The sequence below is a fragment of the Parambassis ranga genome, chromosome 1 (assembly GCF_900634625.1).
Source record: "Parambassis ranga chromosome 1, fParRan2.1, whole genome shotgun sequence".
NCBI lineage: Eukaryota > Metazoa > Chordata > Actinopteri > Ambassidae > Parambassis > Parambassis ranga.
In genome coordinates this window covers 14,462,901-14,566,091 of record NC_041022.1, presented here as the reverse complement: position 1 = coordinate 14,566,091, position 103,191 = coordinate 14,462,901, and the positions used below count along the sequence as shown (strand labels likewise).

At 41.6% G+C, this 103,191-nt stretch overlaps 1 protein-coding gene across 4 annotated transcripts; it reads right to left on the bottom strand.

Moving 5' to 3' along the window:
• Nucleotides 1–7,927: 7,927 nt before the first annotated feature.
• On the bottom strand, nt 7,928–77,024 carry fat1a (FAT atypical cadherin 1a). Of its 4 annotated transcripts, XM_028415536.1 has the most exons (30): nt 75,334–75,466; nt 70,728–74,017; nt 58,524–58,838; nt 49,149–49,210; nt 44,287–44,616; nt 43,318–43,534; nt 41,933–42,072; nt 35,562–35,837; nt 35,087–35,297; nt 30,608–34,681; nt 29,838–30,034; nt 29,574–29,727; nt 28,059–28,292; nt 23,040–23,426; nt 21,796–22,010; nt 20,621–20,758; nt 20,271–20,414; nt 18,635–18,832; nt 17,405–18,001; nt 16,651–16,873; nt 16,352–16,483; nt 16,092–16,249; nt 14,840–15,308; nt 14,272–14,425; nt 13,892–14,002; nt 13,108–13,751; nt 12,644–12,781; nt 11,314–11,370; nt 10,865–10,900; nt 7,928–10,001 (listed from the first exon to the last, which is right to left on the bottom strand). In XM_028415536.1, the coding sequence occupies exons 2-30, from the start codon at nt 73,987–73,989 to the stop codon at nt 9,337–9,339; spliced, it is 13,938 nt and encodes a 4,645-aa protein (XP_028271337.1). In that variant the 5' UTR covers nt 73,990–74,017; nt 75,334–75,466; the 3' UTR covers nt 7,928–9,336. The 4 variants fall into 4 exon arrangements, with proteins under 4 accessions (XP_028271337.1, XP_028271318.1, XP_028271310.1 ...); XM_028415517.1 differs by lacking the exons at nt 11,314–11,370; nt 75,334–75,466 and adding an exon at nt 76,703–77,024; XM_028415509.1 differs by lacking the exon at nt 11,314–11,370.
• Between the last annotated feature and the right edge of the window lie 26,167 nt (nt 77,025–103,191).

Below are 103,191 nucleotides of genomic sequence, written 5' to 3'. Positions count from 1 at the left end.
TATTAAAAAAAAAAAGTGTGATTTGCCAATAACCTGTCAGTGACCTTCGCTCCAGCCAGTCACTAACACCATTTTCTTATATTTTCCTTATATTTGACTTGATGCAATATTATACATGACTTGTTCTATAATAAAAGTAACATGTCTTCCTGTCAGTGTACTCATTCTAATGCATATTGCGCACTTGCAACAAACGTTTATCTTTATATTCAGTTCCTGGTTTCTGTTACAGCTTTGAGTCTCCGCAGCCTTTACACGCCTGGATTTGGCCAGTTTATCCCATTCTTCCTGGCAGATCCTCTCAAGCGCCTTCAGATTAGATGGGAAGCTTCTGTGAACTGTCATCTCCAGGTCTCCTCACAGATGTTAAATTCCATTTAAGTCTGAGCTTCGGGTGAGCCACTCAAGGACAATCAGAGACCTGTCCTGCATGGAGCCACTCCAGCGGTGTCTTGTCTGCATGCTGCGGTTCCCTGTAGAGCTGAATGTCACCCCCTTCCCCAGTCTCAGGTCTCTGCTCTTTGAAGCAGGTTTTCTTCAAGGACCCTCCGCTGCACTCACCACTCTCCCTGTCTGTGCCGCAAAGTAGCACCTGCCTCTGTGATAAGCCATCACGCTGCAGAGATGGTATTAGGACTTCTCTTTCTCATCAGAAACTCTTCTTCTCATGCACTCACCTCACTGTCCTTTAGACGCATCAAAGTGCACAGGACTTTCTGAAATGGTTTTTACTCATCTCTACTCAAGTCTATGATGAGTCCTGGTCCAAACTTCTTTGATTTCACAGTTAAGTCCTAGAAAATGCTTGTTTGCCACAGTTTTGTTGCAGTGATCTGAAGAGAGCTGCTTGGATTTCATGGATTTCATTTTATATACAGAGGTGTCTGTCCGGTCTTCTTTTATGTGTCTAAAAAATGAATCTAACCAACAGGAAGCACCTGAGGTACCACATCCAAGGGCATGGAAATGATTTTCATTTTAGATTGATGGAGACATACAAAAAGTTAAAGTGTGTGTGTCCTTCACTGTAAAAGAACTTTTAACATAATTATGCTTCTACTCAACCACATCCCAAACTTATAGAGATAATAATCCTGATCTGCCTTTTGAATTCTTCCTTTATTCTCCACTTCAGTGATTGTACCTATCATTTGTCGTTTTTAAACACAAACAGCTCGTTATTATACTTTTTTTTTCTTTTGTTGTGGATTCATTCGTGCAAAGCCGGATCATTATCTCGCAACGTTTGTCTCTCCCTGTTCCACATTTTTGATCAGGTTATTTCTTTTGCTCTGAACTGCTCTGCTCTCAACATTAGAAAAATCCCCGCTGTGTATCAAAATGATGTGAAAAAGACAAGAGCAAAGGCTGATTGTGAATAATTGCAGCAGTTAGTGAGACAATGCAGCAGACTGTAAGAAACAGTAGAGGGAGATGGGAGGGGTGGAATGAAAGACAGGATCTGTGTGCGTCATTTTGCTGATAAAAGGAGTTTTAACAGCATCAGCAGAACAAGCGGAACATTTGGAGCTCCTTCACCAGAACATCTAATTCTCTGAACACGCTGAGATTCACAGCTACACTTTACTGGGGAAAATAGCCGATTGTGCTTTTTGTTTCCAAATTAACGCATTACATTCAACACTTATTTTATCTTCCCCTTGCCTTATCTGTGAGGAAATAGAAACTGGAATGATAACAGGCATACATATTTTATCTGTTTTGAAATAAGAAAGAAAAACTTTGTGGTGCCATCTTTGTGCAAACAGCTCCTATTGGGTGGATGTTCCTCCCAGCAGCAGCTGATGCATGTGAACTATAGACTTGGACGTATCACAGTAACATAGTTTGCTCATTTTTGAAAACAATACACCATTAGTGATTTGAAATATACATAAGACCTAGTTCTGATATAGCCCAGCCCCTAGGAGACTACAGTCAGAAAGGCAAAGTTACAGCCTTTATGCAATGAAATTAGCACATTAAAAACTGTATTTATGTGCTAAGTTTCAGTGGAAATCTCATAGAACATCGCACCACTGGTACAACTTTTTACTGCAGAATAAAACCAGCGTCTTGGGCTGTGTCCCACACACACACACAAACTCATACACCATAGAGGGACCTATATACTTTTTGTAGTGCTGTCTAAATGCGTGGTGAGAAAGACCCTGTATAGTGCCATCAATGTATCCCACAATGCACTATGAAAACATACCAGCAGAACATTAACATCAGTACAAGTCCACTAATGATCCATGGCATATTAAATTTGTTTTATTAGTTGTTGCCACAACATCAAATTTTGCTATAATGACACAAACTATAATTGCTATAAATAATGTAGCTCATGTATTCGGCAGAGATTGGCTTGCTTTCTCTATGCAACAGCAATGATGTCGATAATGACGCAGTAATGATTTCACTATATAGTGCCCTACACTGAACTCCTTATATAGGGAGTGAGTGGGTGATTCCCGCCTCGGTGTACATTGTAAACAAGCTTTGGTAACTTGGATCCCTCGTGGGCACATGATCATGGGGAAAAGGTTAGCGCAGTGCTGTTTATTTCTGCATGTGTTATAGTCCATCTCATGAAAACACTCTCTGATTGGTCAAACAGCACTCTCCATCCGCTCTGGAGAGCAAAACCAACGTACACCCCCTGAGTGCAGGATGAGTCATGGACCTTTTTTTTTTTAATAGCTTTCCATCTGGAACCTTTCAGGTCATTTTAGATTTTCAAGTAGCATTATCAAGAGGTGCAGACAAAACTAGATAACCAGCAGCCACTCATGGTATCAAACCACCCTGTTAGATAAATGGTCGTGATTAACCTGCAAGGGCAAGCACTAGAGTTAAAAAGGAGGTTTGTAAACGGACGTGTCCGAGTAAAATCAGCTCTCAGAATCCTCTGGTTAATGACTCACACCATCAGTGATACCAGACATTCACATTTTCTGAGGAAATCAAATACACATTTATTTTACAACAAAGAGTTGTAAAATAAAATAAAATAAAACTTTACCCATGATTCACTGTTTTATGTTTTTATAATCCTCTAGAGCAAAGACTTGCATCTAATGGATAATTGAAACGCTCTATAAATCAGTAATAATAGTGGCAGAGGAGCAAGGCCGGAACATGTAACCCATCCCGAGACAAGTAATGAACAGGCTTCTGGGAGGGGGAGAGACATATCTGTGGGGGATACTGTGTTTTGTTTTGACTCCCATGCTTTTAGGGAAGCATATTGCGGCTACAAGGGTTTACTTTTATTAAAACAGCCGTAAAGAGGCAACAGGATAATGCTGTGGCACACAAGGTGCACCTGCTGTCTGAACTCTGGATTTGTCTTCAGAGGAACATCAGAGAGAAGGGACTACTTGTGTTCTGGGCACCTTTTGAATTTTAAATGAAAAACAAAATGGAAACGGTAACTATCTTCTAAAAAAAAATCCTCAAAGGAGCTTTTTCACTTTATTTGCTAAATTAAAGAGAGAAAGGTGGAAGGGGAGTGTGCAGTGCGGTGCAGAGTGGAATAGTTTCATCATGGCAAACAAGTTCAAGAGAGCTGTTATGAGTTTTGTGGGGGAAGCAGTGTGATGCAAAGGGGAAGGGTGAAAGGGGAAAGATGAGAGTGGGAGAAAAGTGCTGTGTGCGTGGGGGGAGAGAGAGAACAGACGCACCCGTGATGAGGACAGGAGGGTGCCGAGAGGACCCCCTCTCTCTACACACACACACACACACATGCACACACACTCCTGTCTGAGGCGCTCATTTGAGAGAGCTGTCAGCGAAATGAAGGAGAGGAGACAGAAGTAATGTAATGAGTGCGGTCTCGACACAGGCCCGGCATGTCTCTGCCGCTTCACTGGTCATCACCACATCCCACAGAGAAACAAGAGTGTTTGCTTTTATCTGCCGTCGTTCCCTCCTCCTCTTCCTCCACTCAGCCGGTTGCCATGACAACAGCGGAGCTCCACCCAGGAAAGAGATGTGTATGCTGGGAGAAAGAGGATTATTGGGGTCAGTGGTCTCTGCGTGTGTCTCGCTCTCTCTCTCACGCACATGCTTTCTCACAGCGTATGATTATGCACGAACACTTAACAATGAGTATTTAACAGGAACAGACACACACACAGTTGTTTTTTGTTGTTTATTTAATTAATCTGCCCCCTGGAGAGACATTTAGTGGTTTAATTTTTTTATTGTTTTTGTGATTAGTATCATTATTTTAACATTTATGAAGGGGTCTTGCACGTTATTGTCTTTTTCAAACTCATGTTTTGCGTATCTGAAGTCTTTAAAAGAAAGTTCTGAGTCCTGTGTCATTTTTATATATATATATGTACTGCTGCCAATAACTTTGCTGCAATAATGTCACCATACGAATCAGAAATAAAACTTTGCTTTCGGCCCATTTAGTGGCCATTATCACTCATTATTGTTATATTACTGCCATATATTATAGCTAGTAGAGCAGATTAGCTGACCTGCAACTGGTGCTGTCCTCATACAGTCCATTTCTTTGTGTTCAGTTCCATTTATAAAGCTATTGTTTGAAAGTTTTTATCATTGTTAACATGTCAGCTTGGACCTACTTATAGGAACTATATTTAAATAGAAAAAAGTCGCTGCAGTCCAGAAGCAGCTATTGGATGGCACTTCACTTCATAACCCAGAAATTGGCACATAAATAAAACAGTCAAACTGTAAAATATAGAAAAGGCTCCATGACTACTCACTTTTATGCCAGCTAAGTCTGAATAAACTGCCATGAATCATGTAAATTCTGGCAAATATGCAGACACTCAAAAGTAATCTGAGTTGAATGGAGTTATTCCATTTTAAATAGAAGCTGAGGAGTTTGTGAAATAACAGCGGATTGTCAAGACATATTGGCAACTAGACCTCAGACAGATCTCAAAGTGTGGGGGTCGCTGAATAACTCAGAGCTCAGAATCACTTTGTACAGATCAGACATGTCTGACTGGGGCTTGGCATCATTTCTCATGACTGCCTGGAGATTTTTTCTTTCCTTCAGCTCTGTGAAGACAAGTTTGAACAACACATTAGCTCCGTGTTAATCGCCCTCTTCCACTATCTGCATTTCTCTCACACACTTCTGTTTAATTTGACTGGATATTTGATATTTGCACATTGTACAAAGAACCTTAATGTGCGTTTTAAAACGCCCTTGTGTACACAACCTGTGCAAACAGTGAGTCACAGATTGAGGTGTGATTGCTGAACACTTAATCTCGCCGTCATGAACTCTGGATTATTCTGACTGTTTGAAACTTTCTGTGACACATTTTTCCATGAAAGGAATAAATATTGGTCTGTTGACAACCACAGAAAATGGTCATATCTGTTAGAGAGGAGTCTAATTAACCTTTCCATTAGGTTTTGATGGAGTTAATACACAAACTGTCAACTCTATTAACACAATGCGGGCACACAAATGGTTTCAGTTTATTTTTTGGCTTTGGATTCTGAGTAAATAAGATAAACAGTGGGCTGGGGACGTCCCCCCACGAACATAATCCTGGAAAGCTATTTATGTAGCATTTTCTCCTTATGAAGGTGACTTTGTCCACATTGGCTAATCAACTAAGAGACAACAGCCTATAAACAGCATATAAATATAGGGAATGTGGACCAGGAATACATAAAACAGTACTATTAAAATCTTCATGTGTCTGATGCGTCTGTATTGGCTGACTTGAGTGCTCCCAACAAATATGCAGCATTTCATTCTGCATCCCAAATGCCTAACGTTTAACATCAAATACACTTCACACAGATTATGATAACACTGCCTTTCTCAGTGCAGTTTAGCAGGACTCCAAGAGCCTCAGCTGAACCTTTGCGTGCTAGGACCTGTGCATTTTTACCACTGTTTTTAACAGACTGAAGACATTACGAAGGAAAAACCTCAGGTCAGTGTGGAGTACATGTAAAAAAAAAGCCTGAAACTATGACAGAAGAGGAAACAGTGAGGAGAAATCCTGCAGCTACTGTGATACCAGCTGATCAATGAATCCACTCATTTGTCTGATCTGTGCTCTTCATCCAGACGAAATCAATAAAAATCATTTGATGACACTGCAGGTTGCCTCATGTGCGGTTCAGGTTCATCATGAGTTGGCATGTGCAGCCATCTTGTGGCTGTCAGGCTTCATTGCAAGCGCTCAGCTTTTCCACGTGAGAGCTAATAACCACAGCTCTTGAAGCAGAACAGAACACAGCTCCCATGATTTCATAATATGAATAATGCATTAATGGTTATGAAATTTATTTAATGAAAGTGAAACACCTGGTCCAATTTTCAGAGTTAATTGGATCCATCATGCATGAGATTAAAGAGCACATGAGTGCTTACAAAGTGGTTCACTGCTGGAGTTTGGAATATACGTCTCTCTCCATTATACCAGGCGAAGGGAGGAGCTGCTTCATTCTAAGTGTGAAGCCCGAGCACTCCAGTGAGCACAGTTTGTGTTAAAACACAGAAATATGTCTGCTAATATGTTTAGCAGTGAAGCAGTGTAATATATGATAGAATTATGCACTGGTCAAATATAGATCAAAGATGTGTTTATCCACAATGTCTTCATCAAACTGTTTTGCTAACAATGTGTTGTTTTTTCCTCTGGCCTTAGGTGCAAAAATATCAGGCATAGAGTTGTTTTTTTTTACAATCAGCTTGTAGTGCTGAAATCATAAATATTGTTCTCTCCAGAAGTACAGTATCTGTCCCACAGATCTTATTCTGAGGAAATGAATCTCAGACTACTTTAATCTAACCATGCCAACCAACACCTCCACCAGGGAAATAGTTTGATGTTGCAGTGTATGGTCTGTTATTAGCTTTCTATAATAAGGTGTTAGTTTCTCACAGCTCTCAGTGCTGCAGTTAGTATTGTAACTAGTCCTGTCTGCTGGATTTATGCAGTTGAAGCCAACGCTGTTGATGCTGTACATCTGAATATCTGGCTGGATGTTATATTTTCTGCCTCACTTCCTGAAGCTCCCTAACAGTTTATTGTCCCTCTGATGAAAACATAATAATCATATTAATATGTTTGGTCTCATGGAATAATCACATATTGTGGTGACACATAAGGGAGTATAGTTCGGTTTGCTACAGCCAAAGCAGAGTGACGCTGCCGTCCCGACCGAAGGCCAAGAGGTCATTGTTCTACCACAGAGCCCAGGAGGAACAAGAAGTTAATCCTGCACGGAGCCGCAACCAGGTCAGCACAGTGCAGACAGCCAAACGGCAGAAAAACACACAGCACAGCCTGACTGCTGCGGTGCTGGAGCAGGCCCTGAGGTATCAGGGTCATGTTATTTTTCCAACCTCATGTGAGACAACCAGGGATTATTGATACAAGCAGCCACAGTGAGACAGAGGAATGAGGTGACACGGAGCAGTCGGCAGGCCTGAAACAGGATGTTTGCTTACTTTGGCACTGGGATTTTCTGCTTCTCGACTTAAGGGGTATGAAATTAAAACAATACAATCCAGAACATAAACAAGGGCTCGATGAATAAATGCACACAGACATGCAGAGTATTTTTTAGGAATAATTTATTGCCAGTAGGAAAGCGTGAGCTTGTGGCAGTATTCAATAAAAACCTTAACAAGACCATAGCATTGCTCAGACACACATAGACACCTGAAAAAGTCACGTGTCCATGGATAACTCTGCACTATAAATATATTGGGTCCCATTTTCTTGGTGGAAAAATAAAGAGGTTCCAAAGTCAAAATGTACAAACAAACAAATTAAAAAAAAAAACACACAAGAATATGCAGTCGTTCATTGAAGACCCTTTTTGAAATGAGCAAGAGACGATAAACTTTACGAGTACACTGTGTTTAGAAAAGCCACGCTCTTCTCTTATATCTTTTTTTTAATGTTTATTTTTTTAGTGAATGTAAGCACAGTAAGGCTGATAATGTCACACCATTGAACTCTTTTTTTTGTTGAAAATAAAAGCATAGAATATCTACAAAACCTAGTAAACTTTGAAATCAAAACTGTACATTTAAATTTACATTGAAAACGAGGACTTGTATAAAAACATTTTTCTTGGTTTTGTTTTAAGAAACAAAAATCTTTTTTTTCTTTTTCATGATGGTTTTTTTTTCAGTTGCACATTAAAATGTTGATCCTTCAGACAATCCACTTCCTGTGAATGATGACAGTTACTTAAAGCAATGGCACCGCCAACTCAAAGGGGCAGGAGCTGCTTCCCCGGAGCTTCTAAGTCGAATGGCTTCCGAAACCAGTCTCAACAACCCCTGTGTGTTTGTTTTATTGTCTGTGTCGGTGTGCGTGTACAGTGCCTTGCAAAAGTATTCAAAAAAACTGGGATGTGGTGAGTGCATGATATTGCACTCTCTTTTATGAGAGCTTCGAGCTTAGTCACATGATTAGTTGATCAGAGTATACATGTGTGCAATCAAAGTGTCACATGCTGTGTGAAGAACACACCTGTTCCTCTTCATCCACAAACACTTCAGAGACAAAGTAAAGGATTTGGATTTCACAGATTTGAATCCCACTGAGCTCAAATCCTATTTTTCCAATAATCTGTTTACAATTTCACAGTGAGTTTTTTGAGTTGAAGCTTGACTCACAAATCTGTCAGAATATAACACAATTTCACTAAACGGCTCTGAACATTTTGGCTTCTGTTTGTGGCACAAACCTTCCCATTACTCTGAGAATTGGCTGAAGAAAACATGGTTGGCACTAAATACAGAAAAGAAAAAAAATCTGTGTCAGTCTCCAAGAGAGCTGAGTTCAACCTTCCAGCAGGACAATAGCCCCAGAACATACTGCTAACTCTGCACTAGAGAGGTTTAAATGTCTGGGAATTGCCTAGTCAGCATGTCCATTTGAGACTCTGTGGCAAAACTTGAAGAGTGCTGTACTCCAGAGGCCGATGGTTTTTCAGGAATCCTGTGGGTCACAGAATTCCTGTGGGGTTTCTGCACTCAATTTTCAAAATATCACTGTCTACATGCACTAACCTAATACAGACACAGTTGAAGGTACTTGAGGCTGTAATTGCAGGAAAAAGGTGGATTTACAAAATGTTTTGGGTGAATACTTTAAAACATGTTTTTCCATGAAAAAACATTTAGCATCTCAATTCCAACAAAACACCAAGAGGGCAGAATACTTACGCAAGGCACGGTATGTACGTCTTGTGGTGTTTTGTGTGTCCACTTACTGTGCGTGATTAATGTGGGTGGTGTATCAGGGGGCTAACATAAGGTGTAGCTGTGGGTTCAGGCACTTTTGTTTGGATCCAGTGTCAGACTTCAGTGTGCTGTTGGGAGTCCAGCGCCGGGATGGCCAGTCGCTCAAAGTGGCCCTCGTCGCCGCTCTCATAGTCGCTTATCATCACCTCGGACTCCTCGCAGCACGCTGACATGTCCGAGCAGGAGGCTGTGGACGTGTACAGAGACATGGACATGTTGTCCAGAGCTGAGGAGTCAAAGTCCCGACTACAACCTAAAGGGTAGCCCCCTCTGTAACCACTGGTGCCCATGGTGGAAGCTGGGGTGGCTGAGGTGGAGGTGGCACCCTGGCCCTCGGTGTCGCCCCCATCGCTTGGATAGGAGTGCTGCGGCAGATACTGGTTAAGGCTGTAGAGCTGCGGCAGGGCCGGGCGCTGGCGGACCCCACCTGGGCTGCCCGGGCCGGCCTTAGCAGAGTCCAAGTCTCTGCCGAGGGGCCGCAGCGTGTCGCTGTACTCTGGCAAAGGTGGCGGTGGCAGGTCGTCATTTGCAGGGAAGTCCTCTGGCGGCGGAGGGAAATCGCTCTCTATGTCAAAGCCGCCGGGATAATAGTCGGTGTCGATGGCATTCGGGTCACTGTACAGAGGGGCAGGTGACTCCACAACCTCATACTGTGGAAACTCCTGGATTCCAGGAAGTTGAACACTTGGCATCCAATCAGATGTGTCCCAGTGATATCCTGTTTTATATGGATAGACCAAACACATGGATTAGTGCTCTGCTGTAAAGCCAAATGCTTGACTTCCAGTTATTCAGCAGACACCATGTTAATGTTAAAAAACCCACACCATGCAACGTCACACCAACACAATGACAACACTGAACATCACATCACTTAGTAAACAACTTAAAGACACAACAAAATAAACACAAATCACTCCTCTAGTCATCTTGTGTATTTACCGAAGCATGTCAAAAATGCATTTTTTCTTGATTCATCTTGTTCTTTGAAGTGTATACATGTGTTAGTCAAGACGATTTAGCTAACGTTGAGCTAACATTGAGCTACCCCCACGGTTGTGGGTAGCAGAGCAAAGTGTCTGGATATTTTGAATTCAAACTCCTGATGGAGGGATGGGATACAGCTTTGTATCTCATCACACTGTTAGCTAGGATCTGGCTAAATAAACTTTGTGATATGATTTATCCTGCACTTTGAGGTGTAAATAAATGTTCCATCAAATTCTGTATGTGATTGAGTTTGTGTGTCCTTGTTTTCAAAGGAAATCCAACGATTTAATCTCTCTTTTGCACATATTTCCTGTTAGTCACTGAGCAACATGTTTGATCATGAAACACTTAAGGTCAGCAGCAGTATCAAAGCCATGCAATGGAGTTTTTTTGGTTGTTTTGGGGGAAATAAATAATCTCACAGAGGCAGACACGACACCTCATGAGGCCACGGCTGTGTAAGAAAGCGCTCAGCGTCACACTAGCTTTGCCTTACAGAGGAGATTTAACACTCCTGGTTTAGCTTGAGGGTTAGTGGTTAGCAGATGGGATTGAGGGGAACACCAGGCAAACAAAGATGAAAAAAGTCACCTCTTGGGTTCTTGAGATCATGAGCCAAAAAAGACTCTTTATATGAGGCAAGAATGGGGAGAAAAAGAGAAAGAACAAGTTAAAATCTAAAATAGGAAAGAACAGTCAGCTCAGAACATGAATGAAATGAGGACAATGAAACACTGAAGGACAAATGAAGAGAGTGGCAGGTAAATTAATGCACAACTGGTCTGCCATTTTCTTAAACAAACTTCCCAAGGTGTGTAATCAAATGCTGAGAAAGATCAATACAGAGGCTTTGAAGGCAGCACTTAAGTTGCCTGTTTGATTTTGTATTTGCATATCTTTTTAATTAGCAGCTAGATCTTAAAAGAAGACGTTAAGGTTGGATGAGTTTGTCAGTGTAAGATAATGGCAGCTCTACAACCTGCACTTCACGTTCCAACACCAAGGACAAAACTACTGGCAGATGGAGACTAGAAGAGTACCTGCTCCTTCCACCGTGTCAACATTGTTGACAAGGTGGATTACTGTCACTATGGAGGCTTGTGAGAGGCAGGGGAGGGGAGAGTGGGCGGGAGAGATCCTGCATTAGTACAAATGCTTTTATCATTTATATAGAAAGAAAAAAAAGCACACGTGAAATGCACAGTGGTGGGTGTGACAATTCCCACAAACAACGCTGTCCTTGTGTCTAGACACTATTTTTTCCTGCATTGACACAACGTCTGAAGATGTTTCATGGCTGGGCACAAGACAATGGAGGAAGGCATCACATTGGTGTGGTATGTGTGTGTGGGGAGGGAGGGAGGGATAGGGGGGTGGGGGTCTGGTTTTGTTTGTGCAAGATAACACACAACAACAACATACTGAGAAGCTAGAGGGTGCCATTGACAGTACAGATGGAAGAATCAGTGAAATTCCCCAGAGATATAAACACATTTTCAACCCTGAGCACAGAAGAAAGTCTGTGTGTGTGTGTCTTTAGAAAACAAACTGTGCCAACTGAAAATTTAATCTAATTTCCAAAGTAGCATTTATTCCAATTTTTGAAGGTAGACATGGAGGTTTTGATGACTTGTGAGCAGCACTGTAAAACCATGATGAAGGGTTGTTAAATATGATATGAAGAACAAAAGGGTGAACAAAACATGTGTGTATACCATTGTGATATGTTCCTCGATGTTTGTTTAAAACATCCATTTGTAGCTATGATTTGAAAACAGAAGAAGAAGAAGAAGAAGAAGAAGAGGCAAACAAAAAAAGAAGAAAAAGCATGCATGTAAATAAAAAATGAAATCGTAGGTGTCAAAACAGAATAGAACTGCTGTTTGAAAAAGTCATCAAACTCCTTTTGAAGCTTAACTCAAGAAAACTTCAAACCAGAAGAACAGAAGACAGGGTTAGAACGTTTTGACTAATAAATAATCCCAGGAGAATTCCACAGCACATGTTGTTGTTGTGATTGCTTTCGTCTGTACCGGCAGTGATTGAGGACTTACAGGCTGGACCCCCCCTATTTAAAACCTTGTTCTGGATCTGTGGGCTGATTTGATCCATATGGGAGCTGAAGCCCCGCAGCAAAAAGAAAGAGAGAAGAACACATGACCCGAGAGCCACAACTGGGCCATCAACTCTGAGCATGCAAAGAGAAAGTGTTAGGACAAAAGGCAAAATCCTGCAGGCTGATCACACAAAAGGAAAAACACTTCCATCACAACCCATCACAACATTTGCACCTGAAGAACTTGTGTGTTACAAAATACAGCAGATTTCCATCAAATGCCTGAGAGAAACTAATTGAATATGGTGACATACCGTTATCATCACAGGACTCTGACTGGAAGGAGCTGAGGGACTGGACCTCAGACATGCTGCCGCGGGTGTTGTAGGGGTGACAGGCACTGTCCTCCACTGGCTTCTTGGTCAGGCATGGGTCCAAGTCCACTACTTTAGCTGCAAGAGGAAGCACAGCATGGTTTTAGTGCATAGCCTTGATACTTGAAGGATTTCCCTACATCTGCACTGCTGTATGGCAGACAGCATAACAATATGCCTGGTGCAACTTTTTGAACCAATACAAATGGTGAAAATACTGTTAAATCTTAAATACAACACCGTAAAATCAGTTAATGGCCACTGTAAATAAGAGTGTTTTTCCTCCCACTTCATAATGTTGACTTGTTTTTCTGAAGATGACTTAACTTTGACTTTTTTCTGTGAAAAACAAAAAAAAAAACAAAAAAGAAAAACACTCAAACCATATATATAGCTGAACTCACTGTCATAATCATAGTCCCAGTTTGGCTTCTGGATGGAATCGCTGTCTGAAACGGAGTTGGAGGGAGGAGGAGGAGGGAGGTTGGGTGCTACGCTACACACAGCCACAGTCTTGCGGTGTCCATGCACAGAATCTGGGTTGAAGGTGCTGAATTCAGGATGCTCCGGGATGGCCGAGCCCTCAAACGAGTTCCTGTCCAGGTTGTTTCGTGAGTCACTTGGAATGCTGGGAGTGTAAGAGATGGGCCTCACAGGCACCTGAGGAGGGGTGTCTGAGTAGATGTTTTTGTTGAGCTTGGCGTCAAAGTAAGGTCTCTGGAGAAAGGAGTGAGGCATGTTTGAACCTCCGAGGTGCTTGTCATCGTCGTCGCTCTTTGACTTGCTGCGGCAGGCCTTCTTGCGGATGATGATGAAGAGGAGGACCAGTATGAAGATGCTGGACACGAAGATCACGATGCCAATCACCTCTTCCAAGCCGATGTTCCAGGAAGTGGAGACAAACTCATTACGAACCTCAGCGCGGAGTTCACACATCTGTCCGCTGAAACCCAGTGAGCAGTTACACTTATAGGAGCCGTATGTGTTCTGGCACTGGCCTCCGTTGGCACACGGGTTCTTGATGCACTCATCAACATCACTCAGGCACCTACACAACATAGTAAAAATCAATGATGTGTGCTAGAAGGTGAAATACTGTAAATAACCTGTGATGAAAAAAAATCAGTATTGTCCTGTCTGTGTAAAGCAGGGGTGTAACTTGTGATATTGAAGTTAAAGCTGAGATACCTGTCTCCTTGGAAGCCTGCTTCACACTCACATACTGGACCATCCAGGCTGTCAATACACTTTCCGCTGTTTTTACAGGGGTTGTCTTTACAGTATGGCCCCAGCTGGCACCTGCAAGCAAAACAAATTACTGAAGCAAACTATACAAAACAAATGTGAATTCTGAAATGTACAATATAGTGGTGACTTAGTGAGAATTACAACTAGGTTTTTACATCTGCTGCAGCATTTACCCACTATTCTGCATATTATTATATATGCATTTGTAATACAAAATGTACAAAAATGATTATTTCATTTATTTATTATATATCTCTGCACATCATGCTGCTTACAAACATGTTGGTAATTTTATTCTACCTTTAGTTAAATGTTCATACCTTTGCCCTGAGTACTGCCCTCTGCACTGGCAGTAGAAGTCCCCTGCACGAGGTACACAGGTGCCGCCGTACAGGCAAGGGTTGGAGGCACAAGGACTTATGGCGATCTCACAGTGTGTGCCCATAAAAGAAGGAGAACACTTGCAGAAATAGCCTGTGAAATTCAGAAAAAAACATTCAGGAAAATAATGCTTACATGGACATCGTTGTTATCATAAGTCTATTTTTTTATTTTTCTAAACACACACATAAGGATGTTTTACAAAAAAAAATCAAAAAATCTGTTGATGGCAGGTAATTACGTCCCTGGACTGCTGGCAGGCTTTTAATGTGAAACAGCTGAAGTGTTTCGAGTTTGGATTAATGGAGAACAGCACAGAACCAGCACCGAAGCACATCAGGAGAAAACATCCTTAATTAATTAAAACAAAATGTACATATAAAGCAGTGAAAACTAGCTGGTCCTGATTCTGTGTTTGGTTTGCAATCACAGTAGGATAACCTAAACTTCTCAGCTCAGAAGCACAGTACACTGCAGTCAAGTGAGTGTAAGCAGGATGTTGTGTACCTCCATTAGGCAGCGAGGTGCAACTCCCTCCGTTTGTGCATGGGTTGCTGGAACAGCTCTCAGCAGGTGCCAGTGCACAGCCTGGAGCCACGTCCACGATGTCCTCTAGCACAGCGTGAGCCCGGTGAGCTCTGGTGTTCAGAGGCAGCTCCTGGCCGTTCAGGGTGATGGCCTCCATGCAGCCACGAAGCCCGTTGGTGACAGGAATGCTGCGCCCATGGCGGGCCGAGCTGTGCTGGCGTACATGACCGCCAAAGTAAATACTGTTGTCAAGGTTGAGAGTGCGCAGGGTGCCTGGTGCTGTTCCAGAGGCAGCGTGCACCCGGTCCAGCACGAGTTTAGCGTAGTTGCCGTCCACTTCCAGCGAAACAGAGTGCCACTCTCCGTCATTAACCTGAGCGCTGTGGACTGACACGAGGCCGGGGCCGCTGCCACAGTCAAACTTGTACTGCAGTCGGCCGTTCACAATCTATTTCAGACACAAAAAAATACACATACACACCTGGTCATTCATCTCATTTTAGAAGAGACAATGTACATTAATCAACATCAAATGAATGGTAATGTCACCCAGTTAGCTAAAAGGCTAATTTCTGTCAGCGTCATCAGTTCTGTGCTTTGTTCCTTGCTCACATTAACACTCTGAAGTCCCTGTAATAAATCAATTTCCTCCACAGGGTGGTTCCATTTATTGGTATGCCATGACAGAGCATCTAAATCCTACTAAGACGAGTTTTACAACCACTTTTTAAAACAATACATCTTCTGTTAAAGACATTAAAAGTCATGGCAGCTCGAAAAACAAAAGCCGTCTCTTCGCCAGCCAGGTTCTTCGTCTGGAGTCTGGCATGCAGACTGCTACACCAGACAGACTCAAAAAAGGAATGTGTGGAAAACTGCTTTCCGTTTCCCTCCCAGTACTAAAATAGCTTTTGTGTGTTTGTGTATGTGTGTGTGTTTCAACCCACTACCACATTCCCATAGTCCCTCATGTGAGAAGAGTTTGAAAATGGCTTTTTTGAACCCTGCAGCATAGCTGGTTTGCACACAGGGCAGATCAGTTACGTGTTTATTAAGTCCTTCTTATATGGAAGTGCTGGGAAGTAATACAGACACAGGCTTAGAAACGCAGAGTGACATCAGTCTAGGCTTATTCATGATAAGTACACCTTTGTTTTAAAATGGCTGAATGAACTGATTTACCCATGAGTGAGAAGCAGGGCTGGACAAAAACAGTTTTACACACACACACCTCAAGGATGCTGTAGTCTGTTCCTTTGGCATACATGATGGTAGCATGGCTGGAGAAGGTCCGGAGCCTGAGAGATAGCTTCATCAACTCCTTGTTCTCATTCTCCATCAGGTGATATTTCACATAGCCATTTCCACTAAAGGTCAACGAGTGGCCATCTGACATGGAGAAACAGAGAGCATTAGGAAAAGCCAGGACAAAGTGCAACGTCTTTACATTTAGTTTATCAAGGAGAGAGACAGGGAGAACTTGGGGCTTACCAGAGCATTTGCCCTTTTTGCTTTCAGGACACACACAGCTATACACAGTATCTCTTGGATCTGCCACACACTCCATACCCTCAGGGCAGGGGTTGTTTTCACACAGGTTGTTCAGCACAGGACATCTGCCACCTAAACACCAAAATACTTCCACTTTATAATGGGTTCTTTAAAAGAGTGTGTGTGTGTGTGTGTGTGTGTATATATATATATATATATATATATATATATATATATATATATATATATATATATATATATATATATATATATGTATGTGTGAGGTGTGATCAGCATACCTTCACACTGACAGGTTGCTGTCCTCTGGTGCCGCGGTGTAACAAAGCTAAGGCGGGCCGTGCTGTAGGTGGACATGCTGGTTTTATCCAATGAGATGACCTCGTCGCAGAAGTGCAGCGGGCAGTCTAGACCAGCACACAGCTTCTGCACCACCCGCACAATTCGGACCCCCGTCATCTCTTCGATCACGGCCGCGGAGGAGTTCAGCTTACGGAAAACAACCTGAGGAGGATTCAAATGTGAACACAGAAGACTTAACAATGGAGATTTGTGATGAAATGAGTATTCCACTAATCCATGTGCTGACAGAAAATTCATCAGTTCTGAAGTGATTAATAATTGAAGTCATTTAAAAGGGTAAAGCTGAGACAATTAGGTGATTAAAAACTCAAAAATAGTGAAAAACAATTGTGATGAGGATAATGTGGGATTTCTGATAATATTTTTAAGAAAAATAAAACATGTTTACAACCAACATGATTAATTAATTGTTCAAATACTCAACAGGTATTCTTTCAATTATTATTTTCACAATGTAATAATCAATTATGTGATTTTCCCCTTAGAAACTACACATTGAGTGCATTTTCCACATTGTTTTCTTTTAGCACCTTGGTCTCTGAATAACTGCAATGATTTCTGACAGTTTATAGACTAAATGAGTAATGAAAATTAAACCTTAGACTGCTCCAGGTCTAATCAACTCAGTCAGAAACGAATGTCCATCTAGAGATGGATGCTGTCTGTCCTTACCTCCTGTGACTGGTAGGGGCTTCCAGATCTCTCCAGTGTCAACAGGACATCCAGGTCTCCTTGCTCTGATGGCTGCAGGCTCACTAACTGAACCTCACTCCGTCTAACTCCAGCAATATTTCTTAATGCTCGCTGAAAGTTGCGCCAGTAATCTCCGATGAACTCCTCAGGGGCAATGTTTGCAAAGCGCACAGCGATTGAGTTATCCAGGGCCTGACGAGCTGCTTGTCGAACATGCACAGTGACATCAGCAGGTGTGGTGAAGCGCCCATCGGTCACCGTCACATTCAGAGCGTAATGGCCCACATCAAGAGGCCGCAGGGCGATAACTTTACCATCAGAAGCTGAAACTGAGAACAAGGAGCCGCTCTCATCTGAGGATGAGGAAGATGAGGGTGCAAGGCTGTAGGTTAAAGTGTCGTAGATGTCTTGGTCAGTGGCGTGGATCTTCCCCAGCACTCCTCCAGAGTATTCGTCAGCAGCGGTGGAGATAAAAATGTCCAGAGGAAGAACTGCTGGAGGGTAGACGCTTTCTTCGATGATACGCACGCTGATGAAGGCGGTGGAGAAGAGCTGTGGCTTGCCACTGTCTGACACCTGTATATGAGAGCAGAGGAGGACACACATGGTTTATCTTTATTCCAACAGCAGAGGGCAATCAAGCTCTTGCACTACTCAAACCCCTACATTAGCAGCATCTATATACTGTAGCTGCGCCAGATATTAAAGCCAGCAAAACATTTATTAGATACATTTTAGTGTTCACACTTTCACAGGAATGGTCATCAGTTCGGCAGGGAAAAAGCAGAGATGACTCAATTATGAGTGTGCATCTCGTGTGTAACAAGACATCACACTTACACTTCATGTTCCATCTGCCCACTCATTTTTTTTCCTCAGTCCTTTCCTGTAAGGTGGCACATGATCAAGCCAAATCAAAGCAAGTATCTTTTATTTAAGCTTCTCCTGTGAGATGCGCTCCGAGGCAGCAGATTTACTCTAACCTTATTTAAATTCCACATCTTATATGAGGGCAAGAATACAAGCTCTAGTTAGAATGCATATGTTAGATGCAGAGGGGAACACAGACTCTTTGGGAAACGCGTCAGCACAACAGAAAAAGTTCAGAAAGGGATAAAGAGGGAAGACAAATAGATGAGATAGCTGTGGCCCGATGTTTAAATCAATAGAACGTCTCAACTCTGGCTTCTTCTCGGTGCTGTGACTCACCTGAGCTTGAAGTAGGTAGTGCTCTTTACTTTTCCTAGTCAGCGCCCCCACAGCCAATAACGCTCCCTGTGGATTGATGTGGAAAGCATCACCCTCGTTCCCATCCACGATGGCAAAGGTGAAAGGTGGGCCGTTGTGGGAAGCGTCACGATCAGTTACAGTGAGCTGGAGAACAGTTGTGCCTTTTGGGCGATTTTCCTGCGGGACACAACAGAGGGGTGGTTTACATTTGTGGTAAGAGGTGGAAGTTATCAAAGTGCCATTTACTGCATGTGTGTGCTGCTGTACTGCAGTGACAACTGATGGAACCTTATTTAATAGAATATCCACCAGGGTAACATCTTGTCCACCCTGAAGAACTCAACTCTTTATTGATCAACTATGCTACAACATGACAATTAGTCAATCAGGTCCACCATATGGCTGTTTATTTCCTTCCTTCTTCTGCTACTTTTAGTCCTTGTCTAACAGCTTGTCCAGAGTGTTATGACTTCTTATGCATAGCAGTAAAAAGGGCCATGTCAATTTTTTAAGTAACATCTGTCCCTTTAATCCTCACCAAGCAGCAACATCTGTGGCTGAGAAATTAGGCCCTTGTGCCCCCCCCCAAAAGCAAGTCAATTCTCATAGACTTCCATGTTAAAATGGACAGCTTCAGAGCAGAAATAAACATGTTTACAGCCTGGTACACAAACAGGTTTGGTCTGGGGTGGAGGGGGGATAACCTTTCACTCATTTGAATTACATTAAGACTTAAAATATAGCATAATTATGAGGATGACTGCTTTGAGTCACAGGCTGGTGCTACTGCCTGTCTGTCTCAGCTCCATTCTAACTCCACCTCTTTGCCTGTATTGGAAGTTAAGGCAGACTCAAATGCTGCCAACATGGCAACAGTCATAGCCTCCCACACACCTCTTTAGAAACCTATGGGTTATATACAGTCTATGGTTCTCACAGAAATAACTTTTATTTGAAGTGTGTAAGAACTATAGCTGTTGCTGGTGGTGCGATCAGTATGCGTATGTCCTGTTTTTTGTTTTAGTGGGATTTTGTGATACATTTTGATCAAAGCTCCATGCTAAGTAAAATAAAGTCAGTCAGGAGGAAAATGTGTGTGTGTGTGAAAAGTGTTTGCAGCCTCCCCACTGTATCTCTTTTATTTAATATTTTCTCATTTCTCTGAACAGACAAAAAAATTGGAAACGAATCATCTTCCCTCGTACCTTTGGAATCACTGCTTTCATTGCCTCTCATCCCTACATTTCCCTTCCCTCTAGTCTATCACTTTTGTATCTTGCACATCCCCACTCTCAATCACTCCTCCCTCAGAGTCCTTTCTTTCCATCCCTTATCTGCATTTTTTTACTTAAAATGCAGCCTCTGTCTTTCAGCCCCCCCCTTTACTCCCCTCTCCTTACTTCTGTTCTTTCTCCATCCTTTTACTTGCTTCTTGACATTCAAGTCGCACAGTGTTCCATTATTTCTCCCAGTTAATCCCTCTCTCTGTGTCCATAGCAATCCCCCCTTGCACCTCCTCCTCAGCTTCTTTCTTCCTTTCCATCTACTTCATTCTCTTTCAAACTCTAATCAGTAACCATGAGTTACCGCACTGACCCCTTTCCCCCCCTCTCACCTGGATGATGAGGCTGTAGTTGGCCTGAGAGAAGAGGGGCGGGTTATCATTGACGTCGGAGATGTCAATGTTGATCATGACGCTGCTGGAAAGAGAGGGCACCCCATTGTCTGAGGCTACCATTGTCAGAGTGTACCCAGATGTCTAAAAAAAAAAGAAAGAAAGAAGGAGAGTATTACCATACCTAGGAAAAGCTGCTTTTGTGAGCAATAATGCAGCAGAGATCAGTAAACAAGCTTCCCTATTAGGCCTGACATGACTCTGATTGGATTCTGCATAGACTGCAATTAGTTTCTTAGTGGATTAAACTGCATGTGAACAGTCAGCATTGTATCTGCTGTTTCTCTTACTCTCTCTCTGTCCAGCTGGCGAGCAACTTTAAGCTCTCCTCGGACTGGATCAATGGTGAAGGGGCTGCCTTGGTTACCATCCACAATGGAGTACCGTACATGATTGTACAAAGGCCCGTCAGAGTCCTCAGCCATCACCTTCGGATCAGACACAATCAGACACAGGCATCATGATCAATCAATGTTGTTGGAATACATTCAGCACATGTAGCATAGGCTCTAAAAACTCTCCTTTTCTTTCTAAATGATAAATCATTTGCATAATGTTTCTGTTCCAGTTGGTGAAGAGCTCCCAGATTTTCTGTTGTTTCTCACTTTTACATCACAGTAAAAAGAATATCTACTTTGGAGTCCAAGAACCCAAACTGTATTTTTTTCTCACTATTTTATAAGATATTTTTGGACAAAATAAATAATCAGTCCATTATGAAAAAAAAGTGTAAATTAATTGATAACTCTTGTAATATCAGACGCATACAACCTTCCACTCTCGCTGTTTACACTTCTCCCACACACGCATGCACAGATAAAAGAAAATACACACAGGAACGCACACAGTCTTAAAAGCCACCATCCGTCACATACTGAAAAAGATCCCCAGGGAAATCAGCAGACGGTGAAGATTTACAAGTACGAAACAATGGCAGGTATTAAAATCTAATTTTCTGATGGATCATTTATATTCAGGTATATTAGACTGATAAATGGCCATAAGCAGAGGTCTTTGATAAAGGGAGGGAGAAGAGGTGGGCAGCACTGGTGGATTTTACATGCAAAAGGCAGAAAATGGCTTTATCTTGGATAGGGGCTTAATGAGTCAAATGCCTTTTAATTAAACTGTTTGAGCATGTGAGGCAGATAAGTGCACGAGAACAGGGGGGCAGCGGGCATGAAGAGCACAGGTCCTAATTTAGCTGTTCTACCAGATGGTGATTTGCCACAGGTGCAGATATGTGATAGTGTATTCAGTAAGTAATGGGCAGAGAGGAGAAAGGCTGTGAGGGAGTAAATGAGTGAGAAGGTGAGCGAACTGACAGATTTAGCTGGAGGAAAGGAGAGTGATGAAAACAGTCGCTCACACTGCATGTAGCTTTATACTAATTAGGGGTTATTTTCCTCCAACAAGAGCCTGCTATATATTAACATGTCCCTAAAGACAGCGTGTGCATTCTTACCACCATCACAGTCTTCCCCAGCTCAGCATCCTCGCTGATGACGGTGGTGAACACATCCTGGCTGAAGATGGGTTTGTTGTCATTGACGTCAGTCAAGTTGATGTTCACAGTTGCCATATCACTGAGGGGTGGTGAACCTCCATCTGTGGCCTCTATGGTAATGTAGTATTCATGAGAGACCTCGTAATCGAGCGGCTCAATCACAAAGACATCACCTGAGGACACACACAGAGTGGAAAGACAGGAATGTAGTGAATTTGTTACACAATTTTTCCAATCAAAATTAGAGCCTAACCAATATTCGTCATCAGTTATTATTAAAGGTCAATACTAGCCTATTGCTGTATCAGTATCTGTGTTTCTGTGTATATTAAAAAAAACTTTTCTTTCACAGAACATAAAACATAAAAAGCTTCTTGAACACTTCAGTATACTGCCATCTCATAGATTACGCTACTCTCATCTCTGTCTGTGGCACATGCAGCAGAGTAAACATCACAGCTGAGCAGATGGTGTTGAGGTGAGTCAAGCGATGTTATCACACAAAATTCCTAACCAGTTTATAAACACACTGCAGAAAAATTAACAATTCATTCATACCATCATTTAGACCCATAATTTTCCCTTTCAATATAACTGTCCTTGCTGCAACCAACTCCTTTTTTGCACTCTTGAATCTTGTTACCTAGTTTATTCTTCTACCTGCAAATATTTTCACTTCAAATGCACTATAAACTGCCAAATGGTTATACAACTTTGATGCTTATTTGACATTCAAAAATAAAACCTGCCTCCACTGTTTGCAGAAATTTATTTTTCCCATGTTTGCACAGAAATGACGCAAGTAGCCAACCACAGACACTGAAACAAACCAGGGAATTGTTTGTTAAATTGGCAGAAATTCACTGATAGCTGAACTCAAGTCCTTGTGAGTCTGATTTGCAAATGTTTTCATTTGTAAATATCTTCACACAGGTCAAGATGTCTTGTTCCTGTGGCAATTTTAGGATGATAGTGTTAAGGATGGAATGCAGACAATCCAGATATAAAAACAATACTGAATATTTTTAGATGTTTATATATTTATGACCTGTTGTGAAGACTGGAGAAGTCATCTAATTTGCCTATATTAAATCAAATATGAAATTTAATTTAGCTAAAACTGGTGCAAAAAAACGAGTTACATCAACAACAAGAGGAGATTCAAGTAGACAGTAAGAGAAAAGTTTCGTGCAACAACATACCAGTACGTGGATCCACGCTGAACATGCCATGCTCATTCCCGCTGATGATGCTGTACGAGATCTCTCCGTTGTCATCTGTGTCCCTGCTGGCTGCCTGCACACGGAGCACTTGGGTGCCCACAGCAACATCCTCGGACACGGTAGCTGTGTATTCACGATGCTCAAAAACTGGTGGATTGTCGTTGATATCCAGGACGGAGACCACCACTTGGCACAGCGATAAAAGACGTGGCGAGCCCTGGTCACTGGCGCGGGCTTTCAGCTCATACACTGACTGCACCTCGCGATCCAGGGGGCGCTCCAGGCTGATTACACCAGTGTGCTCATCAATAGAGAAAAATCCTTCGGCCGAATTTACCAGTGAGTAGAGGATGTCGCTATTGAGACCTGGAATTACAGAAAAGGTCTATTAGACATGCTGATGATACCTATAAGTTTACATCTTGTCTGAGTAGCTGTTCTTCCACCCACATTTCAGGCATAAAGACTATAAGTGAAACGCCATCGTCAATTAATGGCTACATCAACAAAAATACTCCCCTTTAAGTACAGGGCGTTAACAAGCATATTGATTCTTATATTGATGTATTGATTCTTGAATGATTAAAAGTGTCACCTTCCATCCTCATCCCTAAACATCCATCTTTCACACAGCCCCTGATAAACAGAAGCTGTAAACGTCTAATCCATGCCATGCTCATAACTCATGTCCTCCCACAAGCGAGACAGTCCCAGAAACGAGACAGAGACGGATCACAATAATAATCATAATGCTTTTCTGCAGGTGGCCCCCATTTGGAATACGCTATTATAAGGCCATTTATCAGGTAAGTGTCCCCATCCTCTGTGGATCTCATTATCATGCGAGAGAGACCACCGCAGGGAGCCCTGCTTATATGGTTTCTCATCACTTTGGACTGATCATGCTTGAGACAATAGCTTAATGGTGGTTAAGTGAGTTGTGCTGTGCTATGATTGGCTATATAGCCTCACACACAGATGTTAATGATTGTAGGCTGATCACAGACCCTTTGCTTAAATGTTTATTATTAAAGCGGAGCTGGAACATTTGATTAATCTATTAATTTGTCAACTGACAGACAATTAATAGGTAATGTTAGGACACATTTTGAATGAAAGTACACTAATCTTCAAAAGGCTTCAGAGATACCATTTGCAAATAAGTGGACATCTTTACAAGGGATTTTGCCAGCAAGCTTGAGACACAAATGTCTGCAAAACAGCAATGTTAGAAACTGAAGGGAGCAAATAACACAGCAGTGAAGCACAGAGGGCAGGCAGAGACACTGATCCAGGTACAGTGATAAAGGACAAAACTGAATCAGAAAAGGAATTTAGAAGTTTATCACAGACCAACAGCACCAGACTGTATCTGTTTCTCTGTCTGGTTTGTAATCATTCCACAATGATAAGTGCTGCCTTCCAGAGATTGTAACAGTGGCCCGATCTAGGGAGCTGCGATGTGGGTAAGTATCAAACATCACAGAGGGATCATAAAGGCTGTGGCACATAGCAGACAGAGTCAAGAATGAGTCCACTCAGAGATATGCAGGGTCATATATGGAAGATAAAGCTTTTCTTTTAGGAGGAGGGTTACGGTAGACTTTGCATTTTGATGGTTGGCTGCAAAGACAGTTGACTGAAGCTTGAGTGAACTAGGTCACAGCTAAATTGCGTATTTTTTGTACACTGTAGATGTCTGTTTAGGGCTTGGCAGCTATGCTTCAAGCTTGTAGCTAAATCAAAAAATAGCGGACATGCACACACAATAAATAAATCCTGCAATCGTCAGGTGTGTATGTGTGCAAGAAATACTGATTAAATCCCTCTCTGCTTTTATTCTAAATAATTATCGCCCCTGGATAAACTGTGGGACGCACCTTTTTTCCCCAGCCTTCCTTCAAGTACCTTTAACCTTGATATTTAATTTATTTCGTTCTGTCAAGCTGTCAGTCCACTAGAAAAAAAAGAGAAATAGAAAGAAACAGTGTTGATTCTCTGTCAGTTCAGAGCCTGAAATGCGTCTTCAAGCTCCAGTGTCCTGCTTCGCTAAACTAAAGGTGTAATCTACAATGGCAGGTCCACTGGTTTCTTAAGGAAAAAAACTGGAGGAGTTTAAATGACTAAACTGCCTGGTCCAACCTCTCAGAACTATCCAAGTGTGAGCCTCTTACTGATTGGCAATGTTTGCTGAAAGGAGGAGACACCAGAGATAAAAAATGTGGCCCTGTGGCTTTGCACCAGGCAAATGGAAAATTGCAACGATCCCTTTTGAGAATTCAGCTTGAAGAGAGAAGAATTTCATTAGAGTGTAATGGAGCTTTTAATTTGAGGGGTTGATCATTCATGAAATTTCACATTTGTTATCCCTCCCTCTTGCCATTTAGTGCAATGCAGATCCACAATGGAAAGATAAACTGTGCATAACCAGTCAGCACTGAGCTAAGAGGCATATGCACATATCATGATGCCAAAAGCTATTTTTAATTTACATTTCTGAAGCGCATGTGTACACTATTTTATTGTGACCCTGACTAATGTGCGGGTTGGCTGCTAACTGTTTTTTAAGCACACTGTTGAGGCAAATGGCAGCCATTGTCATACAATAAGCTTTTTATTGCCTGAGCAGAAACTGAATGGAAACAGATTTATGTGGGACCTATCAGTATCTCTAATGTTTAACTAACACACAGGTCTGATACTTGTTTATTGAGGATACTAAAAAAACAACATTCATGGCAAGTAAAAAATATTAAAACCCTGCAAACAGAGAAAATATCATTAACATCCAGACTGGAGGAACACACTATCCAACTGAGTGCTCTTCAAATTTGTTAGTATAATCAGAGAGAATAATTCGTTAGGGAACCATACACCATCTACTATGCAATTTAATTAAAGGGAATTAGTTATAAAGGGATTTTAACCCTCATGTGTTGTTCGGGACATTTTTGTCCTCTGAGAGAAATTTTTCTGTTTATTTTGGCCATAACTTTGTCAATATGTGGACAAATTGAATCATTTTTTATTGAAAAAAAAAAAACAGCTATTTTACCCATCCACAACTTCAGACGCCAGAACTCCTGGATGTTTTCATTTTACATGCTTATGCATCGCCGTTGTACGTCTGAATTAGGTACACTTCACTTACTTAGTAACTTTATTTTCCTGACTTTCCTTCCCTGACAGTGTGCAAATGGCTCTCTTCCTCTCTAACATACACACACAGTGTGTAGACACACAATTATGTGCTAAAATACTCCCTATAACTCCATATACAAGCCAGAAACTACACTACATGAGCACAGGCCTGCAGGTAAAGGGTTAATATGGTAATTAAGTTGTTAACTGTAAAAATCACAAATTTTACCTCCTACCAACAGGGTAAACCACCAACAATCAAGAATGCATGATTATGTAGTGCCATGGCTGTGCAGTCAAAAAAAGTGTGTTTATAATGTAAGTCTATGGGACAAAATGGGAGAAAAAAAGAAAATCCAGTGCTGTGCAAAAACTAATAATGCAATCAAGTCAATTTTTTTACTGATGTTTGACATGACCAAGACTGTAATAAAGGTTCAAAAGAATCCAGTCCACATTCACCTTTTCTATTAAAAATGAGCCATTTTGTGTGTTTTTTTTTCAATCTTCAGCACCACCCCTTATAAAATTGGTGATTAAAGGGTTAAAATCCTGGGGGAAAATGATTTTTTCACTACTGTTGATTAGAACTGAAGTTAATTAAAAGGTCTATGCAAAAAAAATTCAAAAATATATTTATCTAATATATTTTTAAAACCATTAAAGTTAGGGGACGTTTTTGTCCCCGAACAACACATTAGGGAGAAAAAAAGAAAATCCAGTGCTGTGCAAAAACTAATAATGCAATCAAGTCAATTTTTTTACTGATGTTTGACATGACCAAGACTGTAATAAAGGTTCAAAAGAATCCAGTCCACATTCACCTTTTCTATTAAAAATGAGCCATTTTGTGTGTTTTTTTTTTCAATTTTCAGCACCACCCCTTATAAAATTGGTGATTAAAGGGTTAAAATCCTGGGGGAAAATGATTTTTTCACTACTGTTGATTAGAACTGAAGTTAATTAAAAGGTCTATGCAAAAAAAATTCAAAAAAATATTTATCTAATATATTTTTAAAACCGTTAAAGTTAGGGGACGTTTTTGTCCCCGAACAACACATTAGGGTAGTGTTTGCGAACAATGCATGAGGGTTAACTCCTACATGTATAATATAAAATTAACATTTAATCCATTTCTTTACTACAAAACTTCCCTAAACTTAAATCTTTGTGTTCACATTTTAGACCTCTCCACATGCTGACAGAGTGTAGGCCTTAGAGCAGACTGATACTCAGCATTTAAACAATCTGAATGGAGGGGGCTTCCCCCAACCCCAAATCACAAGAACTGATGATCCACATCTTCCTCATGGATCAATGAAGATGAAAAAACTAAGGCTGAGCCTCTTGGGCCCTTGGCTGCATGTCATTCTTTCTCTCTCTCCCTCTCTCTTTCCAGATTTCCTGTCTGTATCTGACACTGGTAAACTAATACAGGCAAAAATGCCAAGAACGATTAAAAAAAAACTTCATACTGATTAATCACACTCATGTTGAAGCCAGGTTTCTTTAAAAACACGCCAGCTGTTAACACTGATACCAACACCAATGGACGATTGCTGGCAAGGAATAAGAGGCCTGTTTTTGTCTACCACTGTCTGAAGTTACAAATCCCTTGTTTGAAAATTACTATTACTAATCATGAATAGTTCAAGTGGTATATCTGTACTCTTATCATAGTATACTGCACATGTGCCATGCTTGGCAGGTACAGGAACAGTGTCATTACATTAAAGTTGCTGTATGGAGATCTAACAATCTGCATAAGCAAACACAGCTGGAACAGGAGGCATCTCAAAAGCTGGGCAGTTTCTTCAACCAAACTGCTGCTGATGTAAGGTTGAAAAAAATTCTCACCAGTATCGATGTCATTTGCCAGCAGTTTTGCCACATATGTGCCCGTCTCTGTGTTCTCAAAGACTGTGATGCTGTATTGGTCGACTGAGAACTGTGGCGAGTTGTCGTTGACGTCCTCCACAGTGATGTGGATGTCAGCTTCACAGTACCGTCCTCCTCCATCCACTGCTCGCACTTTGAACCTGTGCTCATCTTGCGCCTCTCTGTCCAGGGTCTGGAAGGTCTTCAACTCCCCTGTAGGCAAGCAGAAGGAGTTTGAGAGAAAAGAAATGCAGACAAGGAATCTCCAGGGAGCAGAAAGATGTCATTCACAATCCATAGACATGAAATGTTTAATCCAAATGAGTTCCTATATAAGAGTACAAATCATGTACACTCTAAATCACTGTGACTCTCTTGTCTACTGTCTACTTACAAAGTAAAAAGCATCCAAACAACTAATGGCTTTCTACAGAGACGAGAGGGGGAATAAATAAGTAATTGAAGCACGAGAGGAGGGGGAGAATGGCAAATAGAGAGGGGTGATGAAGGGAAACATCAGAGCTGGCAGCGAAGAGCAGCTTGGAAGTGTCCTGGGATGTGAAGCAGCCAACATTACCGCAACCTCTCTGGAAAACTCCAGAGTCTGTTGGCGGTCCTCATCAGCAATAATCCTACTTGTCTGCACTAGGAAGAAAAAAAATATAACATTCCCTTTTCATAACAGTAGCACTGCTGCTAGTAGCTCAATATTGAGGTTTGCCAAAAGACAGCTGGATGGCATTGTTGCCTTTTTGTGTGTCTTAGCATCAGCCTCAGCATATTAAGGTAGACTACAGTACTTCTACACAACAGCAGATGTGTTGTATGGCTGTTAAAAATCTGCACGATCAGTTTGTGTATTTGCTTTGCATTCTATTTCAATGCAGGCTAGTTTGATGAACTGCTTTTGTGTGTCTGTGTGTATTTTCTTTCTTTATTTCACCCCAGCAGCTCGATGGAATGTCTGATTTAGAGGCCCTCCCAGAAGAAATTATCTGCAGGCAAGAAGTACAGCAGCCATAAATTCAATATAAGTGTGCAACTCTGTACTTTAGTGCCACTGTGGGTCTCTCAGTTGCCCTGCAGGGAAATGTTCTCCATCCTTTTAAAAGTGAATAAGTAAATAACAACTGCGCACGAGAAAACTATCTTGCCTCATCTGTGGCGGACACACACACAAACACACATAAAATAACATTTTTCAGAGGGATTGCAATTCGCATGTAGAATGTAACACTGCTGTCTTGCTGAGCTGCCTTTTTTGATTTTGTGGCTCGAAACAGAGGGCCAAGAGTGTTTCATGAGAGACTTTAACATGAGTGTCCTACATTCAGAATAACCTCCAACACAGCTGGAAGGAAATTGAAATCTGTGGACACAGATGGCTTCATAAAGAAAGAAAAGACTAATTATTTATACAGAATGTTTTTCACTGAGCACAATCACCAGTCTTCTTACGTTTGAACCAATGCCTGTTAACACACAGATACAGACCTGTGTCTGAGTCAATGATGAACAATTCAGATCCAACTCCCTGGAGCTCGTAGGAGATTTGGGCGTTTGAGCGAATGTCGGCATCTGTGGCAGAGACCTGCAGGATGAGCCTGCCAGCAGGGGAGTCCTCTGGGACACTTTCACTGTATACAGACTGGAGGACAGATGGAGGAAAACAGAGAGGGAGAAGAAATTAAAGTGAGTACAGAGAAGAAAAGAGCACTTCAAACAGAAAAAAAGTGCTATGATCTCAACAAAGTTTACCTTTTCGCATACTGGGCTGTTATCATTGGCATCCAGCACCTTGACCTCTACAGTGGCTCGGGCAGTGAAGATGCCATCACTGGCGGTAATGTTAAGGAGATAATTGTCCTTCTCTTCCCGATCCAAGGGCTTCCTGACAGAGACCTTCCATTCATTCTGAATGTGTTCGATGGCAAATTGGCCAAGGGGGTCCCCTCCTGTTTGGTGTTAAAAAAGAAATATTGCACTCATTCAAGTACTCTCAAGGATAAAAACTCATCCTCAATCTTAAACTCTATTCAATCAATTTATAATACCGAAAGCACCTTTTAAGTGCCCAATTCTGCTTCACAAAGCAAATTTCGGATTTCTAAAGCAAACATTACTGGTATACACGCAAAACCATACACAGCAGGATACATACACTAATAATCTCTGATCCTCTTGATACTCCCAGACTTTGGCATAGTTATTCACACTTGCTAATTAGCACCAGAGGAAGTATTTTTCCCACTGTATTTCAAAGCATTATTCAGATAATTATACATTTCTGTCGCATAATGACCTAAATATTTGCCTACAGCTTGGGCAGATTAGGCGATAACTCTGACTCTTAACAGATAACAGGACTGTATAATGTTTCAAAGATGAGATATTATCATTAAATTAAGTAGCATAAATGGATGATCCTCCTCTAAGCTGTATTTATGAAAAACTGTTACACAAAGGAGCAGAGAGTAAACACAGGGTTTACTTGTTATCAGCTTCACAAAATAATAATAAACGCCCACCTGTGATGAAGTAGTTGACTTGTTTGTTGATGTCTTCAGAATCGTCATCTGTGGTGCTGAGGATAGCGATCACCCCACTGGGAGGAGGGTCGTCTTCACTGACTGTGCCTTTATAGATCTCTGCGGTGAAGCGTGGTGGGTTGTCGTTTACATCAGCGACCGATACCTCCACTCTGGTGCCTGTGACGTGCTGGACTTTGTCTCCTTGGTCTGTGGCTAAGACAGCAATTGTGTATTCGTTCTTCTTCTCACGGTCCAGCTCTTTTAGGGTTGTCACCCATCCAGTTTCACTATTTACAGCAAACAGCTCAGAGATCTCTGGTGAGTTCTGCTTGGGGTCAAGGCTGTAGATGACGTGGCCGTTGGTTCCAGAGTCACGGTCGGTGGCTTTGACTCGTATCACCTGAGTCCCACTTGGAAGGTTTTCCACAACAACAGCCTCATATGGGTCTGACTCAAACACGGGCTTGTTATCATTAACATCTTTCACCTGGATGTTTACATTTACAGACACAACTACATCATAGTTCTCTTGTTTGGTTTGGGCAAGCAAAGTGAGTTGGTACCATTTGGTCGTCTCGTGGTCAAGGCTCTTCTGAAGCTTCAAGGCCCCGCTGTCTTTGTCTACGACAAACACTTCATCTCCGTTACTCTCGGGAGTGTTGCCCTTGACGAGGCTGTAGACGACAGGGAGCTCACTCACAGACTGAATCACGTCTATCTCTGTCCCGATGGGAAGGTCTTCAGCAATTGTGTAACGATAGTGTGGTTCAGCAAATTTTGGAATTGGTGTTTCTGGTGAAACAATCCTGATGTAAACCTGTACAACAGAATGCTTGGGTGGATTCCCAGTGTCCTTTGCCCTCACAAAGAATGCATACATCTCATTTTCAAGTCCAATGAGGCTTTCTTTTGTTACAATAACTCCAGAGGTCGGGTGGATTTCAAAGTTTTCCTCCACATTTTCAACATCTGCTTCAAGTGAATACTGAATGTCAGCATTGCTTCCCTCGTCCATGTCTGATGCAGCAATTTTGACCACAGAGGTTCCCCTTGGGGCATCTGATGCAACCGTGGCTTTATATTCCGCTGCCCTGAATTGTGGGGAGTTATCATTGACATCTGTCAGGATGACATTGACGGTACAAAAGCCTACTTTTCCACCACCATCTTTAGCTATGAGAGAAATGGGAATAACCTTCTCCTCTGTGTTTTCACGATCAAGGATCTCCAGAGTGAAAATCTCTCCATTTTCATTAACAGAGAACTTGTCTCTTGCAAAGTCATTGACTATCTGGTATGTTACTTGCCCATAAATGCCTTCATCATCATCTGTGGCCTTTGCTTCAGCTACCAAGGTTCCAACACGTGAGTTTTCAACCAGCTCTACTAAGTAGTCCTCCTGAGAGAAGGTGGGGTTGTGGAAGTTGGCACCAATAACTGTTACCTTGACAAGAGCTGAGCTTCTGAAAACACCATCTGACACTGATACATTGAGGTTGTAAAGAGGCTGCATATGTGGCCTGCGGTGGTTGGAGATGACAATGGCGCCACTGTGTTTGTTGATGGCAAAGTTCTGCTCTTCATTTCCAGATATAATTGAGAACTCCAGATTATTTGTGTCTGAGCTGTCTGGATCAGATGCCTGGACTTGGCTGATGAAGTGTCCACGTGGGGCCAGCTCACTGATGGTGGTTTTGTACGTGTGCTCGGTAAACATTGGTGCATTGTCATTCAGATCAGTGACATCTATGGTCACAATGACGTCACTGGAGAGGGCGGGAACCCCACCGTCCACTACACGGACTCTCAGCTTGTGCTGTTGGAACTCTTCGTGATCCAGAACCTGAGCTGTTGAGATTATTCCTGAGTCACGGTCAATGGTGAAATAATCAGAACTCTTCCCTCTTTCCTCAACCAGCTGAAAGAATACTTCTTGGTTGTTTCCAGTATCAGAGTCTTTGGCATCAACCTGCAAAACTGGTGTGCCAATAACTGAGGCCTCAGATATATTGGCGTAGTAGGACTTTGACAGGTACACAGGGACGTTGTCATTTACATCTTCCAGTATGATATCAACAAACACCTCAGAGTGGGCTCCAGTTAGAGAGTCTGTGGCTCTAATGTTTAACTTATAGGCGGGATGTGTCTCAAAGTCCAACGGCTGACTCACATGAATAACACCTGTGTTGAAATCAATAGTGAACTGTTTGAAAGGATCTCCCTCGGAGATAGTGTACACAATACGAGGGCCCTCAGAATCATTGGCTTGCACATGAAGCACGGGAGAATGTAGCTGAATGTTTTCAGGGATTTCAATGCTATAAAAAGGCTTCTCAAACACAGGCATTGCTTTGTTCACCACAGTTACTGGCACTTCTACTTCTGCAGAGAGAGGTGGTTCTCCACGATCCTGCGCCATTACAACAATGACAAAGTCTGTGTTGAGTGAGTCTTTCTCAAACTTCTTTATGAGGGAGATTTCACCAGAGGGGTTAATCTGAAAGTGCTCCTGATGCTCCTTAAGTTGATAGTGGATTTCTGCATTTGAGCCCATGTCTTTGTCCACTGCTGTGACCTGACGGATGACCTGGCCTTCCTCTGCATCCATCTGGACCAGAGCGTGATAGGGAAGGTTCACAAACATAGGTTTATTGTCATTTACATCTTCCACAATCACAGTGACTAAAACGTGAGCGACGTTTTCAGATTTATCCTCTTTGGTGACCTCCACAACAATTTCAAATGTGTCCTGTGCTTCACGATCAAATGGAATCCCAGTGGTGGAGAGAACCCCAGATGTGCGGCTGATTTTAAACCTGCTATCAGGGTTCAAAATTTTATAGAACAGTGGCTCATTCACCTGATTGCCAACAGCAGCAATGACAGCAAGAGTTTTCTTCTCTGAGGAATTTTCCAGGATGTAAGCTTTGTAGGACTCCTGAGTGAACTTCGGCTTACTTTCCTTGTTTTCCTTTACGTTAATCTTTACTGTAGAGACGGTAGCAAATCTACCATCAGACACCCTAACCTTTAATTCATATCTGCTCCTGAGCTGTGTCACATTCTGAATAGTGATTATTCCTGTTACTGGATCCATTTGAAATTTATCACCAATATTTCCTTCAGAGATGGAGAAAATAAGTTTGGAGTTTGGACCGGAATCAGAGTCCGTAGCATTAACTTGAATGACTTCAACCCCTTTGTATGTTGGGACTATGACACTTGTCTCATACACTTCTTGGCTGAAAAATGGTGAGCAGTCATTAACATCAATTACTTCAATTGTCACATTGGCCGCTGTCACTGCAAACAGCCGTGGCATTCCTAGATCATGGACCTGGACTGTGAAGTGGAAAACACTCCTCTGTTCATAATCCAGAGCTGTTGTGATTCTGATGGCTCCGGTGCTCGAGTCAATGGCAAAGTAGTTGTGTGCAAATGGTTCAACGATTTGATAAATGAGCATGGCATTCTGGTCACAATCAGCATCAGTTGCATGAATGACAAAGGGGGTGTTTTCATGGGTCAGAACAACACTGTTGATAGGGGCCGACTCGCTGATTACCCCCTTGAATTCCCTCTGAATAAAGACTGGAGCATTGTCATTTTCGTCCTTAAGATGAATCAAAAGTGTCATGTTGCTGGCAAGTCCGGCCATGTTTGTTCCCTGTATAATGAGCTTGTATTGCGAGGTGGTCTCGTAATCTAAAGCCTGCTGCGTCACAACCACTCCTGAGTTTGGGTTGATATCAAACGCGCTGTTGATGTTGCCAGCTTTTATTTGATAGAAAACAGACGACTGGCTGATGGCTGTCACAGAGCTCACGAAGCTCCCTGGTTGGGCCGATTCACTGACTTCTGCTGACAACTCCTTTTCAGTGAACCTGGGGGCTGCGTTGTCAGACACTGTAACCACTATGTGTACAGAGACTGTAGATGACAGTGGCGGTAATCCATTATCAGATGCCTTCACAGTAAGCTCAAACACTTTCTTGCTGCTGCGATCAAGCTCTTTGGATACTGTTATTGTTCCAAGAACAGGGTCGATAGCAAAAGAGTTTGCAACATTTCCTGTAAGAGAAAAGACGAAAGAATAATATCATATTGGTCTGGGACTGTAAACAGACATCACAACAATAAGTCATCCTAGCTATTTCAGCTATGCATACAGATCTAAGTGCTGACTGTTTCTTGTTGTCATGTAACAGTTCAATGTAGGAGAAAGCTGTCATGGGAAAAGCTGTGTGCAATCTGCCCATCTCCCACGTATTTGTAGAGCCTCTAAAAAGTCTTCAATTCTCTCCTAGTCTTTGTAAAGTATTTCATTCATAATCACGATCCTGTGGGCAGTAACGCTGATGACTCATGCATGTTTCATTTGCTTTATTCTACAATGAAAGCTTTATTCAGTGAGGGAAAAAAATGAGGGGAAACTGTGGTTCAGCACAGTGGCACAGTAACTCAGTGAGAATTTACCCGATTCGATGCTGTACACAACCTCTGCGTTATCGCCCTTGTCCTTGTCAAGAGCTGTGACCTGGAGCACGGCCGAGCCTATGGCAGCAGACTCGAATACACGGCCAGAGTAAGGCGTGCCTATAAACCAGGGTGCATTGTCATTGGTGTCATCCACGTTGACAATAACACGCACGAGGTTCCTCTTAACTGGAATGTCCTGGTCTCTAACCTAAGAGGTGAAATTTATAAAAGGGGTAGGGAGAAAAGAAAGAACAGAAACAGACATGAGTGAGCGGGCCCCTCAAGGATCATTCATTCATGAAAAAAGGCATAATCAAACTATTCATATTGTGAAAAGAACAGAAACAATCAAGCTTATCTTAATTTCATGGGTGTTTCGTTTTCTAATGAGGAAACAATCCTAAAATAAATTCTATTAAACAATATGTTGATGCTTCTCTGGTATTTATCAAAGTATTGCTAATTTAATTACCATGACAGTGAGGACGTGGCGGTGCATAGTCTCATGGTCCAGTCTCTCAGTGCTGTACAGAGTGCCTGTTCCTGGATCTAGTCGGAACTTCCTCAGGCTGAAGGGATCCGTGCTGCTCAGGAGGGTAAACGTCAGTTTGTTCTTCTCGTCTCTGTCCATGGCGCTGATCTGCAGGACCTCCGTCCCCACCGGTTTGTCTTCAGGGATGTTCACGACGTACACGTGCTGCGAGAACTCTGGCCGATGGTTGTTGGTGTCAATGACACGAATAAGCACCTGTAGAAAGAAAATAGATGGCAGAAAAATATATGTTTAAGCACCTCAACTAGCTTTTACAAATTGTGCATCTTTTTGTTGGAAATGTAGATGATTAAAAGCATCGCTTACGTTTCTACAAACAAAAATGAAATGTTGTGGGAATTACTGCAAAAACAGGGTTAATGATCTATTTATCTTTCAGTCTCCTTCCTTTCTTCCATCTGCACAACCTCTAAACTTTTCAAATGCTTTTCCTAAGCTCTGTGATAATAAGCAGCAGTGTGTTGACAGACTTGACCGATACATATGATAGCAAAAGCAATATTTAAGCTGAATGGTCCCTTGACGCTTCTAACAGTGAAAAAGAGAAATCAATGCTGAATAACCACAATGCATCTTAATGAATTGTGGTTCTTCCTGCAGGAGCAGCGGGTTAAATCAAGAGTACCTGTCTGATAAACTGAGCTGACAACAGTGCAGTGAGAGCGATAAAACTTTTAAAATGCTTAAATGTGCTGTTGTAATTCTTTTGTTAATGTCCTGTTTAGATTTAAATTCATGACTCTCCTTTTTTACATCCGTGTTTCTTGCTTTGGACAGCACAAAAGTGTAGTTACTTTGTACTTTTTTTCTTTGTTTTTTTCCCCTCCACACATGACAAAGAATCTAACATCCCCAAACTGTAAAATTCCACTGGGAGCATGTTTTATCAACACCAGCCACTCGTCTACTGGACTTCCGACAGAGGATTATGGAGAGCCGCTGGAATGCCATCTCTGCCTCCCAGACCAGCGAGGGGGCTTCTACCATTGCCAAACATGGGGAACAAAGGGATCAGCTCAGATTAGACACCTGCATACCAGACACCAGGGGGTGGTGTCCCGTAAGGAAACGGTCAAAGCTGAGCTGGTTGGTGCAGGGACACATCACAGCATCAGTCACAAAAGCTCTGACCAGGTGACTGCTTACTACCTTACCAGGGTTTGTCAGATCTCTGGTCAAAACAACTGCCCAATGTTTGTTGTCATAATAGTGTTCGTTGAGCACCGTGAGCCTATATCAGAGACAAATATAGACTCAACCTGACAAGACTGATAACATTTGCAATCTGCTGTGTGCTGTGATGTTGGCAATGTTGCTGAGGCTCACAGATGTCATCTTACAGGGGGAGCACTGGGCTGCATGCTGTCTGTCAGTGCTGTAATCTGGCCGGTTGCCACAAGTCATGTGTCGTGAGAAAGCCATGTCGCACTGCTAATCAGGATGTGTAATGTAAAATAAATACAATTTTTTTTTCAAATGCGACATTATACTGGAGGAAGCACATGAACCTGGGCCTCCAGTGCATGTTGCACCGTCTACAACATGACAGTCTATCTCATTCCAAGCATGCCTTCTCATGTTATGCCAGACATCATATAGCACCAGATCCCTGACGCCTCACAATCTACCTTTTACACATACAGATGCATATGCATGCACGCTGCCTCCCACACACACTCACACACTAACTCTTATAAAATGTGTGCTTCCACACAAAGAGGCTGTCCAATGTGTCTCAATCTGGCCAGCGTCAGATAACACGTCTTGTGAATAGTGAGTAAGGTGGCGAAGGCTGATAGTGCTGTCGAGGAGCAGAAAGCAATGGAACCCGGTTTGTAGTATCTTCATCTACCCACAATGTACTATTCTAGAAAGCTTGGCTATTCACTCCCCCCCACACACACACACCCTCTTTGCCTTTGCAAGGAGGCTCTACAACACTTCAAAAGAACTTTGCCCCTAAATATCACAAAGCAGCATGATACAGCCTGACTGCAGCAGAAATGCTGGTGTAGAGGAAAACTGTAGTCTTTGTATATGGCTTCCTGTGGGACTGCTCAGGAGGAAGAAGACTGGGACACAGACGTGACAGATGGAGATACTAAAAAAATACAAAAAAAACAAAAAAAAGCAAGGCAGAGAAGAGACTGAGATGGGGCAGGGAAAAATCAAAGAAACTAAAGGGGAAATGGTCACATTAAAACATGTTGTGGGTAAAAATAAAAGAAAGAAATACACAAATAAAAGATGTGTCTGAGGAGAAAAAATGCAAGTGTCTGCATCGATGGTGAGAAAACATGTATGTGTGAGTGAGTAAACTGAAGCTTCTGAGTGAGACATAAAGACAGTCTTTGTAATGTGGACAGAGATAACATGAGAAACAGGAGACCAGGAACAGATTGTGAGCAGAACAGCTTGAGGTACTTCTGCACAGCCAAGGGAGGATGTCATATAGCTAGAGATGAGAGGGGGAGACGGGATGGAGGCTGGGCTGCATGCCGAGGCTGCCTTGTTGGCGCAGCTCCTGGCTATGAGGTGCCCGAGCTGGAATGTGGCTCCCCTTGTCTACATCAGCTGATCCTTCAGAGACGCCTTCAGAGGACTACAACGGTCAAATGGAAAGCACAGAACAGAATAACTGACTGTTTTCCATAGACCTCCCACAAACCAGAATCCCCAGAATACCCAGAGCCCCCCAGAGGGCTTAAATTATTTTTACCGATTTCGTTTGAACATGAAAAAGACGTACAGGAACACAAAAAAGTGGGTTTTAAACAGTGCCTTCTGAATAGACCTTTTGTGTGTTATCCAGCACAGGGCACAGGGAGATTCTATTGTGCTCATGGTCCTCCTGTGCCATGCGTAGGAGAGGAAGCCCTCCTGCCAGGTGGCAGGTTCCGGGCAAAGGCAGGGCACTGGCACTGAGCACTCCCAACATGTTCCCAAAACAGGATTAACACAGCCCACTACCCACAGAGGTCCAGCGCTCTTGTTTGCACTTTATTCTACCTAAACAAAAAAAAAAATCACCATCCCTGAATGGCTGGCCAATAAATGTGGACATTTTTTTAAGAAGAAGAAATCAGAAAGATAGACAAAACGGGTGAGAGGAACAAAAAAAAAAAACATTCCTAGGAGAGAGAAAATAGGCCAGCCAGTCTGGCAGCACACTTTCCACATGACTTTGATTTGAGGAATAGATAAGGCCAACTTTGAGCTTTCACGAGGTGCACTGTGTGTGTGTGATGGGGTAGATCTAATTTGCAGTGAAAATCTGAGCTGTTTTTAAAGTAAACAACATACTGTTCCCACAGAAAACAAATTCATGCTCAATAACTAACCATTTTATTTGCAAATATTCTTCCCTGTTATGTCTTATTGGATTCATTCTGCATGTACAGAGATGAAGAAATTGATTACAAAGCATAATCTTGTCTTTGACATAATAATCTTTACATTATAATATTACATTCTTTCAATGGGAGGGAATTACCAGGTTGGTTTTTACGTGACTCATCTTAAGATGTAACATAATACATCCTTTTACAATAACCATGCACTTCCCACAAAGGTGTGAGTCGACACTTTTTGTTAAACCTAGCTAACAGAGCAATACTGTCACAGCTTTGTTATTGAATAAACAAGCTGGTAGCCAAAACATTCAGATGGCTTTCAAAAAAAAAAAGAAACATAGTATTTGAACAGGCGCTAGTCAAACAACTGATGCTGTCTCAAATTTGAATGCAAGATGAATATTGTGTTCCATTTATTGCTATTTGTTTTGCTTTGTCACACATAACATCGTCAGTGCACCATATAGCCAGCCTGGTAAAAAGTACAAATGTTTGGAGGGAGTGTTTTTGTGGCTGAGATGACAACGATTTGCTAAAGTTACTGATAGAAAATGATAGAAATACAAATTAGCCATTCCACGTCAGTGTCACATTCCCATCACTGCCAATCACAGCTGAAGCCGATAAATGCCCAAGACTGCTGCACTCTTTTTAACCCAGCAATACCCTTTTTCCACTAAAAACAAACAAAAAAACAGATTTCAGTGGGTGTTGCTGTTTTTTCCTCCAGTATGAATACAGGGGAACTCTAACCATTTAGGAGCCATTGAAATTTGTGTAATGGCTACAGTATCTGCAAATGCCTCTATATGCCTGTATCAGTCGCCATTTGGCCATCCCAAACATTTCCCAAGCAGCTGGCCTACATCACAAAGTGTGGTTTATAGAGCATACAAATTCAGTAAATCCGCTCCCTTGACAGAAAACAGCTGACCTGTAGTGGTCAGCTGGGTATATACACAAGCACTCATCTGCAAGAGAGCAGATCAGTCACAGCTCTAATATTATATGCACAAAAATATGCACATTTATGATCTGCAGGCAGTGAGAAAGAGTCTATTGTTGCAGCCAGCAAGCTTCATCCGGTATACAACTGAGGGTTCTTTGACTGATTTCAATTAAATGCAAGAAACTGGTGGGTGATGAAATAATTTCAAAGTTAGCATCTTTTGTGATCTGTGCAGGAAAGTTTAAGCTTGTGTTTAAAAAAAATGTTGCACTGTATTGTACTGCTAAGATTCACAAATACAAAAAATGACTGATGAATATGTCTAGCTTTAAAAAATGCCCTGACATCAGTGTAAGTTTCACCACGTGCTCATGGTACTTGTCAAATTTCTTAGGAGTAATACAATCATATGTAACAATGACACAGAAAGATATGTTCAGTGTTTTTATGCTATGAAAGGGTTTCTGGTACAGGCAGTTTCACTGAAAATCAAGCTACACTGTGAATTACATCCTGAATAGGTTAACCTTTGAATGTGATTAATTTGACTTAAAATGTCACAGCATGCAGAATTGCTGAGAGGCTTTTAAATAAATGACTGTTGCCAGGGCTGTTAAGAAAGTGCTTTACAGGGAGAGAAAACAGGAACTCTGTGGCTCTTTTTAAGGTTCTGCACTAAACTAAAGGACGTGCTGCTTCCGCGGATGAGCTGCAAAATGCCAGGGAAGGCGGCGCTTCATCCGAGGCTCAGTGGAGCACAGCAGCCAGATGATGAAAGGCTTTATTCATACAGAGTGACAACAAATAGATTCTTTTCTAGCTACAGTTCTGTGAAGCTCTCCTTTGAGGACAAAGGACAAAACATTTTGAATGCCACCATCACATATGACCCAAACTATCATGTAAAAATGTTCATAATCTCATGGACAAGGCATGACCATGTGAACAAAAACCAAGGACAACTAGCATGCTAAAAAGCTTTTATCGTGGCTGTTCAGCTTCGGTGTCAGCTGGGGAACATCATATCTATTCCATATTGAGTTTTTCAGGCCATTCAGAAGAGGCTCTGCCAATCTGTTCCTCTCAGAGGAAAGTAGGAGGTGGTTTGTAGGTTCAAGGGCAGACACAGCAGATAGGAGGGGGCTTACTAATGCAAAAAAAAAACTGTGGCTAGACAGCACTAACATCACAGCAACTCCGCAACCAGAAAAGAGACAATGGAAGTGCAGGGTAATCAACTGAGAATGAAGACAACAAAGGAGGAAAAACCTCACTGCCCACAAAATGTCATTCTTACTTAGGCTGCTTCAGAATATTTGTCTGTCTGTCTCTACACTCATTTGCTACAGCCAGCATATGTTACATTAGCTTAGCCTGAGGGGTTGGAAACAGAAAAGAAGGTAAAAAGTCCACCTAATGGCACCTCTATGGTCTTGGGGTCTTGGGAATTTTGTGGTCACTATTAAGTTGCTAAGCAACCAGTTAGGACTTCACAAAGTCACTGAACATGGCCAAGCCCCATAAAAAAACCCTGTGACATCTCAACATGTCATTTTTGCATGCACATTTTAAACTACTAAAATGCAGTGGATTATCCTGTGAGATTTCCAGGTTGTGCTACAGTTGTGTCTCTGAAGTAAATCTTAACCACACAGCACAGACAGTCCCGGGCAATGCAAGAAAATCCTCTCATGCAAGCACAGCCTAACTGTATCATATCTCATATTTTTTCAAGGCGGCCTTATAGAGTTAGAAATCAGGTCAAGAATGTATGAAATGACACTTAGAGTATTGAATGTCTTTTTTCCCCTGCCCTACTGAGAGCAGTGATAGCATCAAAGCATCAATGTGTCCCGGCAAACAGGACAGTTTGGCCGCTGCTTCACTCATTACCCCTCTCTTTACTCCCGCTATTTCTCACACGAGAAAAACAGAACCATGACAACTGCCTCATCAGCCTCCAACCGTTTCATTAGTGTTTCAATTACCTGAGTGCTGACAGTTCGTGTCCCATCTGTGGCTTCCACTGTCAGGTTGTAATTTGATTTCTGCTCAGCGTCCAGGGGCCGGGCTACAATCAAGGTTCCACTGGCCTTGCCCACGTCAAAGCGGCTGTCATAATTGCCACCTGTGGAGTGAATTTTTTTTAAAAGGAAAGACAAAAGATTAGAGATAAATCATCGCTTATTTGTGTGTATGGAACAAGGTTACATAAACACTGAATGGGGGCACTGAGATGGACATGTAAACATCAATTTTCTGCTCTGCTGATGACGAAGATAACAATGAACAGATGCACTTATGTTGATGTCATCGCTATCAGTAGAGGTTTGGCTTAATAGCTGTTTTATAAACCCAAACAATAAACAGGGTGTATACATATACAGCAAATAAGGTGAATGATTAAAAGCACAATAATGTTTACTAAAAGGGATTCTGAACTGTAAAACAATGGCTACAAATTGGAGCTCTAATTTACACAGAATAAGGAGAGGAGGTATTTGCAGCCCTTGTGAGACTCTTAATCAGGGGGAAAATGTGGCACAATATCAAAACCGTTGCACAACACAAGTCAACCACAGCCAACAGGCAGCACCAACACAAAATGTAAGATGATCTCTTAATACAGCACAGCCATTAGGAGATCCCAGCAGCTACCTTCTGCTGTACAGTTGTGGTCACAAGCCATCTGAAGGATGTAAAACATCTCAGAATCCTCTATGCCGTCTTGCAAAAATCCAACCAAACAGAACATTCCAGAGAAAAGAGAAAGCAGTAAAAGAGCACAGAGAAAGAAGAGAAGAGAAAAGATATGTGTCAGTCAGACATTGATTAGAGTGCAGACAGGCTGGAAGAAAAGAAGGAAGAGGCAAGCATTTCCAAAAGGAGCATTTTAAAAATGATCATGCACACACAAAAAAACTAAGTTAAGAGAGAGTGGGCTATGTAAAACACAGCTGATCATTAAAGTTGTAAACAAATATAACGCATTTCAAACTCAAGAACAGTATCAATATTTATTCAAGCTGACCTACTGATTTATGATAAAATTGCTTTGTTGCATAAAGGCAGAGCGCAGTAACTGTATATATAGAGAAAAAGGCTCTATGTTTAAAGGCTTGTGGAAAAAATTAGTGATGCTATGCTACCTTCACTTATAGATGACTACTATGTTAAAAAAAATATGCAGGTGCCTGCATTTTAATGCAGCTAACCTGGCTCAAAAATGATGTTTGAACCTTACAGTTAGTGTAATAAAAATAGAAACACACACACACACACACAGTCCTAAATAGTTTTTCTACCTACAGCATAAAAACACATTTTTACAGCATGCATGTACATAACAACAATTGTGTAACAGAGGCAGTACCTGTGATTTCGAACCACACAGGGACATCAGAGGATTCTGTGGCAACGACTCCCACCATGTGCGCCACAGGGTCACTTTCCATTACAGAAAATGTAAATGGGGATTCCTCAAAAAGCAGCGGAGCTGCGTCAGCTGGTACTTCTGGTTTGGGAATCCACTCGATGTGCAGGCGACAAGTGGAGGATTTCTGAGGACGTCCATTGTCGACAGCTTTAATCTGAGGAAGAGGCAGAGGATGAAAGTTTATGTCACACATAAACTAACAGCTGTAACAGCTTGAGTTTCTGTACATCTCAGGCAGACTGTTAAAAAGAAAACAGTGAAAGCAGTCCTGCTGTTCATGCTGGCAGGATCTGTACATAACAAAACAACCTTTTGTGTGGTGTCCCTTTGTGATTCATCCTATTGTGAAGAGTTAACACTAGAGTACAGTGGTGAGCAGTGTCTTCTTGAAGCAGGATTTTAGGATTTTAGAGACACAAATCTAAACAAAATTTATTCAATTCAAGAAAATGAGTGTTGGGTTTTAGCATTAAATAAATTCCAATGACTAAAAGAGAGTAAAAGTCATTTTTGCCTTGCCTGAAAGTGACAGATAACATTCATTTTGATTCACTGTATTTGCTTGTTATTAACAAAACTTCATCTGAAACTTGTAATATCTTGGTCCTAACTGGCTGTTGTTGCCTGGTGATGAAACATGCTTCTTAAAAACTGAATTAGATGCTTTTGCAAATCACTTTACACATGATATGCGTGGACTGTTAGTGTCTGGTCTGTGTTACAGACGCATTTTTAAACATGAAGCCTGAATAAACTGGTTGTCAGAGCAACAAAGAGATTGTGAAACTTAAGAATGAGAAGAATAAAACAGTAAAACAATAAACATGCATCTGTTGTAAAACTTTACAGCCTAATGCGAGGCTGTCAGGCCGAGGGCAGTATGCAGCCCTGGGATGAAATACTCACTGTGAGAATGTCGTATTCTCCCGCAGAAGAGAACTTCTTGGATGACACCTGACCAGTCTTGGGCTCGATGAAGAACTTGCCGTGTTCGTCTCCCTCCTCGATGCTGTAAGAGATCTCGGCGTTAGGCCCCTCATCGCGGTCTGATGCAATCACCCGGTACACCGGGTCTCTCTTCATGGCTCTCTCTCTCTCAGGCCTCTCCCGCTCAGGAAGTTGGATCTTGTAGATTTTTTCCAGGAACAATGGCCTGTTGTCGTTCTCATCGAGGACCTGGACGATGACGCGGACTGTGGTGGATTTAGCAGGGATGCCGTGGTCGGTGATGGTGATCTGCGGAGGAAGAAGAATGAATTTAGAAGCATATTGACTGGAGGCACTGGCAACAACAGGAAAAATATTATCTGATGCAGTGAACTTCAAATCACATTCAATAACTCTTATCTCTTCAAACCACAATGTTCCTATTGTTTTCTTTCACAATCATAGTTTTGAAACTGGAGGCAGCAAATATCACCAGTATTAATCAAAATTATGTACAACTATCTTGGGAATTTCTTAAGATCAAGACACTTTTTGATTAATTCCTCGTTCAAACGGCTAAAATGAATCAAAGAAAAGATGAAAAGGAGAAGTGTGCTTTTCCCCGTCATCACCCCTTCATTCACTTTTTTCCCCACTGAGTTAAGTGGCAGTCAAAATTAAAGGCAATTCCCACTGAGATGTTCATTTTTAAGACAAAAACAATAAGTATGCAACAACTGGAGACAGGTTGTTGGAACACTCCAGTCAAACAGTCCTGTGACAGTCCAAAGGGAATCATTCTTGCATGACAAAACACATATTCATAAAAAGAATATCAACTTGTCCAACAAATACAATCTTTAATCAGAAGGTTATAGGACTAAATGGCATTTTAATCAAGCAGAGAGAGAGGGAGAGACTTGAGAGGGCAGCATTGTTGTGTAAAAAAGTAACTGTAATAAATACTGGACTCACTGAAAAGATATGTGTTTTATTTCACTAAGAAATATAGTGATCATGATCACACTGTATTATATCGCTGAGCTTGGAACAGGCCAATAGAGCTAATTATTTTTAATTAGCTGCACCTATTCAGTCTGCTAGCAGCAGCTGCACTGACTCTGCTGCTTTGTGTCAGGCTTGCACACAAAAGGTTTTGAACTGCTAATAAACACTAAGATGCTCTTATCTAAAGGCCGGCGGCTTTTTTTAAAGCCCAGAAGTACTTACTATAAAAGACAGTGTCGAACAACTGCATCATTAATGGAGCTTTAATTGAATGAAATCAAGTTTAACTGGTAGCATGCTCAGGCTTTGTAATTTGTGCCATGACTTAACGCATCAGTGTAACCTTGGACATTTTGAGTCTGAGGAGTTTAATCAAAATGACGCGCTGACCTAAACAAACCAAATTTTTATTGATAATAAAAAAAAATGACCCAGAGGGTTGCACGTCTGAGTGCTGGCCAAGATGTGAGCTTTTCTCGCTTGGAGCTCCAAAATACTGTAGAAGGGCTGAACAAATGTCACAGTCATTTAAAACCATCTGCTAAGTACTCCACTGAAAACCATCAGGAGTTTAGGGCCAGGCACATTTGGTGCCATAGTTTCAATTACTAAAGTAATGTGTTTTTGTTTTTCTCGCTGTGTCTGCAGCTGTCCGTGCTATTCACATGAGCAGAATTAATTAAACGCCATGACAAGAAACCTGAGTGTGAATGTGTCTCTGAGGAATGATCTGTTGGTGCCTGTCCTGGGCTGTGTAATAGAGAGTTCTATTATAATCACATGAGCTATCTGGCTTCAGATACTGCCTCATCTACTTTTCCACTATAAGATACAATTAAAAGTTGCTTATATTAGGTGTTGAAATGAAGTGAATGTCTCATCAAAGCTTTGTGTGTGACTCGGTATATCCCTAGCTATCTATCGCCATGTGCAACATTTTCATCAAACGCCTTTGTCTGATAATTAGGTAAACACACAAAAGACAAGAAACAAAGGGAGTGTGTGCTGTTACATCAGTGCAGCACTAATGTGAAGCTGTAAACTGAGAGACAGAAGCTTTGTGCTTTTATTCGGAATTGCTGTAGCCACAGAATTTGAATGAATGCTTGTTTTAAGGATATGATTCTGGAAAGCAATGTTTCTGCCTGCTTTTTTGCATTCAATGTAACATAGACAGTTGGCATACTGAGGGTGTTAATTAAGACAGAATCTAGGATTTTTATAGATTTTTATAGAGGATTTATAGATGCCTGGGTGATCAGTTGGGAGTAATGTGACACTGGTGCCTCAGGTTTTACCAAAAATAAGCTGATAATGAGAATAAACTGTAAAGTGCAGTAAGTTGTTTTGTTGTTCTTGTCTGTCATACTGGGTGTGCTTAAGCAGCCGTCCGCAGCCTTTGTTTACTGTGAAAATTACACAAAGCAACTCTAATTACTATCAAATGTGAATTGCAGTGGGGGTAGTGATGCCTGATGTAGCATTTCCCAGTGGAACAGGCATGCAGGGGCGGAGTTTAAGTGGCAACAGGTGTATGCAACAGCAAATACAAAAGAAAGAATGAGGCTGATTTGGTGCTATATCCTCGTCTGAGAAAAATCTGCTGCAAATTTAATTTTTTGTCATCAGCCTAATATTCCTAGTCCTTAAAACTAGATGTGTGCTCTGCCTGAACTGTGAGCTGTATGGGCTGACAGCATCAAGAACCTGCTGATGAACCAACATTTACACCTACTTCATGCTGTGATTAGCCAGCTGTGCAGAGGTGAGAGAGGAGCTGACTTTTGTCAGTGTTATTCTCTTTTTTAAACAATGGGCTCTGAATGATTTAGATTTGTTACTGTTTTCATACACAACTTATTAATCAGAAAAAGTGGTCTGGTTAGGATATTATATCTTTGTCTAACAGGCCTGACTGCCTGCTGGGAAAGGCTCCAGGCAACAGATGTGAAACAGTCCCTTCGCCTCTGCTTTTACATTGTAATGTCTTCCCTGCAGTCCCAGGGCTGAGTCCTCGGCATGTCCTGGCATGTCCCACTTTTGTTATTTACCCACCCCCTCCTCATGTGGACGAAGGCCTCTGATCCTGCCGCTAGAGCCCACACTCAGGCCATCAAGAGCAGCTTTGCCTTTTTTTCTAAATTCCCCCACTGCTTTTCTGGTTTTAGCTCTCTCTCTCTTTCTCTCTCTCTCTCACAGGCACACGATGACTACCAACCCCCATCCTTCTCATCATAAAAGCTGAAGGCCCCCTGTGCTCCCTCCACCTCTTCTTGGCATTTGGCGCAAACAATGCTGACACAGCCCCCACCCTAATTGCTCCACATGTTCCACATGTTTCGTTTTCTCCTCTTTACACCAAGCTAGCGTGAAAAAAAAATCTTCCAACACTACTAGTTAGGACAATTTGATCTGCTCTGCTAACACCTGGATGGCAAATTGTAGGGTTTAAGGATCGGTGCTGCTCCACGAATGTGCAGCACAATAAAAGAGCTTCCTGCTGAATTCCAGATAACCCAACACGTACAAACTTCTTACGTTGCTATGGTTACGTGGCTCTTTTAAGGCTGTGTTCAGTCACCCGCTATCTAGTACCTATTTAGGTACTGTTTTAAACTTCTCCTCCAACTCACATTCAACATAAAAAGGAATGCGTACTTCTGTGCCTTTGTGCACTTTAATTGGAGTATATGATTAAAGTTTAGTTATAAACATTGCAAAGAAAAGCCAGAATATTACTGTGAAGAGGAAAGGAGTGTGGAATTTGGCTCAACATTAAAGCTTACAATAGCTTGCGCTGAGTGTTTAATGTGGTTATTAAATGTCTGTCTGGAGGCATTTTGTCAAATGAGACAAATGAACAACATTCATGAACTCAGCAAAAGCAGGACTTTTTCTTTTTTTCCAGACAAAAAGACTTTTCATCAGACACCCACTCCAACTTAATAATTAAACAGCTTTTACCCACATGGTAGAAGTAGCAGTTCTTCTACAGCAAACTACTGGATAGATGAGCTTCCTAATTCAAAAGATATACTGAAATTTATTTTAGTTTTTCCATTTCACTCATCAGCGCTAGACATTCCCCCGAAGGAATATAGTCTTTCTTCATTTTCCATGTTTATCCCTATCATTTACTCTCAGTCCTGTAATGCAATTAGTGCAGTGGAATGTACAAAAAGAGTATGAAATGCGACACAGCTCTGGCAGCAGATGCACCAACATTAACTGTCACCCCAGAGATCACTGAATTGTGTAACTTCTAACAATAATTAAAAGGCGTCCAATCTGCTCCCTGTCAGCACCGGAAACACAATTAAAGCAGCTATTATCAACCTTGGTTCTGTGGTGAGAGAGAGAGAGAGGGAGCGAGAGTGGGAGGGGAAGCACCGGAGCCGAGCTCAATTAAAACCCACAAGTTTAGACGTTGGCCTCTTGGTTTGACGGCAGTTTCCTGTCCCGGCTTGCTCCATCCAGGAGACGGAACAGTGGGAAAGAACAAAGAGAACAGTCACCATGATCTCCCGCATGCCTCCCAACTCAACCCCTGTCCAACCCCATCAGGAAATCAGTACAAGGAGAAATTATTCCGCAAGACCTTTCTTGCATGTAAAAGCTGACTTTTTTGTTGTTACTGTTGTTGGCCACGTGGCAGAATGCCAGAGTTGACTGGAAATGCTTAACCTCAGCGACGGAAAATCCACAGTGCCAAAGTTAAACGGTTTTCAAACTATCTGAATGTGTTGACCTTGTATTTTTATGCGTATGGTACTTAAAAAAATTAAAGACTCACGCTCTTCAAGGCTGAAAATCAGCCGAAATGAAGTGCTTACCTCAAGAATGTGCTCATCCTGTTGCTCTCTGTCCAGTCTCCTTGAGGTGGTTGTAATCAGACCTGTAGAAGAAAACAAATGATAATTAATTTAATATATTATATTAATATATTTGTTATGACCCAACTCACATGGGGAAAAGGGAAAGTAACAAACCAAATGAAATTGGTTAGGCAAGTTATTTAATTGACAAAGTAAAGACAAACAATTAATAAAATAATAGAAAAATCAAGCAATGAAAAAAGGGAACGAGTGGGAGCAAGTGGGAGACAAGACAGCTCTGACAGAGCTCAACAGAGTGCATGGGGTTAACATAAGCTACCAAAATGTGTGCCTCGGATAGCACTGTGCTAACAAAACCAAGCATGGTCACAGAGCTTACACAGACCATGCAGAAAATGAGGCCAGAACACAAAATAATAGACTAAATATTAACTGAGAATGCTGGATTAGAGTTCGACAGACAGATGAACCAGGTAAATGCATCTGGCATCAATTAGCTTTCTGTCAATACATTTGGATATGGAAATATTGGCAAAATTTAAGGTTCCTTACAGTGTTCACTATACTGTTTGGCTGACAAACATTGCAAATGTAATTGTATTCAGGAGTAAGGTCCTTGTCAAAAATGTCCATTAATGAATAGAAAGCAGCCGTTAAAACTCCCAGATGTCAACAAACAAGCAAATCATTTCCTCCTTTTTAATGACAAAAACATCAACAAACCTCTCAGTGGTACAAAGCAAAGAAACTAGATTTGATTGATGAAACAAAACACTCTTGACACCCAGTGTTAGGTGAAATAATCTGAACCCTGCTGGTTATCTCATCAGTCACCCATGAGTGAAAGTCTGCATCTGGAGTAATGCTCTTTCTCCCCAGTGGTCTCCCCTGTCTCGGGTGTATCAAGTTGCCAGACGCCCTACTATACTCCCTTACGTACGTGAAATATCACAAAGATCTGCAAATAGTTCCCAAACAGCAGCATAGCCTTGACACCCTACTTTTAGTTTTTCCACAAGCTGAATAAATAGACAGGCAGTCTGACATCGCCCGCAGGTCTGAGAGCCTTTTTTACACAGAGAAACACCTAACAACTGATACTGCTGCTAGTCGGAGTCTTTCAGAGGACTTTTTGAGCTTACATCCCGCCATTGTTTGGGATGACTGATGTCGTGTGACATCACATCACACAGAAAGAACTTTGTTAACCCACACTTTGACAAAAGCAAAAATAAAACAACCCTAAGTCTTGGGTTCTTGACTAATCCAATTTTGAATCAAATACACAAACAAGGGACAAAAAAAGAAGAAAAAGGGGGGGGGAGGGTATAGCTACATTATAGGCAGCATTCTGTTCTCACTCCCACTGTAATTGCAACTTTGCAGAGACGCTGAGTGTAGAGTAGACATGCCAGCTTCAACCGCACCAGAGCAGCCTGCTTGCCACACTGTGCCTGATTAGCATAAAGCAAAGGATTTCCGAAACCCAAACCCATCAATGGCACATATGCCTGCAACAAGAATAGCAGGCCACAACTTACAGGTCCTGAAATAGCCTTCACTTGCACAGCGATTGAGCGAGGCACTTCTGCTCCCTCTTTTTCATCGTTTCCTTCTTAAAGTTTTATTTAATCTTCACAGTGAACCGCAGCGATATAAGATAAAATAACACATTTCCTGAACCCTTAGTTTTGCTCTACTTGGCTGACATGGTTAGATATTAATGGGCAACCAATTTTAAATTTACATGAATATAAAATGGCGCCTGCCAAAGATGTGAATATGAATGACACTCCCACTCAGTGCAAAAGGTGTTCCAACACTGACAACGCAAATTTGAGCTTAGAAAATGCGCATCCCTTCAGGGATTACTCTTTGCCATGTTGTATGATGTCTGCAAAAGTTAGCAAGGGATCACGAGCTGTAGATTATTATTGTCCAAACTAATAGTTCTACTGTGCCACATCAAAACAGGCCATGCTGACTAATTATTCATGCGCTTCAGCAAGGCCGGAGATGATGGATGATAATGTTTTTAAGCTCCCCGTGCGCTGTGTTTGGTAACAGTTCTCTCTGAACATGTATTATACAGCAGAATAAAGACAACAGCACCTACTCTGCATGTCTAATTTAGAAATTTTCTGCCTAATCAAAACCGAGCAATGTATCAAAACAGATGCATGCAATGTAAACTGTACGCTCTCTGTGTGATGTTTGTGTACAGCAACAAACCCAACATTAGCAAAAACCAATGAAATCACAAAAAAAACTGGCCTTTATCCTGAGCCCGCAGTGGGAACTGGAAATTTGTTTTTAGCTCGGGCTTGCAAAGACTGCAGAGACCTCCCATTTCACAAACATAATTTACAACTCGATGCTGCAGCACTGAGCATGCTGGAAGATGAGTTAATGGCACAGAATAGCATATTAGTGGTTTTCCTTTGTTTAGGGGTGCAAAAATTGTGTATAATTTGGGTTAGATATAATCTCTCTCTCTCGTTCTTGTTCTATTTCTACAACCAACAGCACTGCTGCACCCGTTTAAAAATAACAATGCAAAATTCGTTTAGAATGAAGATAAAGAGCTGGCAAGCAAAACACTGTAACTCAAAAATAATTTAGTCCTGATTTTATTGTGGTTATTTGCTGAAGAAAAATTACTTTGCCTCAGCCAGTGAGGATGCTCAGATTTCATGAACTATACTCTTCTGAAATTTCACTGCCCAGAATGACACAATAGACAAAGTAAGGCCTCCTTGAAGATACAGTTGTGCCTGTGGCAACAGTGTCAACAATTCCTGCCAACATGTATATTCTGAACACATATTTTACAGAGAGTCCTTTCACATGGACAGCATTAACCTTTCAGTGTGTTGTTTCCAATCAAATAGAGATTGTTCGGATTGGGTCATGACTCAGTGATAATAAGAATAATCAATTTTGCACTTGTTGAGGTGTTGTGAAAATTTCACAAATCTTCAAGCAGCAAATAACGCTTGACAAAATTGCTGTCACAGTTATCCCTGAATTCTCCTCTCGAATAGTCAGAGGCATTTTCGGGCTCTGTGCTTTATCATAGCATAAAAGCAGCATCCTTTTCAAGGTCTGAAAAAGAAATCAACATCTGAAATGCAACAAAAACATGGTGCATGTGCATCAGATGAGTAAAGCTATTCTGATGCATGTTGTGTTTGTGGTTTAAAGTGCTTTTGTTTGCTTCTGTTCCGTTTATGCCTGACATGCTGCCAGCTCGCTGCCAGATCTCTGACCACACGATTTGCCGCCTACTCTAATATCCAAGTGTTGATATCACTTTCAGAAAAGTCATTTGCAGCAGTTTGTTTCTTCCCCCCAAAAAAATCGATATCCTGCAAGCCTGCACTCGTGGTCCTTCTGTGGAGGGACTCTGCTGCACTAGCATTCAAGTCGATAAAAGGTGCATACCTTTCTATTGCTACCTAAATGTTAAGGAACTCTAAAATGACTGGTTAGTAAGCCAGAGCTGACCAAAGAAGTCTGCACTTCCAACCCACAGCCTTTGTCACAACATACACACGAGACACACACACATACACACAAAAGCCATCCTCAGGCGTGGGCTGAGCTGGGCCGACAGTAATTATAGCTGTGCTGTTTTGAGAGGGGGAGAAAATCAACATCGAAGCAGCAGTGGCACTCTCAACCATGTCCTTCAACGCACCAACCACTACTAAAAAACGGAGGCCTGGAGGGAGTTAAGAAGTCCAGGACATTGTTGGGGTGGTTTGTACCCGGGCACTGCTGCTGCTGTGATTAGCAGTCTTGAGATTGACACACATATTTATGTGACACACATTTAGCTGTGACTGCAGACGCCCAGGAATGTGTCGGGCGTCTAGAGTGGCAGCAAATGTCCTTGAGATATTGAGCTGATGAAGTAACACTGAGCTGCAACTATTCTTTATTAAAGTATTTCTCTGTTGTAGGAAAATAATGGACACAGACATTTCTTCAGTAACATTTCTTTTCTTGAGACGCAGAGTTTCAACCCAGACAACTATATCAACAGTCTCAGCTTCATTATGATTTAAGCGTCACTTGAGCATGAAACAATACTGTGAATAGTGTCTTTTTTCACAATGCCATCAATACTCGCAAATACAAACTGTATGTTTGAAAAGACACATGGGAGCTGTTTGTCCATTTTTCCTCCAATATGCTGCTGAGCAAGACTGATGATTTTCTTTTACTGAGAATGAAAGCAATGCTTGGCACGCCACCTAAAAGTCTTTGTAGTCCACCAAATATTCTCCCCAGAAACACACAAAAGAAAACAAACCAGCAGAGGCCATAGAGGCCAGTACACATTCAACATATGCATATGGTCTGAAAAAGAGTAAAAGACATGGGGGGGGCTGTTTATGTTAGGTATCTCAGCACCTAACAGCTGAATGGCTTATTTGTAATCTGAAATGACAGCCATGTCAAGAGTTGGGACTTCAGGTTCCCATGTGTGAAAGTGAATGTTAGAATGTTGTGAATGAGTGAATGTTGAATGTGAGTAAACAAAGAGGAAGCTCTAAGACAGTTTAATTAACTAATTCTAGCTTTATCCTGGGTATTTCATTCAGGTTGACTTTGCATCTTCCACATCTGAAGAGCTTGCCTGTATGGTTCACTTCAGTAGGTGAGAACATCCTAATCGCCTTTTGATGTGCGCCAGCAAGAGCAACTCGGCCCATTAAGCAAAGGTGCCTCAGAGCACTTCACTTTTACCCTCTTGCAAGAACATATTAAGTGATAAAACATTTAAAGCAGGGTGCTGCACGCTGTAAGCTGATGTTGGAGTACAATGTCAGGATCAGTGTTTTAGCTGGTAACGTGCATGTACGCATTTCTTTTATCTCACCAAACCTCCTCGAAAGACTGACAGCAACAGCAGTACATCTCTGCTGTTGCAGATTTGTTAACACTGTCTAAACAGTGCTGTCTGACCAGTAAACCACCACCACGGCAAAATAAAAGTCGTTGTTTGAGCTGTACTGATGGCACAGATGGTCGCCATGGTTATTATGCCTCTTTTTTGCAAAGTTCACTGGGTCAAGCTCTTTTCTTTTCTTGCATTTAGGTCACAAGGTTGTTCTCTTGGAAGCCATGTGATAGGATGGATTCACTGTCAAGTTTAGAGAAAACCAAATTCATCGCAGTGTCAAGAATATATACACACACAATATTTGTATTCGATGTGACACCCATATTAAAGATCAACCCATAAACTTCTCAGGTTGGATTTGTTTAAAAGATATTGTGTGTTAGCCGAATCTGAGCCAACCAAGCCACCATGACCGCTCTTTGAAGTTTAAAGAGGACAATCAGCAATTTCTCCTTTTCACATTTTCTTCCTATAATCTCTTTTGAGAGCTGTGACAATTGTTTGCCCTCAAATCACCGGAAACATCAGGAAGTTGTTGGAAGTATCCATTTCCTATCTCACTTCCCTTGATAGTAGTTGGGGCTTTGGTAAACCACTGATAAGACCAGTGTGTGTGTGTGTGTCTGTGTGTGCACTAGCAGCGAAGGCATTACTGAAAGTTGATATGAGCACCACAAAAACTGGATGATTCGCAGCTGTGAAAATCCTAGTGGCTGTTTCCTCTACCTTTTCATTTAACCCTCTGGGGATGACAAACACACACAAAACCTGTTGAAGGTATCCAGGCCTGCCAAAGCATTACCTACAGCATTCCCTTTCAATTGATGACAATGAGCTGCTGGCTGGAGGCAAAGCAATGTGACGGGCTAAAATTGTTCATTCCAACTATAAGAAATCACCTGGGTGTATCATTCTTCTTTGTTTAACCACTGGAATGAAAGCCGCCATTAAAGGGCAAAAACAATCATGTATAGACAGTCATGTCATACTGGAGGCAGCTGTAACAGCACCATTGTCTGGTGACGAATACAGGTAGGTGCTGTGATTATAGGGTGGAGTATTCAACAGGCTTTAGGTGTTCCATCTAGAAATCTCATATGTCAGGTCAACACAGGCTAATTGTCTATCTTAAAACATCAATGGTCAACACTGGAGCAATTAGAGGAGCTTTGTAGAGTACTAATACTGCACACAGATAGATAGTATAGGTACAACAGGAAGTCGAGTAATGAGCATTCAGCAAGATAAGGTATCTATTAAACAGATCTTTGCTTGCTCATTTGGCTGTGTGTGTATGTGTGTGAGGTGTGTGTGTGTGTTGTGGCAACATGCTCTGCTTGGCTGCCCTTCCTTAACACATGCATGTTCTAGCATAAGACCTCTGCTCACAGTCCACAAAGTCACATCAGAGCAGAAGCATCTCAGGGAAGAGAGGGAGCGAGAGAGTGACTCACCAGGTTATGAACAATGCTTGCTCTCCCATAGAAAAGGTATCAATAACTTCAGATGAACTAGTTTGGAGCACTGACAAACATCTTTATAAAAAGAAAATACAACTAGACAGCTAGTGGGCAGGCTGACCTGAGTGCTGCCTGTGTGGATAAACAATCATTGTTCTGAATTTACACCTAAATAAATAAGTGATGTGTGGCACACGCACAGTACATGTACATTCACATGTATCATGTATATGTTTACCACATTGTGTGGAGTCTGCAACAGCTATGGTCGCGTCTGTGGCTGGGAGGACAAGTGAGCACTAGTTCATTTTTGTTTATATTTTAAACCTTCACAGCATTATTCAAACTCGCTGATCTCATACTGATTTATGACACATAATACGTATCCAGCTGACTGGCACAATTTTCTCCCCATAGCTTTTCCTCTCTCTTTTTTCAATCCCTTCAAAAGCAAAGCTATATCAAGCCGTTGAGTTCTAAGCTTTCAGACGGTGGGACTGCAATAGTGTCTGCTAGAGAGAAGAGCTGGCCCTGCACTTTAATGACAATCTTTAGTCAGGGAACACTCAAAGCAGCAGGACTTGTTTACTTGGCAGAAATAAAGTAGCCATAAGCCTTTCATCCTGGGCTTTACTGAGCCAGTGTGGGTCGGTGCGGAATAAGGGCAACCAGCGCCACCCAAGGCGTCAAGTGAAGCCTTCATATATGTTTAAAGCATGACCGGGCTGCTTGGAAACACAGCAAGACTGTAGCCCATGATGGAAGGCTAGCTAGTTAGCTTGGAACATATGCCTATGAAGTTCCAGAACCCACACAGAAAACACAGGCCTTAATGTCTTTTCCCTTTTCCCACCCCTTTGGAGAGCTTTGTTGGTGTGCCAAGACAGGGCCTATGCTACCAATGCAATTTTAGAACATGTAATTACAGAGACTTGCATGTTGTAAATTTAAACATTTTCAAAAACCTGTAATATGCGGTGAGCATGTCATATTGAGTTGATAATGTGGAGCGATATCAAGCTATTTCAATCTTTGTTTAATACCACTACATTAAAGAAACATAATTTAATTTGCAAACATTTCAAAATAATATATAGGGCTGTTTTTTTCTCTCTTTAAACTGCACTCTGTGTAAATCACTGCCTACCCTTTGGTTTCCTGGTTTCTCTTATTTTCTGTCCCCACCTACCTCTCTACATCCACTCTGTGCTGCAATCTTCAAAAACAAAGAGAAAAAAAAAATCAAAGCAGCCGAGCTGTGATTCAATGAAGTTCTCTTTGTCCAAACCACTCTTTGTTGAACCTGACGCAAAGGGCTCTGGTGTCTCACTGATAAAAGTTTTAACATTCTTTGATATGCATGAATGAATCTTATGCTTATGCATCAGTGTAACCATTTTTGTTCAGTGAGCCTTTCTGAGTGTTATAAAAAAATAAAAAAATAAGAAACATAAACTTTCAGTCAATTTTACGGCAAAGAACTGCCATACACAGTGGAATTAAGCATAAGATTTCTGGAATATTTACTTCATTTATCAAAATCTGGGCTTAAAATCAAAGGTCATCTTTAAAAAAATGATACAGCACAAAACAAACATTTCTTTACAGAATCTTCCATATTAAAAATACTTAGGAAAAAAAAATATCTAAGACATAAATAATTGCAAGGTGTTTTCTCCACCACTGAAGTTCTGCTGTGTTGATAAAACTGTTATTTATGACTGCTTTGTTGCAAGATAAATATTCCATTTCCATGCACATTCTCTTTTTCTACACACTGTGCTTATCAGCACATGTAAGCTGATCTTGTCATCTAAGCAGACAAAACACCAACTGTGTGTGCATACCTAAAGTTATCCTTGTTCTTTATCAGTTGAATTTTTCACCCCCCCCTTATTTTTCCTGTCCAATGCTGAGTGCCCAGTCATTACAGAGAGGCATGTTTGGAAGGCATGCTACATGATCATCCTTATTTGGTCAGAAAATTCACATTGCAACAACCAACCAAAATAACTTCAGTTTGTTGATGTGACTACCTTGGGAAACAGGACCACACACATCAGTGAGGACAAACCAGAGCAACTGCAGCTACTGCAGCTACTACCCACTCCTCGTTACAGTTTAACCATCACTTGAGTTTAAAGCAGCTAGGTAAGAGAGAAAATCCACTAAACGGCCCCTTTTATTCTATTCTATTCTCATTACTACAATTTATAAACTGACATCCTTCACTTATTGTACATTCTGTAAATGTATCTTCAGTTACATCTTAATAGCAGAACAAATTCCTGAGTGGAATCACATTTTTCCTCTACATGAATCTTCACTTTGCACCTATTACACATATTTTTTTCCCCCTGTTCAACTAAACATAGCCTGCTCCAGCAACTTTGAAAGAACCCAATGAAATATTAATCATCACACCACTTCCAGAGTACCATATGAGAACACACTTCTCAGTGTTAGAGTGGAAAAACCCCCACTGGGCTCAACCCACTCCTGTTCTGGGTGAAAATACAGTGTTCATACTGCTCTCCCTTTTCAAAGAAAGGAAACAGGAACCTCACAAAAGCTTGCCACCTTGTCAGTAATGCACTACAGCACATCTCAAAACCTTGGCATTGAGCCTCAGAGGATAATTTGATATGTAGACTCTTTATATCCCTGCTACAGTTATGACCCTTAAAGTAGCTGATGCGTTTAAATGAGGAAAATACATGTGGTGTTTCAGGCAAAATTCCTGTGTTCATCATTTGAAGCATGAGTCATTTGAAGTATCTCAATTCATTTTTGCTTACATGAGATGTGACCTCAGAGATGTAAGGCCATGTTGTGGATAGTATTTAATCTGTAGAGGTCAAAATCTTCTTTTACATGTCAGCAGCCAGATTCAAGGTTAAAGTTACTCTTTAGAATACAATATAGGCTTGTGGCGCAGCTGTGGGGAATTCCTCCTCTGAGAATGCAATTTATAGTGACATGTATTTCCAGAGATCTTACCTGTCTTAGTGTTTATGGCAAAGAAACCCTGGGGATTGCCACTGGTGATCTTGTAGGAGAGCTTGTCGCTGGCCTTGGTGTCCGGATCAACCGCGTTGATCTGGATGATTGAGACTTCTTTAGGGGAGTTCTCCATGACTGAGGGGTAGTAGACAGGTTCAGAGGTTTGCGGTGCATTGTCGTTGACGTCCTGCACTTCAATGTAGACCTCAACGAAAGCAGAGAGGGGCACCACACCACGATCCATCGCATAGACTGTTAACCAGTAGTGAGGTGTTGTCTCATGATCCAGCAGCTCTTGTGTTCGAATAACACCTGAAGAGATTATAAAGACATAATTAGAGTCCAACATGTTGGAAAACATTTTTATGTGCAACACATGGTCTGAATCTGATATCATGCCTGCACTTTAAGTGATCTCTGAAATCAATTTCCGGCCTTGAGGAGAACAGAAGCTTGAAACAGCAGCTGCTCCTAAATAGGCAGTTGCAGGGGTTGGTTGAAAGGCCCTTACTTGAAGCATGTCAGAGTAGTATATTAACAACAACCAGCCAGCACTCTCCTGTTTACATTTCACTGCCATGTGGGGGCTGTAACCTTCAGCTGAGCAAACAAAAGACCTTTCAGACATACATACACAACTTGTACGAGTTGACAGGTAAAGGTTGTGTACATGTAACAGTTCCCTAATTTGATAGCATCTTTCACATTTTTAAAAACACACTAAAAATTCGCAAGTGAGTCCTTTCTAATCACCAGCAGATTAGCTAGGCTTTCTGTTTGACACTTGTGCCTTTGCATGCAATCAGCACCAGCAGCAACATGGAGGCCAGGACATGAATATGTTGCCAAGGCAGTAAAGGTAGGTGGAATTTATGGCAGGGAGGGCAAAGAGTTGCTGAATTTACAGATGACGGCCCACAAGAAAAGAGGACATTTTACCTGATTGTAAATGCTAATTTTACCATTTCTACAGATAAGAAAAGACACATCTAAGTAGCTTTTAGTGGGTCTTTTCTCCAGTGTGTAAGGGGGTTTCCCTGATTGCCGAAACAAACTGGAGTTGAGCATAAAAAAAAAAACAGATGTTAACATTTTTTAGCATATAATGGGTTCTTTAGAATTATCTTACATCTTAACAACCTAAATTCTAGTTTAGAGTTGTGTGAAATCTGTGTGTGAAATTGTGACAGGCCTGGCTGACCTTTCTAAAGAAAAGCTAATAGCAAAGTTCACAGGAGTGAATTTGCTTTAGTGCTTTTCATTCCCATCTGACCCCACTTACAAGCACTCACCAGGTGCTCAGTAGATACAAAGGATAAGTGTGACGGTGTGTGTATCTTTAGGAAGCTGTTGGTGTTTCAGTTTGGGTGAAGAGGATGCATGCTCAGGTCTATGTGTCTACTTGTGAAAAGTGTTACTTTAGAGACTAAATCGATACTTTGATTGCTGCTACTGTCTTATCTAAATTAACCCGATCATCAAGTTGTTGCCAGCAAAACCAAATTTGCAAATCTAGTTGGGTCATTGTTCTTCCCATTATCAATAGTCCTATGAAAAGCTCTTTTTAGATCTCTCACTTCTGTTAATCAAAAACAAACTGTATTCCTGTTGAGACTTAAATAGTCTCAAAAACATTAGTAAAACTACAGTGAGAAAACTACAACTGAGCCACAAACCGACAAATTACCTGGATAACCTGCACATGTGGGGTCCTATTATTTCAAATGTACAAAATCTAAGGCTGTGGAAGGCAACATAAACATTCAATTACCTTCCAGACAAAACTCCTGAAACCCTCTGTCACAGCAGCCCTGTCTATCTTTATATACAACACCTTTTTTTAACCTTCATAGCTTCAACAGAAACTTAAACAATACTTGATCTTTTTATAACTACCTGACACTCATAAAATGAATGAATCATGGGAGGGGGTAGTGTCACTATCAGATATAGGTGGTGTCCATTCTCACTAGTGTGTCTGAATCTATTACACACATCCGGTTACTGATGGCCCAAATCAGCAGAGTCCACAGAACCATAAAAGCACAATTCCAAGGATGAAATAGTTTACATAGCCTATCTTTGTGCTGCTGCTGCTGCCTTTGTTCACTCACTGTAACATGATGAGCTGTGATGACAGTGTTACTAAGAGCAAGCAAACGTCTTGCCTTGGGTAACCAAATATTTTTTTTTTGTAGAAAAGAGATAACACCTAAAATGGCTTGTCAGAGAACCTTCAGATTTACCTTAAGAGGGGGACTATTTCGCTACAGCTCATTTATTCTCTCTTTCACCTTTACTTTAGCTTTCCTGTATTTCTTTTGTTCTGGGATGCGCTTTTGTCATTAGTCTTTATCACAGCTCTCCCGAATCGGCCTGAGGCATGTAATAAGAAGAGCGGTCAGGTAAGGGAAAATAGGTAGCTCCCCAATGTTTTCTAAAGCCATGGCTAAAAAAAACACTCACACAGGAACAGTATATCCAGAATGCAAATTATCAACTAGGTGTAGTTAAAGTAATGGCTTCAAGCTGGCAATACTGAAGGAGAAATCCGATTAACAGACACAGAATGGCTAAAATAATTTAGTGAATAGCTTAATAAAATGTCAGGAAATAGACTAATTTATGATTTCACTGAACCTGACAGCATGTGGTGTGTAATAAAGACCACTATGTGTAGGAAATTGCAGATCTTAAGAAATGCAAATAGCTAAGTGAGGTATCACAAAGGAAGAGCAAGATAAATGTTTCAGACATTTGTTAAAGGGAGTAGCAGGAAAAAAAGAACATTTAACACAGTATGTTAATGAGCAAGTAGAAAGAGTGAGAGAGGTCGGAACAGCAGAGCCATGACAGTCATGTGTGCACATGTACTAATACGAGAAAGTACATAGAGACAGTTGGGAAAAGTGTGAGACACCTTTTGTGCCTCTGCCAGGGAGATGCCCATGCTTCAGTGCTCCTCCATTTGAGTGGTAGACACCAGCATGGCAGAACAATTCCACTTTCACCACGGTCTGCTTTGTGCTCACAGATATTCGCCTTGCTATCAAAGTAACTTCATATGTAAGGACTTGCAACAAGAGGACTGTGTCAAAGCTTTTTGCCATTTATAAAACACACGAGCAGTTTAAGTTGACCTTTTGTGTATTTGGAGAACTACTCGTGAAAAGCTATCTGCCATAGCCTTTGGGTGAATAGTTGCTAACAAAGCACATGAAAGATGAATCTGAAGAATTTAGTTGCCACACCCATCCTATATACCTAGCCTACCCAGTAAGGCAGGAGCAAAACCTGCCCTTGGGCCATGAGAAAAAAAAAACAGACTGTGCAACTGCCTCCGCCAGATTTGCTTTCCGCTTTTTTTCCCTTGCTCTTTTCTTTTCCCTCTGGCTTTGTTCTTCAAAGCTACTTGAGCACAGTGGCAGTGTGGTCGAGTCTACAGACAGCCAACAGAGCAGCAGGACATTTTATGTGTATGTTTTATGTGTAGGTGTACTTAAATTTAAACAAGGAGTTTAACCTACAGAAACTCACACAGGAAAGACGGTTATCCCCACTTTGCCTCAGAAAAGACGTTTGAAAGTACTCACCACATGTCACCAGTTTTCTAGTGCCACTAAGTTAAGTTCTAAATTTAGTCTATGGTGTCAATACAAGATTAAGACTCACAAACTCCTGCATTGTTTGCATACTTTTGACCTGACTCTGAAGCTTAACATCAACTTTTGACCTAAAACGTTTGTGTACTGCCAATTCCACTAAAAGCAGTACTTCCTTGTTCATTCTGCAGCTGAAAAAGTTGGGGGGTTTGCTTTGAACTACCTCAGTTAATTTCACTCACCCCTACCCCACATTCCTCAGCCTTCTCAGGCCTCGAGCTCACATGCTTACATAAACTTTCACAGTACCTCCTGCAACCCCCCCCTCTGCCTTTTCCACAGCCTTGGCAAAATGCTTCAAATTCCACTACCTCGTCGTTGAGCCTAGTGTAATAGAAAAAGTCCTAAACTAAGCTTTCTGTTACCCAGCAACTTGATATCACATTATCCAAAAGGTCCCAGACATCTGTAGCAAAGATCTGTGTTCTAAAGATATTAAAGTCTGCTGGTATTAATATCTCAAATCCCTGAAATATTCAAAGATCTAAAGAATGATCCCAAGAACACATTATGATCCACTACTCAAAACACTTTGATCATCTCAGTGCCATAAGTCAAATGCAAAAAATGTTTAAAACATTAGCAAATATTGATTTTTTTGCAGCCCTATATTAAATTATATACACATATTTATGTACTTCCATCTGGAAAAAAATATGTCTGCGCTTAACTGCACCAGCTGTTTGTGCGTAAAGTCGTCACAAGTTGTTAATGCAAGCAATTTTTTTTCACTAAATAATGTGTTTAAATCAGCTGCAAGGAAACGGTTGTAGTGCTATGGTAGCATCAGAAGCTGAAAACATAAATCACAGTTGCAAACACTTATGTGTAATTTATCTCTTATTTATCTGCACAAAATGAATACTTGCACAACTTCTCATCACTGTAAGCTGTGCTAATCTTAACAATAGCATCTATTTAATGTGATCAAAATAAGAATCTGCTAAGTATGAAGACAATAAGCCTAGCAGTAATGCTACTGGGTGACATGAGACACAAACTGCGACCCAAACTAGAGTAGGCACTGCTGACATGGTAATGATGTGATGTTGCATCTGGGAGTTTACTACAGCAGCCCTGACTAGCTACTGTCCTGGGAGCAGTGGTGGACACTCATTAGAGAGACAGTGACACTTATGCTTTCGATTTGTGGAAAACTAATCAAACTTGCAGTCCTGATTCAGGCCACTCTAGGGATTTGTATCACGGAATTCCTGGGTTATCAGTGTTTTTGGAGTGGGTGTTCTCCACTGTTGGTGGTTAATGAACGGTGGCGAATGGAAATCCCTTCTTCTAATGCCCTGTGTTTTTATGCTTATATAAATTTGATCTTTAAAGTTTGTTAATTTCAAAGTATTTAAAATCAAAGTATTTAAAGTAATATGTGACTTACTACCTCTCAGAGTAATCAGAGTAATCTCTAAAATTTAGTTTGTGTTGTGTGACCCATTTACAGTGGTCCCTCAATATAACACGGTTCACCTTTCAGAGCCTCGCTGTTTTGTAGTTTTTTTTAGTGCAATTTCACGTGCTTGTTTTAACAGCGCATTGTGTCCCATGTCCTGATCAGCATATTTTGTTCTGTGTCTGAAGACAGGTTTTGAACTTTGGTTTCGTTCTATAATACTGGACTTATTTTTCTATGAACGGTTGAACTTTGAGAGTGTTTAAACAACAGAGAAAAGTGAGAGAATGTTAATGCATGTCTGAGGAAAGTGTGTAGTGAGGGGTTTTCCAGCCTTAAAACATCGATAATAATTCTAAAAAAATCAGCTATTGTGGGTTATTTTTGGAACGTAACCCCCGCGACAAACAAGGGTTCACTGTAATTAATTGTTTAAATCTGATCTCTGATCTAAACCTATCTATATCTGATTATTTTAGCTATGCATTAGTAGTAGTAGTCAATGTTAGACTATCCTTAGCTATCCTTAGCTGAAGCATGCATGAAACACTGTACATGATATTAGTATAAACTATGGCTCACATTAATTTCCCTGTTTGGTTTAAGGGGACACAGAGGTCATAATACATTAAAACAGGTCTCAAAGACTATCATAATGGTGATACAGTATATCTATCTTATGTCCTTCTATGTGCTGGACAAAGTATTACAGCCCAATGAGGCATTTCCACTTCATGCATCACTATGAACAATATAAACTGTTACTTGTGGCAGAAAATGGCTGTCAACAGCTGGTTTAAGGGAACGTTTTTAGAAGTCTTTTTAGTAAAGCTAGTGCAGACTATGAAGCTATGAAAAACAACATGAACATCACTCATTTGTTCATCTGAGTAAGCAGTGAGAGAGAAAACAGTTTGATACAGTTGTTAAATATCTGTAATGCATGACTGAATGGATTTTTCTTTCTTTTTTTATTTTAAATGCCTATTAATTCCAGCTGGGATGACTTTTGGGATTTAGGTGACGCTTCCATTGTAGCTATGAACAGTGTTATTTCAAAGGCCTTTCAAGAGGCCTCAGAGCAATAGTCCTTGATTCAATCTCAGTATTATTTAGAAGCTCTCTGCCTGTTCCTCTTATAACAATGAGTCCATCTCCATTCATTTCTATACCCAGGCCCATTGAGGATTTCCCATCAGTCTGCAGCCGTCTCCAACTCTACATCTACACTGAAGCATTTATCAATATCCATCTAACTACTTTACCATTATTTGGCCTTCACTGTAGACAACCAGCTGACAGTAAACTATTTCCCAGGAAAACATCTTACGAGTGGAAGCAATCTTCTGATGTTTCCCATACATGAAGCTAATCCTTGTAGTGCATGATCAATACTTTCCTGCAGCTGCAAATGCACCAAAAAGCAACACAAGAAACACTATTAGGGCACTATGTATGCAACACTTCAGTATTTTTGGGTTATCTTTAATCCTCCTTTTGCAAACAGGTGATCAGATCAATACTACTCAATACTACTCTATGCTGTAATATATGAAAAACAGCCAGCAGCCAAATAACATTACACTCTAAGTTTACTGTTTTCAACACACACCTGCTTTTGGATTTTCTCTATGTAAACTATTTTACTTTCAACCACAATTTGGTAGAGCTAAATACTAAATGTGTGCACCTCCCACAAACCTAAATATGTTACTACTCTCAGCCTCACTCCCCTTCATTTCCTGTGCCATACAATGTGGAAGAATAAGGGCAAAAATCCCCAGACTACAATATGATTATATTGGATATTTAAAAAAATAAATACAAATAAAAAAACTAATAAACAGAATTTAATATCAGACAGACATCCACACAAATGCTTTGACTGACAGACAGCCACGTGTATTTGTGTAGCCTCCACCTCACTCCACTTGAGTGTATTTGTGGTCAGAGCTGTCACCTGTCAAGTACCAGACAGCATGAAATTGGCAATAAAATGCCTGAAATATTCACTGAAACTTGAAGAAAAGAATAAAAACATGTCAGTAACAAAGCAGAGAGGGTCCCTGGTAAAGATGCTCAGATGTGTCTGTGGGGAAAGATGTGAGTGTTTTCAAATGCTAAGCTGTATACTGTTGTTTAGGCTACTGAATATGTTCAACACCAGTAACAGTAAAACTATCTATTTAAACTGATGGTTTAACTACATTAAAACAAATTTTTAATACAAAGAGGAATAAGAAGTTCAAAGTTTCCAGTAAAATAGCGTGTTGGCGTGTCATAAATTAGCACACAATAAGGCACGTCCTCTGCACATCGCAGCTCTAGATTTCTTTAAAAAGATTTAATGGACTGAGAGAACAACATAGTTTTAACTAGGGAAAGTGTGTTTTTCATTTAGCAACCTACAATCAACTTTGTCCCGCTGCACATTCCTGGTCCCATCACCACAGTAACAGCACTCAAGCAAAGACTATTTGGAGTCATGTGCCACTTTGCACTCCAACTTTTATCTCAAAAATACACTGTAGGCACTGAATGGTAAATTAGCAACACAGGGCAACAGTTTCCACTTTTTAAACTACAAGTGATGCCAAAAGGACGGACCATAAAAAACAATGAGCATCTGTATCTGTTTGCTTTAACATGAAGATGTCCGAAGTGGAAGAAAGGATTGGCAATTTTTAGTGGAAACAGGACTTATGTTATTATGCATCACATTTTTTCATTTGCTCTCACAAAGAACACTTTCACAGCAAAGGCTGCAAACAGCTTCAAGTGAAAGGGCAATGCATATTTTATTCAACAAGAAAGGGCAATGCATACATTATAAAATCAGCATCTGCGTCTCTCTGGTCACCTTGTATACAGGCTTAATTTCACTTTAAGGTGAGATACAGCCTACTTTGAAGACAAGGCATGCTCTGTGCAGCTGTAACCATCATCCACATTACAAAAGCACAACTTTCAGTTATTCCTTCCTTTTTGGAACTGTAGCAACAAAACCAAAAAAAGGGCATGCAACAATATCACAGAGCAATAAGTACAAAAAAGCCTCCTGCTTCTCTAAGCACTCTGTGTCTATACACAGAATTCAAGGCTATTTAATTATATGGCTACAACGTGTCATAAAAGGGCCACACCAGAAGCATTTGGTGTGACACACACACATAATTGTAGCAATGTTAACATGTTTAGGTTAACAAATACAGTACAAACACCCTATTAGTAGAAAAGGCTGCTGCTCATAGAATTTGCAGGCTATTACAACTAGTTGAGGAAATTTGGATATCAACAAATGTTGAACAAACCATCTATTCTTGAGCTAATTTCTTAACACCTTATTGTGCCAAGGACTGACTTAACTGCAGAGTAATGCTAGCCACTTAACCCCACATCCTTCAATTCAAGATGATTTTCACCTCACAATAATGCATCCTGCAGTGTAAAATTAAACTGTTCATTTAAAGTGGTGGAGTGCTTTCTTTCTACATCTTTGTACCAGGGCTTTTAAACAATTAGGACATAACTTCCTGGTCTGAATAATCTCTTAACTCCAGACAGAGGAAAATAAAAAGATGATTACTCACAGGCAATAAAAAAGTCCCTTCCCTTTTGCATGTGCTGACTGTTCCCTAACAGAAGGTGTGTCAGGTTGAGTCAGGTGTACTTTGAGTAGTGGAGACTTGATTCACTTCATCATGATAAGCAACGTTTTACTGCTAGTCTGTACAAACAAACGCACAAAGTTGTCCTCAGATGGGGTTCATGTGCATTTTTCACCTCTGATCTACTATCGCTGCTATAGTGTTTGTGTGTTTATTTGTCTTAATATAATTAGTATTTCAATATTTTTACCCTTAATAGGTGCAGAAGTAGTTGACTCCATAAAGGAACATGCTTCTTTGGCTGCATTCATTTGGTAAGGAATGTGAAATTTGAGGAGTTTTAATCCTCACAACTTTCTCAAGCACTGACCCACATACAGTATGTAGTGCTCTACTGGATTACTGTATAGCTATACTGTGAGTTGAGCAACACCTTGGGGTGTGAGTGTGTGGGTCAAGCCTTTAGAGCAGTAGCTGCAAAGCCTTTTAAAGAGGAAAAAGAGACACACTACATCGTGCACACTACATCGTGCACACTCAAAATTGCCATCTGCCCTTGAAAACCCATATCGGTTGACCTCTAGTGCCTCAAAATGTAAAACAGTAGCCAGCCATTTGCAGCACAAAAGCCTTTACAAGGAACTCGTATGCTTCCTTCCCAGCAAAATGGTGTAGTAACCCTCTCACAGACTTAAGATGTATATATAGTTTTTCTCAAAGTTAAGTTAAAAATAACCAAAAAGCTAATACATACTCAATAATCATAGTAAAAATTACCAATTAAAGCAAGGGATGGTAAATTTGGTCTACAGCATGGGAAAGATCCCAGAAAGCACTCTTGATAAGAGTACGTTTAAATTAAGGTGGCACGGATCCAGTGACCACAGAGCTTTTAATAATACAGAGAATGTCTGAACAAACAGTTGCCATGGACTCCCTGAGCAGTCTGACAGGAAGGAGCCATAACTGCACAAGAAGACTTGTATAAGAGGGTTTCTTTCACTTGGAGGTCGATGTAAATGAGAAAAGGATGGTGTTCAATAAACAGCAATAATGGACACCACTTTTTAATTTAATTGCTGTGTTTCAAACAAATAGCTTGTTTGTTGGTTGCAGAGTTTGTCAAGTGGGTAGCATGCATGGTCTGCCTGTTATGTCCTGCCAACTCATCCTTTGCTCAGATTTGTTCGCTACTCCTACCCAACAGAATTCACTCACTTGCATCAGCCACAACGCAGCATAGTTCTTTGCACAGAGACATGCATTACTGTCATCATTAGTCACTTAAGGTGGACTTAAGAATAGCTGAAGAAGTGATAAAAAAACCATGCAATAAAGACAATGTACAATGAACAGAATGTTGTTTTCTTAAACACAAAGGTTAGAATCATTAATTAAATCTGGCAAAAGGCTCCTTCCCTCTGTGAAAAACAAATTTCACAAGTGGAGGTGTGTGGCTCCTGGCAGTTTTCCTCAGGCCACTTTTTCATTTGTTTTCTAATTTTAAACCATTTTAAAGCATTCTGGGTAAAATTCACAACATGCAGCTGCAGCCCTGACTATATAATGGGGTGTGTACCAGTGCTTATATTTCCTTTTGGAGGCATAATATTCTACACGCATATGGTAAGTTAACAAACCACACCCTTCATCTAGTGAAATCATAGGAGGGGCATTACCACCTTGGCTGTATTTAGTTGTCTACTGACCTCAGATGAAATCCATAATAACAGGACCCAGCCCAGGACAATATTATCATTGCACCTTCTGATAATCACTTAATATAGGCCTCTGGGATTAAGTGCCAGGCTCCCAGAATCTGTGCACTACACAGGATTTGGAGTTGGATGCCAGTTGCAGGCATGAATGTGCTCTATCTGACTAATACAGTAATACAGGACTAGGCAGTATTTTAGCATTAACACATACTGCACTATGTGGAAATTCTAACAAATATGCTCTTTTCTTTTTTAAACTAAGTCAGAGACACAAATTAAATCAAGATTAGGAGAGACATCAGGACTTCACAAAGAAGTGCATCTGACCAAAATATCCTAAGTACAGTCACTGTAAAAAAAAGTCTTAAGTAAACAGGCATGTCTTATTGGCAATAAAAATTAAATGTTGAGGTCCACAGTTTCTTCATGTAAGATTTAACAAGTCTGAAATATTCAGCCTTGTTTAACAGCCTTTTTTCTATCATGCTCTGCCAAACTGCCTGCTTTTAAAAGAACATTAGTACAACCAAAGAAGATTTTTTTGGATGTAGAATGAGTGGGGTTCTGGCCGCTTTGCATAACATTTTAGTTTTCATTCACAGTGCTACAGCACAAGATGGGTCATAAGCATTTAATCCCAATCAAGTAATTGGTATTAGACTGTACGCTACAACAATGTCATGCATGTGTGACAACTTCTCCTTTGTAATTATCTTTCCAAACACCAGTTCTGCAACAAGTTCGGGCGTTAAATTCTCCAGCAGTTGTCCTCATAAAACTAAATCTTATTACAAATCAAATATTCAACCACTACCACAAAAACAATCACAAACACACCACAGCTGACAAACAGCCCTGGAGGTTGCATTCTTCATAAAGGCTCCTCTCTTCATGCTAAATTTACCAGGCAAAGGAGAAAGTATTTCCCAAAAGGTTCACTGAGGAGACTTTCTGTCAACCTGCTGAATAATTCACATATATCTGGTTCTTAATAAACACCATCAACCTAAAGATAGAAACTGTTCTTACAACGGTTAAACTCAGCAGCAGCCTGATAAATCACATTTTTTAGCTTTCTTATGTAGATACGAACTTCTGAGGTTACACGTGCCAAGAGAAATCAATGTATTATGCATTAAGTTTCACTGCCTCATTCAGACATTAATTATGTATTACAGGGAGAAAAAATTAATTTCAAATGGGGGAAAAGTCGCATTAAGCCGCCCGAGGATGTGGTTACCAAGTTTAAAAAGGAGGGCACAGAGCCAGGCCCAAAACATACAACTCAGGTGATTGCTAGGTTTGGTCCAGGACCTCCTAGAATTCCAGACTGCTTATTTTGAGCTAATTTGAGTCAGCTGTTGAAATCATTCCGGGCAGCTGGGCAAGTATTAACATATTTTCTGCAACATAAGAAGAGAAACCCACAGCCAGGTCTTTTTTCCTTCACTGCAACACTGAAAATGTAACTAAAGTAAAACAATTTCACAAAGGAGTGAGGAAAAAGAGAAGTCACTTAAAAATACTTTGTACTACAGTAACTACTCAGGAATGTCTACACAGGTCGAGAGACAGCTGGTCCCACTGTTCCTGCCATCAGTTCTCCCAAAGAAGAAAAATGACTGGAATCAGGAACTTCCCCCATCTCTTAGAAGAATCCCTTACCTCATTGTTCCATGCAGTGGAACATGACTGAATAAACTGAAGCTGCATTAAACTTCCCCTTTTCAAGTCTTTCAATGGGATGAATGGCTTATGTCAGTAATTAACATGAGCTTCTTATGAATCTACTGAATGAAGACACTCACCAGTTTCCTCATCGATGGAAAATATCCCAAGGCCAGAGCCATCTCGTATGGAGTATCGAATCTCTCCATCTTGTCCTCTGTCTTCATCTTCAGCTGTTACAGTCATCACAGAAGTCCCAATGATGGCGTCCTCTTTTATAAATCCTTTTTCCACAAATGATCGGAACAAAGGCCTGTAGAGATTCTCATTTACATCCACCACGTCCACCTCAATGAAGCAGGTTGAAGACAGAGATATGGGCTTCCCTTTGTCTTTAGCTTTTGCTGTTAGATTATATACCTGTTTTGTCTCATAATCTAGATTCTGAACAATCCGAAGAGCACCGCTGAGTTTGTCTACTTCAAAGTTTCCATCTCCATTATCAATGAGGCTGTATCGTACCTGACTGGAAGGTCCAAGGTCTGGGTCATGAGCCTCCAGCCACATAATTACAGTACCAATAGGAAGGTCCTCCCGCACCTTCACGCGGTAATTGGGAGGAACAAATTTAGGTGGATTATCGTTCACATCTTCCAGGGTCATTTTAAGCTGCACCGTGGACACTAACTGAGGCTCGTTCACGGCCTGGTCACGTGCAGAGATCTTTAAGAGGTAAAATGGATGGAGTTCGCGATCCAGCGGCTTTGTCACAGTCACCACACCGGTTACCTCATTGATGGTGAAATGATCAGTGCCTCCCAATATTGAATACCTGACAACACCATTTTCACCTTGATCCTTGTCTGTTGAATCCACTTGGATAACGTCTGTCCCGACAGGTGTGCTCTCACTTATTTCAACCAAATAAGAATCTTGTAAGAACTGAGGGCTGTTATCGTTGGTGTCTAAGATTTTAACATCCAAGAGACGAGATGAGGATTTCTGTGGTATTCCAAGGTCATAGACTGTAATATTGAGTGTGTAGTGGTCTGATGTTTCCCGGTCTAGAGGAGAGTAAATTAAAAGCCAACCGGTTTCCATGTCTACTATAAAGCGACTTTCTGTGTCTCCTCCTGAAATGACATACACCAGTTTCCCATTGAAGCCACTGTCTGAGTCTGTAGCACTTAAATGGACAATCCGGGCTCCAACAGGGAGGTCCTCTTTTACCTCAATAACACTTGGGAATGACTCTGAAAACTGAGGACTGTAACGATTGACAGAGTGAATGTCCATAAAGTTGTCATCTGGCTCAGTTTGCGTGTGGATTTTGCTGCCTTGAAGTAGCTTTTCAGCCAACATGGTAGCGACACCGGTTTCAACACATTTTAACTGGACAGGCTTGCGTGCCGTGATGACAGTTATGTTCATGAACATTGGCCGAGTCTCATGTTCGCCGTCGGTTGCAATGATCTGTAAACTATGAAAGGACACTTTAGCTGCCTCTCCCTCAGTCAGCGGGTGTTTCAGTGAAAGCACTCCAGAGCTTGGATTCAGTTCAAACAGATCGAGATCATTTCCAGCTTTAATACTGTACCGCACTAGCTGTAGTTCATCAGCATCTATTGCAGACGCTGTTGTGATCTGCTCTCCCACACCATGATCTCTTGGCACGGTTACTTCACAGTCTACATTTTCAAACAAGGGTTTATTGTCATTCAGATTATTTAATGTTATGGTGACTGATGCTTCCACCTCCCTCCGGAAAGGGGATCCCCAATCTGATGCCCTGACTTTGAGGTTGTAAATCCTAGGCATGAGCTCATAATCTAGGACCTCTGAGGTACTGATGGCACCAGAAAAGTAATCGATGACAAATGGCTGGGGACTCAGATTGGTAATGCTGTAGGTCACATAGCCATTCTCTCCTTTGTCCAGATCAGTGGCTTTAACCGTTACCACACTGGTCCCTATGGGTACGTTTTCATCAACACTGGCCTTGTAAGATGTCTGCTGGAACTCTGGTGCATTGTTATTTACATCAATCACATTAACAATCACTTTTGTCACTGCTTTTTTGTCAGTGGTGGTGACATCTAGCTCGAACTGAGATGTAACATCGGCATTGATTGGTCCTGCAGTGCTGATTAAGCCAGTATCTGGATTGATAGTAAATCTGTTCTTTTCAGATTTGTGCCTAAAAGCGTATTTTAGCTGAGGATACGTTGGCACCGCTGTTACCATAGTGACAGGTGTGTTTAGAGGGGCAAATTCACTCAGATTGACTTGGTAAACTGCCTTTTCAAATGCAGGAGGGCCCACTTTGAACTGTGCAGAAGTGACATGAACCAATTTAGCAGATGAAAACTGAGGGGGGCTGCCTTTGTCCTTTGCCTGTAAAGTAAGGTTGTAGCCAAAAGGCTGGCTATCCCAGTCTACATCTTTCACTGCTTTAATTTTATACTCCTTGCTCCCGGGGCTTGTTCTAACAGCCTTGAACTGCTGAAGAGGGTCACCAGCAACAATGCTCAGTGAGGCTATCTCTCCGTTTGGTCCCTGGTCGTTGTCCTCCACCGTCACAATGGCATACGTGGGGTCATGGTCCACATTGGAGGGAGCCAAGGTTACTGCAGTAATTACAGGTGCATGCTCATTTGCCTGCTCCACCCGCACTGTAAGTTTGGCCATGCTACTAAAACCGCTGCTGCCGTACAGCTTCATCCCTCTGTCTACTGCAAGGATCTCCAACTCATACAGCTTAGTCTCAGAGTAGTCTAGTTTGCCAGTCAGTGTCACCACACCACTTGTAGGATGAACTGCAAACATGTCCGTCCACTCTCGGAAACTGTAGTAGTATTCTCCATTCGTACCGATATCTGCATCCGTCGCAGTGACCTTGGCCACACTTGTGCGTATGGCTGTGTTCTCTGGCAGAGAGATGCTATAGGAAGTTGGTGAGAAGAGAGGCCTCAGATCATTGGTGTCCAGTACCTGCACCTTCACTCTAGTGCGACACTCTAAGTTGGTGCTCCTCTCTGACGCTTTAACAGTCAGCATGTAGTGATCTTTAACCTCTCGGTTCAGAATGGCAGTGCTGCCTCCTTTGGTCCTTATTCGCAAAAAACTGAAATCTCCCAGCAGGTAGTCCTCTGCTTTGAATAAGTTCTCATTGTCTCCAGAGATGATTTTGTACCGTATCTCCCATGCTGGGTCTGACACATAGATCCCCATCTTGGTGTGACTCTCTAAGTAAGTCTTAGCAGCAGAGTTCTCATATATGGTGGCGTTGTAAACAGAGTGGGTGAATTGCATGGAGGTGGCTCTCACCATCCTTTGGTTCCCTGCACAGCAACAGATGAGCTGCAGGAGCAGCACAAGCAGTGGAACCAAGTGCTTCCCCATTATCGTACCGTGATCTTCACAGAACCACCTGGGGACAAAAAAGCAATTTGGACGTTTAGTGTCATAACAAACATTTAGTAGATGACATTAACAAAGATTACAATTAATCAAGTAAAAATAGAACACTAACTGCACTAAGTCATCATTTGCCATTATCACACCCTCCCCGAGGAAACTGGGAAAACAGCCAAAGGGCTGAAAACCTTCTTCTTTCCTTCGCTGTGCACGTTCCCAAACTCCTTTAAATGTCATGACAAGTGATGGCTAGGCTGATAAATGGCTAAACAGGCTCCGTGTGGAAATAAGATGAAGCTGAGCAGCCAGTCAGGTGACAAGATCTAAGCCTGCACTGCTCCCATGTCTGCACAATGCCAGATGCTATGTGCAGGCACTTCCCAACCTCTTTTCACTAAAACATAATCAAATGAGTTCAATAAATCTTCTATTTCCAAGTTGAAATCCATATATTTTGTATTTTTCTCTAATATGGAAAATGGAATAATTGATATTTCTGACCATCCATCAGGAATATCTGAAATAAAAACCACATTACTGCTGGAGTAGGATAATACCCAATAACAGTGTACAGAAAAACAAACATTAAGCTTCCTTTAGTACAATCAGGTTTGAAGCCGAGAGATGACTGTGGAAATGCTTTCAAATGGCAGATTCATTCGTTTACAGCCGCTTTACAGCGTCTCTGACTCCGTACAAAGACAAATAAAAACGAGACGCTGCTGTCTGCGCGAAAGCACTTTGTACAAAACCTACACTATTTACTTTTGGCGTGTCAGAATGACCCGAGCAGGGTTTAGTTATTACGGTTTCATGTAGGGTTAATAAGAGAGAGAAAACTTCAAACTTTTTATCGCGTTAAAGACAAAAAGATTTAGCATTTGCTAATGCATTTTTCTCTGCAACCACAAAACAGTGACTCGTTTTCGATATGAAAAAAGTTACACTTCTCGAGAAAATAAGTTAGTTTGCTTCGAGACTGTCTCATTCCTCTGACCCCATCCCCCCATCCACAGCCATTCACTTCTTGAAACGATGGCAGCCGTGCGCTCAGCAGAGATTTGCTTGGAAAAAGCACCGCGCACCTCTTCCACAATGAAACCGAAATAAAGCGCAAACTACTCCTACAATAAACTACATATCCCAACTATCAAAAGCGACATTCAACCTTCTGTTTTGTTGAAGCTAAACTTCTCCAGAGAAAGCTGGTTTCTTTCACAGCTCACAATAGCAGACGTAACCTCTCTCAACTTTTTTTTTACACGTTAGAGATGCGACTTTGAATAAGAAAAAGCCCCGAGAGCGCAAACAAAATAACACTTCACATACCTCTTCTATTATTAATCTCATAGATTGGGAGGTTTTGCATGTGGTTTATGTAGTCCAAATGTCGGCATGGTAATACGTGGACTTCTCTCCGCTCCGTTACTCCATCTGCCACCAGCAGGCAGCCTCTCCTCTCCCTCACTGTCTCCCTTTCTCTCCCACACTGCTGGAGCTGCATGGTATCTCTCCGCGCTGCGCACAGTCCGGATCTACTTACCGAGTGGCAGCAGGATAAAACCTTTCCGCCGTGAACCCACCAGGACCAGGGCACCGTGATTTACTGCGGCTGCCTTGTATTTACTTATGGAGTCATTTTGTCCACTAATAAATATAATAATAAATAACTAATAAATAATACTTTGGTATATTTAAATTTAGCGGCTGCTACTTAACAGTGTTTAATATTCTGATAGTTCCTAAAAGTTCCAAAGCCTCAACATGTTTTGTGTGATGCTTATTAGGCACTATTTGAAATATTTATCCATTAAAGCTTTTGAACGCACTGAATAAGACTTTTTTCTCCATATTGTCATGACAGTAAGCTAGAACCTATAACAGTGCCCTTGTGCTGCTCAAATGGACACACAAAGCTACATTGACAGGTTACTTTTGTGCACGGCCTCCTGCCTTATAATAAACAATTAGACAATAATTCATCCTTGGTGTGCTGAGAAATGTATCCACGTCACCATTTTGTTGTCAGCATAAAAATGTGGATTTTTCCAAATAAAATTGATTCTCTGATGATGATAAATAGGTACATCAGTAAATAGGTCATAGTACTTGCAAATGCATGTTTTTTGTAATGTAACACCAGTTCTTAAGATGATCCTTTCATTATTCTTACTAATGTTAGTGTGTTTTTTTTTTAATATCCTGGATTGGGCTGAAAATAAAAGTGACCAGCAGTGATGATGACTGATGGTGCATTCGATAGGAAAGCGCTGATCCCATCAACCCTCCTCCTCCTCCTCCTCCTCTTCCTCACGCAGTCATCCCGACATGCTTCTCAGACCAAAGCTCTTGCACTTACTGCCTTTCCCTGTGCGCGCACGCAGGAGTGTGGCTGCTATGCGATTGATGGCGCTGTCTCACTGCTCTTGCTCGGACTGCAGCGATCCAGCTGGTGCGCCTGCAGAAAGCCTGTGTGCTGCACGCAGCTTGACAACTTGTCATCATGTATTGCTCCTATGTATGAGTGTGCGTGTCTATGTGTGCTGCAGGTACCTGCGCAAAAGCGTGCGTATTCGTTCATTTGGCACATAAACACTCACTTTTCTTTTCTCAAAAAAAGATTCTCCAAGTCAGTGAAAAGTTTTAGAAGTCGCTTGGTTTTTTAAAATGTTTTCTGAAATTGTTGAAGGCTACTCACCGGACCAGCTGGGGGGCTGCCGCTCTAAACTTCTCTTCACATAAATCCTTGTTGGTAAAGATTCTTTGCGAGCATCTTTCGGATGAGTGAGGCTTCTTTTGTTCGTGTGTATCCGTCACTTTATTCCTCCACAGTTCCTCACACGTTCAGAGCCTTTATACTTCCGATCCGTTCAGAGTCGTCGCACATGGTGGCGTGGATACAGTAGTGCTGCGGGTTAAGGTCCGCCTCGCTCCTCTCTCCTCCACAGCGGCTCAGGTGGAGTGGTATACTGTTGCTGCCTTCAGGTGAAACCGGAAATATGGCAATTCTGACAAGAGCGCTGAAAAGGACACCAGTAAAGAGAAAATGAATGGCAAAGGCATGGTTTCCCTGACTACTGATGCCTCCCTCTGAAAACTAACATGACTACGGGGGGGGGGGGGGGTGAGAGGAAATCACATCCACGACTGACGGTGAAAATGAAGTCTGTGATTCTTCGCCTTTAGCTGTGTTTTTCTTTGGGATTTCTGCTCATCCATTGATTTGTCACGCAGATTCACGTACTGATTTCTGGTTGTTCAGACTCTCTCTAGGCTGTGGGCGCGTCTCCTAAACTGAATCTTACTAAACACCAACAAGGCAGGACGGCGGTTCAACTTTCCCCCCATGAACACACTTTCCATGCCGACCGTCACTCAAACCTGTCCCACCGTAAACAACATGTAGGAACCAAAATTACCCACAAGAGCGTAAATACGCACCGTAAATGCTACACAGATAAATCTGCATAACAAAAGTGACATCACACAAGTAAATAAGTAACTTCAATTACAGCATAATTAATATCAATGTGTGCAATAAGTATGAGGACAATACCCCTTCTGTTGATGCATTTCTCACATTTAAAACATGTAGGAGTCCTGCCATGCACTTCACTCTCACTGGTGAGTTTGAAACAGGGACATCAGATCTCCTTGAAGGCATCCAGGATGTGACCATGACACTTCCAGCCTGAGAAACGGCTCACAGATTCCTCTCTCATTCTTTGCATGCACTGCTCTGCGTGGTTGTGATTATTCTACCCACAATGACGGCAACCACTTCAAAGCATTTAATCTAATCAGCTCTGCCTTATTCCATGTATTAGATGTGTTCTTAATGACCTTAGTGAAATCCTGATTTAATTGTGGTCACTGAATGCATTTCAGAGAGGCAAATGTCTTCATTCGGATCCTCGAACATGTGGTTTACAACTGAACTCGACACCATGCTGTGAAGTGGCTGCCAAAAAATGCCAGAGCGGAGAGAGAGAGGGGGCTGTTGAGGAGCTGGGGCGCTGCAGCGTGAGAATCTCTGCCTAATGTCCATTCAGCACTGGCTCATTAAAGTCACATATGCCCACAGGCTGAGTAAACGAACGAGACCTATCGGCGGCTTGGTGTGCATGCATATGTGTGTGTGTGTTAAGAGTAAGGGAAGGAGAAAGATTGAGCTCATGTGTCAGAGCGCAAGTGTGCAATGTTTCATCTCTCCTCCCTTTACTGCTCCCTCCCTCAGTTTTGTCCTAGACAATGCTGGTTTTCTGAAACGTGTTTTTTTTTCTCCTGTAGCCTCTCCTCTGATCTGCCTGTAAAGCTTTAATTGAATTCAGGTCAGGTGATGCCCAGGGCTGCTTCCAGTGCTTTGATCTCACCAAGTGTTTGCAGTCCTGGCTGCTGGGGGTCAGGTCCTAGTGCCTTATAGACCTTATGGATGTATAGTGTTAGCACAAGGGGGACTCCTTTACCCCTTTAATAACAACCTAAATCAACACAACAGAGAGTCTTACAGATAAAGTGGAAATAAGTAGACACAGGGGAGGGAATTATGTATCTCCAAAGATGCACTAAAAGGTCTGTGCTAACCTAAGCAGGGAAGGGCGTTATGAGTAACTGAATGTTGCAGCTGGCTTACAGCCAAGAGGACAAACTCTCTCTCTCTCACACACACACACACACACCTCCAGTGACTTGTGCATCTTTCTTTCTTTCTCATTTTCTTTCTGTCTGTCTTCCTTATCCCTGCCTACACTGTGAAAGCTTGATGACTGACTCACATCTCTGCATCCTGTGCCCTACTGGTGTGATAAGCACTACAACTCAGCCTTCAGTCTGGATGCCTCATTACAGCAGAGTTTACAGAATGCTGCGTGTCCCCACCCCCCTCCCTGCAACCCACTGCAGGCTCAATTTCCTCCTAAAATCATACTAATGTGCTACAGATTGTTCTCGTCTTGTATGGAGAAGTTGGAAACAGGCACAGACCGGCTTGCTGAGTGAGTAACTTCCACTTTCCCTGTGACTAATGTCTTAAGCTGTATGTTCCCTGCAACTTGAAACTGGATAGAGATCAGGAAAAGATACAGATGATTTGTAGTGTGCCTCCAGCAATGTAGCACCCAGGTATCTGTTTCTTCCACCACCCAATCGGTGTACAATCTGAATCCTCAGGCAGAGCTTAACTGTAGGAGAGATTAGAATAATTCAATATCCATCCTGCTGAAGTGTCCTCAAGTAAAAGGCAGTGACCCTCCCAGAGCCTGTGCCAATGTTTTTGAGATGACCCTTTACACAACAAGAGGCTGCATGATCTCAAAATGAGCACACTGCACAATAGGGAAGGATTAGGCATTACTCTAAAACAATGTACCTGATTTAATGAAAAAAAACACATTTATGGAAAATAATAATAAACAATTGACATTTCCCCTAAAGCTGTAGACAAAACCGCTGCGCTCTGAAAAGAAAGTCTTCTGCTGCCTCAAGCAAGGCAGGAGATTATCTTAACAAAGCTCTTTGGTTGAAGAAGCTTCCGTAATTACAGACAAAATGACACTACAGTAACACAGTGCTATTTCTGGAGCAACCTGTTTGGAGGGTTAACACTGCTGCATTATTTATTGGCATTGTAGCTTTAAGAGACCATGGACATGAAAAATAAAGTCAAATGTGCGAAATAGATTAGTGCAATTCTTTCTGTGTGCAAGGCCAGGAGTTGGTCTGGTCCTTAGGGAAATCAATGTACCCTTTTTTCTTGCTTATAGACTCTTTGTTCGCCTTAGATCGTGTTGCATTCTGAAGCTCTATTGTTATTCACGGGTTCGTAATCTAAATAATATGCCCCCCCTAGAGATGTCCCCACAGTGGATCACAGTTGTGCATTCAAAAGGTATTGTAAACAGGCTTATTAACCCTGCGAACAACATTCTGGGCGTTAGATTGGAGAGAATAGCACTCTGATATATAGTAAACAGTCAGCCTGGCTTTATATGGAAATACCACAGACCGGCTCACAGATAAATTAAATTGTATGATAAGATTGGTACCAATATGACTGGAAGATAAATGTGCAGCTGGGGTGTGCAGTCTAGCCTGGCTAGCTTAACTAGGAATATTACTCCAAATCACTGTCACTGGTTTGCATGATATAACGCTGCTGTATTAAGTGGCAGCTGTGAATGCAAGATTTCTGTTTTTGGGTTGTTCGTCTATACACCTGTTCACTACACTACATCCCATTATCCTGAATGCAACAGGTCATTTTAGGATTGTCATGATGGAAATGTCTTTAAAGTTGGCACAGATTTCTTAGACCTAATGATGAACTGTTTGGGGTCAAAGGTCACTGGGATGTCATCCCATATATATCTGTGTCACATGAACTTCTACACTGTCCTGACCCTGCAGGGAGGCTAGTGACCACCCTATTTTCACACAGATTGTGGTATAAAGCCCATTTTTCTGTCTTCGCTCTCCTGTTGGTCATTAACACAAACTTAAAATGAATAAACAATTGCACAATCTGAGGTATTCCTCATGTCAGTTGTCTTCAATGAAACGCACTGCTGGCATTTCCCCTATTCACACAGTTATCGGTCTGCCTCTGTCACCTTTGACACCAGCACAGGTGCAATAAAATACTCTGCTGTTCCTCCTCTGTGCATTTCACACAGCACAGTGAGCCAGAATAAACCATAACAGAGCCACAATCAACAGGCTGTGTGAATGGGGGGAGGGGGACAAGTTCACATTCATTGATTCTTTGGACCCATTTTCTAACATCAAAATGTTATTTTTCAAATAAATCAAGGAAAATAAATGTTGTTTGAGACACGTCTGTCTCAGCAGCACAGTGTTGCAAGACCTGACAACTCAACCTAGTGAACTAATAGTATAGCTTTTATACATGCTCTTCATCTTAATAAATGACAATAAAGCAAAGTACAATATGAATCGGTTCAGACCCGCCCACTGATTCACACACACTGAGAAAACTCTTATTAAGTGCTGAGTATTCCTAAAAGGAGAAAGGTCAGCTTTATGTCAACAATGTGATTCTTCTCTGGCCATTATTCAGCAGTGTATCTTAGGAACAGCAGGGGGTTGTGAATATATTTAAATGCTAAATTGGTGACACTAATCTCAAGCACCCACCTTGAAACTGTTGTATTGTTGAATTGATCTACTGTGAGGCCCTGTGTTCCTCCGCCACCTCAGCTGGTAGGCGGAGGCATATAGGTATGAGGCGGTAATTCCAGTTTAATCTGTACTGAAACAAAACAAAACCAATGTCATTTGTGACATGTTATTAGGATTTTTCCAAAAAAGAGGTAGCCAGTCTGCAAGCTAAGCTGAACTCGCTGGCTGCCAACCTTTCTTTTATACATAACAGAGCAGTATCTATTTTCACCTGCAACTCTTAACCAGAAGGCAAGAAAGTGGAATTTCCAATATGTCGAACTATTCCATTAAGCTTATCAGAGTAGGTATTGTCATTCTGCCTGTTTAATCATGCAGCTCTGATGCACTGGGACATTTTTTTCCACTTAAAGCACCTTACCTTGGTTCCTTCAGACAGTATGCACTCTGGTGTACTGATTGACTGACTGGTGGAGCAGATGGCTAGGAAAGATCATTTCTTTGAGGAGCGCTAAACATATAATGACTGCTTACCATCCTTAGAGCAGAGCTGCAGCTGAAGCTGGACAGAAGTGTTATGATATAGGCCAATGTAATATAATCTGCTATTACAGGCAGACTAACTCACTGTTTTTGCAGTGCATATGTTATTGTAACACATAAGGAGCATATCAACATACGGATTTTGGTTCAAATATCTCTAAAGAAGACCCCCTCCTTTGAGAGGACGTCCCTTTGATGTGATTTACTATATTAAGGCAGTGGGGGGATAAACAACAAATTTAACACAACACTCATATTTTTGATTCCACCAGTCATTTTTTTTCCTTTGCTAAATCCTAATCCCACATAAATTGTGTCGGGATTATACACAAAAGGCACATTTTGGACATGGATTTGCAAGGATGGATTAGTAGGGCCTTGTAATGGAGGCTTGTGTTTGTAGAGAAACCTCCATCTCCTTGTTTGCTGCACATTAAAATGACACCATGCTTCACTTTATGTGAGTGCACATTAGTCATCTTCCACCCTTAGAGACCAGATAATTTCTCATTCCTACAAAAAGTTGAGAATTTGTATGTATCAGCAAGAAACAGATGCCTAACAAGTCAGAAATTTTCTCCCTCACAATGACAGTTTCGCTCGTCAACAAGCCACTCAGAACAACAAACACCAAATGCTGCGTGTTCATTTACAGCAGAGGACTTTCAGAGGATCGGGAGTGCTTTGAACCCCTGAGGATCATGTCGCCTTTCACTGTCGCCCAGCCCACAATTTTCCATGAACAAACTGGTGCTCACAAAACAGACAATTCCAAATAATAATAATAAAAAAAACATTAGTACTTACTGTATTCATACAGGCTCCACAAGACGCCGCCTCGCTCTTCAGTCGCATCCTTTGTACAAAAACCAAGCCAATCACAGTGGCAGTCATGTTTTATGTATTTACATACACATTTGCTTATCTAATAGGAGCCATATCGCGCCTCAGATTTAGACAGCTTAGAGAATGCCCTGAGGCCCTCACGCTGCTTCCTAATCCTAAGATTTGGGGGATGTCAAATCCCTCTTGGGAGTGAATAAAAAGACCTAAAAGGGGACCAAAGTTTCTATCATTTTTCCTCACAAAACCGCTGTGTGCTGGAATAAAGCACGCACATCCCTGGCACTATCACAGAAGAGGATGGGCGCTTGGTCGTCACCCGCAGACAATGTTTTGAGTAATCACATCTGTGGCAAACCCACAATGTTCAGACCATATCCTATTTCACAGCAGGTACAAATTAATGGTGTAATTATAGGTGTCCTACTCAAATCTGTGAATTACCAGTTCCTTGTTACATGTAACCCGAAACTGTGGGTCACTTTCATTTCGATTTAACTCAGGTTTATTTACACAGTGGAAAATCATAACACAGTTATCTGGGCACTTTACATAGCAGGGTGAAGACTGTATTGTCATAGAGAGAAACATACGGTAATAAAGAAACATAATAATTCCCCTTGAGCATGTGCAAGTGGGGATGAAAAACTCCCTTTCAACAGGAAGAATCCACTAAAAAGGCTCAGACTCACAGTGGGTGGCTGCCTGACTCGACCAGTCGGGGTGAGAGGAGAACAGAGGAAGAAAAGATGAGCACCGAGGAACAACTAACAAACGTTGTGCATGTTGTGGGGCCTGAAACTGCAGATCAAAAAAAAAAAAAACAGCTTCGGAGCGAGAGATACCTGCAGAAAGGTACACAGCACAAAAATCCACCTAATTTTTACTCACTAACGAGGATGCTGATTTTTAAAGACATTGTACCTTTTTGTGTTATAGCACTGCAATCACATTGTTATTTTAAAGGTAGGGTAGGAGATTTTGAAAACTCAGTGAGAGTCAGCCAGATTTCGAAAGTAAACACACGCCCCTTTCTCTCGGAGCTCACCCCGAAGCTACGCCTCCAATCACATGAACGTGCATTACCTGAAGACGAGCTGCGGTCTGTGACTTCGGCCATCATGCACGTACCTCTCTGGAAGAGAGTGACAACCAAGGTCCACCCGGTGGATTGGCTGATGTTATTAGCGTTTTATAACTTTCACAGATGCTTAATATTCTTTGTTTTAAAGCGAAACTGCCGAACTAATTGGTTGCTATCGGATTGTAAAGAGAAGTTACACTAATTTAACAAAAAGTGCATCAGAATGAAATCTCCTACCCTACCTTTAAATGGCACTTGTCAACACCTAAATAAAAAGGCATAAATTTATGTGTGTACATGTATTTTCTATTTTATCAGAACAGGTTTAAATAATCGCCACCATCATTTTCATCATTGTTTCCAGTTGAGCCAGATATCTGCATAATAGTTACATCACATATGGACACTTGGTCAGGGTCTATGAGGCTACATTCACAGTCCACACAGACCTGAAGAAATTGGGTCTGATCACAATTTTTGACTCCAACTTGAGTCACTTGAGGACATTTTTTAGCATGCTGTCCATGCAACATGAATAAAAACAATCCACAGTCCATGTGGCTTTTTGTAGCTCCCAAAACAGCAAAGACCAACAGTCTTTTTTGTTTTCGTCTTCCTGTTCTTCTGACATACATCTCAACTGTTTGGCATCCTCTGGAGCACTTACAAACATGTGCTGCAGTCGCTCTAATTTCCATTTCTCCCAATATGAACCACATTTGACAGATTGTTGTTAATGAAACAGACATGTGAGAGAATTAATGTGCTCAGGTGTTTTAGAGGTTTTAGAGGACAAAAATGTTCATAAGTATGATGAAAGATGTTTGTAATTATAAATGTGACAACATGCATAAAACAATGCGGCTTGTTATGTGAACACAGCCAACAGTCACATTATGGAGTTGGCTGCAGTTACCTGCGTGGCCACTTAAGGCTGGCTCTAAAAGGGTAAATCCCCTTAGATCTCCATGTTTCACAGCAGGAATAAACATATAATGAAGGCCAAAATGTGTGCACATCTAAAGACATGAGCACTTTGCCCAACATTTGATTGTACTCTGTTATAAGGTAAAAATGTAAAATATTTCTGCTGGTTTTTAAAATATGTCAACTGTATAATACAAATTTCAGCAAGTAATGGGGGGTTTGTTTGTGCTGTCTATTGTCATTATTACTGCACACAGCCTGCACTGTGCCAAAAATGGAGTCAATTGTACAGCAACGGCAGCTAAGTGAGGCGGGGCTTAGCGACCTATCATTGCGGTTACTTCCACATTAACTGGATGGTTGTTGACTTCCAGAATTACAAACATTCAGGGCCAAGACAAAGATGCAACCTCATGGTGCATCATGTGCATGAAACTGACAGTGTGAGATGGACATCAGTTCTGCCTCTCCACACAGGCTGACTGGGAGGAAAATAGGAAAAGTGCTTCGGTGGCAAATAATCTGCCCTTAGGACATAGAAGCAGCCCTAACAGCATTGTTATTGTAATAAGGAACTATGTTCCTGTGTGTGTGTGTATGTGCACCTGCGTGTGGTCTAAAACACAGACTTTAATTGACGTGTATTTGTGTATTAAAATCCCCTCTGCAAGAAACAGAGCTGGAAATCAGTGCCAGGGACAGAGATGCAAATGAGTGGAGCAGCAGGCAGAGAGTGGCATTCATCAATGTTTGATGGGCTCCTATCTATCTTAGTGGCAGTCTGGTGAACAGAACACAGAGATTAGCAAGAAGCAAACACACACACCCACGCACAGCCAAACTGCAGTGTAGAGGGTCATTATCTTGTCATATTTTGTCTAAATCAATATTCCATACATAGTAAACATGTAGAGGAATGAAAACACATTGAAGGAATAAATCGTTCCACTTTCATTATCATCATCATCATCATCATCGTCATCATCACTGTTGATGCTTGTCAGCTGCTCCATGAGTGAAAGACCTTTTTTTGTGCTGCCTGTCATTCAGTTTAATATAATGGGTAAAATGTGCCTGCTTGCAGCACTCAGGTTTATTTTTAATAATCAGTTTCCACCCTCTGTCCCTCAAAGAATGATTTCACATACAACACTTGCCGACATTTTGACACTTGTTGTAGAATACACTTGTCACATTTGAAATAGGTTTCAATCCAAATGTACAGTTGATGTGTATAAAAAGGAAAAAAACAGCTTGGAAGTGAGCATTAGGATTATCGTGATCATTAAGGTGCCGGTAACTGCACTGAATCACCTGTTATTATATGTTTTCCTAAGATGTTTTACACCCTGTGCATGTGTGTAAAACATCAAAAACAGCATGGCTTTCAAAAACTGCATGGCTTTTGAACTGTATAATGCCTCATGGTAGTAGGTGCGGTGCATGATGATTAGTGCCTTTAAGCAGACAGCAGAAGTCTTGGGATTAAGATGGCGGCTTCTGAAGCTTTCTCGCGTCTTGTATCCAGATTCTGTTCAGATCCAGTTGAGACAAACAGCTGTTCACATCTGGCATCAGAATACATTTCATGTCTTACACATAAGGAAAATAGGGATGCTGTTGATCTGTGATGTCACTTGTGACTTTCTGAGCAGATGCTCAGAATTCAGGTTTGATTTGCTTGCTGTCATCTCGGCTGTAAGAGCCTGAAATCATCTAAGGTAGAAATGAGGACAAGCAAACAACAAACAGCACAGCTGAGCGTGAGGCAGCTGTCAATCAAAGCATCATCTTAAAACAAGAAGTTAGATTAACTAAAAGGAATTGGGTGTAATTGGATGTAATCCAAGTGCTTTATTACTGTGATTGGCTCATCCAAACACTTTAGCAGAAACCTGGAACAGGCCTGAGGAATGAGAAAATGCAGCTTAACATGACATATTTGTACATGCCTATTGAACAATTTAGTAGTCATGAATTATTCATGTTTTTGGAGCTCCAGTTCCCAAAAGACGAGATGAAAGAATAACGTTGACAGGGAGATAGAGAGATTGATGACACATAGTTGTTTTATTTTTTTATTTTTTTTTTTTGAGGGAGATCAGCCACCCAAATACATTTTCAATGAAAGCCTGACCTGATCACAAAAAAAAGCAATTACAGATTTAAAGAGCATCACAGTGAGACAGCTCTCCCTCTCTGGCTGCCTTCCCTCTGACTGCAGTTATTAGGTATTTAGCAGACGTTGGAATGGCCCTCGTTAGCTAATGACCTGCCATACACAACTGTACTGCTGATTCAGCACAGATGTCCAGTCAAAGCCGAGCTGAAGTATTGTACCATGCAATGATAGGCATGAAATAAAAATGGACCGCCCCGGTTCTTTAAATAAAACTGAGTTAACACAATTAAATATTATTGTCTTTCTGTGGAAAAAGTTCACAGTCTGTTTTTTTTTTTGCTTATCTAATAACAATCACCTCTCAAGTGCATGACCTTTTCTGAGAACAGGGATCAATACAGCCTGCCATGATGCTGCAAGCAAACCCCTGTTTACTTTACCTTAGCGTATCTTTCAGTCACTTAAAAAGGTCAGCAGACTCTGTTATTCTGATAGGGTGAGAACCCTGCCCTTTCCTTTTTGGATTGATATGAAAGTTCCTGCAAAATGGACTGTACTCGCTCTGTATGTATGACCACATCTGCGTGTGGATAGGGGTTGTTGCGTACAGAGCATGTTTGCACAGTTCATGTATTGTATGTAACACTCTTCAAAGAGATGGGTCTAAACAGTGTTTCATCATCAAGCAGGATCGGCTCCTCTTTGAAGGTGTAACAAATGATTCTCGCAGCTCGGGCCCCTCTTTGGGTTTGTGTGCAAAACATTACAGAGGCAGTTGTTGTGGGGGAAGTGGCAACAGCGGCAGCTATTGAAGTTGGGGGAAGAATGAAGGCTGAGGATTAGGGTGTTCAAACATCGCTGTCCTGTGCGAGCCTTGATATGACTGCACCTGGGAACAGGCCGTTCTGTACTGTGACAGCTTCCCTGAGTCCAAGAGAGGCAGCCTCAGTGCAACAAAACGGTCTCATAAGAGAAGCAGGAATGAACTCCCACTGTCAAATATACTCTAAGTGTGTAAAGCTGACACGTCTTTACAACAAAATGGTTCATGAATAAGGTGCAATATTTCTACAGCTAACAAAAGAAAACTTTGCAAGGTTTGAAAAAGAAAAGAAGAAGAAAACTTCACTTGCAGACAAAAACATGGCACAAATATATATATATGCACCATCATTCACCCTGACCTCTGCAGCTTCACTTTCCACCACTCTACTGCAGTGTGAAACGACTGCCTTCTCCTAGGTGCACTGCAGCTGTGTAATTCTGTTGGAAATGGAAAAAGTATTTCTGTCATTTTTCTTGCACAGGGTAGGTTAGCATTGTAGAAATTGCACCCATTCCAAGAAACTGCCAGAGACCCGGCTGGCCTTTGTTATATCAAGAAGCTCAGTGGATGCACAGTGGATGTCACAATCCAGTGAGTTAACATGTGCTTCAAATATTAGTTAAAATATTTAAATACATGTGTACTTTAATCAGCTGCTGAGCAAGTTAAATAAAAATTTCCAATAGCACGTTGGTCATTTTGGCTGCATCACTGTACAAATTATTCAACGATTATTGTCTCTGAGCATTGCCAATCAAAGCTCTCTCACCACCCACACACCATGTCTTCTTTAAAGACATCCAGTCAGGATGTGTTTATGACCAATAGCAACCAACAGTAGCTGAGCTCTAATAAATACAGCACTCAGGTCCTCCTCTCAAATTTCCTACATTATGATTTTAGATAAGATAAGATAAGATAGATAAGATAAAACTTTATTAATCCCGAAGGAAATTCTTGTGCCAGAGGTATTAAGTTACATTAAATGCAGTTAAGTACAGAGTATAAGTGTCACTATAATCCAAAAAGAGTACAGTACGCGGTATGAGCACAATATATGATACATGGATACAATATGGAGATGTAAGGTGCTAAGTAAACATAATATAGGAATGACAGTGATGCCTGACATGATTATCTAGCGCTTCTCCCTACAGAAAGGGGAGGAGTTATACAGTCTGATGGCCACTGGCAGGAAGGACCTCCTGTGGCGTTCTGTGCTGCTCCTCGGTAGTCTCAGTCTACCACTGAATGTGCTCCTGTAGGACAGCAGTGTGTCGTGCAGGGGGTGAGACGTGTTGTTACGAATACTGAGGAGTTTCCTCAGTATCCTCCTCTCCGTCACCTCCACCACAGACTCCAGCTCCACTCCCAGCACCGAGCCAGCCTTCCTAATGAGCTTGTTGAGTCTGTTGGTGTCGGCCGCCTTCATCCTGCTGCCCCAGCACACTACAGCGTAGAAGATGACGCTGGAGACCACCGAGTGGTAAAACATCTGCAGCATGGTCTGGCAGACGTTAAAGGACCTGAGTCTCCTCAGTAGATACAGGCGACTCTGTCCCTTCCTGTATATTGCCTCTGCGTTTGTGGACCAGTCCAGTTTGTGGTCAATGTGGACACCCAGGTATTTGTAGCTGTCCACAATGTCCACATTGGTACCCTTGATGCTGACCGGGTTAGGGAGTGTCTGGTGCTTCCTGAAGTCCACCACCAGCTCTCTTGTCTTTGTGACATTCAGCTGCAGGTGGTTCTGTCCGCACCACTCCACAAAGCTGTCCACCACACTCATATACTCCACCTCCCGACCTCTGCTGGTACAGCCCACAATGGCAGAGTCATCCGAGAACTTCTGCAGGTGGCAGGACTGTGAGCAGTGTCTGAAGTCCGATGTATAGAGTGTGAACAGGAATGGAGACAGTACCGTGCCCTGGGGTGCCCCCGTGCTGCTCACTATCGTGTCCGAGACGGTGTTCCTCAGCCTCACAAATTGTGGTCGACCTGTAAGATAGTTAGTGATCCAGGTGACCAGTGGGGTCTCTACCTGCATGTCCAGGAGCTTCCTATTCAAAAGGGCAGGCTGCACGGTGTTAAACGCACTGGAAAAATCAAAGAACATGATTCTAACAGTGTTACCTGCCTCCTCCAAGTAGGTGTGTGCTCTGTGCAGCAGGTAGATGATGGCGTCCTCCACTCCAATACGGGGCTGGTAAGCAAACTGCAGGGGGTCCAGCGATGGTTCCACAACAGCACGCAGGTGTTTCAGGACCAGCCTCTCCAGAGACTTCATCACATGTGAAGTCAGAGCAACTGGTCTGTAGTCGCTGTGTGTGCTTGGATGTTTGGTCTTGGGCACAGGAACAAGGCATGTTGTCTTCCACAGGGCAGGGACAGTCATCAGGCTCAGACTCAGGGAGAAGATGTGCTGGAAGACCCCACACAGCTGTGTGGCGCAGTCCCTGAGTACTCTGGGGCTGAGTCCGTCCGGTCCTGCAGCTTTTCCCGGTCGTAGTCGACTGAACTCCCTCCTCACATCTTCTGTGGTGATGGCAACTGTGGACACAGAAGAGCAGAGAGAGAGATCTGATGGGGGAGGGTGGGGGGTTGTTAATGGAAGTTGGGGTAAGGGGGGCAGGGTGATGTTATTGATGGGGAGGTGAAACTGGTTAGTATGGTTAGGGGGAGGGGGAGGAGGAGGTACATTGTTGTTATTGACAGGTGTTAATGGTGCATCACAGGGAGGGGGAGGGGGAGGGTGGTCAGGGAGTGGACTATCAAACCTGTTGAAAAACAGGTTCAGCTGGTTGGCCTCCTGCAGATCTCCATCCATCAGCTGGTCGGAGATCCTATTGTGGCCGGTGATGGTTCGCATGCCACTCCACACCTCCCTCAAGTTGTTCCGGGCAAGTTGGCTCTCCAGCTTCCTCCTGTAGCTCTCCTTGCCCTCTCCAATCTTCTCCTTCACCTCTGCCTGGGCCCTCCTCATCTCCTCTCTGTCTCCACTCAAGAAGGCTGTCTTCTTTCTGTTGAGTGATGCCTTGATGTCCTTTGTCACCCATGGTTTATTGTTTGGAAAGCAGCGTATTGACCTGGTGGGGATTAGAGAATCTGTACAAAAATTAACATTTTCTGTGATACAGTCTGTGAGTGTGTCTACATCCTCACCGTGAGTGTCACAGAACACATCCCAGTCAGTCACCTCAAAACATCCCTGCAGGGTCTCCAGGGCTTCCGGTGTCCACCTCCGTACAGTTTTGGTGGTCACCGGCTGCTGCTGTACTGCTGGTATATACTGGGGTTTGAGGTGGACTAGGCTATGGTCTGATCTGCCCAAGGGAGGGAGAGCTATGGAGCTGTATGCCTCTTTAACATTAGCATACAGTAAATCTAGAGTTTTATTTTCTCTTGTTTTACAGTCCACAAACTGCTTGAAAGTGGGCAGAGTTGATTTCAGATTATCATGGTTAAAATCGCCAGAAATCGCTATGAAGGCATTAGGGTGCTGGGTCTGAAGCCTCGCGGTCACAGAGCTGATGACGTCAGTAGCCCGCGACGCCTCAGCCGAGGGAGCAATGTAAACAACGAGTACAATGGCGTGAGAGAACTCTCTGGGCAAATAATACGGACGTAGACTCACCGCTAGCAGTTCAATGTCCGGGCTGCACACAGGCTCCTTTACCATAACGTGTCCCGAGCTGCACCACCGGTTGTTCACGTAGAGCGCAAGTCCCCCTCCTTTCTTCCTGCCGCTCTCGGTGCAGTTCCTGTCCGCCCGTACCAACTGAAAGCCGGCTAAACTCACGGTAGAGTCCGGTGTTCCAGTTTAACTGGTGATCATGTTGACTGGTGATATTTGTTTACATTCCAGGCAACCAGATGTGCTTGGTGTTGGCCTCCGCAGATTCGTCACAATCCGAGACAACTCCTATGCTGTGTGGCCGTCAAATGTTGCAAGATATAGATATCCGCGTTGAATAAAAACAGCCGTCCTGTCGATACCGTGCACAGAAAGTAATGAAAACGTGCTTATAAAACAAAACAGCCACATGTATAAATAAAGCCCCATGCAGGATTCGAAACTCTGCACAACAGCAATATGATTACTAACCCAGCACTTATTCTCTGCACCACGGACAAGCTACTGTCTCCCGTCGCTTTACCTGCACATATCTCCTTCACGGTGTTGGCCGTTCAACACACGTGAGTGATGCGGTGAACACGCCCATGTTAACCAGTGACAGTCACAACTTAACATGGGCAGATGACCCTCTTTAAAAGCGAAATAAACCAACACAAAGCAGCGTTTTACACAGCGAAACTCAGCTATAGGGAAGAATACACAAGCACGGACACCGTCACGTTGAATGGATTTGATGTGAACCATGTGAAATATGTAACTCTGGCCTTTTTGATCGGACCACCGAACTACAGCCACCATTCAAAACATAAGCAGCGCTGTGTGTCACAGCGACGCTGGTATTGTGAAGAACATTCAAAGACAACCACCACGACGTGACCAGAGTCCAGTTATCATCTTCCATGGTGCCCTATAAAGGAGCTAAATGCAGCTTTATCCCAATATCTGTGGTTGATTCTGTCACTCGCTCACATTTAGGCGGCGAGGTTAACGCGCCCATGTCAACTAGTGACAGTCACAACTTAACATGGCCCGACTTCTGTATCCTCAAAAACAAACGATCGTCTCTCACGGCAAACTCAGGTGATGTAAAAACACACAGACATGGCCACCGAGGACACAGACCGTGGGTTGACAGCGTTTTTTGGGTTCGATGTAAACATTTAGAGCTAGTTTAAAGCTCTGTTTGATTACACTGCTGAGCCACAGACATCGGAAGCGAAACGCACCTTTCAAAATAAGAGCAGGTGGCACCATGCACAATACCAGTGTCGCTGTGACACACAGCGCTGCTTATGTTTTGAATGGTGCCTGTAGTCACAGCTTGATGTTGTGACAACTTAACATGGTCTGACTCTGTACAACTCTTACACATGAAAAACTGTGAAAGGTGATGTAAAGAACGCACAGACATGGTCATAGCAGCGTTCTGTGCCTTCGATGTAATCATTAAAAGCCTAAATAAGCCGTGCTTGATTACGCTACGGAGCCACACACACATTAAGCCAGATGAACCTTTCAAAATCAAAGCTTGCATGACTGCATGGCCACCCCTAGACATTGCATGTATTTGTTTGTAGTGAGGTTATAGGCTACTTTGTAGGCAGGATGTTCAAACAGAATTTGTTCCAAAGGTTTTCTAATTACAAGGATCAAGGGTCCACCTCCTTACACCTGTGGTAAAATAACCATGGTGCTACAAGTCCTGCTGATAAGTCCTCAACCAATAACTATCTGTGTGCAATTTCCCCAACACGTTCCACCTTGTAAGGTACAGATGACAAAAGGTATATATATAGGTAAACCATGATTGCCTACTTGTGGCGAGTTTGGTGGATTTGAGAGAGAGAGAGAGAGAGAGAGATAGAGATAGAGATAGAGATAGAGATAGAGATAGAGATAGAGATAGAGATAGAGATAGAAACAGCAGTAGCAATAGCAATTTAGTTAGCAAGAGAATACAGATAGTTAAAAGTAGATTAGTGAAACAGGTAAGATATAGGTAAGTGGAGTTTGTTAAGGTAAGAATTAGAGAGTGTAGGAAGGGAAAAATGAATCCCCAAATGGTTCAGGAAATTGAAAGGTTTCTGACAAATAATGCTTATCCTGTGGGCTCTTCGGCAAAGAGCCGGTTCATTATCCGGAGAAGGTGTGAAAATTACTTAATTAAGGGTAAGTGGTAACTGTTGTTTTATTTTCCATTGTAAATTACAATTTCATTAAAAAAAAATAAACTGAATCATCATTAGATGAGCAGCTCTACTATATTTGCCGAAGACGCAAGCGGGAAGAACACCTTGCAAAAGTGGTTAAGTCACCTGAGGAAGCAAACCAGGTGTTCAAGGATTTGCATGCTAGTGAACATGGTGGCCATTGTGGGATGGAGAAAACCGTTGATGCTATTTCACGTAGATATTACTGGCCTGGTATGGAAAAAGACATACGGAAATGGGTAAGTTTTTTTTTTTTAATCTGTGCATGGTAATTTTTGGTAACTTTTATTCACCCCATACTTAAATTATTGTAGATATTTGAGTGTCCTGAATGCCAGGCCAGAAGAAACACTACGAAAATAAAGAAGGCATACATCCCCATTGAGGTGACTGCTTTAAAACATTTAACATATTTCCAATTGAAGCCATGTCCATAACTTGCCTTTTTTATGTTTAAGATAACTGAGCCACTGGAACTAGTGGGCATGGACCTTATTGGCAAGCTCACACCAACAAAGAAGGGCCACCAGTACATTTGCGTAATGATAGATTACTTTACAAAGTGGACAGAGGCATACCCACTGAAGTCCAAAGGAGCAGTGGAGGTCGTTGACTGTATTATGGACTTCTTTTATAAATTTGGTGCCCCAAAAAGGCTTTTAACCGACCAAGGACGTGAATTTGTCAATCAGGTAATACCACTTGTCATGTTATCTGCCCCTATTTTCAATGATAAGTTTTGTCTCAGTATTATTATTGTTAATCCAGATGAACTATAAGATCTGTGACAAGCTGGGAATAAAGAGAAGCTTGTGTTCTCCCTACCACCCCCAGACCAATGGCTTGGTAGAGAAAATGAATGGGACCATTCAAAGGTATTTTTTTTATAATGTTTGTGGATTTTGTGTTACTTTTTGCAATCCTGTAACTGTGTTTATCTTTGATCTTACAGGACTTTGAATAAACTAGTTGGGGAGAAGCCTGAGACTTGGGACAGCAACCTGCAGTCCACTTTGTTTGCCCTGAGAACAAAAAAACAGCTGACAACTCAGTTCTCGCCTTATTTTCTAATGTTTGGTAGGGAGGCAAGATATCCTACTGAGATTCCAGAAGAGTATGAGGTGTGTTCTCAATACATGTATGTGGTGCATGGTACAGTAATCCATCAATCTGGTTTACCAACATTGTGATATATTTCCTCTCAGGTAACCGATAGCATTGTGGAGAATGTGTTGGGGCAGGAAACATTATCAGCAGGACTTAAAACACTGAAAAGAAATTATGCAGTTTCCCTGAAAAACACTGAGAGGGTCAGGGCTAAAGTTAAGAGGAAGAGGGAGGAGACGGGGCATGAGGACAACTTTGCTGTGGGAGATCAGGTCATGAGGCAAAACATCCGTCAGGAGCAAAGAAAGGGGGGAAAACTAGAAACATCACTCCTTGGGCCCTTCACCATCATACAAATTGAAGGGAAAAGTGCTGACCTGATCTCCCACAGGAACAAGGTGGTGCATAAAGTAAACATTGACCACCTTACCAAATACACACAGCCCACACCCCGCATCCCCCACAAATGGCCTTCCTTATCCACACTTTCAGCATCACCATCCACTATTTCCTCCCCATACAACTCACCTGCTCCCATACCCTCTACCTCTGCTCCACCGCCACCTAGCCCTTCACCTCCTCTGTCATCTAGCCCTACTCTAACACCACCTAGCCCTTCACCTCTTCCATCACCTAGCCCTGCTCCTCCGTCACCTAGCCCTGCTCCTCCGTCACCTAGCCCTGCTCCTCCATCATCAAGCCCTGCTCCTCTACCATCTGGCTCTGCTGCTACTACTCTACTGCTGTCAGCAATACAACCGGATTCAGTGGAAACTGGTAATTATGGACTTTCAGTATTTTGTCTGTGCAGATGTCTGTCATTACAAGTACTTTTACTTTCTTTCTACAGTAGTAAATAAAATTTGGGCTGGGAAAAAGCCAGACATTTTATGGAGTAAGATTGGCCCATATAAATTGTTTACCCAAAACTTAAAGGAACACCTTGGGCCTGGTAAACTTGTAGAAAGTGAGGTAAGCAAAAAACTTGGCCTTGGAGAAGTTGTGTGTTTTGTGGAACTATTTAATTATATTACTATTTAATTTCATTACAGATTATTAATGCATACCTGACAGTTGTTTTTAAAAAGTTAAAACAAATGAACAAAAGGGTGTTTTTGATCGATTCGTTTCAAATGACTGCAATTTGGCAGGGGAAACTAAAAGGACATAGGAAGGTAAGTTATTATGCCTTTTATCACACTGTGGGCAACAAAGAGTCATTCACAGTCCCTGTTCTGTATGGCAAAATTACAGGTTAATCCAGCAGAGTATGACGTTATGATGGGAGCAGTTTGTGATAACAACCATTGGACATTGGCTGTAAGGAGTTTTTTCTGTTCTCAATTAGAATTTACATTTTGATTATTTGATTGTGATGGATTGCTATTTTCTAGATTATTTACCCACAAGACAAACGCACGCTCTATCTGGATCCATTTGGTGCTCAGACAGCAGCACTAAAACAAGGCAGTGATGTAACCAGGTGGGGAAAACTTTAAGGAGCATTTAATGACTTGGCTGTGACAACAACTTGAACAGAGTACCGGTATTTACTTTCTGCTAAACAGGGCTTTCATGAGACAACGAGGCCTGAACTGCTCCCGCTGGGCTTGTAGTACAGTTGCTCATCCAAGTCAGCAGGATGCAACTTCCTGTGGGGTTATTGTGTGTAAAGTAAGTGGATGTGTTGTCATCTGTTTATACAACTTATACTGAACTAGTTAATGGTCCTACATCTACATATTTGTTTAAGTTGGCAGATATGGTTTTAGGCCAAGAGGTGCTGAATGAACCCTTTTCTAAAGAGCAAATCACACAATATCGGATGGAAATAGCCCAAAGGCTACTCAATGAAACAGGTTGGTTTATATCGTATTACAGGTGTTTATTTCAGGAAATATAATCAATATCTCTCATCAACAGATGATCTGTCTGAACTGTGTCAAATGTGTGGTACGCATGATGCACACGCTAAATGGGTAAGGACATTCTTCTACACTTCTAAATGGAATTTAAGATATTGATTGTGGAACAGTCATGCATGTTTTTTTTCTCTTAGATCGAGTGTACACTGTGTGGGAGGTGGTTCCACTGGAACTGCATAGGTCAACCCCCTGTGGATGCCGCATTTTATTGTGTAGTGTGTTTGTAAAATGGAAGCTATCGTTACAACAATAAACATTATTTTGACTTAATGTGTGTGTGGCTCCGTAGCGTAATCAAGCACGGCTTATTTAGGCTTTTAATGATTACATCGAAGGCACAGAACGCTGCTATGACCATGTCTGTGCGTTCTTTACATCACCTTTCACAGTTTTTCATGTGTAAGAGTTGTACAGAGTCAGACCATGTTAAGTTGTCACAACATCAAGCTGTGACTACAGGCACCATTCAAAACATAAGCAGCGCTGTGTGTCACAGCGACACTGGTATTGTGCATGGTGCCACCTGCTCTTATTTTGAAAGGTGCGTTTCGCTTCCGGTGTCTGTGGCTCAGCAGTGTAATCAAACAGAGCTTTAAACTAGCTCTAAATGTTTACATCGAACCCAAAAAACGCTGTCAACCCACGGTTTGTGTCCTCGGTGGCCATGTCTGTGTGTTTTTACATCACCTGAGTTTGCCGTGAGAGACGATCGTTTGTTTTTGAGGATACAGAAGTCGGGCCATGTTAAGTTGTGACTGTCACTAGTTGACATGGGCGCGTTAACCTCGCCGCCTAAATGTGAGCGAGTGACAGAATCAACCACAGATATTGGGATAAAGCTGCATTTAGCTCCTTTATAGGGCACCATGGAAGATGATAACTGGACTCTGGTCACGTCGTGGTGGTTGTCTTTGAATGTTCTTCACAATACCAGCGTCGCTGTGACACACAGCGCTGCTTATGTTTTGAATGGTGGCTGTAGTTCGGTGGTCCGATCAAAAAGGCCAGAGTTACATATTTCACATGGTTCACATCAAATCCATTCAACGTGACGGTGTCCGTGCTTGTGTATTCTTCCCTATAGCTGAGTTTCGCTGTGAAAAACGCTGCTTTGTGTTGGTTTATTTCGCTTTTAAAGAGGGTCATCTGCCCATGTTAAGTTGTGACTGTCACTGGTTAACATGGGCGTGTTCACCGCATCACTCACGTGTGTTGAACGGCCAACACCGTGAAGGAGATATGTGCAGGTAAAGCGACGGGAGACAGTAGCTTGTCCGTGGTGCAGAGAATAAGTGCTGGGTTAGTAATCATATTGCTGTTGTGCAGAGTTTCGAATCCTGCATGGGGCTTTATTTATACATGTGGCTGTTTTGTTTTATAAGCACGTTCTCATTACTTTCTGTGCACGGTATCGACAGGACGGCTGTTTTTATTCAACGCGGATATCTATATCTTGCGACATTTGACGGCCACACAGCATAGGAGTTGTCTCGGATTGTGACGAATCTGCGGAGGCCAACACCAAGCACATCTGGTTGCCTGGAATGTAAACAAATATCACCAGTCAACATGATCACCAGTTAAACTGGAACACCGGTATGTTTGCGTGCAGCCACGTCTCTGTAAAGCACATTACAGACGCCTCACGAAACACACACTCGCTCTTTGTGAGAGATGTTAACTCTTCCATCTTATTACCCAGTGATCTAACATTACCCATGACGATAGAAGGAAGATACGGCTTGTATCTTCTTTTCCTCAGCTGTCTTCTTTTGCCCCCTCTGCTTCCACGTTGTTTCTAAACGTTGTTTAGATCAGTAATATTAATATAATCTTTTATTTCACTCCCTTACACAGCACTCAAAAGGTTTACATTCAACCAATTAACAGAAATACATCAAATACAGATGATCAGATCAGACTATTTATAATATTGTATGTAAAGATTCTACTTAATAGAGAAAATGAGTACAATTATATAATTGAGCACAATTAACAGGCTGCAATCTTTCTTCTGCTATTTTAAGCTTGTAGGTAAATACATGCGAAAGAAGATTCACAGTCACTAAAGGTTGTGTCTATTTACTGCCTTATAAAATTCTCTTATAGCCATAGAAACATTACAGCACATAGCACAATACTCCCTACTGTAAACACGTGAGCTAACTAACACTCCCATCAGAGTCAATACGGCCACACATTTAGTCTCTGAGCATAATTGATGTAGTGCTGTTGTACTAGTGGATTGAACAGGCTTGATGTGAGTCTCTAATGTTGTCTGTATCAGAATGCCGTTACAGTCGGCTGCCTGCAGAGATAGGCCACTTCCCATTACTGTCATGGCAAACAAAAGATACTATATAGGTATATATATATATAGACACATGCCTTTTTTGTTTTTTCTCTTAACCTCCTTTTCTTGCCGACTTGAAATAGCAATGGGAACCATACATCACTTGTCTAATTTTCTAGGTATCCCCCCCATGCTCTTCATACACAGGAAAATGCCAATAGTAGAATATTGAACCAGATAACGCACTATGACTGCTTTAGTGAGGTGTTGCTGACATTACAGAGGATTGCTCCTGAAAGTGGAAAATCCAATTTAGGCTGTGACTCTCCATGGAGCTAAAGCCCCCGCAGAGTGCAGAATGATTCATTCAAATTCTTTGATCAGTCTCAGTTATCTCATAACTCCTATGGGATTCAAGACAAACTGAGGGGATCTGGACCTTGAGGCGAGAGACAAGGAGCCGTCATTATACTGGGATAATGTAGCACGAATGTAGTGCTGAATCACTGTAGTTATATGGTATGAAACAGTCAGAATTAATAAGTAGGTTATAATTCATCTGTGTGGTCATTAGTGCACATTAAAGTAATGTGCTCAGCTTAAAGGAATAATAATCTTAAAATAATGTGGATCTTTATCTTTTGGCAAGAGGCATGAAAAATCATCAGCAGGAAGCTGAAATATTGATAAAGCGTAATATGACTATTTTATCATATGCGGTAAAGAAGTCATGAAAATTGCAGAGGCTTCTCAGAGTTAGCGAAATTAAAGTGAATATTCCATTATTTCATTTCATCACATTTCATCACAGCATGACAATATGAAGAAAACGAGGCGTCAATGACCAGGGAGCCCGTGGTCATGGCTGATACCGGGGAATCAAAAATACATAAGATAGAATGGAAATATATATATTTTTTACACAACCACAGGGGTGACCTGGGATGTTATTATCATCATCATTCATTTAGTTTCACCCTGAAAATTGCCCTTGGCTGGTGAGACATGCGGCCCAATCTTCAACCTTTGAAACTGTCTGGCATGTTTATGTCTTTTTTCATCATTGGAATGGCTCAGGCACCAAGGCATGTCATTAAAGGGTCATGAGAGCAAGACCGAGGGTTGGAGGTTCAAGGTAAGACAAAAAAATCAAAATAAATGTGCGGAAATTTATACATATATTCATTTCACAGATGCTGATGTTGTGACCCATGAGTCACAGAAAGGGCAACGCTTCTGCAGTGACATCTGGACATTATGCTTGGCCATATGGTATTCTTTTATCCAGGCTCCAGCTTTTTAGGAATTTAATAAAATGTATATATTAAAATAAGAAATGGTCAGAAGTCTGGTAATCTCACTTACTTTCTCACAGATGCTTTTTTTTCCATTTAGCTCCAACCGAGTCAGGAGATATAGCTTATTCATATTAGGCTTTCATATTTTACATAATTGCATCTGCACCTGACCTTATACCACCTTTTCTCACATACTATATGCACTTCAATGTGCAGAATGTAATGTTGGAAACAACAGCTGTGGTCAGCCATTGTCATGACAAGTGTGGTCATGCTGCAAAAAACAAAGAAAAAAAACGGAAACAAAAAAAGGCCATGTATTGTTTGGTATATATGTTGTTGATCACTGCTAATTAAAATGCTAATGAAATAAAACGATAAAAACACAATTATGCAATGCTAATGTGCAGACATAAGATATTAAGCCTTAACGACCTTTATTATGTCAAAGAAAATCCCAGAAAGTTTGTATATGAGCAAGAAAATGTCTCGAAACCAGCTTCTAGCTATTTATCTGTCAACCAGTCCCTATTATGAGAAATTACAGCAACCCATATAGGTGAGGTATTCTGCTGTTCTATCAATAATCAAAATAAACCTCAGTAGCCCACTGGCGACTAAATGAGTACTAATCCAAAATCTTGACATACTTTACTCCAGTAATGTGCCATTCCCACAAACTCTTTATCTGGAAGACTGAATTTACTTGTCAGGGTTTAAGATTGCATCAGCTGAACTGTCTGAGCTTTATCTACAGGGTAAAAATATCTAACAATTAGAGTCTCCAATGCAGTTGTACCAGTGATAAGAATCCGAAATTACAACTTTCTATTTCCACTGAGACAAGAAAGAATGGTGTGTGCTAGCAGCAGAAAATTGCCACAATACAATTATATTGTCACAAACAACTTACGTATTTCCTATGTATTGAGCACATCTGTGCACAAAGAGGTTCGCACTTCATTTTATCCACCCCCACATTCCAACTCATTTATTCTTACGATGGTGCTTCCGCCATAAATCTCCGTCAGGCTTTTATATTCTATTGATGCCTTAAGTTGCTAAATAGCATTTTGGTGCCAGGACCATTCTAGCAGCAGTAGAAGAAGAAGACAAATGAACTGAATTGATTCTGTGAACTACCATTAGGCTTTTATCTTTGTGCTATATCTGCAATATTCAGTGTCAACTCTGGTGGTGTGAAGCTAGCCGTCTGGCCATCTTGTGTTTTCTGCAGATAGAGGGTCTTACTTTGCTGCCATACTTGGCTCTCTGCACCAGGTAGCCGAACTTGTTCATGCTGTTTGGAATGGCCGAGCAGCACAGTTTATCAGAGCTTGTTAGCTGAAAATAACCGATTGTTGCTGCTGGAAACAGAGTTGATGAGAACATTGTGACCCAAAAAAAGTTAAAAAAAAAAACTCTTCAAAAGGTGACAAATAAAAAAAGATAAGATTGAACTTTCTTTAAAAATGTGATCCAGTGTAAAATAACTGGATTTATTGAGCATAAAATGAAGAGGAGAACATGTGTAATTTGTTTCATTAAGGCATCCGGAGAACGATGAACTCTTAGCTGCCACTCTGCTAAAACCTAAGTGGTCATGTTTAATGATCAAAGATATGCTGCAATTTCTCCCTTCCTTGCAGCTACATTTAGTTCATTATGCTTCCACTGCAACTACAAGTAAATGCTCTTTAGTCACAGGCGGCAGACCACCCAATCTGGTCCCTGGTGAATTTATGACAGCTTCCTCCCCCTCCAAACTTCCGAGCAGTTGTACCCTGAGGTGACAGGCACGTCACCAATATTTACCCTCATGCCGCAGCCCGTTGAATCTGCAACTGGTCCAAAGGTCAGCAGGCTTCGTCTGTCTGCGCCTAAGCCAGCAGACACTCACTCTTTTCTCAGCCCGCCTGTGCCACATGGACACTCCGGGGAAATCTGATACCCCCACAGCTGCAGCTACCAGAATCAACAAGTACAGATTCTGTGGCCTCCCACGGCACATTCATGGCAAAGACAAATAGACCTAATTAATTAACCATTCATTCTAATGTGATTTCTCCTCTCTGGATGCCTTGATCAGCTGCTTTAATCTATCCTATAGAGAATACAGTGACACCAGCTCACTTGGCTTATTAGTTACTAATTACTAATAGTATGTGATGTAAGGCATTAATTAATCAATATGCTGTGAGCTGTAATAAAAAATATGCCACCTCTCTCACAACTGCAGAAAAAGTTATTATTATTAAGAAGAAAAAAAAGTATTCAAAATAACACACTGTGCATTTCAAATGATACGACAGCATTTTGTTATCATTAGCTGCATTATCAATATTCATCCCCAGGTTAAATAATGAGAGGGTGTAAGGATTTGCAGACAGGACCATCGGCAGGACCATCATCATGATGAATCAGATTCTGAAGTAAGTTTCCACACTTGTCTGTTGGAAGAGGCCGGGCCACTTATTTGGATGCTGCCCTAGTCGGATGGAAACATGACACCCAGATGGTCATGCTAATTTTTGAGGTTGAGGGCTCAAATTGTTCAGTTGGTGTGTTTATATCCTCTGTGAAAAAAAGCCTTTCATTCTGTTTTCTGGTGTAAAAATGGTGTTCTTTTTTATCTGTGCTAGAAATATTTTATTATAATTGTAGCAACATTAAGAGGTTATACACCTTTAATGCTATATTTGCATGCATATTTTCTTGCTCCTATGCAGTAACATATCTCATTTACTGCAGTGTTACTGAGCAGTGCGTTTACATTTTTGTGATTTTTTTGGTTATTGAACTGTGACTTATAAATCGTGTTTGAGATAGAGCAGGGTCGACCAAATCCATTAAAAAAATACTCTAAAATTTAAGTGGAATATTAAATGCTTTCATCTAGAGGATGTTATTTCCATGGTACATTCTGCTCATATGTATCACAAACCCAGGGGGGTTATTTACTTAATTTTATCTTATTTACTTAATTTTATCTTAGTTTTTATCTTATTGCATGTTAATTGTTATATGTTCTTTGTATGCACCAATCACTAAGGCAAATTCCTAGTAATGTGAACCCCCTTCACTTACATGGCAATAAACATGATTCTGATCTGATCTGATCTGATCTGATCTGATGAAACCAGAAGACAGCTGTTCAGCATGTATGTGTGATGTCTGTATTTGTGTGTGTGGACCAGTCACCAGGCAGGCTGGTCCGTGCTATGACACAATCCCT

What these genes read in the sequence shown, in the direction of transcription:
- fat1a (XM_028415536.1), bottom strand. Translation starts at nt 73,989, where the DNA reads ATGGGGAAGCACTTGGTTCCACTGCTTGTGCTGCTCCTGCAGCTCATC. An exon ending in GAGAATACGACATTCTCACA is followed by an intron (nt 43,535 to 44,286) that starts GTGAGTATTTCA and finishes CCTCTTCCTCAG; the next exon opens with ATTAAAGCTGTCGACAATGG. An exon ending in ACTACAGCCTCATCATCCAG is followed by an intron (nt 18,833 to 20,270) that starts GTGAGAGGGGGG and finishes TGTGTCCCGCAG; the next exon opens with GAAAATCGCCCAAAAGGCAC.